Source organism: Amblyomma mixtum, chromosome 2 (genome assembly GCF_055824585.1).
Source record: "Amblyomma mixtum isolate Tamu chromosome 2, ASM5582458v1, whole genome shotgun sequence".
Classification (NCBI taxonomy): domain Eukaryota; kingdom Metazoa; phylum Arthropoda; class Arachnida; order Ixodida; family Ixodidae; genus Amblyomma; species Amblyomma mixtum.
Window position 1 is genome coordinate 224,393,685 of NC_143013.1, and position 144,179 is coordinate 224,537,863.

General features: G+C 45.8%; 5 protein-coding genes across 6 annotated transcripts; all 5 read right to left on the reverse strand.

Moving 5' to 3' along the window:
* Window positions 1-4,455: 4,455 nt before the first annotated feature.
* LOC149362758 (amine sulfotransferase-like) lies at window positions 4,456-59,648 on the reverse strand. 2 transcript variants are annotated; one of them, XM_089573204.1, is made up of 3 exons: window positions 59,514-59,648; window positions 10,284-10,505; window positions 4,456-6,478 (listed from the first exon to the last, which is right to left on the reverse strand). In XM_089573204.1, the coding sequence occupies exon 3, from the start codon at window positions 6,448-6,450 to the stop codon at window positions 5,491-5,493; it is 960 nt and encodes a 319-aa protein (XP_089429330.1). In that variant the 5' UTR covers window positions 6,451-6,478; window positions 10,284-10,505; window positions 59,514-59,648; the 3' UTR covers window positions 4,456-5,490. The 2 variants fall into 2 exon arrangements, with proteins under 2 accessions (XP_089429330.1, XP_089429331.1); XM_089573205.1 differs by lacking the exon at window positions 59,514-59,648 and adding an exon at window positions 45,522-45,725.
* On the reverse strand, window positions 24,159-59,652 carry LOC149362759 (sulfotransferase ssu-1-like). Its single transcript, XM_089573203.1, has 2 exons — window positions 59,514-59,652; window positions 24,159-25,580 (listed from the first exon to the last, which is right to left on the reverse strand). Exon 2 carries the CDS (start codon window positions 25,549-25,551, stop codon window positions 24,592-24,594), a length of 960 nt encoding a protein of 319 aa, XP_089429329.1. The 5' UTR covers window positions 25,552-25,580; window positions 59,514-59,652; the 3' UTR covers window positions 24,159-24,591.
* Window positions 59,653-83,322: 23,670 nt separating this feature from the next.
* Window positions 83,323-84,281, reverse strand: LOC149362760 (sulfotransferase 2A8-like). The gene has a single exon (XM_089569806.1). It carries the CDS (start codon window positions 84,274-84,276, stop codon window positions 83,323-83,325), a length of 954 nt encoding a protein of 317 aa, XP_089425932.1. The 5' UTR covers window positions 84,277-84,281.
* A 19,034-nt stretch (window positions 84,282-103,315) lies between these two features.
* Window positions 103,316-104,474, reverse strand: LOC149362761 (sulfotransferase ssu-1-like). Its single transcript, XM_089569808.1, has one exon. It carries the CDS (start codon window positions 104,258-104,260, stop codon window positions 103,316-103,318), a length of 945 nt encoding a protein of 314 aa, XP_089425934.1. The 5' UTR covers window positions 104,261-104,474.
* A 15,379-nt stretch (window positions 104,475-119,853) lies between these two features.
* LOC149362762 (amine sulfotransferase-like) lies at window positions 119,854-120,840 on the reverse strand. Its single transcript, XM_089568375.1, has one exon. The coding sequence runs from the start codon at window positions 120,835-120,837 to the stop codon at window positions 119,854-119,856; it is 984 nt and encodes a 327-aa protein (XP_089424501.1). The 5' UTR covers window positions 120,838-120,840.
* Between the last annotated feature and the right edge of the window lie 23,339 nt (window positions 120,841-144,179).

Sequence of the window (144,179 nt, forward strand, 5' to 3'; positions counted from 1 at the left end):
GGAGTAGGCCCGGTCCTCTCACCCTAAGCCCGGTTCTTGGTTTGTGGCCCGGTCGCCCGGCCTGGAACACTCCCTCCTCAGTAGGAGAACGGCAAGCTAGGGGAGAAAATTGCATGGTTGGTTGGTTGGAAGCACAGATGGGTCCTCCCGGAGGTGTTTGGTCATGGTGCCGAGGGCCGGTGGGCCGATAGGCTGAAGACCTAGGGCCTCTACCGTCTAGATCACATCGCACATACTTCCGGAGTCTGAAAAACCGTGAAAAGCACTCGTCGGTTGTAGCTGGCAGGTTGGAAACAAACCCTGTCGTGGAGGGCCCCAAGTAGCTGCTGACCCCGTGTTAGGTTCTCCTGTCTCCGGCGGTCGGAGCTCGTTGCGTTTGGTGGGTCGTCGGGCATCCCGTGAGCGGGGCGCACTATTGGGCAATCTCGATGCTCTCCCTGCCCTGGTAAGGCAGGCCAGAAATGGAGTCGAGACAATTGAAGGATCTGAACAAAAAAATGGCTGTGGCTCAGCTTGGTTAAGCCCGGTAATTGCGAAAGCAATATCCGTAGCTACGCCATGGTTCAGCTGGTAGTGTAGCTTGTGGTGGTGCTTGAGGTTAGACTTGTGGTGATTGATCGGTTATACAATCCAATCTAATCCAATGCAATCTAATTCAATCCAATCCATTCCATTCTAATTTATTTCAATCCAATCCACCCCCACCACTAGGCGCGCCGCGAGCGGCGAGCGTAGGAGTTAGGCAGCAGCCACCACGCGCGGCCTCGCCTCGCGACGGCACAAGTTGGAGCCCTGCTCTTGCAGCTATGACGTCACACCGCTAGGCGAGCCGCGCGCGGCGGGCGCAGGAGTTAGGCAGCAGCTACCAAGCGCTGCCTCGCCTCGCGACGGCTCAAGTTGGGCTCCTGGTTTTTGTTGCAGATGGTATAACGTCATAGCAGAGGTCAAGCTAAAGGTCAATGGTAGCTACAGCGGCCTCGCCACGCGAGGAGCTGAAAGTGAAAGTAGTATTGCTTTCGCAATAAAAGCACGCTGCCCCCATTCCCATCCCTTGTCCCAACCCATTTCCTTACAATCATTTATCCCATCGAATTGCCCATCCCTTCCGCTGCTTCCCAGGGGATATCAGGGGAGTCTCCCCGGGCCCGCTCCCCCGGCTGTGGGTCGCTATAGTAGCTTTCCCTTTTCCACCTTTGGGTGTCAAAACTAAAATTGTCTACGGGCCAATTCGTTTATTTTGATCCGTTTATACCCGCGATGCAGTAGTGGTGCGGGAGAGGCTCAATTTCATATTAATTTATTATGCCTCGAACTACTTCATGCTTTCTTTTTTCTTAAATTGGAGTTGCTGTTATTGGCTCACATTCTGATCTTGATAGCAGCAACTTTCCTTACATCAGGCACTGTCGATAAATAACGGAAAAAAATTCCATAACGGGGCACTGTCAACACACTGGGGCAGAAACCTGATTTACCAGGTCTGTCCGATTAATCGTCAGGCAGATCTGCAATTTTTATTCGTGCCGCTGAATAATTAGAAGCAGCATACACATCAGATGTGTTGCCCCACCAAGGAAGACATTTGCCCACAGAGGATAGAAGCCGGCGCAGTGTACAGGTCTCCCACCTCTCACACCAACCTTTAGAACCACCGTCGGCTTAGTAAGCTTAGGAGTTTAGTACGAGCATCTCAGCAGTGTTAAGCCTGATCCATGGCGAAATTTCATGCAAAAGTAGCAGGCTCCGGCTGTGAGCCAGCAAAATGAAGCTTAGATCAGGCAACAAGCTTAACTAGAACCTAAGTATAAAAGCCGTTGTATGTGTGCGCTCACAAACTGCCGGGCAATAAAATTTATGATTAGAGTTTAGCGAGGTCAGGTGGACTGATTGAGCATTCGTGTATTTGCTTCAAGGGAAGCACTTATGCTGTAGCGGCTGATACTATGAGGAGAAGCATTATGTCATCATTCCAAAGTGTTTCACACATACGCATGCCGCAGCATTATGCAGAAGTACCATATGCTTGCATCTACTTATTATAAAACCGGCTTGGCCCAGGCCGCACCAAGATTCTGACTTAGCAATCGCCTTCTTATGCAAACATTTCTGCGAGGTTATTGCTTCATTATAACCATTCATACCATAAGTAATGAGCAATGACCATGAATATTGGTGTGAATCTTTGTAGTGCTTGTTTGTTCATTATTCAAAGCTGCCAGCACGCCGTTTTATCGCTTTGTTTGTGATTCAAAGCGCGAGAAAATTTATCTCGATTGATCGCATCCAGGTGGAGCCGATTCTACGGTGTTTCAGAATGTTCTAGTAACTTTGCGCGCTTTATCTAGAAAGTTCGCTATCAGCTTTAAATTGTGCACGGCCGAGAGCGGCGGGCAATCTGTTCAACGACCGCCGAGCACGCTGGTTGCTACGCCGCCACCGAATCATCCAGTTCATTGTTGGGGCAAGTCAGCCCAAATAAAGATTTCGTTTAGAAGCCATTCTCGCTGTTTTCCTGTTCGCCGGACTGCAGTCACCACTGCGTAAGAATATTCATTTTAGCCGTTGTCAGTTCCGTTGATTTAAATCATTCGACATAGCGCCTAGACATTAAGGCGACATCTGAATACTCTCAATGATGCAAGAGGCGTGGCGTGCCTAATATGTGACTGAAGGCGTGATGGTTTATGGGGATTTAACGGCCCAAAGCGACTTAAGCCATGAGGGACGCCGTAGTGAAGAGCTCCGTCAATTTCGACCACCTGGAGATCTTCAACGTGCACTGACATCGCACAGCACACGGGCCTCTATAATTTCGCCTCCATCGAAATTGGGCCGCCGCGGCCGGGATCCAACCGCGTCTCTCGGGGCAGCAGCCGAGCGCCATAACCACTCAGCCACCGCGGTGGGGCACTGAAAGGCATGAGGGATCTAGCATAGACAGTCGTGTCAATTGGTGGAATCTCAGTTTTGTTTGAGAGGGCGCATGAGGCTGCTCTGAAATACCTTTGCACATTCATTGTCGCTGGCCCCCTTGCAAGGTGCTCTAGTAAGGGTCACGATTGGCGCCTAATAAGGGTTCAGAGCTTTCCGAACTTTCACGTGGTATTGGTTAGGATCGTCGGCTGGTCAGTTTGCAAAAATGCGCCTTTGGAATTGAGAATGACCTGTAAAAACGCATACGTAGCCGCGTAGTAGTCTTTCTATGCGCATGGCCTATGTTTTAGTTCTGCTGGGCGCAAAAGCAAAAAGTAGCTTATTTTCGTTTTCAAGGGTTTTTAAGGACTTCGAAAACCATAGTCTATGCAATTGGCACGAAAAGTGACGGCGGCACTAAATTTTTTGGTTATATTCTTTAATTTTAGGTTTTTAAATCTAGGAAATTCTCAATAGGGTGGCCACAGAAAACTGTTTAAATATTTTACCGAAGTTATGCAAATAAATTTTAACGCAACCGCGTTAAAGGCCTCGTTACCGAGAAATTCCAGTTTCAGCGTTGTCAGCGTTGTTAGCGAAAGATACGAGCAAACAAGGCCAAACAAGATCGAGCAATAGTTTTCAAACTATCGATCGATGATGTTTCACTCGCTGTCAATTGATATGCCCATTTACTTTCCTCTTAATTTTTATGCCGTGAATTTACCCGTGCTGCAGCGCTGAACCAGAAACGCTCTGTTATGGCAATTTGTCCTTGTCTTGATCGTAGTCATTCTCTTCTGGGGACAGTAGTTTGGTTTAGGTTTATTAGGGTTTAATGTCCCAAAGCGACTGAGGCTATGAGGCACGCCGAGTGAAGGGCTCCGGAAATTTCGACCACATGGGGTTCTTTAACGTGCGATGTCAGTGCACGTTAAAGAACCCCAGGTGGTGAAGCCTCTAGAATTTCGCCTTAATCGAAATTCGACCGCCGCGGCCGGGATCGAACCGGCGTCTTTCGGGTCAGCAGCCGAGCGCCGTACCATTGAGCCACCGCGGCAGGCCTGGAGCCACTAGAGCGAAGAGGTTATTTAGCTCGAGATATGTCTTTTTGTCCATGGCTGTCTTAGAAGTAGCTAGCACGAGTTAGCTCACATATAGTGCTGAATGCCCCCAAGGTAGTACCCGAAGTCTTCGTTGTCGTCCTCGACGATATAGCCGCTGCCTTGACTCCTAGCTTTGCGAGTTCCGCGTCGTGGCATGTTACATAGTCTTTGCCTTTCTTGGGTCTTCACCGGTAAGCACACATACGAAGACATCGCTTGGCTCTTCGGTTTCTATTCAACCTCGCGAGTTTGCGATAAGCTAATAAAGGTCAATTTCTTTTCTTGTGAGACCCGAAACGTTCATCACACAGAGCCTTGAAATCATTTTGACATTAGAAATAAGTGAAGTGATTATGGAAAAGTATGTGTAGCCAATGGACACATTAGGAATTTCCATACGACGGAAGAGAGAGAATAACTTTTATTGAAGGAAAGATGGTTTGGTTTATGGGGTTTAACGTCCCAAAGCGACTGAGGCTATGAGAGACGCCGTAGTGGAGGGCTCCGGAAATTTCGACCACCTGGGGTTCTTTAACGTGCACTGACATCGCACAGTACACGGGCCTCTAGAATTTCTCCTCCAAAGAAATTCCAGCCGCCGCGGCCGGGATCGAACCTGCGTCTTTCGGGTCATCAGCCGAGCACCATAGCCACTGAGCCACCGCGGCGGCTATTGAAGCAAAGAAAGAACGATGTCCACTGTAGCAGGGCCTCCGAGTACAGCATGCTCTTTAGGCAGCCTTGGACCGGGTCAGGAAAATCAGGGCGATCTGGCTTTCGAGGTCCGAAGACCGCAAAGCCTCCTCCTAAGAGGATGAGGGAACAGCTGGGAACAGTCGGGTGAGCAGGAAAGTCTTGATCGACACCGCACCTCGTTCCAGTGTGTCACTCCCCTCCCCTACCCCACTCGCGAAGAATTGTAGTAACATAACACAGTGGGCGACTTCGTTTTCCACCTTGAAAGAACGAAGCAGGGCATTTAAAACGAAGGACCAGGGAAAGCGTTTTTTGTGTATTTTCTTTCATTAGTTTTCGTTGCGCTCTTTCGTTCTTTCAACTGGAAGGATGTATAACGTCCATCAAGAGTTTCCTGCTCATTTTACACGTGACTAGAACCTTGCAGTCTTGAAGCCTACGGTGGAAGCAATGACAACCTTGGCAGGGAAGCCTTAAGAGTGTCAGATGCGCAACAGAATCACTGAAAATAGGTTATATGCCTGCATTAAGCTCCACGACAAGTAAGCTATAAAAATTTAGTCGGCTTTGTACCCGAGCTGAATGATTATAGTCGCCGTAATACGAAGCTCGTCCTCCTTCAGGTTACCACCCTGATAAGTGTAGACAACACAGTGTGCTAATCACGATGCCGAGCAGGCGAAGCAATTTATTGCAATACGAAAAATCATCCTATTTTATGAACTTATGCAACACTTTTGCCGCACTATTAGCGCGAAGAAAATGTATTAGTATTCTACTCCAAGAGGTTGGACAATGCAATCGCCTCTGCTCGAATGTCTTTCCAAAGCTCCATAAATGATGCCTTATCCCCTTCTTCTCGTATTTTCTTCTCGAAACGAGACAGCAGATCGGGCGTGAAGGAGTCCTTCCAGCTTCCTACCCTGGCTTCTTTAACCAACGCGTATTTAGTGTTGTCCCCATCGACGCCGTGCTTGCTCGTCACCTTCTTTGTGGTGAATACAGCATTCCAATCAGAAGTCTCGCTTTCTCCCAATTCGAACACAATGACTTTCTTCATATTTTCTGCTTTAGACCATTCTAGCACATCGTGTAGCATTTCTGCATCAGCTTCCAAAGCACGGCCGTAACACTCACCAAGAAAGTAGGCTAACCTGAGCACCACGCCTCTAGTGTCCTTTTTAAGTTCTTCATAGGTCAGAAAGAAGACATTTGGCTCATCCTTCAAGGCATATCCCGAAGCCACGTGTTCAAAATAGTCGCTGTATCCCAGGTCGCCTTCAATGAAAGGGTCGAAGAACTCTTCGAAGGTGCCGTCTTGAAACTGGCTGATGCTTAGCTCTGTCGTCATGCGGTACTGCGATACACATACGTCCCACGGGTTGCGAGCCATGTATATGTACTTGGCCTCTTCATTCATTGTATTCCGTTGAAGTGGTTGATGCGTGAAGAACAGCCTTACTGGAAGCGGTGATTTCCAGTCAGCGCAGTCTATGTATTCGACCTCGCGGTAGTTGTTGCTGAATTCACTAAACGTAGCGATGCGCTCACCATGTCTGAGGATCAGCTGTGTTATATACTGCACCCAATAGGACCCACTTTTTGGGTAAGTACACTGGACGAGATCGCCTTTCGCAGCACGAAAGGAGAGACCCTTTCTGAATATGTCTGGGTTGGCCCATGGGCACCTCGGTACACCGTCAATGACTTGGCGGAATGGCCTCCGGCCTGGCATCACTGATGTTTCCCGTGTGGTAGGTGCCCTAAAATAGAAATATACACAGGTTATTGTTTCGGACACTTAACAGTTCAGCTCGGGGTGCAACGAAGATTGGTGGAGGCCATAGGACCACAAATGTTACATCCACCAACACATATAGCTCTTATTTTCATTATATTGTAGGGTACCTCCAGGCGAAAAACCTGGGGATAAATATCTTGACATTTCCTAGGCCGGGAGAAGAGAGCAGAACTCACATTTCACATAAAACATATCCGCACTATTAGGGCACAGAACACGATTTGTCGGCACAAGGAAAATTAGATACAGCCCTAAAATTGTTTAGCAGGGAAGTCTAATTAGTGACCGGCAGTATCTCTAGGAAATTAAAGAGCGAAAATTATTGAGCACGTTATAAGATAGGCACAAATAATTTGTGTATTTGTATTCGGGTAACTGCTGTGTAGTTAATAGTTTGGTCTCCGAAATAATTTGATAACAAAGGCAGCCTGTTTTTTAGGGACTGCAACATTTTGCGCAGTGGGTCTGTATGCCGCTAGACGCCTATCTCTGCCACGGGTACGGGAGTCGTGTTGTTATTTACGATATGGTTTCAGGAGATTTTTCAAATGTGCTGTTGGAAAATAAATGAATAAATAAGACAGAATTCAAAGCAGCTTTAAAATTATCAGATTTCTAGAAAACAATTGCGGAGATGGATCACATTAGGTGCACTGGCAATGTAACGCAACGCTACGTTTGGTAGAGCCGGAATGGTGTTAATTTTTTATCAGCGTGGTGATGCCTAATACCCATGTATAGTAGTTACCATGAGATGAGAACAGTGCCTGGGAATTTTTAATGTTGGTTTACGTCGTTGCAGAGTGTACAGGTGGGCTGTGAGGCACTTAAGGCGGACAATATGTACCTAAGAGACGTCATAATTACATATCTATTAACTAAAATTAACTAGTAAACTTTTTACTTTTAGTTTCAGGAAGCAAAGATGTATTGCGAATTTGAAGGCCCTCAACATCGAAGGAGAGCCCATCTTTTAAATTTTCGTCATCGGAAATTTGGCTGAAAATACCGGACGTCAATATAACGCATTTGAAATACCGCTGAATTGGCTTTCCCGCGTTTCACATTTGTGCAATTTTTTTATATTGGATTTTTATGGAGTAACAGCCTGTGTGGTCCAGGAGCGCCATGGCACAAGGTATTTTTCTTCTCCTCAAGGCTGGGTCAAAGACCCTGATTAAGCCGAGCACCAGACCACGGGAAAGCTTGTACCCATTGTATCACTGGTGGGTACCCAGCGGCACTGGGGATCGAACCCCGCACCTCCTGCATGCGAGGCGGGTGTCAAACCACCCGGCCACCGCTGCAGTCATTTATACAATGTTGTCATTTGCATTTTTAAGGTAGCAAATACAGGTTGCCCTCTCTGTATTTTACGACCTAGAAGTAATTTAACGTGATTCTGGTGAGGATACACCACGCAGCGACACCAATATATATATATATATATATATATATATATATATATATATATATGAATAAGTCAGAAATATTGGGAAGTAGTCCCTGATGCCAGAACAGCGCCGGCAAAGTGAACGAACGTGATTGGTTTGGTTTGTGGGATTTAACGTCCCAGCGCGACTCAGGCTATGAGGGACGCCGTAGTGAAGGGCTCCGGAAATTTCGACCACCTGGGATTTTCTAACGTGCAAGGATATCGCACAGTACACGGGCCTCTAGAATTTCGCCTCCATCGAAATTCGACTGCCGAGGCCGGGATCGAGCCCGCCTTTTTCGGGTCAAAGGCCGAGCACCATAACTACTGAGCCACCGCAACGGCTAGAGTGAACATGAGTCTCTGTACTTATAATAAGATATGTATGAACAATTGACTAGTTGTAACACGAGTCGGTGTCTTGAAAATATTTGACAAGCCAGAAACTTGAATTTTATATTTATGTTGATGGGTGTGCAGGTCGTCGACATGTAGTTCGATATTTAAGCCACCACCAAGCCATGCAATACTGGTGAAGAGCAGGAAACCCTAGTAGTTCTGTGAAATTCAAAATCACGGTTTGATTACGAGAGCGAGGGCGGATGGCTATTGCAAGTTATTCCGTAAGTACAGTACTTGATAATTTTATGTGCCGCGTGTGAGTGTGTCACGCACTTCGCAAGTCCTTTGGCGTTTTATGTAATTCGCTGCTCTACCACCGCGCATATCTTATCGGTCTTGCGCAGAATGTATTAATTGGTTCCAAGCAAACATACTAGTCCTCTGGTGAAACCATGCCGCCAAAAACATAGCGCAAAATGTAAACCGGAGCTCATCAAAAAATGTCGAAATCAAGTCAAGCTTATTGGGCAGAGAGCGTGCATTAACATGAATAACTGAAACTAGGTTCTTCGGATGACACTGTGTTGCTAAGTCAAAAGGCAAGGAGTACTCGTGGTACGTGGTACCACAGAAAGACACGCCACAACGAATGGTCAACCTAAGCGATTTTTTCCAGGTCCCTGTGAAACGCAATAAGCACGACGTCACCTGTTTCCGTCTTTCGAGAGACTATCTCTCTATTACAGGCTCACGGGAACCGCCATTGTTTATCAGGTTTCTTGCCGTGTCGATGCCAAGGCCAACAGGCGCTTCAGTTCAGGAGGTGTTGATTAAAAAATAGCAGGTACTGATTGGGAATTCCTAGGTCACTATTCTTGAAACGCCTGGTGCTAGCTCTAGCACAAACAGTGCTTCTCGTTTGCGCACACTGCAGCTGTATCATTACATTGCTGATGTCGCTATCGCGAGTTGGCACTCGGTGGCAATCATCATTGTCGGCACGTTCCGTTGGTTCATCTATCATGATACCTATCTTGCTGAGTAGTATCAAGGAACACTTTTTCTGCTTGTGTTACTAGGCCTCCTGTTTCAATGTTCAATCGCCGAGAGTACAGTGACTATTAAAGGACTGTTTGTTGAAGCTACTGGATGACCTCATTTTCTGCGCACTTAGGCCGAAAAATCCATTGCCTTCTTAAATCTATTCCATTCTTTTCTTTCATCCTCAAATTTTACCTTTTCAGAATTAAACACATGAAGCTCATGATTTTTTCAGCTCTGATTTGAGAGCTAACATCATGCGCTTCATTCCAATTTTTTCTATCTGTCGCAGCCTGTGTTACATTGCGCAATGTAGAGAAGCAGCGGAATACAATATCTGGCGCCATACAAGGATTGAAGAGCAGGCATACAAAAAATTTTGCGGAAACTATCGAAGATGATTATTTAAGTAAGCCAATAGCTTGTTTCTGCCGTTGATTATCCATGATTGTCCGTGGACCACTGAAATCCTACTCACAGACCGGGAATACTAGAGTTTCTCGGCACGTGAGCGACGGCGATTTATGAATTCTTCGGCGAGGAAGGGCTTTGGTGGTATTTTAAAGAACTTTTCATTCGGTAGAGCGGATACCAATGCAACATGAAACTAGCACTGCCAGTACTGCACACAGGATGCGAGGAGTCGCATAATTGTCCCGAACGCGAACATTGCGATTGCTCAATACCGGACGTGAGAAGTTACACAATCCTTTCCTCTCAGGCACCGCTAAATGAAGAGGATTCGCTCGCTTCTCCGACTCGGCCCCCGATCTAGACCCTTTCCCGTGGGTGAACTCCGTCGCGTCTAGGTGAAGTCAATCCGTCAGAAAAAACAAGTGCCTCGGTAGCCAAAGAAAGCTATTCGCTTTAAAATTTTGTAGACAAGAACTGCGCAGTAACGACCGCTGAAACCAATGATACCCATTTCAGAGGAGTTTTTCACACCAACCTGCTATGAAACGAAAACTCGATGAGGCGTAGCACGCATGGGTTTTCACTGCTGACCAGTGTGCAGACCGCCGAAGACAGCAGTTTTGTGAAGCTCGCTGCGCTAACGTCGATGACAGTTCGGTTCAGCACACGTCACTTCCTGTGGAAATTTTCGGGGTGAGCTGGTCCAAGTGGGCGCTTCATAAGCTGGCTGCAGAACGCCGTTCTGTATCGTGGTTATCTGCGGTGGAAAGAACGCTCGTTTTGGTCGTGCTGTACAATGTGAGATGTAAATATAACGCGGCGCAGCTGACACATGTCTTGCATAAATAAAAGCGTAAAATGTGCACGGCTGCAGCACAAGGCGCACAAAAAATTTTTATAACCCATAAGAGTACCATGTATACATTTACATTGTACTGGCATATTTTCAAACTCTGTCTATTTCGAATAGACGTTTGACACCATTGTATTTGAAATCTTTTGGTTGCAGAACTACGGATCCCATGCATTAATACGCCAGGGTAAACAAGTAACATATTTGCTAGTGTTTCACGCCACAGAAGATCATGACGTTTCCATTTATTTACTTGATACAAGATAGTTACAACACACACAGCACGCCCACACAAGCTCATCCGTCTACCGTTGCCTAACTTTGTCGGAGGGCATGAGCCTCAGTGGTTGGGAGAAGGCCGCCAGCCGGGGCAGTCATGTATGGTGAATCTCGTGAGATAGAAGTAAGGAAATGCTTCAAGTGTGTGGGTTTCTACGTGGACACAGGCCACCACCCACCGCGGGTTCGAGCTTCGCGCGAGCCAAGGGCCCCGATCAGCCGTCACCACACACACACTGGGACACCGATGCAGCGCACTCAACCTCCGCTGGGAGGAGAGCGATTCGCCGCAAAGAAATAGGCCTCCAATCTCACAAAGGAGACGTTTATTCACGTCGTCCTTCAGCAGTACACACACACTCAATCGTCACCCCGTCCCGGGGGCGCGCGAGGAGCAAGGCTCCGCTGCGCGCACGAAGCGACTCGAGCAATGCGCGACGCTAGCACGCCGCTGCAGGAGAATGTCCCCGCGGCAGTGCTGTGATCTCTCTCTCGTGTCGACCGTTGGGCCGGTTGCGAGAGAGAGTGGGCATTCAACGCAAGGTACGCCTGTCGGAGGTCGCTGGACCCCGCTGGACAGGCTCGAGCCGCCGCAGGTCAGAGGACACGTGCGGGCGAGCTCGAGTAAGCACTGATCCGAACGGCAAAGGCCGGCACGGACAAAACAGTAACGTACGCACCTTACGCTGTCTCGGAGGGATCTCTCTCTCTGGGCCCCGCCCGGACGGTCGCGCGGCGCGCGGCCGCCCAAAGCGGGGTCCCGAATTCCCGCCAAAAGGCGCCAATGGCAAAGGCCCTTGGGGAGCCGGGGCGGAGCTGTGGCTAAATGACAGTGATTAGTCACCCAGCCGCCTCTCCACCGCCCGAGGCGGGAGCAAGGGAAAGAGGAGAAACAACGCGGGAGGCCGGCTAGCCGCGCAAAGGCGACGGCGGAAAGCCAGATTCCCACATCCCCCTCTCCTTAAATGCCCTCCTACCCATCGGCAAAGCACGCGGCCAAAATAAAGAAATCAATACACAAAAAAAACTACACTTCAGTTCCAAAATAAAGAAATGAATACACAAAAAAAAACTAGCTACACTTCAGTTCCAAAATAAAGAAATGAATACACAAAAAAAACTAGCTACACTTCAGTTCCAGCCAGAACAACGTAAGAAAACAAAGGAAAAACAAGGCAAACAACACTTGCATACGCTTCCGTAAATCAAAACAGCTTGCAGATTATACAGGGTACAACTGTACAACTATGTTACAGGTGGATGCCAGCCTCAAAGTTCGGTGGCGCGGCCCAGTGGGCCTGTCGGCGACTCACCGCTCGCAGACTTCAAGTTGAACGGGTTGGGAGGGCCGACGACTGATGGCGGTCTTCTTTCCGTTGATGTAGGGTGCGTTGGTGACGACGGGGCCGCGGCAGAGCACTGACCTCGCGCCCTTGGACACGACATCACGTTCGGGCACAAGAAAGTTAGTGCACCCCTTTCACGCCGGCTGAAACGGGCGAGGACGTTCGGCGGCGTCCAGATGTGTAACCTTGTCCACAGCGAGGGGTCCTTCTCATCCTCGCGCTCACGCAGAAGGACACAACGGCACAACTCACAGGCGTCGCCTTGGCTCATGGTTACGCGCGCACACAGCCACAGCCGCAAACACGCATACACCGGCACGTGCGCGGACGCTGGTCGGCGACAACGATCCCCTCATCAGAAGCGTCCAGAGGCGCCGCGGCGAGGGTCAAAGGGTGCACTTTCCGCCCCAAACGCCCCGCCAACTTCCCCTCCATACGGGCCGCACAAAACTCGCACCGCGACACACGGCTCCTTAACGAGCCCACCACCCACAGTCGGGCCGGAAATGAGAAAAGGCTCGCTGTACAAACGACACCTAATCCAATCTATTCCTTCTAGAAGATAAGAGCAAGCATGAGCGGGCTGAAGTTTGCCTATGTACAAGTCTGGGAAAAAAACTGAACGCCAACACAAACGCATGTTGCCTATGTACATATCGGTACGTTAGAACGAAAACAGACGAACCAGCAGGAAATGAAAGTGGCTAGAAACTGACTCAAGCAAACAAATAAATAAACTGATAAACACACAAGGCTGGAACTGAGCATGCTGCCAAAACAACAACAACAAAAAAAATAACACACCGTGCTTCGCCTGGGTAGGGCCTGACGAGAAAGCTCGCCAGCTAGCTGAGGCTGCGTGCCTTCGGTTGCGGAAAAGTCCGCCGTCCGGCATCAATCACACCGGTGACCGTCGCCTCAGATTGTACCGGTGCTCCGTACGCTTGCGTTCCGCAGCACCAGTTGTGCCTTTGCGCTTGCCTTTGATACCAATGGGTACCGGCGCAAGCTCATCAGACCGTGACGCGTAGGCCTTCAGGTCAATGAACCCCTGCTTGCTCCTGGGGAAAGGCCCCATCAAATCGCAGGTGGCCATCTGCCACGGACGCACACTGTCAATCGGTTTCATCATTCCAGGCGGCTTGCCGCCCCGTGACTTCACCGCTTGACAGACATGGCAGGAACGGCAATAGCGGATAATGTCACGCTTCATGCCGGGCCACGTCACCGATTGACTCAGTTTTGCAAAAACTTTGGAGTCACTCAGATGACCGGCCAGTGGTTCGTCATGAGAGAATCGCAAAAGTGCGCCTCTTAGACTTTTGGGGATAACCACCTTGAACGGGTCGATGGACTCGTCATCGGTGGCTATGTATTTCAGCACGAGCCCGTCATGGTCCAGCAAATATGAATCCCCGGGGTTCGCCGCGACACACGCTGGCTTCTGCCCCCCTGCGCCCGCTACAATACAAGTAGCGTCACGGCGCTCCGTCTCCCTGAGACCGTCGCTCACCTCGCGACAAAACGGGTCATTTTGCTGGGCTTTCAGTAGCTCTTTAGGGCTGAAAACGATTCCAGTCATCCCAGAGGGGAGCCTGGTCTCGTCCCCACTCAGGTTTGCAGCCAAAATTTCCGTTCGCGTCGGCACCTCCGAGGCGCTCACGAAGAGCTTTGCCTCTCGTCCGCTTTGCGAAGCGCTGCTCGCCTGGTTAGCGGAATGGGTTAACCCGTTTGCGGGTCCCCCCTCCTTGCCGCCCGGCGGCTCGTCCGCTCTTTCGCCCCCTCCGCCTACAGGCGTCAAGGCGCCGCTGGCGAGTGGGGCACGGGATAGCGCGTCAGCTACCACGTTTGTGCTCCCCTTTCGACACTGCACGGAAAAGTCGTAATGCTGTGTCAGGAGAGCCCAGCGCGCCAGCCGACTCGCAGGCTCGCGGAGCCGCATCAGCCAACTGAGCGCACTGCATCCCTGCCTCAGTGGAGGCTTGGGCGGGCTGCACGAACGAGGGAGGCAAGGCTCCTAGTTCGATGAGCGGCGCGGTTTCCACAGGGAACCGGCCAGCGCCTCGCCGTTCCCAGAGCAGAATTGACTGCTCGCGGGGCACGGCTGCTGCTGTTCGAAACTGCCGGTTGCGGCAGCGTGACACGAACTCCTTTCGCACTGGGCGGAAAGCGTGCACAGCTGAGGCATGTGACCAGCGGATGCACCGCAGGGTGCTTCCGATACAGCTCCAATGGGAGCCACGTGGTCAACATTTTGGGTTGTGTCACCGTAAACCCCAATGGGGGCCGCGGCCAACCACGGTGTCTAGCTATTCGAAGGAACAGCAGCCAGCGGATCAAACGACGCTACAACTCCGTAGGGAGCCGACATGTAGCTGCCGAGTGCCGCGCTGGGGGTGGTAGACACGGTGCGCAAGCGTGATCGTCAAGGCGACCTGCTCGGCTAATGTGCCATCAAAGGCGTAAGCGCCAATGACTTAGCACGTTGGGCGCCAGTTGTGGGTTTCTACGTGGACACAGGCCACCACCCACCGCGGGTTCGAGCTTCGCGCGAGCCAAGGGCCCCGATCAGCCGTCACCACACACACACTGGGACACCGATGCAGCGCACTCAACCTCCGCTGGGAGGAGAGCGATTCGCCGCAAAGAAATAGGCCTCCAATCTCACAAAGGAGACGTTTATTCACGTCGTCCTTCAGCAGTACACACACACTCAATCGTCACCCCGTCCCGGGGGCGCGCGAGGAGCAAGGCTCCGCTGCGCGCACGAAGCGACTCGAGCAATGCGCGACGCTAGCACGCCGCTGCAGGAGAATGTCCCCGCGGCAGTGCTGTGATCTCTCTCTCGTGTCGACCGTTGGGCCGGTTGCGAGAGAGAGTGGGCATTCAACGCAAGGTACGCCTGTCGGAGGTCGCTGGACCCCGCTGGACAGGCTCGAGCCGCCGCAGGTCAGAGGACACGTGCGGGCGAGCTCGAGTAAGCACTGATCCGAACGGCAAAGGCCGGCACGGACAAAACAGTAACGTACGCACCTTACGCTGTCTCGGAGGGATCTCTCTCTCTGGGCCCCGCCCGGACGGTCGCGCGGCGCGCGGCCGCCCAAAGCGGGGTCCCGAATTCCCGCCAAAAGGCGCCAATGGCAAAGGCCCTTGGGGAGCCGGGGCGGAGCTGTGGCTAAATGACAGTGATTAGTCACCCAGCCGCCTCTCCACCGCCCGAGGCGGGAGCAAGGGAAAGAGGAGAAACAACGCGGGAGGCCGGCTAGCCGCGCAAAGGCGACGGCGGAAAGCCAGATTCCCACAAGTGGAACCGACGGACATTTGTAATCATCGGCCCGCCGGCAGCCTCTTTAGCATAAATAAGAAGCTGGCCACTAAGCGAGTGCTACAGAGGGAGTTTATGCTGGGTATGTGATAAATCAAAGGGGGCAGACGGCACTAGCAAAGTTACACGCCAAACAAAGGTTAACAAACGGGAACTCCATATCACAACATGTATTTTTAAATTTTTGGTGGCAGGCAGAATAGCTTACGTAATGAAACCTTGCTATAACGAGACGGTGTATATGAACATTGTAGATAGAATAAAATAGAAGCTACTTCCGTTTGGAAGATCTTTCAGAAGGTCACATATAGTATAGTATCACGGTTTTACGTACTAGAACTGTCCCAAAAAGAATATACTGAACACAAAAGGACCACCAGCTGGGTTTGTTGCGCATTGTATGGATTTGCAACGCTACCGAAGAGTTCTGCAGCCTTTCAATGCACCAAACCGAGATTAACGCGCATAACCCGGTATATCAAGTGGCACGCAACATAAAGGCCATTATTCCAGGTAATTCTTTGGCATCGGCATCGGAAAGACGTTTTCGCGCGAAAGCGCTACTTTAGTAGCAAAGCCGAAAAACCCGAATGGCTCAGTGGCTATGGTGCTCGGCTGCTGGCCCGAAAGACGCGGGTTCGATCCCGGCCGCGGCGGTTGAATTTCTTTGGAGGAGAAATTCGAGGCCCGTGTACTGTACTATGTCAGTGCACGTTAAAGAACCCCAGGTGGTCGAAATTTCCGGAGCCCTCCACTACGGCGTCTCTCATAGCCTTAGTCGCTTTGGGACGTTAAACCCCACAAAACCAAAACCAACCTATGTGTGAAGCCTCCACCTTTGACAGAGCGCCAGCGTCGGATGCCGTGCGCAGCTGCTACTCTAACGCACAGAAATGCCACCTCCTCTCCCCCACCTTCTATCCGCATTGCTGCCACCCCCCCTCTCCCCTTCGACGGGGTAGGGAGAGTGGAGGGAGGCTCACACCGCCGCTGGAAGACCGCCAGCGGAGCTGCCTCTTCCCAGGTGTCCATCTTTAGGTCTGCCCGCCGCTGCTGCTCCAGAGAATAGACTGTTTGCCTTGCATCGCCAGCGCTCTCCGCCGTCCCCGCTCCCGGCTCGCGAGAGCCATCGGCGTCGGAATAACGCCGCGTCTTCGTGCCGAACAAAACAGCTCTTCAGGCACCGCGCTCGAGCGAGATGCGCATGTAGCAAGGAAAAGAAAAATAGAAAGAATGGAGAAGGAGCGCGCATAGCTAATAAGGTGCTTTCGCACGTCCTGCTCTGTTTAACTACATAGCATCCTTCCGATTTTTTCTTCACGCTAGTGCTCATATGTACGCCGTGACTTAGGCAACTCGTATAGGAAACACAGACATAAACTTAGCTGCGCTACGACTGCGCCACGATCCTGCACTAACAGCGGAATCCTGTGGCATTGATTAAGCACTAGGACAACTACCCCTCCCCAGCGATTTTGCTGATCATGTTCGTGTGCTGTTTGGGCCCGTTCCGCCTGTCTCTTCGCGGGCGCGGCGGTCTCCGATGATGCTCAGTGGTGGACAGTTTTATCATTCAGTGATCCAGCGCCATGACTGTCTAAAGACTGGTTCAGATGCAAGCGACTGAACGTGTTGAGCGAACGAACGGCACGTCACGGCGAAAAATTTCCAACTTGCTCGAACCTCGCCGCTCTGGCCAACCGAGGCGCCGCGACGGCTCGAGACAGGACTGCGCCGTGGCGGCAAAAACCGCGAGCGTTTTTTTTTTGCTTGTGAAGCAAGCATGCATTTGCTTAAAGGTGTGTGTATGGTCAAGAGGAACTCAACCCATGCAGCCGCAATCGCCTAATGCAGGTGACGCGTTGGTGCAGCAAGTCAGGTGCTAGAGTAATGATTAGAAAACAATAGGTATGATCCATCCCCGGCGGCGACTAGAGAGTCCGCGCAGACGGGGCCAATCAGATATGCGCATTCGCTCGGCCGGCGCCGTGTAGTTTGGCAGCGTGAACAACTATAAACTCGAAGATGGCAGATGCCATAATTTCTGCAGATAAACTAGCCTTGTGTCGAGCAAACGCGTTAGCAGGAACGCTCGGCTGATTACAGCCCACGCACGTTGTAGACTCATGTGCTCAAGGGGCGCTGCGAAAACAGATACATTCAATCGTAGTTGACATTAATATTCAGTTACTTGACAGTGATACCAGCCCCTCCTCTGCCTAATGTGAATGTTTCAGCGGCTGCGGTTCTGAGCCGCTAAATGCGCTTTCAAGTAGTTGTCCTCTTTTGAAAAACGTACACTTTTTTAATCATGGTTTAATCTCACCCTGCCACCTGTCTAAAGTGTCATTGATATTGATGAGTCACCATTTTCCAGTTTTCCAGTTTCCAATCTTCCCAGTTCCACTTTTTTCAATTCCCAGTGTTTTCCACTTTTTTCTGCATTCAAATCTGAGCAAACTGAAATTGATCCGCGCTATTTCGCTACTCTTTCTGACAAACATAAATTAATTGACCTCATTTCCTCAACTAAGTAGTATGCCATTTAATCGCGGATTGACCCCGAGCAGGGTCTGAAGTTATTATGCACTTGCACAGAAGCTTTATTGGAGATAAAACCCGGCGACCGCCACCCGGCGCCACACTCGCCGCCAGCTAATCGTGGCAGGTGATGTATTTGAAGAGCTAGGGAAGGAAAACTTGGGGCTCACAAGCACCACCAAGAAAAGAACATGCAGTCTTGAGCGTGATTCGATTCGAAACAAATAAATTCAGGGGGGGCACTTTGTTGACCTAAAGTGCGGTGAGGCGAAAGCCTTAAGCGCGGTGTTGCTGCTTGTGTCACTGATGTGTGGTCAAGATGTTACGCTTGGCCTCTAAGAGCGGAACGCGACAGCGTCTTGCAGCGCTGCCAGGGAGTCCATAAAACGCCATCGCCCGTTCGGCTCTATAAACTTAAATTGGAAAACTCTCTCGCCCGGCCACACTGAAGTCTTGAGTGCTGCAAAACTCCTGGAAATTATGTTTTGTCACTCCGTTTCATACATAGCAGTCAACGCAGCCAAGGCTGCGGCGCCTGTTCGCGCTCCTCGTCCGCATCGTAATGTAGTGCGTCAAAAGTAAAAATCGTAATGAACTCAAAATTAAAGTAAATGTTGGTTGATATTGCAGTATAATGATAACAATGTTTTATTTTGCAAAAAAGATTGCTTTTTCTTTTATGTTCTACAAAACAGAGTGCCTTAGTTTTTTCGGATTTTTTTCCGGTCCCTCCTGTATCAGGTTTTCGCAGCTAGGCCGGCCGCGCAGGCCGGCCGGTCATGTCGTCTGCTTCAGTGGTTCACCTGAAGCATTTACTTCCTCCGAGACCTGGTGCGTTGTTCTCTTTTCTGTAAAAATCCCCGACCGTACAACCACTGCAGGCCACTCACATGATCTCGACATGGAGTTCTCCTCTGTACAGGAGAGACCGGCCTGCGCAATGACCTACTTAACGGAGACTTGCGTAACAGGTGGCTATGAATAGATCGCCAGTACGCCTGCGGAATATCGGCGTCGGTGGTTCAGTGGTAGAATACTCGCCTGCCACGTGGGTGGCCCGGGTTTGATTCCCGGCCGACGCATTGCTTTTTATTTTGCCGGCTTACTCACCCAACTACGCTATGAATGGATGGGCAGTACATCAGCAATAAAGACAAAAAAAAAGGGGAACATCGGCGTCGGTGGTTCAGTCTGTCGGCTGAATGAACCACCGACGCCGATGTTCCCCCCTTTTTTTTACCGTTTTAGACCATGTGAACGTCGGTTCAGTTATCCGTAAGGGTGTAGCCCTGGCGTATCGAAACTGCACGACGAGGCTGATTGTTAACAAGAGTTTGGGGGCCCCCATTAGCGTGCAGCGTTCGGTGCGTCAGGGCTGCCCCCTCAGGCCTCTCTTGTTTTGTATTTACATCGAAACGCTGTGCATGAAAATCATAGAAAACAATAGTATTAATGGCTTTAGGTTACAAGCAGCTGAAGTTAAGCTGCTGGCCTATGCAGATGACGTTGCAGTATTTACGGTTGATCAGGGGAGCAGAAGTGAAGCTGTCGGGTGTGTACGCGCGTTCAGCGAAGTCACAGGTAGCGGGGTTAACTGGCCCAAGTGCCTTGGGCTCTGGCATGGATGGTGGCCATCCCACCCGGACCATTTCGCCAACGTACCGTGGGCGACGACCCCGGGCAAGTATTTGGGCGTTCCGCTCGATGCTTATCGCGATAGCGAGGACTATTGGAAAGAGCAAACTAAAGACGCACGTGACCGAGCTGGGAAGTGGAAAGGCACCAACCTTTCAATTTTCGCCAGAGCTACAGTCTGCAATCTTTTTTTTTATTAGCAAACTCTGGTATGTGATGCAGGTTTTGCATTGCTCGAGTGTGAACGTTCAGAAGCTACACAGGATTTTTGCAGTTTTCATATGGGCGTCCGAATGGGAACGTTGCAGCAGAACGAACCTGTTCCGGCGGGTAAAAGACGGGGGGCAAGGGCTAGGGCACCTCTATTTAAGACAGCTGGTGAACCGTTTTTTGTTTTTTCGCGACGTCACAGACCCGTTCTTGCGCACCGTGTGCCAAGTGAAGCTGCGGCGATTGCTGCCGGAGTTTGTGGCATCCACAGAAGAGCTCTCTGGTGGAACTTTTGGTCACTACAAAGAGATTGTAGCAAGCGTTCGGTTTCTTTCGGCACGTTTTTCCACCGATTATTTGTGGAAAAGCAAAAGGAAAAAGTTGTACAATGATCTTTGTGATATTGTTTTCCCAGAGCCCATGTACAGGGCCTTGTACAGTGGAGGCCCGGGAGGGGATGTTTTAAAAAGGGTGAAGAAAATGCAGGTGCCACCAGGAGTAAAGACTTTCTTTTTTAAGTTACACACCGGGACGTTACCCGTTTAAAAAGTTTCTAGAGGGAAAGGATTTCTTTTTACCGTGGGGATCGAACTGCTTAATTTGTAGACAGCCTGAAACAATAGACCATGTTTTTTTGCATTGCTGGGAAGGGGTTTATTTTTGGGACGTGTTACAAAGGACCATAAAGAAAGAGCTACCACTTGACGCGCACGGAATTCGCTATTTAAGCACTGATAATGAGGATGGGGCACCTTTTGATCTCATAATGCTCTTGGGCCTCCACTGTATATGGCGCTCCAGAATGGCAGGCTACCATTGTGACAAAGACGCACGACCGGCCCGAATTTATTTTCGGGAAAGCGTGGACTGGTTTCTTGCAATCCAAAAAGCAGCTGCGGAGCCTCCCGAGTGGCTCTCAAGACTAGAGCCGTTGTGTATGTTGCGGGAATTTTAAGCTGACGAAGCCAGTCTCGTGCTGGCTGACCACGACAGTGTCGTATGTATATAGCGTTGTGTGTATTTTTGTTGTGCAATGTCATGAGCCAAAGACAGGCAATAAAGAAAAAAAAAACCGTCGGTGGTTCAGTGGTAGAATACTCGCCTGCCACGCGGGTGGCCCGGGTTCGATTCCCGGCCGACGCATTGCTTTTTTATTTTGACGCAGTATTTTAGTGAATAAAGTGGCTGTTTCGGCTTTTTGGTCTCTGATCATGGCTAAGGAATGCAGCGCGACAAAAACCAGGACGAACGAAGAAGTGGACAGGACAGGCGCTCGTGTTGAATTTCAAATTGTGAGTGTACATGTGCCGTCGGGTAGCAGATGTTATATACACCGTTCCATAACCTACAGCACCAGTTTGTACACTCTTGTGAGTTGTGGCAGCAGTGAAAAACAATGATAGTAGATTACGATCGAGCAAATGGACAACTTTAGTTACAAAGATGATATTTACAAAGATTAAAAATATGAGAGCGGATGTCAACAATTAAATGCCAGCCACAACGTTCACTCACGCTGCGCTTACATCTCATTGGTGTATAAGAAGCCCGAATTTTTACTCGTTTATATTCTTACCGCGAGAGGACGATGACGAGCTACTGTGTGGAGAACGAACAGCGAACTTCGTCAACCTCTTTGTGCGCCCTATTCAGGAACCATGGAACCTCGTCGTGGGCTTCTCACAATAACAATGCCAACTGCAGCGGCAAGTGCGCTAATGTACGACACCACTTGTTGTGTTCGATGACCTGCGCAGCGGAATCTCTCTGCTCACAGCCCAGATACACAGCTTTCAACAATACCCATCTCACCGCACTAGCTCACACCCATAACACACCGAATCCGACATCTAATACAAAACATAATTACTACTAACGGAAGCACTTCAAAGAATTTTCCTTTCGCCGCGGTGGCTCAGTGCTTATGGTGCTCGGCTGCTGACCCAAAAGACGCGGGTTCGATCCCAGCCGCGGCGGCTAGAATTTCTTTGGAGGAGAGATTCTAGAGGCCCGAGTACTGTGCGATGTCAGTGTACGTTAAAGAACCCCAGGTGGTCGAAATTTCCGGAGCCCTCCACTACGGCGTCCCTCATAGCCTGAGTCGCTTTGAGACGTTAAACCCCATGAACCAAACCAAACCAAAGAATTTTCCTTGTAACAACAGCTCAAAAGTGGAGACGTCTCGAATCAGACGCCGCTCACTTTAAAGCCGCTGAGTACGCCGATCAATGCCGGGTGGCCGCTAGCCGAAGCTGCTCGGAATTCTTGACGCCGCACTGAATTCTATCACCACACAATTAATGATTCATTGTGTGCCGCATGCAAAAGAGTCACTGAACGCCCGAGAACAGCACTTCGCAATCACGTCCGTCGCCAATGCACTACACTGCTTTTTCCCTTCGAAACAAGTAAGCAGCGCAAGTAAATAGCGCAGTGTTTTTCAAAGTAGGCATTAGAGTTTGACAGTTTCGACTTTCTACCTAATGATAATTATAAGGAAAATAAAATAGTAATAAAAAAACCAGCCAAGCAGGGAGTCGAACCTAGGCCCTTTGTAAAATGAACACACAGGCGCGCTCTTCGTACCACTCAGCCACGACGCGAGGCGAACGGATTCTTTTTTGTCTTTATTGCAACAGTGGCGCAATTGGTTAGCGCACGGTACTTATAAGACGCGAGGCGAACGGATACATTTTGCTTGTTTTTTGCAGCGGACTACTTTCGTACCTTTGGCAGCGTTGATAGCTATGTATGAAACGGAGTATACGCCTTGCTCGTCGGTAAATTGGTTTTTGAGGTAAGGAAATGTATCTGTCTCGCATACCTCGGTGGACACCAGAACCTCGCCGCAACGGGAAGGAAGCAAGATGGGAGTGAACGAAGACACTGTATTCACTAGACGCGCCTTTGTTCATTCCAAACCATCGAGCTGGCATGGCGGAGTGGTTAGCATGCTTGTCTCGCACTCCGGAGACCGGGGCTCGATTCCCGAACTCGAATAATTTCTTATTCGGTTTTATTTATCTGGTTAATTAACTAAACTCAGTCCCAATTACATAGATCATCACTATATCATCCCTTTAATTGGTTGTATGGTTACTAGCCAAACAACAATTGGCCCCGTTTGAAATTCGCGCACTATGACGTCACGACCATTTCGACCAATTGAAAAGCGTGACATTTCTGTCGACAACAACTGCTTACAACGATGAGGCATTAAAGGCTTCCGCCTTAACAAACACTGCCATTTCATAACGCCCGCAGCCTGCACAAAGTAGGCGATGCGCCGGCTGCAGTGAGAACGAAACCCCTTTATCGATCGCGTTGCATGCACCCACAGCGTGATTACAGATGATAGCTTGCGGTTCTGAACTTGCTGCGCACAACGGCTGCAAGTAGCCTGAGTGCACAGAACGCGAGGAAAATGCAGCGAAAGCTTCAGAGCTCGTTTTAGCAACGAAACTCTCTCTTTTATTTGTTTTGTGTTTTTTTAAATACGACGCCTTTCGCCCCGTCGGCTACGCTCACACCGCTGCTTTTCTGGTCATTGCCCATCGCTAATCGACGGTAATTGTCCATCGAGACGGTGAGATAGCGTTCGCTGATGAATAAGTCACTCGTCGCAGCTTCACGAATCTTCAAGTGGCGGCCCCACGTGAAGCTCTCTGTTGCACAGTGTTCTTGCTTGTAAAAGCGTTGTTCTCGGCAAAAATAACATATTTGCTGCCAGGTGACGCCACCCTTTGAGTCTGGCCTGACTCACTATTCCCCTTTACTGACCCTTTAAATTCCCTGCGCGAGCATTTTAGACCCTCTGCAATTTTTTAGGTAAGCTTCTAAACAACTTGGTAGCGAAGATAGAAACTGTGTGGAAGTCATCATGGGGAGCAAGATTTTGCACCTACTCCTTATTGTCGCCAAGTTCCGCATTGTGCATTAGGAGTGGCACGAAATGCCGTAGCTGTAAAGGAATAGCGGATCCAAATTTTTAATCTACTGAAGAAGTAGCCAAAAAGCAATGCTGCAAGCAGCGGCGAGAATTTAAGGCGATGAAAAGCCGTTTCGGTGGCGCAGTTTTTTCCCTGCGCACCTGCCTAGGCTACGCCGGACAACAGCCATCTATTGGAACCTTCTCAGGGTAGGCTCGTTAAGGGCACCTGCCCTGTGTGAAGACTACAGTAAAAGAGACGAAAGGAGCCGAAAGAACGCACGGACGGGATCTGAAGTTCAATGTTTTTTTATTGCCAACACATGACAAATATACACACTGACTGCACTGCGTGCGATCGGAACCTTGTCTTCAACAAGAATGAGGTTATGATATTACTGTCCTTCTCCCTATCCAGCTCACACCTGGCGGAACATGAAATTGGACCACGAGGAATCGGTTTGGTTAGCCTTGCGATTTCATGAGGGCGAGAACAACCAACAACTGAAGGCGGCTGCCCCAAAGTTAAGTCATTAAATTACTGGTAGCAATCAACCTTACCCTTTAGGTTGCCAATGAAATAATTCACCTCAGACTATTCATGGTGACGACAACTAAGCTATGAACCTACTCTACTTGGCTTGAATTAAATGAAGTGCTTCAGTTTACAACTGCGCAAAACTAAGACATGATACTGTCCTCCTATCGACAAAAACCGACAGAATCCTAGTTAGACACTCGCGAAAAGGCGATCGCCTTTGCTCGAATGTCAGCCCAAAGTTCCATGAATGCGGCCTTATCACCTTGTTCCTGTATTTTCTTTTCGAAACGAGTCAGCAGTTGAGGCGTGAAGTAATCCTTCCAGCTTCCTACCTTGGCTTCTTTGACCAACGCGTATTTGCTCTTGTCTCCGTCAACGCCAAGTTTACTCTGCAATTTGTTTCGCTTGAACAAGTCGTCCCATTCAGAAACCTGGTTTCCCTGTAAGTCGAATACAATGACCTTCCTCATGTGTTCTGCTTTCGACCATTCCATTATGTTCTGGAGCATTTCATGATCACTTTCCAATGCCTGGCCGTAACACTCGCCAAGGAAGTGACCCAATCTGAGTACCACGTCACGGATGTCTTTCATAAGATCTTCATATGTTATGAAAAAGACGTTTGGTTCGTTCTTCAGGGCGTATCCCGACGCAACGTGTTCGAAGTAGTCCCCGTAGCCGAGATCTCCTTCGATGAAAGGATCGAAGAACTCTCCGAAGGTGCCGTCTTGAAACTGGCCGATGGTCAATTCTGTCGTCAAGCGGTACAGCGATACACATACGTCCCATGGGTTGCGAGCGATGTATATGTATTTGGCCCCTTTGTTCATAGTCTCCCGTTGAAGTGGTTGATGCGTGTGGAAGAGCTTGACGGGTAGAGCTGAGTTCCAGTTGGTGCAGTCCATGTACTCAATGGCACGATAGTTCTGTGTGAATTCAGTGTAGGTGCTAATACGCTCACCAGCATTGAGGATCAGCTGCGTTATGTATTGTATCCAGTGGGACCCACTTTTGGGATACGTGTGTAGCACGACATCGCCGTCGGCTGCACGGAACGAGAGGCTCTTTCTGAAAATTGCAGGGTCGACCATAGGACATCTCGGTACACCGTCAATGACTTGGCGGTAGGGTCTTCGGCCCGGCATCGCTGCGAAGTCCTAGGGGCGTTGACGTCCTGAAACAGAAGCACACTCGTATTTATAGGACCCGATTTTCTGCATTGTTATTCGACATGCTTTATCAGTGCCACAATGTAAAAACAGGAGGCGCAGCCAGCAGAAACGCTGCATCGGCAACTACCTCAATGGTATTCTAATTGTCAGAGTGGAGTTAGTCCTTTCTGCCGTAGGCGGTGCGGGCTGCGCAATATTAATATTAATACCAGGTGGTCGAAATTTCCGGAGACCTTCACTACGGCGTCTCTCATAGCCTGAGTCGCTTGGGGTGTTAAACCCCATAAACCAACCTAAATATTTTTATTTTGCCGACACTAATTTATGTATAAGTGGAGTGAGAAATTTTCGCCGCTAGAAAAAATTGGCAGAACCTTAGCTTGGTTAAGCCCGGAAGGTTGCGAAAGCAAATAGACACTTTTAGTTGGCCGTACGTAACGGACTTACGTACGCAACGCACACTACGTTGCGTACGGTACGAATGGCGCGTCCATGACACTTTTAGTTAGCCGTACGTTAGCGTCCTTCCGAGTGGACGTACCAAGCGCATCCTAAAATTCTCCGCTGTGCTTCTCCGCGCCATCTGGCGCAAGAAATAAGAACTGATGCTTGAAAAGTTTTTGACATCAGCCAAGCCAAGCCTCTCGCCAATCCTCCTCCAGCCATTCTCGCTGTTTTGTTTGCTTCAGGTTGTGATTCTCGTGTGCTCCGCGACTGCCACAGCAGCTATCGAAATGCCGAGAAGCATTTAATTACTGGTAACGAAGCTGGCTGCATCGCGAGTCTTTTTTTTTGTTCCAAGAAAAACTATGCAAGCAGAAGAAAATGAAATAATTGACTAAAAGCCAGAGAAGTGCTCCGCCAGGTGTCGTTGCTACGAGGTAAACACAGTTAAGCCTACAGCTTGAAAATCGCCAAATTATTTGAAAAACAGGGGCTAGTTATCGCTTATACTTCTGCGTGTGGGCGAGAGTGTGCAAAATAAAAGCTAACCGCTACCATTTGAGCGAGCTATCCCGCCGGAGAATGCAGCGGCGACATGTTTTTATTTCGAAGCGGGCGAGCTGGGCGCCGCCATCTTGTCAACGCAACCCGTAACGTGCCCGTAGCGTACGCACGCAACGACACGATGCGTGCGTACGTACGCAAGCGGCCCAGCGGTACGGAACGTTCTGCGCATGCGCACTCGCGACCCGCAACGTTCCTGCGTACGTAACGCCGTTCCGTACGGCCAACTAAAAGTGTCTAATTACGAGCAACTTTAGCGACTAGGGTAGTGAAAGGCGAATGCCTGAGTGCTGCACGGAACGCCGGAATTAACGTAAAGTGTTATTGAGGTGTCCACTAAACCACAGAGTTGGTAAGGCGCCTTTCTTTTCCTCCAAAACAACGCAGTCTACAACGCTATGTTAGAGCGCATCAATGAACGCCGGAATTAGCTTAAAGTGCTACTGAGGTGTCCACTAAACCACAGAGTTGGTAAGCCGCCGTTTCTTTTCCTCCAAATCAACGCAGTCTACAACGCTGTCTATGTCAGAGCGCATCAATGAACGCCGGAATTAGCTTAAAGTGTTATTGAGGTGTCCACTAAACCACACAGTTGGCAAGGCGCCTTTCTTTTCCTCCAAATCAACGCAGTCTACAACGCTATGTTAGAGCGCATTAATGAACGCCGGAATTAGCTTAAAGTGCTACTGAGGTGTCCACTAAACCACAGAGTTGGTAAGCCGCCGTTTCTTTTCCTCCAAATCAACGCAGTCTACAACGCTGTCTATGTCAGAGCGCATCAATGAACGCCGGAATTAGCTTAAAGTGTTATTGAGGTGTCCACTAAACCACAGAGTTGGTAAGGCGCCTTTCTTTTCCTCCAAATCAACGCAGTCTACAACGCTATGTTAGAGCGCATCAATGAACGCCGGAATTATGTTAAAGTGCTACTGAGGTGTCCACTAAACCACAGAGTTGGTAAGCCGCCGTTTCTTTTCCTCCAAATCAACGCAGTCTACAACGCTGTCTTTGTCAGAGCGCATCAATGAACGCCGGAATTAGCTTAAAGTGTTATTGAGGTGTCCACGAAACCACAAAGTTTGGTAAGACGGTTTTTCTTTCTTCGAAATGAACGCAGTCCCCTCTCTTACTCGGGAAGTCCTTGACCCCCTCGAATGCCCCCATAATGACCGGGTAGTACTCGCCTTGGATCTTAAAGGGGCATTTGACAATGTAACACATGACATCATACTCACTAACCTAAGTCACACCGACTGTGGCCTCAACACATTCCAATACATAAGCCAATTTTTAATGGATCGTCAATCCTACACTCGAATTCAAGATAGAGACCATGGTCCTTACCTACTCGGCACGCGGGGAACCCCTCAAAGCGCGGTACTTTCCCCGCTGCTCTTCAATCTGGCCATGATGCACCTGCCGGCCCAGCTGAGCGGTGTCGCCGGCGTGCAGCACGCCCTGCACGCCGATGACATCACTCTGTGGGCCACGCAGGGCAGCACAGGGGACATTGAAACCAGCCTGCAAACAGCGGCGACGATAGTAGACCGCTACGCCCGCCGCTGCGGTCTTCAATGTTCCCCTCAAAAATCGGAATTTGTGCACCTCCACCCCTCACAGAAGTGCACAACTAAAATATCTCTCTCTCTTGAGAGTGGTCCCATACGCGAAAGTGATGAGATACGGGTACTCGGACTCTACATCCACAAACACAGGCGGCCAGACACTACATTGGCCAAACTCCGTAAGGTGGGGGGCCAGGTGGGCCGCATGGTCCGCCGGCTTTCCAACAAACGCGGAGGGTTACGAAGTAAGGATACCTTGCGGCTGGCAAACGCCTTCGTAACTAGTCGAATTCTCTATTCGATTCCTTATCTCCACCTACGGAAACAAGAGGAGGACGCCCTTGAGGTCATCCTTCGCAAAATTGTTAAACGTGCCCTTGACCTCCCTATCACTACTTCAAACAGCCGGCTTATGGCTCTTGGGGTGGTGAATACTTTCCGGGAGCTCCGGGAGGCGCACCTTACAAACCAGTACACGCGCTTGTCGCTAACGGAGTCGGGTCGCCGCCTTCTTGCTCGACTCCATATCCAACACACCCCTCCAATGGAAGACAGGTTTCGCATCCCGGAACTGTGGAGACGTGCCGTCCACGTGCGGCCTCTTCCAGCAAACATGTCACATGAAGACCATAATGGTCGGCGCCTGGCACGAGCGGAAGCGCTAGCCCGATATTATGGCAACAAAACAGGTGTATACTACGTGGACGCCTCCGGCCCTCACCACGGGGGATGGTACACAGCCGCGGTAGTTCACAACAGCAACACAGTTAACGGCCTAACTTTCAGAGCGCGCAGTGCAACACAAGCAGAAGAGGTCGTGATTGCTCTCGCGGCCTCACATTCCAATTCAAAATACATAATCACCGACTCGCGAGGGGCCTGTCGGAACGTCGAACAGGGCTGCACTCCCTTCCTAGCCTATCGAATATACCAAAATTGCATACGGGATACGGACCCCGCACACCGTTACCTCATATGGGACCCTGCTCATCAGGGGTTGGCAGGAAACGAGGCAGCAGACGCAGCCGCCCGCGCGCTCTCTCACCGGGCTGTTTTCTCCTCCCCATCCGATCAGGAACCCGATTTTAATCCGGTCTATACATTCAAAGATATTACAACATATTATCAAAATTGTCATCGCCTTTACCCTAGCCCATGCAACGGCCTGAAGAAGGCGGATGAGCGGCTCCTTCTCCGCCTTCTCACCAATACTTTGCTGTGCCCGGCAGCGCTAAAACATTTTGACCCCTCCTTTAGCGGCAGCTGCCCACACTGTAGTGCAGTGTCTTCTGACACCTATCACATGGTGCGGGCCTGCCCCTCCAACCCCGCTATTCCCCCCATCCCCAACCCAACCCGGGAGGACTGGGAGGCGACCCTGCTCGGCTGCCACGACTTACAGGCCCAACAAACCTTAGTCGGGCGCGCCCGGGTGGCGGCAACCGCCACTGGGGTCCCATACTAGCGACCTTCACCTAGTGTTTGTAAGGATCGGTCCCTTACGGGCTGATCCAAGCATACCTCCTGTTCATTCGTAATAAATGTTTTCACCACCACCACCACCTCTCTTACTGCCTGGGATCTGCGGCGCTCAGTGGCTACCGCTGCGACGGCGCCGACGAACCGACTTGGTAGCTGAGATTTCACAATGCCTGGGATCTGCGGCGCTCCGTGGCTACCGCTGCGACCGCGCCGACGAACCGACTTGGTAGCCGAGATTTCACACTGCCTGGGATCTGCGGCGCTCCGTGGCTACCACTGCGACCGCGCCGACGAACCGGCTTAGTAGCTGAGATTTCACACTGCCTGGGAATCTGCGGCGCTCCGTTGCTACCGCTGCGACCGCGGCGACGAACCGACTTAGTAGCTGAGATTTCACACTGCCTGGGATCTGCGGCGCTCCGTGGCTACCGCTGCGACCGCGGCGACGAACCGACTCAGTAGCTGAGATTTCACACTGCCTGGGATCTGCGGCGCTCCGTGGCTACCGCTGCGACCGCGCCGACGAACCGACTTAGTAGCTGAGATTTCACACTGCCTGGGATCTGCGGCGCTCCGTGGCTACCGCTGCGACCTCGCCGGCGAACCGACTTGGTAGCTGAGATTTCACACTACCTGGGATCTGCGGCGCTCTGTGGCGACCGCTGCGACCGCGCCGACGAACCGACTTGGTAGCTGAGATTTCACACTGCCTGGGATCTGCGGCGCTGCGTGGCTACCGCTGCGACCGCGCCGACGAACCGACTTAGTAGCTCAGATTTCACCTCGGTATGACGTCACAGACGCGAGCGCCTCCACGCGTCACCAAACTGGTGGCCGTCCAAAGGTCAAACGTGACTACCGTCGGGACCACGCTGAAGGCTCGAAACCTAGCGTAGTATTGCTTTCGCAATAATAAGTATGCACCGGTACAACTTACAAACGCCTGTTTCCAATATAAGCAGCAAATGTACTCGATTACTATACAGCGTACGCAGCGATCTTTTTAAGCATGAAATGCTTTTAGCTCCCGTTGTCGGCAGTGTGGTGACGTCACGCCGAGACCGAGAGCCAACATACGGGCACTGAATTCTACTCATCCGGGCACTGAAACGAGAGCATCCGGGCACCGTACGAGATTTAACGAGACTCTCTAAGAGAGAGGGCCGCGCAACCGCGCCGTCCCCAAGGATGGCGCTGGGGGTCCCACACTCACGCATGTAAAAGACCGGCCGCTGGGCCTTCAGCTCATGAAGGTTCCCCCTTTGGCAGGCAGATGTATACACGCCCGCGGAGTATTCGAACGCGCTGCATGTACATTCTTGTCAGGCCTGCGTCTCGTCGTGTCCGCGTACGCTTCTGCATCGTCCTGCATTTCATTGCCGCCACCGTCACAGCTGCTTAAGCCGAGCAATGGAGCCTGATGAAAGGAGAGATAGGAAGCGTCTGGCGGAAAGCGATCGCTTTGCGAGTGATACGCCCCAGCAGAAGACTGCTCGCCCCTGCCGACAACGCCATGATTATGCGGCCGCTCCCGAAATCTACAAGGCCGCCACGGTTCGCGGCTGCGTCCCTAAGCCCGCTCTATTGCTGGTGATCGCTTCGACGCAACAAAAAGAGTGTGGTATTGTGTGGTGTGTTGAACACTAGACCCATTTCAAGTTTTTGGCTAGTACAACCAACGTGTTATGCCCGTAAACATTTCATGCTTACTCTACTCTCGGTAACGGGAGAGGCAGAAATTTTTTTGTTCTTGAGTTACGAGTGGCATTATTGCAAAAAGAACAAATATTACTGTAGAAGAAGCGTTCACTCCAGGCTATATTCACTCATCAGGAAGCTCTGATCAGGAAGTGCGAAAACAAGGACTATTCATATCCTACTCTGGGAATCACTCTGGGAATCAAATCACTCTGGGAAGGGTATAATAATCAACAAGCTTCAAGCCGCAGTGGCAGTGGACACATGAAGAATAACACACAACACTTTTCACGTTTAAATCCCGCCTGGCAGTACCTTCTTAATATCAGCGTCGGAAATGTGCAGTATTGAGCGACAGTTTGCATGATGTGGAAATCGAGTTCTGGCCCACTGTTGTTCCCTTCACGAAGGCTAAGGAAATAGGGTTCCAGCTTTGTAATCGGGAAGGAGTGCGCCTAAATATGCCAGTACTGAATTGAATTCTGGTTTTTGGGACTTTTTTCTTTTAACTGTGTAACCTGTTACGAAAACTTTGCGCTCACTGCCTTATCTGCACGAATTCTTGCCAACGCCTAGAGTAACGCTGCTTGCCAGTTTTCGTTCAAGCCCCGGAAGCAGTGACTGTCCAAAAACGCGTGTTTGTGTTTATAAGTGAAATGAAAACGGCAGCAGATTGAATTTTTTTTTATCGCCGTGAAAGTGGCTCATTAAAGTAACCTTATGAGTTACAATTATGTTTAACGGAACTTATGTATTTCAGTTGATAATATTAGTTTTAATCAACATTGCTGTATATTTTAAAGCAGCAAATACACTTCGTTCTCTACTGGAATGGCGAGCAAAGCAGAAACCTAAGCAGGAAAATAGCTCACGCACATCAGAGGAGTTTTATCGCCTGGTACTTGAACCACTGTTCAAGGCTCCTCGCAGCGTTAGAGAACTTTTCTTTTTCCTCTTATTGCCTCCATTAGCGAAAAACAACCAGACAGCGCTATAATTAACAGATATCCGGTTTGAGAACTAAGTTGGAATCATTAGAAGCACTCACGTATTCTTACATTTCCGAGTAAATTTTTGTACTTGTTTCTACCAAGCGGTGTAGACCTCGTTTTCTGCAAGAAAATTTGACTATTAAGCATGAGTTTTTGGAATGCTAGCGGGTTTCTTTTCCGGACGTTTTACAGGGATCATGGACAGATATATTTCCACACACATGAACATGCAAGTCGGTTTTCCTGCGTGAGACCATGGTATAGCATACTCCATGTATAGTTTAGACTAGTGTTCAACGTAAGTTCGTCTGGCCAGGCATGGTGCTGAACAAGCTGAAGTTACTGATCAATGACCCCGTCAACTTTGCATTTCGGCTTTCGGAAGTCGAACCGCAACGACGAAGGTTCGGTCGTTCTTTAAGTGACGTAATGAGAGTAAGTATATTGCCGGAAGGTTTCGATTTGTCCCATTAATAGTGTTAAAGTGCACTGAAGAGGAATCTGAACTCGTATTTTTACCGCTGGAACTCGATCTACACGTTCCCTTCGTTGAATTAAATCTGATTAACGTCCGCCTCCCGCTTTTTTTTTAACTCCCCGCAAACGATGGGAAGAGTCGACCAACCTTTCAGCCAATCCCGTGGCGGCTTGGCGCTCTGCCATCGGCGGAGTAATACGAAGTTATCGGCGAAAGAAAGGAGTCCACGAGTATATTTATTTCCGTGGGCCTAATTTGCACCTCTGTAGTCTGACTAGATCTATTTATTCACGGAAACCTAAAAGAAACAAAATAAAATCGAAAGCAAAGTCGCCACGCGACTGCCTGAAAGGCATTCTATGCGTTGGTCGACTCCTCCCACCGTATGCGCTGAATTAAAAAAAAAAACGGGAGCCGGGTGTTAATCCGATTTAATCAGGAAAATCGGCCACACTTGGCAATAAATCGAGGTTTCTAAGAATGCTCGGAACGTGTAGATCGAGTTCCCGCGGAAAAAAAGATGATTTCAGATTCCTCTTCAGTGCATCTTTAATGGCTGCGAGTTATCAATGATTCCCCTTTTTGCTCTCTAGCTATGACGGTGGCGCCGTCCTAGTCGATGTTATGTTGTTGTGCTTCAGCGTGTTAAGCAAAAGCGTTCGATCTCTGAGTGGCATTCGCCACGTTAAGTTTATGCTCTTGCAGGCGTCCTAAAAACTCCTCGGTTTCGCTGATCATTGTAGTCAGCGCATGTAATTTTGTACATCACTCCAGGATACATGTCGTCGGGCAAGCGATAAACTTTCTTCTAGGCTTGCTCAAATAGATATGTGCGACACGCAGATTATACTTTTAAAGTACGCGTTCAAGCTCTTCGCTTTTTAAGAATTTGGTTCAGAAGGCCTGAATTTCTTTTAATGAATCTTGTAATGCAATACCAGGTTAGTATTGTGCTTTCCTTGTATATTCGTCTTCCGCTTCCTATTGGCATGATCCATGCTACTGCGTTTGAAATAATTTTTCGCCGACCAAAACGACCTGAACGGCCATTCCTGTTTGTAGTCGAGGACAAGAATGAACTGAGATTATATGTCAAAAAAGCTTATGGGAGGCATGGTAAAGTACAGTGCGTTAATTTTATAGCATGACAGTTAATTAAAAAATAGGCAAATCACTTATATGAAATTATTTATAGGCTGAGGGCTGAGTTCTGCTATGTGCACTTCACTACCTATAGCTTATTCTTTTCAAGACTGTGCGGGCACAAAGCGCTAAAACAGATGCTCTTATTATTATCATTACGATACTAAAAACTACCTTTGTGCTCATTGAAATAGAGCGGCGCGAGAGCAAACAAAGAGGCTCATGGTTTGGTACATTAGATTTCAGAAACAGGCCTAAAAGTAGTCGTGTGAAGTTTGGACTCCTCCGCAGAATCAAGCTTTAACAAAGCAGGGTTTCGTTCTAGTTATATCTCGAATCGGCGTCTTATGGCGTACTGGGTAATGCTTTTGGAGTGGCTTCGGACTACAGGACCCGGTTCATTATGCGTATGATTTAAATTGAATCTTCTACAACCGGCCACAATTCGAAGAATAAAAGGAGCTCATCAGTCATTATGCACAATAAATAGAACACCGTGCCTTACATGACTAAACGAAGCAAAACTTACGCTCCAGCTGTCCGTGAAACGTCACCGCTGAAGCGAACAGAAACGCACCCACCTGTCGGACTGGGCAGTAAAGGCGCCGTCCGTAGAGTGCAGCCGTGTTCTTACATCCACAAGCATGTCACATGCAACCACTTGAAATCTAGGTTATCATCGCGAATTATCTGGGAGCAAATAAACGCGGAGAGGACAAGGTTGTCTGCTAGTCGATTCTATTTTCTGCTGGACAAATATGTTGCCATCCAGAAACCAGGGTCATGTGCGATAACGGTTGTGATGAATAGATAAAGCTCAGCTGCCTGCCTTGGAATGATGAAACGCTAAGGGAGAATAGTTCCGGCAATATACCGGGTGGTTCAGCGAACACTAAAAAATTTTCAAAAATAGGCTTTTTAGGGTAAAAATATGGCTTTTGCGGCATAGTATTACCAGTGTTGGCGGATTCCAGAACACCGGGGAATCGTCTTTAGTAGTAAGCTGGTTAACTAATTTTTAATAATGGACTCTTTAACTAGTAGTTAGGCGCCTAGCTGCACTTAGAGATTTGTAGCCAGACGGATGTAATAGCCATATCAGGTTTTTAGAAGCGCGCTTACCCTTGGCGCTGTGGCTGGACAAAATTTGTGTTTTTGGATTTGTTACGTGCACTGGAGGGGTTGCTTTGCCTTCATGCTTTCGAAAGCATATGCATTTTTGCACGATGTAGCCAAACTTTATCGACCCACAGCGGCGAGGGTAATCGCGTTTTCGCAATTATAAAAACCTCATATGATTATTACTACCGAGCTTCTACAAATCTCTGATTGCTACTAGGCACCTTACTCTAGTGGTTAGAAAGTTAATCATTAAAAATTAGTTAACCAGCTGACTACTTAAGACGGTTCACGGGTTTTCTGGTATCCGACAACACTGCTAATAATATGCCGCAAAAGTAATATTTTTACCCCAAAAAGCATATTTTTAAAATTTTTTGAAAGTGTTCGTTGAAACACCCGGTATGTGCTTGTAGTACATATATGCATATTCACCAGTGCTTGTGCTGGGATGCGTATAGCTGTTTTGAACATGGGCACTTCCGATGGACGTGTATCCGATTAATTTGTCAAAGCTATTGTGTTTGTTGGATCACTTGTTTGTACTTCAGTGAATACAAAGAATTGTGGGTTGTTTTTTATGTATGATGGATTTTAACTTCGCGTTGCTGCACATGCGATGTGACTGACTTTGTAGTTGAGGGCTGCGGACTGCGAGGTGCTTGTTGTCCAAAACGCAGTCTAGTCCCTTTTTATCCATACCTTAGTAGTCCGTACTTATCCATAAGATAGTAGCCCTGCCTTTCTAGAGCCTACGCCTGGCCCCTGACATAGCGCAAAACTAAAGTATTCAGGATAAACATATTTGCTCACGAAGATTCATGACGATCTCATCAAGAAAATAGGTAAGTAAAGGAAATCATCATTGCAGCCTTGCAAGGGCAGTAAGGGAGCACTTTACATGCTTGAATTTTACAAGACACTAGAGCGTAAATAAACTTCAAATTTAATTGCAGACAAAAGGCTTCAAACAAGCATAGGTGCGAAAAGGAAAAAAAAAATACGACCCCGTTTCGTCAACCAGGAAGAACATCATAAAGGCACTGTTTTTTGTTACACACATTGCAAGAATTCCTGGATGCGCTTTTTAGATCCTTCTGATTTCTGATATCTGAGAAGTGCCAGAAAGATCTTTTCAGAAAAATCTGTTTTCTGATAATAACCCATATAATTGAAGTATGTTAAATGACATTTATTTTTATTAGTTTTCGCTAGCTTCTTAATAAAAGTCGCTATTTTCTTGTTGAGCAGTTCATCAACAGTGAGCAATTTATGGCATGCAAAATAGCCTGTAGTGGTCAGGTAAATGGGTATGTGTTCAGTGCACGAACTGCTCTTTTCTGAAGACGCAGCAGCTTTGTTTTGTTTGTCTGGGTGATAAAATCTTATAGAATAGATTATAGTAGAAGTGTGAGTGTAGTAATGAATAGTATGCCTCTATTTTTACGCTGATCTGGATGATTTTTCGAAATTTATTTTTAATGCCAAGAGAACAGGATAGTTGTTGCAGACGTAATCTCTATGGTCCGTTCATAACAGACGTTCCTCAAAAATGACGCCAAGGAACTTCATTGCATGTCCTCGAACAAAACTGGCTTCCTAAAATGTTAACAAAAATCAGTTTCAAGAGCTTGGTCATTTGCTCTCAAAAGCACATATATCATGTTGTTAACATTCAACTGAAGTTTATTTCAATTTAGCCGAATAGAAAGCTCCGATAGACAGTGATTTGCAACTACCTGCATCTCCTGCACAGTATTACAGGAAACAAATCGTTGGTGTCATTCACATAATTACGTCTTTGCTCGCATTATATTAACTGTACTATTAATGTATAACAGAAATAGGATCGACCTAAAACTGAGCCCTTTGGAAGCCGTGTAGATATGACGTCGATTTCTGACTAAATGCTATTGATCGATTTGTATTGGTCATGGTTCTTGGTTATAGAGCGCTACTCCACAACACAAATGACAGAAGAAGCTTTGTGCTGTGTAGTAGCACGCTATAAAAAGGATGCAAAACCATGTAGCCCATGTTCTAGCACTGCTGCTGGTTGCTGAGATAACCAGTTATCAGCTCCGATGCTATTCCCATGGATACATTCTAACTCCGTTTTTCTTACCAATATCCTATGCGCAACTCAATCAAAAGTTTTGCGCAAGTACAAAAGGATTCCAGGGGTTAACTTACTTTCGATGCTGTAATTTTTTCTTCTATGATATCTTGCAAGGAAGATTCACTGTTTTTTTCTCATTCAGTCAAGATATCGGTGCAGTAATCTGTTAACGATGTTCTCCGAAAATTTTTGCTAATAGTAACAAGACTGGAATTGGTCTGTAGATATTTAAATTATTATGGCCGCCTCTTTTGTGAATGGCACTCACACTATCAAGCTCCGTACGTTCGGGGAAGTGACCTGAAATTTTATTGATAACGTGAGTTAATGTAGAGCGATTCTATTTGAAATTACTTTAATCAGCTTTATCATATGCCGTCAGTGCCACGAGCCCTATTATGTCGACGATAATTAATAATATCAATTATATCTCTTCCAGGGCAAGGGAATAAAACACTGAACATGTTCAGGGAGTGTTTAGATAGTTTAAAGGGTGTACGTGGACGTGACTAGTGGGCGTCGGAGCACCCACGGTTAGAAATATTTACTTCGCTTAACTAGATGCGACGTAAGTGCGCTAGCTCAATATGTATGCACCTTATGCATGTGTTGCTTATGACGGTTTTACAGACAATGCAGGGACCAGCTGGCAGGACGTGGTTTCAGCCTTTCCACTTGGCTGCAGGTGTCGCGAAGGCGGTTTGCCTCCTTTTCACTAGGCTGCAGCAAGACACATAACGGTTTTTTCTCTAGTGACCCGTGTATTGCTAGGACACGAAAACGAAATGGGGTTACCCTCTCCACTTTGCCACCAGCAACCGTCACCTCTCACTCTCTCTTCATCTTTCTTTTTCAACTAGCTTTCCTCTCACCCCTGAAAGTGGAAAGGAAGATTTCTCTCTCACTCCACTTTGCCGCTTGCAAACCGTGGCAGCTGGCAGGCTTCATGAGGACAAATAATGGCTTTTTAGTTAGTGACCAACCTAGTGCTACCCCGCTCCACCTGAAAACCGTTGCGGGGGGCACCTGCAAAGTGGAGGCTTCATCCGCAGACAGGATGACTTTTCCGCTTGGGAGGCATCTAATGCGAAGCATTAATTTTGTTTGCTAGAGGAGCTCCTTCGTAAATTTCGTTGTCGCTTCGGAGTGATGGCAAAATATTGTTTTCATTGACCCAGCCGAGTGCCGAAAATATTCGCCGTCAACGGATGGCTGCCATCTGGCGTAAATTTCTTTTTAATAAAATTCTGTTAATTGTTCATTGGGCCCAAATTGTTTCAAACCTTTTTGAATTGGCGAAAGGCATTTAAGTTTTAGTTTGCATAAATGGGGAGGATAGGCGACCTTTCATTTATACGCATGTAGATTTGCTTTAAAATCCCTGTTTTTTTAGCGTTTTTAAATGTGTTGAACTCATGGTTGTAAAATCTTCATTATACATTTTCCGCATAATGGACATGGATAGAGCGTACGATCTGCTTGGGGAACTCTCTTAGATTACTTCATTCAAGTTTGTACTGAGAGCTATGTGCCGAAAATAAGCTAAGCCGATATAATCAATTACTCTATAAATTCTGCCTGCTTTATTGACACAAGCTTTTATTGCATATGAATGGAGAAAGGAAAACATTGGCACAGGGTCGCTTATACCAACGGCTAAACTGCCGGAAAAAGTATGTACAGTGAATGTGTTTTAAAAACAGACGTCAGTAGGACTTTCGGTGTGTTCCGTTATTCTAGCAGATGTAACTAGGCTTTCAAACTCATGATTACAAATGGTGCAACTATTTTGGGGAAGTGTTTTTCATTAGGAGTATAATATTTATATCGCATACTATAATAAAATTCGAGTTATTCAAAGAGATATTCAACCAAGCCGCTGTTCAGAGAGGCTGTAGTATTTGCTTATTGAGCTCGACTGCGGCTTCTATGCTGCAACAGTAATGCGATTGTCACTGGTTATAGCTAGAATATCTGCATCCTCGTTGAAAAAAAAGAAAGTCTTGGCTATTTCGCATTAAGTCTGTCTTTTTTTTAATGCGAAGGGAAGCCCTCTTCGTTTAAGCCTTCTCGTCAAAGACAGGTTTCTTTCGCTTCAGTCTGGTCTGTGTACCAAGCTTTCGTAACAACCATAATCTCAATATAGAATTTAAAGTCAGTAATATAAGAATACAGCTCATCGCGTTGGTTTCGAATATTTCTTGCGTTCAGATGTAAAAGAGGAAAAAGATTCTTTGGGTCTCGCTTCTGTCTGGTAACGCAGGTATGCAAACTGCTGTTGTGGAAGTCATTTATTTAGCTATTTTGTCTAACTCTTTTTTTTTGTTTTCGACGCGAACAGCCAAAGCACCCGTTCGCATTATCAAGAATACATTTCCATCTCAAGCCCACGCAGTGCGATATCCTCTTTCCTTTGTTCGCATTTTAGTCCGTCATAGCAGCCTTTTTGCGCTGTATGTTAAACTTCACTGACGCATATAGGGTGTTTCACCTGACTTGCTGCAATTTTTAAGAACATGCTTTTTGAGATAGAAGAGCCTTTTCCAAATCAGTTGTCAGTGGTGTAGTGCACCAGAATAGAGATAAGACGCGCTAACTATCAGGATGCTTATTTTATATTAAATAGTTCACTCTTTAACTATTACTGTTAGGCTCCTTAATTATGGGGAGGCGTGCAGCCGATCGTAATTAATAACCAAATCAGTTTTTAGAGTTTAGAAAACACAGTTACCCTCAGCGGAGGGTCCCATCAAATCCTGAGTACATTGCACCAATATACATCCGCTTTCGAGAAGCTTGCAGGCAAAGCAACGTCCCCAGTGCACGCAACTCGTCGAAATAGGCAAAATATTTTTGGGCATTCCGAGAGAGTAACCACGGCACCTGTATCGTCGTCCTGTCTCCTCGTGTGCTTTGTAGCGCCTTATTTCTTGAAGTTGACCATGTTATCGAAATTCTAAAAAATAATGACATTACTTATGGTGGGCCTCCGAAGAATTAAGTGGTCGAACAGTAACACTTCGACAGCCGCCGCGGTGGCTCAGTGGCTATGGTGCTCGGCTGCTGGCCCGAAAGACATGGGTTCGATCCCGGCCGCGGCGGCTGAATTTCTTTGGAGGAGAAATTCTAGAGGCCCGTGTACTGTGCGATGTCAGTGCACGTTAAAGAACCCCAGGTGGTCGAAATTTCCGGAGCCCTCCACTACGGCGTCTCTCATAGCCTCAGTTGCTTTGGACATTAAACCCCATAAACCAAACCATAAACCAAACCAGTAACAATTCGATATTAGTTATCCGTTTTCTGATGTACTACACAGCTGACAATGCTATGCTGAAAAAAGCGCTCTCTAACTCAAAAAGCCTATTTTTGAAAATTGCGTCAAGTCTTAGGTGAAACCTCCTGTATGTCGCTCTTCTTGTGAACCGCAAAATGTTCAGGGAAGGGTGTTTGATCCTTCGTTTGTCCTGTGCGCCACCAATGTATTTTCATTAAGAGGGTCAGGAAGTTGACATTTTCCTGCGTTTCACTGAATGATTGCTCTGATGTTCTTACCCTGAGTAGAATGCCATGAATTCATATGCTTACTTCGCAAATAATTCTCATGCTGGTAAACTTCTATTTCTGGACGAGAAAGCCGCTGCTCTGTTTCTTGCGATTGCTCCTCGAGGTTGCTCGGCTAAAATTTTGTTTAGCTCCTTCAGTCCTTGTTGAGTTTCAATGACTTCAAGGATGCCGTCGTATTTACTTGAATCATGCTCAAGCTCTTCCTCCGTCGTCTGGATTTTGTTTGGTTTTTCTAGTGTCTCGTTTGTATCACAAGAGTTTTTTAACTGCTCTTCCTGCTTTTTTTTACTAATGCATCAGGACGATGCAAAAGAAGCTTCAGTTGCGTCATTACTTACTTGAGAGTGGGTTCTGTCATTTCGCTTGCAGATTATTCTGCCTAACGGTCAGTTTTCGTTTGCCTGTGGGAAAGCAATGATTTGCTTCTAGTGTATGTGAGAAATAAAAATCACTATTGCCTTTCTGATAACGTACACTTGAACGCGGTCTTAGAAATTTCAGAGCATTTGCTGCCAGATAGCAGCAATTCCCACATCTATGACTCTTAAGGCACTGGCCCTAAGATGGGCACTGACATAAAACACTGGCCCTACTGGCCCTAATTCACTATCTGTTATAGCTAGTACTTACGACTGCAGTTCGGGGGAGCGAGAATGGCTGCGTGATCATATCTGTCATCACAGTGCTACAGATGACGGGCAAGGTGATTCTGATAATATTGGCTAGTGAAAATACTTCCAAAAACTATTTGATGACACTCTTTGAGCATATAATCACGTCTCGCATTTACATTTACCTAGATTTGAATAATACTTTTTATTAATCAACAGGGCTTTAGGGAGAACATTTCTTGAGAAAAGCAGCTGCTTGAATTCGCTGCTTAGCTGCATTTTTTGCAACTTAAGGTCTCCACAGTGGTCGTGTGCTGCAGTACTGACCTTGCTGCATTCAAGAGCGACTGATACGTTCACGGCAAATGGTTGATGGTGATGTCCTCAGGCTTTATGGCGCATACTGGTTGCGGTTGGTAAGCATCCTCGTCTTCATTCCTCTACAAATTTGTAAGGATGTAGAGACTTACTTATACCCGTGCCACATGCTCATAAGAATTGGCAGTAAATGCTTAAGGCCTTAAGTTTGTTAATGCCATTATTTTTGGAGTTGGGGTTACACGCCCACATTTAATGCCATTATCGATATTGACGATGACGATAACGCTTGCAAGGTAGCCAAAAGTTTCATCTGAATATTAACATTGGTGATGAGCACAATGTATGGGGAATGTTGTTCAAATGTAATATAAAACCGATTTTCCAGAAAATACGGCTGTTTCTGCTTTACAAGTAGAAAAAGTAGCCATAAACTGGTATGTCAGCACCCAAGTCGAGAGTACCTGTCAATAAGGCTGGTTAAAATGGCGCTCTTCGCATCGAAAATGCAGTGGAGATGCCTCATCTGAATGAAAGTTAAGAATGAACCATTTCCTACTGGTTAGGAAGTTGTTACTAACAAAGCTGCATGCTTTTCTGCGTGTGGAATGGAAACGAGAGTACGCATTGCACGGGCGAATGAGCTGTGGTGAACTCAGTAAGTCGTGAATGGCAGTAAGGCTAATGCCGTTAAATTTATGCGTATGGCTCCGCACGAATGCCATTAAAACTTAAGGTAGTAAGCACTTAATAGCATTAAATCTGTACTTGTGGCACGGGTATTAGATACTTTCACAGAGAGTTTCAGTTCCGCAGGCGACCGGGTGGGCCCGGAAGGGCCTACCTCGACTGGTATTCAAACGGCTGTCATTGGCGGATCACCGACTCTGTGCAGCAGTTATGCTTTGAACGCTGTTTTTCTGTTACGCATATCAGGCTTCTGCTTCTCAGGTATATCATGTTAACTGCAATTTCAATGCCGCCTTTTTCATTGCTCTCTGAAGGGTCGACCCTATTTGGAGGGTAACGCCGCAGCTGGGAGATGCTCTTCGCGTTGATGGAAACAGGCCTTTTTTCAAAGCGGGGCCAAGTTTATAGCAACTCCACTCTCCTTATAACCCAGTGGCACGGACAAGGTTTTTCCATAGCCCTAATACATATTTCGACTGTAGCTCCACTCTCGTTCGTAATAAGCGAGCGTTCGTTATAACTGTGGTCGTTGAAAGTTATCTCGACTGATTAGGGACCTACCCACTAAAGTATTTTCGGGCATCAGATGTTTTGCATATGAATTCGTAATTTACCGTGAGATGAATTACCGTCACATTCCTTCGCCCTCCATAGTGATCCTAACGTCCTAATTAGTGCGATGATTAAAAAGGACCCCAGTCTTCACATAATGGTATGGTATGATATGGTATAAGGTACGGTATTTGAGTTTTTAACGTCTCAAAGTGACACGGGCTATGAAGGAAGCGGTAAGGAATGGATCTCTAATAATTTAAACCATCGAGAAGTCTTTAACGGGTACTAAAAGTCTACAGTACACGGGCGCATTGCATTTCGTCTCCGTGGACACGCTGCCGCCGCGGCCGGGAGCCGCGCCCTAGGGATCGACGGTCGAGCGGCCGAACGCCTGAACCACCACGTTGGGGCGCCACATAATGCAGGCTTGTTACTCTGAGACACAATGAGTCGGTGCCAGTGGACAGGCCCTGTATCCAATGAATACCGTTACAGCGCTGGAATGGTGGTCGAGGGGTGCGATGCTCATTTAATTTTTTTGTCCTTTGATCTGTGGTTTCCTATTCTCTCATTCCTCATTACATATCAATAGGGGGGCTCTAGCGGCTGCCTTCATGGCAGTCGACAGACTTGCTTTTCCCGCTGCAGTTTCCTGCACGTGCTGTATCAGCCACAGGAAATTGCCAGTGAAAGTGCAATGAAGCTTCCTGTGTCGCCTACTGCAGCGCCTCAAAAAACAACCCAGCAAGCGGCGGAAGCGCCTGGGGTATAAAGCTACGTGTTTATGTGGCACCAGCGGCCATCGTGTAGGCAGTTTCTAGGTGTACGAAAAAACGCTCAGTTCTGCTCAGACAGAGGCCAGAATTAAACGTCGCGTTCAGATGGGATTGGTTACATTTCATGCTGGTGCACGCCTCGTCTGTGTATGTTAGCTCGCCAGAAAACACAAAAAGAGAAAGCTTTGCAGAAAAAGCTAGGCCGGACTATGAAGAAAGCGACTGACCTTCCCGTTTCTTAGTCACTGCGGACAAAGTTTTTAAGTTTACAAGCTTTTTAACCTTAAGTTTCTTTCTCCGGGCAATTGACAGAGACGAAGTTCGCACGAAGAGGTACAAACCGTGTGGGCACTGCATCCGCATTTGCTTCTCTCCCCACTTCTCCTTCCTGCACGGCTTCCCTCAAATCGTGCTTCAAGTGTCCACCCATAGTGAGACGATTCCTGCGCCTCTTCTTCCATCGTAGCCGTGCTCAACACACGTGGTGCCAATGCCAAAGACGACATTTCAGATTTGAACAGCAGAACTACAAGACTTTAGCAGAGAAGTGACTGAATAAGGCATATGATGCTTATTGGGAACGCGCGAAGTTACATCTTTGAAAGTGTTAAAGGAATCAGCCTATATTAGATGCCCATAATTTGAATCGTTCATGTAATTGTGTGCGAATTTTATTTCAGGCTTATGGTACCGGCCACAAGGGCGAATATGCACAAGAAAATGAGAACACTACATGGACGAGGAAGGTGTCGAGCGCATTTACAAACCTTGCGGAACCTAGAGACTAAGTCGCGCAAATGAACCTCCAGAACACAAAGAGGTAACGTTTGCATGCAAACGTAAGGTGAAAAGAAAACTAGGCGGGGACCAAAACTTCTTGCCGAGCAGGAATATTTCGCCACGTTTACGATGTGTAGAGTTTTCTACTATGCATTCACCATGCTCGATAGAACTGTTATCAACGAACGCCCCGTTTTCGAGAGGCACGCAGGCGTTTACGCTGGGAAAGTGCTTAGGTTATTTCAGTTCTTGTTGACACGTTTTTAGGCAATTGCACAATGTCCGCGCGTTACCATAGCGGTTTCGATCCATAATGCAATATGCTCCGAGTTTTCACTGATCTTCGCAGTGCAGCCACCGATGAAGTATATATGAAAGTCACGGACGGGATCAAGTAAGTGTGAATAGACGATGCCTGTTCTGAGTTTCGGCCGAGTTCAAGAGTACCTAAGGTCGCAAGAATCTGGAGATAATCTCCGTGAAAATACGCAGCCATCCCAAGTTTGATTTTCTGCTCATCACTTACTCAACTTTCCCGTTAACAGCGTGCATCAGTCGAATATTCAGCGCGAGCTACGAAAACGTAGAAACGAAGTTCCAAACTGTATCGAATTTCAGCGAGAATTTGCGCATGTTTTGCCAATAACTTGTTCAGCAACAAGAAACCTTTCTAGGAGCGTTACCTTCATGTGAATCACATTTATATGTGATTCGCACTTGAATGAACTGGAACCTGTTCGCCTGATCTTTTTGTCATGTGCATTTTAGTACGTAATTTTGAAGCCTTGTGTCACTAAGTGTGTCCGAGGAAAATTCAAACATCTGTTAAGAAATAGCAACATTAGGCTGCTTTTCAGATTTAGAGTTTGAGAATTTTGTCGCTGAAAGGTGCACAGCATTGGGGAAACTACAACGCAGAACAAGGAACACTGGACAAACTCTGACCGGAAACGTTTATGTCGCACGTACCGAGGCACGAAAAAAGAAGGCAGGAAAGTGACATAAACACTGCGCACGAAAGAGATGAAAACAAATAACAACATACCAAAGCCAAAGCGTTGGTTTAAATATCCAGGAATCGGGACAGGCCGAAGACCCGTACACAGCTGGCCCGTTCACCAAGGGCACTGCGTCGCGTCGCCTGTCCGACAGCCAAAACTAAGCATAAACCGCGTGGCACGGACGCCAAAGAGATTGCACTGGGAGAACGTCAACTGCAGCGAACAGCTGGAATACCACAAGGCTACTGCGGAGCGCGACCAAAAGGCAGAGGAAGAGAGAAGGATAGGGGAAGGGGCAGGGGGTGTTTCAAGGCAGATAAGGCATTTCGGTGAGGCAGTGGAAAGTGAGAATATAAAAAAAGTAAAGGAGCTAGTGACGAGAAAAGGAATAAAAGAAGAGAAGAGAGAAATGAAAGCAGGTGGGAAAAGAAAAGGAGAAACAAAGAAAATACACGTCAGAAAGAAGAGAAACTGCTTAGGATGGTGAAACCACCAGCAATATTCAGAGAAACCAACGTCAGTGTGAGGAAAGTTTGCGGCGCAAAATGGCCTTTCCCTCCCCTATTTGCCTTGTGCCACTTGTTTGCCGCTGCGGTTGGCAAGCTCTCTCTCTCAGTGTTAGCGGAAGCCACGTATCGCTGACGGCGTTGTTTTGAATGCACCGCCATTATACGGGGCTTTGGCCTCTCATAACCCTTCGCGCTCTTTTCTTTTTTTTTTCGTACGTGTTGCTGCGCATAGTTATTCTTTTGTTTGCCGTGCAGTGGTGTTTTTTATTTTTCTCTTAAGTTTTGCTGTGCGGCAATACACACATTTGCCTCAGCATCTCTTTTAACGTTACGCGTTCTCGTCGTTCATTTCTTGCGCGGCGCACTTTCATCTATTATCTGAATCTATCTCAATGTGATAACTGGTAATTGGATTAGTTATCTGTAAGGTATTGGATAATACCATATTACGCAAAGTTGCTCTCTGTTTCTCCCTAGGGTCGATCGAAAGAAACTTTCTTGCACTGCAAAGATATACCGTGTGTACATGACGTTTCAGGCTTTGGATGCCAAGCGTAAAAAAAAAAAAGAAACAGCTCGCTCTACGAATCTCCAGCTAGTGCAAGATCATTGGTCGTCATGTTTGCAAGGTAAAAATGATCTTTAACGGGCTTAATTTTTCACAAATAAAAGAAGGAATATGCGACTTAATTCTCCTAAACTTTCGAGCAAAACTTCCAAGATGAAACTTCGAACGCATGTTTCAAAATCTCCGGTTCATTTTTTTAGATCAATGAAACTATGCACTTATTGTTTTCTTTTTGCGTGAAATGAAGATAGCACGTTCAAAATTCTCCCGTGACTACGCTTAAGCGCGCAGTCGTGTGACAAACCCTCAAACGAGCCCCGATTCGAGGAGCTCAGTTGGATAGAGTCGCAGTGAGCAAACAGGCTACAGGTTAGAAGGATGGCTGCCAGAAGATCGCGGGAATGCTTTTTTTAAATAATCACGATACTGCAGCATAGACTCAACCACATTAGACAACGAGAAATTACTTTGGCTGCAACTTGAAACGGCTACATTGTGGTCGCACTTTTTCGGCAGTGTCGTGAGAGCGGAAAGATCGCGTTGGAAGCAGTGGCGGTCCCAGCGATTTTTTCTAGAAGGGGGGGGGGGGGGGGGGGGGGGGTGGACGGGCGTCCACATAAAAAAAGAAGAAAATAGAAACAACGATTTTTATTTACACTTTATTTGTGCAACAATTTTTGTGAACTTTGTTGCTGAAAAATCAATGGCTATCGAACGATACGATGTTATACCGTAACTCATGCTTCGAATGCTAATTAACGGTTACATGAACGATATTCATATGTAATTCGTATCTATTTATGATTTATATATGAATATTGCTCACGTAACCATTAACTTATATAATTCATATATATTTACGCAGCGGTCGAATTTCGATCGAGGAAAAATTTTAGCGGCTCGCGTACTGTGCGATGTCAGCGCACGTTAAAGAACCCCAGGTGGTCGAAATTTCCGGAGCCCTCCACTAAGGCGTCCCTCATAGCTTTAGTCGCTTTAGGACGTTAAACCCCCATAAAACACACAAACAAAACAGGTATATTTATCTCGCAATATTTCAGATTGAATGATAGTGCTAGTCATGAAGCGCAAAGAGTAACGTGAGGGCGCGGCAGGACCATGATACCTTAACAGTCATGTACGAATTGCGCTCGTATAACTACCAACCTGTTGTATAACTAATAATGTTGTAAGACAGTATTAGCTTACAACATGACTTGTATAGCAGTAAGAAAATTGTGTGAAAAACGACAAATGGCTTTAAATATTGCTAAGTGTAAGGTCTCGCTTTTCCTTCGCTCCAACTTAGTACCACATAGCTACTTTATCTGCGGTTCTCGTTTACATGCTACTAAAGCATGTTTGGTTTGATTTATGGGGTTTAACGTCCCAAAGCGTCTGAGGCTATGAGAGACGCCGTAGTGGAGGGCTCCGGAAATTTCGACCACCTGGGGTTCTTTAACGTGCACTGACATCGCACAGTACACGGGCCTCGAATTTCTCCTCCAAAGAAATTCAACCGCCGCGGCCGGGATCGAACCCGCGTCTTTCGGGCCAGCAGCCGAGCACCATAGCCACTGAGCCACCGCGGCGGCGGCTAAAGCATGTAAATATTTTGGATTACACCTGTCTGGCGATCCTACGTGGTGAACGCTCATCAATAACATCACTGCAGCATCCAGCTGATCCCTTGGCTATCTTCAACGCTCAATGAAGCTTGACCCATCACATGCAAAATTACTAGCCTACACCACATTAATGCGCCAAAAATTACAATATGCAGCCGTCATTTCGAACCCACATGAGGAATACCTTTCTAAGAGCATAGAAACTATCAAAATCACGCCATTAGATTTGTTCATGCCGATTATTCATCCTACACAAGTGCAACCGATCTGAAGAACCGATACAGCTTGCCATTTTTAAAGCACTGTCGAAAACTAGCTAGTTCAGCCCCTTTTCATCGTTTCTACTATTCATTTCCGTTAAGCACCTACGTCACAAAACACTCCCTGTTTTCAGCTCGTCACAAGAACAGTCAACAGGTGTCATACCCTTGCCCAAAAACACAAACTTTTGCACAGTCTTTCTTCATCCGAACAGCAAAAGATTGGAACAGCCTTCCCAATGCCGCTGTAATAATAGAAGGCACGTTTGCTTTCAAAGATAAGCTGAAATCTTTAGACACATTTTAGGTTTCTGTGTATATTTCCCCTCTAACGTTGACCTTTTGCACTTTGTTTTACTATGCGGTTTTTACTATTCTCTAATCTGTTATTGAATTCTCTCCCAATGTTCAACGCTTTTCCTCTTTTATTCTTGTCTTGTTTTTTCTTTTCTATACAAAAGTATTTGAGCGTTTTGTATTTTGGTTTTCTGAGCCGTTTGCCTGTTTCATTTGTATTTTGAAACTTTATGTTCGCATTTTACAGTATGTTCGTTTTTTGTTGGTATTCCTTTAAAATCCACCCCTCGCGTAATGCCCCTTGTTCGGGGTCTTTAAGGAACTAAAATAAATAATTCCGTAGAACGTAGAATTGTGTGAAATAAGGCAGCGGCTAACACGGTTAACGTAGAAAGTAGGGGACTGCTTGACGCATCACAGACAAAAAAGCGTTCCATTGCTACGTCAAAAAACACATCTCGCCCTATGAGAGCTCGAAAACGGACGTTCGAGAAAATGTGCAAAGGCTTTTGGGGGAGGCGACCGCCCGCTCCGCCCCCCCCCCCCCCCCCCCCCCCCCCCTTAGGACCGCCACTGGTTGGAAGGTCACCGCTTTATTAGCTGCGATTTGTGAAACCATGTCTCTTTGATTCGGTTGCTTTTAGCCGTGGAGATTTTGTGACAGGGTAGGCGTAGTCACATGAGTATTTTTTAACCTCGCGTGCTTTATGTTGTCCTTTAATGCTCAGGCATTGAAAGCGTCAGAAAATGGTTAAGATCTTCGAAGATCGATCTGAAATAGCTTGTTTAGTGCAAGAATGTAAAAATAATGATGGATTGTATATGAAAGAGGGCGTTAAAGCACAGTTAAAAAGAACTAATTTTGCTGGTTTCTAAATAAGGCGTCCATAAAAAATGGAGTTCGGGTATTCAAGAGCACAGAGGAAATCAACAGCAAAATTTGAAACTGCTCATCATCTGCAAGTGTAGCATTATGACCACAGAAAATTCATGCTGCTTTCTCATTAGGGATAGTGGCATATTAGTAGTGGTTTGTTCAAAATGAACATATACTCGCTAAACTAAGGTGGTCTAGTTTAACAAATGGCGTGAGCGGGCGGCTTGGCGGCGACAACAACAGCGGCTGCTTAGCGCTGACGCTTCCTACGCTATCGATCGGGCATGGCCCTCCTAGCACAAATCCCGTCCGAGACGGCGGTTCCGGACATCGAAGGGTTACAAGCCAAGATTAGAACGCAAAAAGGCCGTCCACCGCTTCGGTAGCGAGTTTTCTCTACTTTTTTTTGGATAACCAAAGAGTAAGCCCTCATCCGTTTTATTCCTCGTTTGTAATGCATTTATGCAACCCCCCCAAAAATTTCAAATTTCCAGCTTCCGTAGTTTTTGAATCATTAGGGTGACTTGGATCCAACACTGCACAAAACAAAGTGCATGGACTTTTTCTAAAACTAAGCTACTATTCTCTCACAATTTCCCGTCTTACCAGTCTTTTTCACTGCTGAGGGGGTTATCGCAAACGCTTTTTCATTATCCAACAACAATCTTCATTCTGTAGCTCATATTTCAGAAGTTACCTTCATTTATTTAACTGCCCATGCGACACAGTAACCCAGACCTAATTTCCGACATTTATACCTCCATCAGGCTAAGGTCTTTAAATAAACATCTTCATAATCATAAAATTTTCATTCCTGTTTAGTCCAGCTTACTTCTCACATTGACAGTTTTCGTATTACACTAAATTATAAAAGTAACCAACTAAACTCTTGCTCCTGCCTTGTCGCCTCCAGTTATAACCCCTTTCTCTACGAAAACTCACTTTTCTTTCTTTCCTCTGATCCCAAACCTATCACATAATGAACCAAACGAACCAGAAAATTATGAGCAAGACAGCAGTACTAGTTTCACCCCACCCACTGCTTGCACTAGTTACTGGATGCTGCATTCCCGATTTTACGAGCGGGCGCTAGTGAAGCCACCGGAAGTTGGTCGGCATGTCCCAGAAGCCCTTTGTCTGCTGTGTATTTCAATGCAAAAAAGTCGCGTCTTTCGCTCTTTCGTGCCAGTTTTTTGCGTTGTTCTGTGTAACGTCTGCTGTAATATCAAAGGCATAAGCAAGCTGAACGCGAGGAATGTGAGCGTTGTTTGGAGAGCCCTGTAATTTCCGAGAAACCGAAGAAAACAGGCATGCAGGTCTGACTTAGTCGCGGCAAATGGGCACGTGCATAAAACAATATGTTGTTACCTTGTTCTTGCTTTCCGAGCGTAAAGGAGCAGTAGTGGAATAACAATCACGCTCGGTGATCTTAAATCCGAATTTTCGCTTATCAGAGAAAAGGCGATCACGCGGATATCCTTACACTCGAAGAGCAGCTCTTTACATATGTAGCTGCTGCAGTTTCAGTTTCGAGTTGCAGGCAGCCGATGTCTTGTCTCATCGATGGCGGTTGGTGTTTATAGCTTTGGGGGTCATTCAGTTTCCAGACGTGCTGTCAACCTAACTCTGTAGCGCAGCCACGCTTCAGCTGCACAGTGCGAGAGGAACAACTGACGAGAAAGACGAATCCTGCGGCGCGCGCGACAAGCTCTGTAAGAAGTTTCAAGTGCATCAAGGATCACGAATAAAAACCCATTAAGGCATGATTTCTTACACTACGAAACAGTATACTTGATACACTCAGTCGAAAAAGCAGTACCTACATTTTGGAGGCGCTAATGTGAGCCAGCAGAGCACCATGGGCACCTCGCCGGATAGTAGCCTCGACCTCGCTCCGGTTCGGTCGAAACGTAATTCGATAAAGCGGTCACTGCAAAGTCGGCTGCCTGGTGAAAGCTCACACCTATTCTTTCTTAAATTTACCCCCATTGTTGGTATAACTTGCGCTTAGAGCGCGGGAACGTGCATCACAGCAAATAGAAGAGTTGGCGACGCTAGCGCAACAGGACCACACAGAGCTGAGTGGACGAAGCTCCGTGCGTGCTGTGTGTAGGGGCGTCATGTCGTGTGCTAGTATCGTCCCACTGCAATGCAATGGGCCCTTATTATTGAAACATCATTCCAGAATACTGTGCTGTTATCCTCATGCAGTGGACGGCGCAACAGGTAAGCAGTGTGGTAGAAAAAGATGGCAATGGAAAAAAAACGAACTGAAAAACCGTGTTGAGGTCCAATTTCGCGCACTGCCAAAGGCTGACTTCTGGGTTGAGGCTGCTACCGGTGGCTTCACTTTCTGGCGCTTGATGCGCCATCTAGCCCCCTAGTGGAGATCTATGGTTGCACAACTTGAAACTTTATTGCTCTCAAATTACGGCCACTTGTCCGAACACACCAGTGTTGCCTGTACTTTTTTGCTATCCAACCAATTTTAGTCAAAAAAAAGAAAAACCTCCTAAAGTGTTAGGACGCATACTGGGAACATGGAAAAAAAGTGTAAACACTCCGAAAATGGTTACGTGCACAAGAAAGGGCACCAAAAGCCCCCAGAAGTCGCACACAAGCAATGATAAGGGCGAAACAGCCTGAAGAAATCCCAAACATATGCCAACTCGCTCCAAAGAGAAACCGCATATTTCTCTCTCAGCATCAGATAATGTTTCCCCCGATTTCCCAGACTCTCCGAAAGTCCTCATTAGAAGCAGCTACAACAGCGTGCCACGAGCCACAACCTGGACCCCGACACAGGCCGACCACGCACCAAAGACGAGGCTCATACAAACCCAGCAGATGGCATCTGGTCGGAAACGTCTGGCGATGAAGTCATCCTAAGTAAGTCAAGGCAATTTGTTTTGCCATCACCATCACAAACACAGAAGACGATGGCGTCGGCAGTTTCTCAGTGTGAGGGAACCGAGGGGACTGAGCGCACTACCAAGGTGCACGAAAGCAGGGATCGAGTAGCAACACTAGACGAAATGGACCTGAAGTTCTCGGATGCACTACCAAGTGCACAGAACCAGGGCACCAAAGATCAGACGACAAAAAAAAACAAATTCCTGGGATCTTTTCAAGTTCTCAGAACCCTTGTGCCAAATGGTGCTAAATAGGAACTCTAAAGAGATCTAAAAACCATGAAGCTCCCAAATGGTTTGGTTTGGTTTATTGGGGTTTAACGTCCCAAAGCGACTGAGGCTATGAGAGACGCCGTAGTTAAGGGCTCCGGAAATTTCGACCACCTGGGGTTCTTTAACGTGCACTGACATCGCACAGCACACGGGCCTCTAGAATTTCGCCTTCAAGAAATTCAGCCGCCGCGGCCGGGATCGAACCCGCGTCTTTCGGGTCAACAGCCGAGCGCCGTAACCACTGAGCCACCGCGGCGGGGCGAAGCTCTCAAATGAGAAATTTAACAAACGCCGAGCCCGCACACAAACCGCCCCGACAGTTGACGCACCACATCACCCATTGTGGTGGTGGCGCTGCTGCCGTGGCCAGCGCGGCGAAGATGACGACGGTGTAGAGTGCGCGTGAGCGTATTCGAACGCCGCGGTTGTAGCTGGGCCGGCTGCGGGAGACCCGTGTGTGCGTGTGTGCTGTGCGGCAGTGATGTGACGGCTTCGGGCCGCCATTTCGCCAGTGCCATCCTTGGCGAGCTGCAGCGACGCGACGACTTCGGTTCGCCGCCTTCGTGACCACCGCCTCGCTTGGGCAACCACCGACCAGTGTCGCCGGGCAGACCAGCGCTCTGGACCAGCGACTCTGCCGTGTCCTCGTACCCACTTCGAACCATGAGTGGCACGGGACATTTGTGGCCGCACAGGCATTGGGCCATTGACTGGAACGCCGTCGTGTTCCGTACGAGCCCCGCCTGCCTGTGTGCACACTCTTCGCGGTTTGGTTGTTGATGTGCAGGGACATATATAGGTGTCATAGCTGACGGGCCCATTGGTGTCTTCTTTGACGGGCGCGGCGAACCACCACACCCGTCAAACCTGACTACCACACGAGTTATCTTTCAGCATAATACACCGACAGGAGTTAAAGAAAAAAAAACTACGATTGCTTCGTTCGACAGGCCTTTGAGCTCCCTGAACTGGGGCCCTAAGAATGTAGTCGTCACATGTACAATGGAACAAGCAATCAAAAACTAAAAGAGGCGATAGACAACCACCCCAGAGCACACGAAATCTCAACCCACATCCCAACACTTAGGTTTCCATCTTTCAAACTGATGGCAGTCCTAACGAAATTCCACAAGGCTGCCGCAGCAATGAAATCGTCAAACTGAACACAGTCATCGCTGCAGATTCCCATGACATTACCATAGGCTGCAAATACAAAAAAACAAAGGGGACTCGAATCGTCACATTCAAAACAACCACTCAGGCTTACCGGCAAGAGAAAAAGAAGGCCACAGTCAGCCTTGATGGACTTCATCACCAATCTATGTCCACTACAACATACCGATTTTGAAGCACTGTCCTATGGCCACACTGCAAAGCACTGCCGGAACAACTTTTAAGCCTGCATTCAATGTGCAGGTCCGCATCATGTTGACAACTGCATGAAGACTGTCCCGACATGCAGTGCGTGGAAGGGAAGACTTTGTGCCAGGATTGGTCACCACATGGGCAGCAAAGAGTGTCACACCCCAAGCGAAATGCATGCATACCTCAAGGCACAATGGATGAAAATCATTTCACGGTGAAGATGGGCATCTCTCACAACACAAGCTGCTACCAGCTACATTCCCATCAAGAATCATTGCCTTCATAGAATTCCCAACCCAAAAATCACCACTCACGACATTCACAACTCACAGAACACACAAAATCCTCACTAAAAATTGATGAACCTAACCTAGCACAGTCTGCGAGGGCTAATGAACTAATTTATATTTTTCAAACATTTCCAAAAATTAAACACAAAGTAATTAAACACAAATTAAAACAAAATAGGCGAGCGATTGGAACCACCTGCCCACCTTAGTTGCCGATATTCTGACACGTGCTTATTTAAAAATGCTGCGGAAAATATTTGTTTTACTACGCTGTTTTGTTACCTAATCTGATTTGTATTTTGTTCAAGCTTATGTTTTTCTTTCTTTGCTGTACTACATTACATTTCGCATTTACTTTTTGTTTTCATTTTGCTGCATTGTCTTTACTTTTTTACCCACTCCCTTTTGTAACGCCCCACTGGGGGCCCTGCAGATATTGTAATAAATAAATAAATAAATAAATAAATAAATAAATAAATAAATAAATAAATAAATAAATAAATAGGTTTCCGACTCAGCCACCAAATTATAGCAGAAAGCCAAATTCCTAGTACAACTGTTGTACATAGCAATAAAATACAAGCATTCCCTCCTGTATCTAAATACTCATTTATGGCAACACGCATCTCATGGAATGACCATAATGTGTTAATAATTGTCATTTACGGGCCACTTAGTGATTATTAAATGCAACCATCACAAAATTAAGCAAGTACTACAGGAAGCAAATAGACATGTGCTAGTGGTAGGAGATCGTAATACCAAACGCCCGTTTGGGGTGGCAAGATTCAAGACGATGGGGGAAAAACATGACCGAAGCCCCAGGAGCAATGGACCTAAAGATAATGAATAACTTGAACTCAACGCCAACATTTGAAACAGTAAACGGGAAAAGCTGGATAGGTATCACTACATCCTCACAAACAATAACAACTCACATACAGAATACGGAAGTTCTTGAAGAAAACGTTAATGATCATAGGTGTATCACCTTCGATATGTTTTAAGAGATACATAAGCAACACAAGAGGCTCACAAAAAACGGTATCCAAAGAATTCTTAGCAATCTAGAACAAAATTCTTCGCTCATGGAGACATCCCAGACACCAATATAAACACAATCACAAGCTTTGAGCGCGTCTTACTACACTTTTACAGCAAGATCGCAAAATTCAAGCAGAAATTCTCCAAACCCAATAAGAACGATCACAACATCCGCAAGATGTGGTGGACAACAAACAGGAAATAGAACGGAAACAAATCCGAGACCGCAGAATATGTCAGCGAGCACAAGTAGAAATTAGAACATACTGCCACTAACTATATAGCAGAGCACTTAAAAAGTACCATGAAAGCGTCATGAAAACTCGAAACAAATCATGGGAAACATTTTGCAGGGAAACTACAAAAAGAAACCCATTCACACTACCATATAAAATACTTTACCATATAAAATAGCAGCTAACAAAATTGAAAAAAAAAATATTTTTATTCCACCGATTTCTAAAGAGGACGGAATCCTCACAACTACGCAAGAATCAGTCCAAGAAATACTTCACACACTATTCGATCCCACCCAGAATGCACATGCCGATAGCAACGTAAGATCACAAGAGACCCCTCCAGGATCACATGAGAAACATAATACACCACACACACCGGTTTCAGAAGAGGGCATAACTAATGACATATCATTTAGCGAACACTAGATCGACATTTTAGTTCGTAATGTAGAAGCATATACAGCCCAGGCCTCGATGAACTCTCAACCTCATTCATTCAAGCCTAGAATAATAAATAGAAACCATTTTTCATAACAATTTTAATGCTACTTTTAAACTTGGACATTTCTCCACTCAGTGGAAAGAGTCAAAGGTAGTACTTATGCCTAAAAGAGGCTTTGACTCCATTTCGACACAGCCACGCCACTTTCGTCCCATTGCGTTGAACTCCATTCTAGGCACGGTACTTGAGGCACTCCTTAGGTATAGACTTTATTGTTACCTATACCCTCGTAACTTGTTTCCGAACAATCAAAATGGATTCGCACATAACATTGCTACTACAATATCCCAACACGTGCATTTTTTTTGTTCCCCTTTCATTTTAGTACCCGTTCCCCTCCACTGTGAAGCCATATATGACGCTGTGGGTACTGTCATAAATAACAATACACATTGCAATCCATGACGAACCATGAGACAACGGCCTCGTTCCTCTAGATATAAAAAATGCAGTCAATAGCATTGAACGCCAGCACGTAATAAGAATTTTTACACTCTCAAAACATTCTGGAAAACCTCACCACCCTCACAGCCAACACACTGCAAGACCGTATTACAACATACACTTCAGAACACACGAAAGTACAACACAGAACAACACAGGGTTCGCCTCAAGGTTCATGAGTTGGCCGTTTACTATGGAATAAAACAATAACAGACGCTCTAAACACCTATATATATATATATATATATATATATATATATACACATACATACATACATATATAGGTTGGTTGGTTTATGGGGTTTAGACGCCGTAGTGGAGGGCTCCGGAAATTTCGACCACCTGGGGTTCTTTAACGGGCACTGACATCGCACAGTACACGGGCCTCTAGAATTTCTCCTCCAAAAAACCGGCTCTGTGCAGGAGCTATGCTTTCAACGCTGTCTCTCTGTTACGCATATCAGGCTTCTGCTTCTCACGTATGTCATGTTAACTGCAACTTCAATGCCGCCTTTTTCATTGCTCTTTGAAGGGTCGACGCTTTTTGGAGGTTATCGCCGCGGCTGGGAGATGCTCTTCGGTGTCTTCGCTGATAGAAATGCGCATCTTTTGAAAGCGCGGCTGAGTTTACAGCGCCTCCTCTTTCCTTATAACCGAGTGGTACGGTCATGGTTGTTCCATAGCCCTAATACATATTTCGACGGCAACCCCACTCTCGTTCGTAATAAGCGAGCGTTCGTTATAACTGCGGCCGTTGAAAGTTATCTCGACTGATTAGCGACCTACCCACTAAAGTATTTTAGGGCATCAGATGTTCATTCATCTTACAGTAAATTACTCATTCATATGCATATATGAATGAGTAATTTGCTGTAAGATGAATTACCCTCACACACCTTTGTCATCCAAAGTGATCCTAACGTCCTAATTTGTGCGATGATTAAAAATTACCCCAATCTTCACGTAATGATATGGTGAAGTCTAGGGTTCGATGGAATCCCGTCTGGTGAGAGAAAAATTCAAGGCAAGGCTCAAACAGCACCAAAATGACGTCGCCAATGGAAAAACTCACTCAAACGCTTTGACGCAACATCATCAGGAAACTTGGCCATACCACCGACTGGGACGCAGCACGTGTAATTTCAAAGAAAAAATCATCACCAAAACGCCTTCTCATAGAATCATTGTATACATTCAATCCACGCCAAACACGATTAACCGGACCCGGGGCAATCTCCCAGAGATATACCTGCTCACCCTTCGAAAAATCGCCCATATATAGCTCCCCTTCCCGTCCTTCGGTTCTTTGTGATCAAGGCACCCGTGCGGGTGCCGAAACATGAATTCCTTTTATTTTCTTTGCATCATTGACGAGTGTATGTTTTCTTTGACAAATCACCATAATGGTATGTATGTGGTATACGGTATGGTATATGATTTTTTAACGTCTCAAAGTGAGACGGGGTATGAGGGGGGCGGGAAGGAATGGCTGTCTGAGAATTTCAAACAACGGGGGCGTCTTTGTTTAACGTGTACTAAAAGGGCACAGTACACGGGCGCATTGCGTTTCGTCTCCGTGGACACGCCGCCGCCGCGGCCGGGAGGCGCGCCCTCGGGCTCGGCGGTCGAGCGGCCGAACCCCTGAACAACCGCGGCGGGCCGCCGCATTAGGAAAGCTTGTTACTTTGAGACACAACGAGTCGGTGCCAGTGGACAGGCCCTGTATCTAATGAATACCGCTATAGCGCTGGCGTGGTGGTCTACGTGGGCGATGCTCATTCATTGGTTTTGTCCTTCGATAAGGGGCGCGTAGTGGCTGCCTTGATGGCAGTCGACAGACTCTTGATTTCGCGCTGCAGTTTCCTGCACGTGTTATATTATCCGCAGGAAATTGCCAGTGAAAGTGCAATGAAGCTTCCTGTGCTGCCTAAAGCAGCGCCTCAAAAAAAGAAAAAACAACCTAGCGAACGGCGGAAGCACCCGTGAGTAGAAAGCAACGCGATTGTGTGACACCAGCGGCCATCGTGTAGGCAGTTTCTAGGTGTGCGAAAAAAAGCTCAGTGCTGCTGATGACATAGTCCAACCTTCACTCCCCTCCTCCCCGCCACCCCTTCGAAAAAAAAAGAAGGAAGACTCAAGCCAATGGTCTGTACTACAAAGCAACAGGTGACGACCCTCTGCCTGCTCTGTTCGCATGCTATGCTGAACAGAGCGTGCACACAATCACGAAGCCTGAACACCCCCCCCCCCCCCCCCCCCCCACAGTGCCATTAAAGATATACACGTGCACAACCTACAATGTTGGATCACACGAGCCGAGATCTGTTGAATGGCCTATTGCTTTTGGCTCTTTTTTATCCTCGTTTCTTTTTCTGTCATGACAGAAGCGGTTAGCTTTGACTCGTTTGCAGGGACTACAGACTCTGTTCTGCACCCAACAATCATATTAGCGACTGCTGTAAGCCGGTTGCACTTGGCTGCCTGCACTGTCCTAACCAGAAAAACGGGCGAATCCATCAATAAACCCGCAAATGAAACTGCGTCTTCCACCGGACAGACTTTAGAATTTTCCGCACCTAAGCAGTAGAAGCTAATGCACCCAGAGAGACGAATTTAAGGCTATTATGCTTAGCTTCTCACATTTAGAGTTTGAGAAGTTTGTCGCTGAAAGCTGCACAGCGTCGGAGAAACTACAACGTAGAACAAGGAACACTGGACAAACCCTGACTGGCAACGTCTATTTCGCACGTAGCGTGGCACGAAAAAAGAACGCCGGAAAGTGACATCAATACAGCGCACGAAAGAGATGAAAACAAAGAACAACATACCAAAGCCAAAGCGTCGGTTAAAATATCCAGGGATAGGCACAGGCCGAAGACCCGTACACAGCTGGCCCGTTGACCAAGGGCACTGCGTCGCATCGCCTGTCCGACAGCCAAAACTAAGCATAAACCTAGTGCCACGGACGCCAAAATACTTGCAGTGGGAGAACGTCAACGGCAGCGAACAGCTGGCATATAACAAGGCTACTGCGCAGGGCGACCAAAAGGCAGAGGAAGAGAGAAGGATAGGGGAAGGGGCGGGGGGTGTTTTATGGCAGATAAGGCATTTCGTAGTGGCAGCGGAAAGTGAGAAAAGAAAAAAAAGTAAAGAAGCAAGTGATGGGGAAAGGATGAAAGAAGAGAAGAGAGAAATGAAAGCAGGCAGAAAGAAAATAACAAAAAATAAGAGAAACACATGTCAGAAAAGAAGACAAACTGGTTAGGGTGGTGAAACCACCGGCAATATTTAAAGAAACCAACGTCAGTATGAGGAAAGTTTACGGCGCGAAAGGGCATTTTCCTCACATATTTGCCTCGTGCCACTTGTTTTCTGCTGCTGTCGGCAGTTGCCCTTTCAGTGTCAGCGGAAGCGACGCACCGCTGACGGCGCTGTTTTGATTGCACCGTAATTATACGGGGCTTTGGCCTCGCATGAACCTTCGTGTTCTTTTACTTTTTCGTAAGCGTCGCTGGGCTCACTTTTTGATTTATTGGTTTATTGGGGTCTAACGTCCCGAAGCAACTCAGGCTATGTATGAAGGACACCGTACTGAAGGGCTCCGGAAATTTCGACCACGTGGGGTTCTTTAACGTGCACTGACGTCGCACAGCACACAGGCCTCTAGAATTTCGCCTTCATCGAAATTCGGCCGCCGCGACCGGGATCGAACCCGCGTCTTTCGGGTCAGCAGCCGAGCGCCATAACCACTGAGCCACCACGGCGGGGCGGACACTTTTTCTTTTGTGTGCTGTGCACTGGTGTTTTTTATTTTTCTGTTCTTTCCTCCAATGCTTTTCTGTGCGACAATACACACATTTGCCTCAGCATTTCTTTAACGTTGCGGGTTATCATCATTCATTTCTTGCGCTGCGCTAACTCTTTTAAATAATTTCCGAATCTATCTGAATGTGCAAACTGGTGATTCGGTTAGTTATCCTTAAGGTGCTGGATAATTGCATCTTACGCAAAGTTGCTCTCTTTTTCTCTTTAGGGTCGACTGACAAAATCTTTTTGCACTGCAAAGATACCGTGTGTATGCATGGCGTTCCAGCCTATTGAAAACCAAGATTAAAAAAAAAAGAAGAAACAGCTTGCTCTATGAATATCGACCTAGTGCAAGGTCGTCAGTCGTCAATGTTTACAAGGTGAAAATAATCTTTAACAAGCCCAATTCTTCACAAATAAAGATGGAATATGCGACTTTACTGTCCTAAACTTTCGAGCGAAACTTATAAAATGAAACTTCGATCTTTGGGTGTCAGTAGAAAACGCATGTTCTGATATGTGGATGATTATCTTATTTTTGTCGAACGCGACGACTTCAATACTCAATGCGATGAGGTGTTAAAGATTTTTGACGAAAGCGGACGTGGCCCAACTTTCGCCTTTGAAAAACTTCACGGGAACGAACTACAGTTTTTAGATATAAGATTGGCAACGAAGCCAGATCACGTGTGCTGGTCTTTCTTTCAGAGATCAGAGAGGCCTTTGCTCAGTTTTCGTTCGGCGTATTCGAAGGTTGTTAAATGTGGCATAACAGTTTCTTGCCTAGGTGCTCCCATCACGAAATCATGCGCGCATGCTATCAGTACAAGTTATAATCAGCAGGTTCAGTGGCTAAGAATTGCGGGATTTCCAGAAGATGTTTTAGTACTTGCTTGCAGTAAGATACTTAAAAAAGGTCAAAAGGCAAGAACCCCAGGAACCTTCAAAAAAGGAAAAAAAAAGAAATTCGTTGTTCTACCGTATACATGCACCAGTCGTCACACCATTTCAAGCAAGTAGTCAGCAGGTATGGCATTGATGTTCTTTCTTCTGCATCAAACAAGCTCGGCCAATTTTTGCGGCATTGTAGATAGAAGGGTCAGGGAATGAAGTCGAGAGTGTGACGCAATTCCGTCTGGCCGGGGGTATACATTTCAAAACAAAGAGACGCCGACCAGTAAAATGAAAAAAAAAAAAATGTAATTGATGTTCCGGCGCCCAGAACGGGGGCCTTGTTCACTACAAGGCCCCCGTTCTGGGCGCCGAAACGTCAATTACATTTTTTTAAATTTTACTGGTCGGCGTCTCTTTGTTTTGAAAAGGGCCAGGGAAGAGGGAAAGAAACTAAGAAAAACAAAATAGATGGCAGATTAAGCATGACCTGAGGTTTGTCCCTTGTGCTTAAGGGGTTGTATATGAAGTGCCGTTCACGTGCGGGAAGACCTATACAGGTCAAACAGGAAGGTGCTTGAACACCCGCCTACGAGACCACAATACTTCTTTGAAAGGGGCTCCGTCTTCGAATTTAGCCTTGCATTAAAGGAACTGTCCCCGGAATAACCAACCTCATTCTTCTGAAAAATCTTGTACCCACATTTTTAATGAAACTAGGATCCTGTACAAACACAAAGATAAACTAACAAGGGAAATCAGTGAAGCGTTTCATATCCACAAAAAAACATTGACTCGTGCGTGAGCACCCCCTCTGTAACAGTTCATGACTGTGAACTAAAGTATATTGGTTCAGGTGATTGATATATCCCTGCGGCTTTTGGTGTTGACATGCGCTCTTGGTTGTCGAAGGAGTATATTTTGCGCGTTGTTTCTAATAAGCTTTCAGTTGATAGTCAGCGCCGGTCCTGTTGTCTTCTTCTTTCTTTGTTCCTCGTCTCAGTGCTGTTTTTTTTTTCCCCCAGCAGTATGTGCCAATTAGCTCCACTCTCCGTTTTATTGAACTTCGATCGCGTGTTGCAAAATCTCCGATTCAGTTTTTGGCATCAAGGAAACTTTGCACTTATTGGTTTCTTTTTGCGTGAAATGAAGATGGGGCGTTAAAAACTCTCACGTGACTACGCTGAAGTGCGCAGTCGTGTGACAAACCCTTAAACGAGCCCCTATTCGAGGAGCTCAGTTGGATAGAGCCGCAGTGAGCAAACAGGCCGCAGGCTAGAAAGATGGCTGCCAGCTGAACGTGGGCTTAATTTTTGATAATCACGGTGCTGCAGCAAAGACTCAACCATGCTAGAAAACGAGAAATTATTTGTGCTATATAGTGAGACGGCGACCCTGTGGTCGCATTTTTTCTGCAGTGTCATGATCCTTACAGAGCAAAGTTTCCGTGCTCAGCGCAGGAAGACCGCGTTGGAAGGTCACCGCTTTATTAGCTGCGATTGGTATAACCGAGACTCTTCAATTCGGGCGCTCTTGGCCGTGCAGATTTCGTGACGGGGTAGCTCGTAGTCACATGACAATTTTTGAACCTCGCGGGATTTATGTAACCCTCTAATGACCAGTCGGAAAATAGTTAAGAACTTCGAAATTAATCTGAAATAGCGTGTTTAGTGCAAACATGTAAAAATAAATGAGAGATTGTATATGAGAGAGGTCGTTAATGTGCGGTTAAAGTTATCTTATTTTGCTGGTTTCTAAATGAGGCGTACAGATAAAATGGCGTTCAAATATTTCACAGCATACAGGAGATCAATAGCAGAATACAGAACTGCTCATCTTCTACAAGTGTACCATCATGACCACAAAGAATTCAGGATATTTTCTCGTTAGGGATAGTCGAATAAGTAGTAAAAGTAGTAATTTGTTCAAAATGAACATACATTCGGTAATCTACGGTGGCCTAGTTAAAAAAACGGCGTAAGCCTGCGGCAGTGCGGCAGCGACAGCAGCGGCTGCTTAGCGCTGACGCTTCTTACGCTATCGATCCGGCGTAGCCCTCCTAACACGAATCCCGTCCGAGACGGCAGTTCCGGAAATGTAAGAGTCCCAAGGCAAGATTATACTGCAAAAAAGTCGAAGAGCACTTCGGTAGCTAGTTTTCTTTATTTTTTTTTCTTGAGTCACCAAAGGGTAAGCCCTCAGACTTTTCTGTTAGTATTTTGTAAGGTATTTGTACACCCCCACGCCGAATTTCAACTTTCCAGCTTCAGTAGTTATTAAATTAAGATGTTTTGGACCCAACAGTGCCCACAAAAAATTGTAATAACACTAACTTGTTTAAGTCTAAGCTACTATTCCCTCATAACTTCCCATCTTACCAGTTATTTTCACTTCTAAGGGGTTTATCGCAAACGGTTTCCGACTATCCTACAACAATTTTCATGCTACAGCACCCGATATTTCGGAATTAATTTCCATTTCTCTAACTGCAAACATGCGCAAGAAAATGAAAACATTACTTGGATAAAGAAGTTATCGAGCGTATGTGCAAGCCTGGTGCGTCTTAGTGACAATATCGTGAAAACGAACTGCCAGAACAAAACGTGTTATGTTTGAGTGTAACGAAAAGTGGAAATTAGCCACGCTGGACTGTTTGCCAGGTTTACAATAAATAGTGTTTTCACTAAATGCCACCGCGCTCATTAGAACTGCTATCAACGGCCCATCTTCGAGAGGGCTTGTGTGGGCCTGTGCTTAGGCTTTTTTAGGTTTCTCTGAGAGCCTTTGAGACCACTGAAGAACATCTTGCAGGTTACCATTGTGGTTTGGATTTAAAACGCTACGTGCACCGACCTTTCCCTGATTCTGATATTCTTCGTATCACAGCCGCCGATGGAGTATAAATGGAACTCATAGATGGGAGCAAAGAGGTGCGATGCCTATTCTAATGAGTTGCACGGCAGTTTTGATGTTCTCAATAAAGGGTACGCAAATCTGCTAGTATTCACTCTAAAAATACATGTGTGCGTCAGTAATTTGGTTTTATACACACCACACGACTGTCTACTTCCCAGCATTCACGAGAAGGGTATTCAGCAGCGTGAGCTACTTTACCCTCGGAATAAGGTTACAAACTGTACAGAATCTCAGCGAGAGTCCACGCAGAGGTTTTCGGAATAGCTTGCCGAAGCATTCCAAAACTTTACTACGGGCGGAATCTATGGTAACATCAAACTGGTTTACAGTTTGATTTTACAGGTAATTTTCAATCAGTCAATCGCGACAACATCAATTCCAAGTGACTGGAAAAATAGCACCGTAACCCCTGTACAAAAATCTGACAGGCGTTCTGACACTTCGAACTACCGCCCCATTTCTTTGACGTGCATCTCTTGCAAACTGCTAGAGCATGTACTGTATTCAGCCATTGCATCACACCTTGACGCCAATTTTTTTTTCTTTCCGAATCAGTATGGTTTCCGTCGAGGCCTTTCATACGAAGCACAGCTATTCGAATTCACAACAGACCTTCACCTTAATCTCGACTCCGGCTTTCAAACTGACGTCATTTATCTGGACTTTTCTAAAGCATTTGACTGCGTACCCCATCGTCGCCTCATGGCCAAACTTTCGAGCCTTCATCTTGACCCGCTGGTTTTATCGTGGATCCACTGTTTCCTTTCTAACCGTTCGCAACGCACTGTAATAGACAACCACCATTCTTCAGCTACAAACGTCATTTCGGGTGTTCCTCAGGGCTCTGTGCTCGGCCCTCTTCTTTTTTTGGTATTTATTAACAGCCTTCCTTGAAACATATCATCGTTAATTCGCCTATTCGCAGACGACTGCATTCTGTATCGACGCATATCATCAAACAACGATCAAGTCCTCCTCCAAAATGACCTCAACGAAATAACCAACTAGTGCACTCGGTAGCTGATGACATTAAACGTTTCAAAATGCAAGTACATGACAGTATCACGTAAACGCAATAGCTTAAATTACCAGTATTCTTTAAGGTCAATCCCCCTAACACAAGTCGAGTCCTACCGGTACTTAGGAATAACAATCACTAGCAAACTTTCATGGTCCGAGCACATCTTAAACATAGTAGCTGAAAGTTCAAAATCGCTCAACAGACTGAGAAGGTACCTAGCCGTGTCCCCTCCGTTCATCCGCAAACTCGCTTATGAAACATTCATTCGTACTAAACTAGAATATGCCTCACCCATTTGGAATCCGCACCAGTCATACCTAATTAAAGCATTATAATCAGTACAAAGTCATGCAGCCCGATTTATTACTTCATGTTACGATCGCAGAACCAGTGTTTCTGGCATAAAATCATCGCTTGACATACGCCACTGTCTTTTCGCCGTAAAATTTCCCAACTCTGCCTTTTCCACAAGTTATACTACAGTTTTCCTCAATTGCACTGCACACTTCTACTCCCTCCCAATAGAACATCTTGTCGTCTTTTTAACAGCCTGAGCCTAGAGCGTTTACATGGTTACACTAATGCCTTTCAAAAATCCTTCCTGCATCCGACATTGAACAGTGGAATGAGCTGCCTGAGGCAGTTGTAACTGAGCGCGATGCAAATAAATTGAAAACCCTGCTGTTATCTCATCTTTTTCGTTAGCGGACTTACAGTGTATTGCCCGACAATTTTCAGTACCACCTCTGCACATGTTACATTCTTGAACCCTTGTCTGCTAATCAGTGTTCCCGTTTTCTTCCTGTATATATAGCGTGATGGCCACAGTGTACAGGTGCCGTCAAAAGTAAATGGAAGGCAATATTCACGAAAAAATTTAATCATTGGCCCCCCAATTCGTGCATCCTTGAATACATATGTGCAGCCTAATTGTGATTTTGCGAATTGCGCTGTGTACAGACAAGCATGGACCATTATGCTTTAGATTTAAAGAAATTAAAATTTTTCGACAAAGTAGCCTTCCATTTACTTTTGACTGCGAGTGCACCTGTGATTGTTCCCTTTTTCATTTTTCAATGCTCTTTTAACAATTGTTTTGCCTTCTTCACTGTTATATTTCAAATGTTCCTATTGTTTGTGATTTCGTATTTTTGTTCCCCCCTTATGTAATGCCCCACCTATGGGTCCTTAAGGAAAAATAAATGATGAATGATGATGATGATACATGAGATGCATATTTAAAAGCAATGGAACGTCATCGACCAATTTCGGGTCATGGGATTTCCTTATATATATATTTAAAATCTCGCGCTCTTCCTTTAGTCGAGGAAAATTCTAAAACTTAGCAGCAAGTGGCAATATTGGGCGTGGTGCCTTGCTGCTTTTCACATTTACAGTTTGAGAAGTTTGTTTTTGTAAAGTTCAGAGCAGAAGAGAAATTTCAGCCCAGACTAGGAACATTAGACAAGGCTCTGATTTTGCACGCAATGCCGCATGGAAAACAAACAGTTGAAAAGTGACATAAAATACCATATAAAAGAAATTAAGGCACTCAGAAACTTACCAAAATTGAAGGGATTTGTCATATACTCAAGGTTTAGGGCAGAGTAAAGAACTGCACGCAGCTGGCCCGTTCTCTGAGAACCCCGGCTACGTCGCGTCTACATCCACGCCCACTCAAGGAAATGAAGATTCTCGGCCACTGGCCGCGGCGACCGTCGGCGGTGAAGGCCTCCAAGGCACTGCAGACTTCTGGCCTGCACGATAGGCTGTGACTTCACCGAGCACTGACTTTTTAGAGTGACTTCAATTTTCTGTTACTCCCCTTTCTCTTTCATTTTTTTATCCCCTCACTCCTTTCCCCCCGTGTAGGGTAACAAACCGATTGTTCTTCCGGTCAACCTCCCTGCCTTTCCTCTTATTCCTCCTCCTCCTCCTCCTCCTGTTCGACAGCCCAAACGAAACAAACGAAACGTTTGCCGCTGACGCCAAAGGGCTTGCGTTGGAGTATGGCAACTACGGCTAAAAGGTGGCAGATGACCAGGTGGCGGCGGATCGGGAGCAAAGCGCAGAGGAAGAGAGAAAAATTGGGGAGGAGGAGGCTGCACGGCAAGACCTTTAGATAAAAAGCCCACGAGAGCTGTTTATAAGCTCTACGGTGCTGCAGGGTACGAAGGGTGTGTTGGCACCGCAATGGAAAGTCAGAATAGAAAGCGGAAAAAGACCAAGGAATGCGAAATACCGAATAAAAAGAAAAGAAGAGAGAAACGAAAGAAGTATAAAAGGCAAAACGGTAGAAAAAGAAAAACCACATCAAGAACAAAAACCGAAGAGCGCGTCGAGCAGTCGAATTTCCCTTACCTATTTCAGAGCACAGCTCTTAATTGCAATGCAATGCAAGTTGTTTGGCAGCGCTGCGTCTGTGTCCTGTTACCATGCGCGCGCTTTTGCCGAGAGTAAAGTTTCGCCTCTTCTTTCTTCTATACCAAAAAGCGCGAATAGGTTCTTTTTCTCTTCTTTCTTCTGCACCAGGGGTGCCCCGTCGGAGACGGCTTGTTATTACTTGAAGGCTGAAGGTCTATAGGAGATGATACTTGCAAACAACAGATAACTTGCAGGGGATATAACTTGAAGCTTTATATACAATAGTTTACATATATATACAAGTTGAGCAGTGAGCACAACAACAACATGGAACTGGCTAACATTTAGGGGAGGCCCCTACACGGCATAGCCGAAGATGCGTTACATCTAACTCCGTAGCCCAGAACCTCTCTTCCGGGCTCCGGGACCCAGTTTTAAAGACACATGGGCCCGGCCCACATTCATCAGCATCCAATCGTGTCAAACCCTTAACACGATTGGTTTTTAGCCGCGTGGTCCGCCCTCCAACTTCCTTAAGGCACATAACTCTCTCTCAAATGTACATATTGTAAAAAGGGCATCATTTTCCCTTAAAACACCGTACATTCCGAGAATTCACACACATACGAATTGGCCCCCCGGTTTACGTGCCCCGCCCCACACTTCCACCGTATTAAACAAACTCTCTCCCCTATGGAAAGAACAGCAAAATACTTACAAACCACATAGCAAAACACTCCCACTATATCAGACCAACTCTCTCCCCTAAGGAGGAAGAAGCAAAACACACAAAACAACATAGCAAGACGCTCCCACGTCTGTCTCCCCAGTACCCGTGACCTTGACGCTTCCCGGCACTAGGGCAATTGTCGGCCCCAACCCAGCTGCGACTGTCGCAAACATCGCCAGGGAGCGCAGATCCACTTTCCGATAAGAGTCGGATCACAATGGACTGCCGAAGCCGCCAGTTGTCCTCCGGGGTCGGGGCGGCGACATAAGTCGAGATGGCCGCCACTGTCCTCAATTAAGCAGGTGGCAGTGCTCGCTCTGTGCGGCGGCGTCTTCTGCGCGCGCCCGCTTCTTGAGCCCGCGTTGTCGAGCCTCGGGGCTATCCCGGACGCCAGCCAGCTGCACCGCCGCCCACAGCTCCCATTCATCCGGACGCACCGGACCCCGCTTCGTTCGGCAGTGTTCTCTTCTCAAAAGAAAAGCGGTCGAACCTCCGAACGAAGCGTCCGAAACTTAATTGGGCCGCAAGTGGCGTTTGTGAAGCCGCGGTGAGCTTTCGGCGTAAGATGAAACGGCGGCTTGACCTTTTTATGCTCTTGGTTCTTTGTGCACTGGCACAAAGCGACCGCGGCGAGCAACACGCGTCCTTCCCCAAAAGGGGACAATGGGAGGCTTGGGTGAGCCCGCTCTGCGCTCTCCTCGCAGCCCCGCCGCCGGGGGCTCTCCGGGTTATGCAGCGGCGACACCAAAGGCGACAGAAAGATGGGAGCTCCTAATGAGACCGCACGCATCCACATATCTCCCTGGGGCCCGCTCAACGACGAAGCCCCCCTTCCTTAGCCGCTAAGAAAGGAGGGGGGAGGGGGAATAAACACACATGGCGCATGCTAGCCCTCTACACCGAGGCTCAGTAACAAATGGCCTGGCTAACTGGCCTGCCTCGTGCCATATGTTTGCTGCGGCGAATAGCAAGTTTCCTTTGTGTTTTGGCGCTTTAGTGACGGATCGCAGAGAGCGTTGTTTTAATGTGAAAGCATTACAAGTCCCATTAGTCCAAAATCCAGTGTCCTTCGCTGTTCATGGCACAAAATTCTTCAAAGACCGAACCATACTGTCAGTAGTAGACCATAAAATAGTGACGTCTACTGGAAAGAAAAAAAATAAATTTTCTTACGAAGGTGCAGGAAAATATATCATGAACCTTCAGATTGCAAGGCGAGCAGGCAACGCATAGGCCACAAAATCACTTTTTTTCTTTATTGTAGGCCACAAAATCACGTTACTTCTTGGTGAACAAAGGCGCACCTTTGTACGCGTTTCCTTACGGCTCTATGCTAATTAGTAGGTGTGTCATTAGAAAAGAAAAAAATCTTTAATGAACCTCGCAACAGAGCCCATGATTACAGTGCTTTTGCATTCAAAGCACATAAGCAGTCTTAAGTGACCTTCGCAATTTTCATCGCACCGGAATTGTACGGGGCTTTGGCATCTCTGGAACCTTCGTGCATCTTTCTTTTGCATAAGTGTCGCTGCGAATACTTATTATTTTCTTTGTGTTCCTATTTATTTGGTGAGCGCTGGAGTTCTTACAAGTTCTCTTCTTTCCTGTTATGTTTCCCTGAGCGAGGATAATATTTTCCAAATAATATTGCAGTTTGATAACATGGTAAATGGGTTATTTATTCTTAGAGATGTACAGTCTTTGTCAAAAGTTTAGAGCCCAGGGGGTTCATTTCTAAGCTTTATATTGGGACTCCGGGAGCATTCATGGAAGTCCTACCTATTGCAGGAGGCAGTACCAGAAATCTTCTCATGTCCAGGAAATTTGGAGCGCTAGAGATCCATTAAGAACGACACAGTGTGGCTGAAAAGAAAACCCCCTGGGCTCCAAACTTTTGACAAAGGCTGTACATGGACGATATGCTACCTTATGCAAGATATGATCTCAGTTTCTTATCGTAGTTGGCTCACAAAGATGCGTAGCTGTGCTGAGGTTCCCTATACCGGGTTTTTCACTTAAGAAGAGCTGCAATTTTTAAAAAGAGTTTTTAAAGTTGGAAGAACATTTTGTTCTGGATAGCATTGACAGCTGTGTTTCGCATCAGAATACAGCTAGTACGTGCTAACTACTAGGCTAGTTAGCTAACATTCTGTAGGTAACTTTTTAACTATAACACAGTCTATTTTTTTATTGAGTCGGGCCAAAACTGTCGGTAGTATACACATTAGTTTTTCGAATTTCAAAAAGGCAGATACTCTGGGCGGTGTTGGGCAGCAGAACTCGGTTTTTTGGACGAGTTACTTGCAGTGGAGGGTTTGATTTTGCTGAAATACGCTTTAAAGCTCATGTATATTGGTGCGATGTAGGCAGACTGTGTTCGGCCACAACGCCGAAGGGAACTGCGTTTTTGGAATTAAAAAAAAAAATGGACCGCATATTGCGGTGCGCTGCGTGGTTCTCAATAAATAAGAGGACTAACAGAATACTTGGAAAGTTACCTATTCAATATTAGTTAGCCAGCCTACTATTTCACAATTTTAGCTGTATTCTGATTCATTACACCCGTGACAATGCTATGCCAAATGCCAAAAAAAAATGCTCTTTTACCTCAAAAAGCCTATTTTTCTGAATTGCAGAACGTTTTAAGGAAAACACCTCTATATGCATAGAGTTTCAGGTAAATAAGATGAGGCTTTAAATACAAAATAAACAGCGAGCCCTACAAGAATCCAACTCGTGGAAGATCATACGCAGTCATGTTTACATGTAAAAATTTTTACAACCATAATTTTGTGAAAAAGAAGGAAAATTACCTGACTTTATTACGGAATATTCGAGAACGAAACATTTGATGTTAAAATTCGGAGAGATTGTTGGAAAACATACATTTCAGTGTTTAGCATCAAATAACTTTACGGTAATTGTTTTCTTTCAGTTTGAAAAATGGTTTGTGGCATTGAAAATTGTCATGCTACTTCGCGAGAGTGTGTAGTTGCGCGAAAAACTCTCAAATGTTCTCCTATTACAGGAGCCCGGTTAGGCATCGCTACAGTGAACAAACAGGTCACAGGTCACAACGATGGTTGCCAGATGAGCGCGGGGAAACCTTTTTTAGAATCAAGATGGTGCAGAATAAGCGGAACCACGCTAGACGTCGAGAAATTATTTTTGCTGTGCCGCTTAACGATGATGGCGTGGTAGCGCTCCTTCTATGAGCATCATGATCCTAACGGAACTATGTTTTCGAGCTAATCCCGGAGCCGTCGCGTTGCGTGTTGGGCAACTGAGTTACTTCCGTTGGGCGCTTCTAAGCGTGTAAAATTTGAGACGTGTAGCCGGTACTCACGTGACAGCTTTTTAAATCGAGCAGGTTTTATTTCAATCCTGTATTGACCAGACATTGAAAACATCGGAAAAAGTTTTAACTTGTAGAATTCCATCATTGTAATGCTCGCTTCAGTACAGAATTATCATACTTGACAGCGTTTTCTGAAAGAAATCAGGATAGTTGAATTAAAATGAGCTAACTTTGACTATTTCTTAACGTCCTTCTCAGTGTGTTTCTCAAGATAAAATTCCGCGCACGTCTTAAACTTTTTCATCTTCAATGCCAATTTACCCAATGTACGCAGGCGGCCTATGCTCCAGTGCCGCGTTTCTGCGGCAATGTTCTCAGCGCCAAGACGTGTTGCTCTGACGTCGTGTTTCTGCCACAGCATGGTCCTCGCCAACACATGCGCACATCTTTCTGTTACTACCGCCACATGCTCAAAGCAATACAATTAAGGCCAGCGCTCAAAGCGCATGATTTAACTGTATTGTGATCATGCGATCGACACACATCACATTAGCAGCCGAGGGGGGCTGCCCGAGTACTCTTCATTCATGCGGAGCATACACTAAACGTCCTGTCACTGAGCGGCTATCTAATACTGACAAATTCTAGACAAGCGCATTTTTCAATGTGAATTTGCCTGTGAACGCAATGTTTGCATATATGGTAAGATTCCACCATGACGATCAATATATCCGCAGACCTCCATTCGGGAGCCTTGCATTTGTTTGATATGCGAAGAAGACGATAACCACGCGCGACTAAGACGAAGATAAACATCATCATCATTATCCTCAAACATGCGCTTCAGGATCGTCGCGGTCCTTGTGTGTTTTCCGTGCTCGACCTGAATGGTCTCGGGCTGTTTTCGCCACTGCTCCCGTCGTCCCAGTTCTTTTCAATAAACCACCACCTAACATTTGGTACTGGTGCAAGTTATCATCCCTGGAACTCCGCAGCCGTATTCCCTCAACCACTGCGATGCCAGACGGCGTCCAACATCAGGCCAGCAAGTGGGCCCAGCTGCTATCGGTGCCGGCTTTCCAAGATTGGCTCACGTCTTACGACTGGCCACCACCATCACCTGTCGCCACCTGTCGCCGCCGCCACCACCTGCCGCCATCATCACCACCACCTGTCGCCGCCGCCACCATCTGTCGCCGCTCCGCGGACATACGCCGACGTCGTCGCCAGACCTTGGCCACCGACCTATCCTTCGCCTCCAGTACCTCTGCTAGCTCCGGCACCTTACTTTCGACCGGCTCAATGACTCAGCAATCCTTGGCGTACTACCGCCAACCTGGTAGATACGAGTTTATTTAGTGAAGGCTCGATAGAAGCTTTATAAAGTTGGACTTATTGTGAACTATAACAAGCGAATTCTATAAATATGTTTTGGCTGCAAACAGAGCAGGTTCACATAGTCAGGGCACGGAACAATTTCTATAAAATTAGATTCATGAAGGCTTTCGGAGATTTTTCAATAGAAGCTGTTTTGACAGCGAACGGAGCCAGTTTAACACAGAGAAGACATGAAAGAAGTTCTCTAAAGTTTGAGTCATGACGAATTCTGGCGGAGCCTCTTAAGGAGCAGTTGTCTAGACTACGAACAGAGAGTGTTCATGCAGGAAAGGCACGAAAAAAACTTGATAAAATTTTGCACATTGTGAAGTCTTACGGAATCAGTTCTATATAATTTCTTTTGCCTGCGAACGGAGCGAGTTCATGGAGTTGAGGTACGAAACAATCTTTATAGAATGGGACTCACTATGAAGACTTACGGTGGCAAATCTACAGACCTTATTTTGACTGGGAAGAGAGCGAGTTTATTTGGTGAGTGGACTAAATAAGCTCTATAGACTTTCCTTTATGTGAACCCTTACCGAACCATTCTAAAGAATCAGTCCTCCTGCGAAAAAAGCTAACTTCATAGTCAGGTTGCTTTAAATAATAGATTTTTAATTAACTGACACAATAGTCAGAGAGTTCCATTAAGGATTCTTGCAAATCATTAGGCACCCTATCCGTGTTCAAAAGCGACTCGACGTCAACTTTGCAAGAGTAGGTCAGTCTTGATTAGCAATTACAACACCAGGTCATAATTACGGCGAAATGGTCAACGTGATATATAGCGGCTGTCTCTTAAAAAGACGCGGATAAAGAAAAACAGATAAAGACAGACCTGGAGCACTTCAATTGAAAATGCTCGGACCAGAACAACATACACGTCGCTGCTAACATCTCCGATAACATTTAGGGTTATTTTGAAGCAAACAACAGGCGAAAGGAGTAGTCTTGTTCAGCTCTAGGCCGCAATTGTCTTCAAAAATCCGCGCGGGTAAGCGATAACTACTCGAGACTTTAAAAAACTCCAAGAAGGAAACTGTGGCACAGGCGACCGAGTGAATGCGTGTTTGCTGCATGTTTAGGCGTTCTTTAAAGATTGCAGCTTAGCGACTGGACGGCGGGACAAACTCCTCAATAAAGGGCGACCGCGAGGGGTTTTCACATCATAGTTTGCACGTTTGCTAGTAATCAGTGCCCGGTCTTGCAAGACGCCTACCTAGTGCACCTGTGCGTTGTTAGCATTGGTGAAGATTAGTTCTAGCTTTTCAAATGTGACAAAAGAAAGTTTTCTTGCGCCGGAGGCGAATTTGTTCTAAGACGTTTTGATGCCTTTTTGCGATAGCCATATGCTACCTGCAGGTTTTATGGCGCTATCAGCGCGGTGCGCTCACAAAGCTTCCAGTGCAAGTTCGTTCAAAATGGTGCTATGGTTGCGCTCGAAATAATATTCTGATCTGTGCGCTCGCCTAAAGAAAGTGGGAAATTTTGGCATGGTTTCTTTTTAAGTGGTATAAAGCTCTTAATTTATTCGGGCTAAAACATACACTATACTCCTCTATTCATTTTTACACAGCTCTGAAAGTGATCGTGCCGTAGCGTGAAGGCAAGAGGAAAGATTTCAACATGCTGCACACAGAAAAGTTTTGTATGCACTAAGAAGATATCTGTTTGCCTGAACAAAGAGAGCCTTAAATGACGCCTTGAACTATTTTTTTCTTGTTCAAGGGCTTGTAAAAGGTACATGTCTGGTTTAGCGAGGACCACCTGCCAGACCTAACATTTATGGCCTCCTCTAATCCTTCGAACGTATGTTCAATACGTAGGCCATCACTTAGTTGTCTTTAGCTGCGGTGCCATCTATACACATTAAGAAGAGAAAAGTTATTATTCTGCACAACTAACCGGGAGCGGATGTAGCGGAGGCCGAGTTACTTTATTAATAAAGACAATTCCAGGGCAGCAGCCTTGGTTAGCGCACTGTTTCATGTCGCAACGAAAGACATAATCTTTGCTCGAACAGTATTTCATCCAAAGCCTTGACACAAAGGTCAGCAGTTCAGATCAGATTCGATCTGCTAGCACATAACTTAAGCAGACTCACGCGTTCCCGACCCAAAGGCCCAAAGGTGGACCTAAAGGCGGTGCTCTTCTAGGGAGCATCGAGCTTATAAAGAACTTCGTGCAGCACACTCAAAGTAGCTCTCCGTGACACAGGTCGAAATCAAATAGCTCCTACCGCGGACTCACTCCGCGGGGTTAACGCCATGAGAAGTTGCGCCGGAACCGTGACGTCGTCGCAACGGATTTCACCCATGGCCGTAGGCAATGAGAAGAATAGGTCAATAAATGTGTGCATGAATTCGTGCAAGGTTAAAGTTCCCATCGCCGACGCATTTCCCCTGGCGTAGGAGTAAGAACTCGTGCATCACAGGGAAATCAGTCGGCCTCAAGACCACGTTGAGTGGCCGCGGTTCATCAAGTTGAACTTGCTGCTGGTGGTCGTGATCTAGCAAACACGTCGAACGTTTTTATCGAATTGTAAAATGATTCTAATTGTTACACCTGCCTTTCTGTAGCTTTGCAAGGAACATTGCAGGTATAGCTGAAAAGCTGCAAGGGTGTGTGATGTGACATCAGCGTTATACTCATCTTGGGAGGACCCGCCGCGGTGGCTCAGTGGTTACGGCGCTCGGCTGCTGACCCGAAAGACGCGGGTTCGAACCCGGCCGCGGCGGCCGAATTTCGATGGAGGCGAAATTCTAGAGGCCCGTGTGCTGTGCGATGTCGGCGCACGTTAAAGAACCCCAGGTGGTCGACATTTCCGGGGCCCTTAACTACGGCGTCCCCCATAGCCTGAGTTGCTTCGGGACGTTAAACCCCAATAAACCAAACCAAACCATCATCTTGGGAGAAAACCTGAGGTGGATAAAAATATCCCTAGTCAGATCCACAAACGCTGCTGTGCTACAGTACTGCCGTGCTATATTGCTATAGTACAGTAACGATAGCTACTGCTCCTTCGGGCATGCGTTCTGTGAAAACACGTAGTCTGCAATTCCATCTTCAGTAGACGCTATCCTCCGAAACGCAGGTGCAGAGATGACAACGTAGAGGAGTTTTATGTTATTAACGGGAGGGTGGTAGCTGTAGTAATTAAGCTCAACAGGAGGTAAAAGCTGAAGGCGCTGCAGGCTTACGCGCCTACATACAGCCATGATGGTCAGGTAGTCGAAAGCTGCTACGATCACGTGGAATTTGCAACGACAAAGCAAACGAACAGTACACTTCACTGATGGGTATTTGCAATGCGAAGGTAGGCAAGGAGCAGGCTGGCGACCGCCCGGTCGGCGAATGTGGGAATGGCTCTAGGAACGTCGGGGAGAGTTATTAGTAGAGTTCGCAGGTAGAAATCATTTTGCGGTTCACGAATACCTTCTCCCGCAAACGAGAGAAAAGGAAGTGGTTGTAGAAGAGCCCCAGTGGTGAGACTAAAAATGATATACACTTCATACTATGCGCTCACCTTGGAATCATGCAGGATTTGAAGGACGTCAGAAAGGTGCGATGCAGCGACCACAGGATGGTAAGGTCTCAAATTAGCTTAGATTTGAAGAGAGAACGGAAGCAACTAGGGAAGTGGAAGTGAAAGTGCATTAACGAGTTAGCGGCAAGAGGGAAACTACAGGAAGTCAGGATTTCACTACAGAGCATATATTCGGCTTTAACTGAGGAAGGCGATCCTAATAGACTGATGACGACGATGATGATGATTCTCAAATACGCCGCCTCTTAACTATATTACAACTATCAGGACGTTTCCAGGTTTTGTAGGCTACTGCCTATGTTTTAAACAACCCTTTCCTAATAATTTTATAACTGAACAATCATCCACGGTGTTTCCAAGTTTCCTTGGAGAGGATAGATAAAGTGGAGCTCTAAATGTGACGTAAGCTTGACGTAAATGTCACAAGAGATGCGTACAAGCACACGCAAGCGTTTATGTTGTTCAGTCTTCCTTGTTTGTTGTCCTAAGTGCGCAATATTTTTTTCATGAGACGAGTATGTAATTCAGCCCTGGGGTGGCGATATAATCTTCTTCTGGCACACGCGACATGACAGGGGTATAACAGAGTTTAAGAGGAGGAGAGGAAGAAATCCTGCATATCTTTTAGCAAAAGATGTGCGTGTTTGAGGACAACGTTTGCTTTACATACAGGATGTGAGAAATTGGCACCTTGATGTGATTTTCTGGTATATGGCGTCGGTCTCAGAATGTCCAAGCAGTCAGTTCTTTTGAAACGTAATTAATATGAAGGCACTGGTTACGTTTTGCTTCACGCTAGCGCTAGAATATATTAAAAGAAAGATGCAACTGTTGTGAGAGGTGGAACAGATTTTTGATGTCATGCAACTTTGTTTAGAACATGCTATTGCTGTACACGAATTAACCCAACTTAGATAAATTAAATAGTGGGGTTCCTTCTGAATAATTTGAAGATTTTAAACATTCCCTGGATTTAAATGGCCTACGCGAGCTACCCCAAGATAAGTCTTTTAATTCAATTCTGTACATGTTGGCACCGAAGATAGAAACATAGGGGTGCTCAAATCGGCGGCAACTTTTTGCACGTAGTTTATCCTGTCGCAAAGCGCTCATTGGGTAGTAGAGTGTGACCAGAAATGGTGTTGCGTTAAAGAAAGCATATGCACTATTTTTGATTGAAGTAGTTGCCAAAAAGAAATCATTCAGGCTGCTGTGGGCAATAAAATAGCTGAACGCTCTTTTGCGAGTCAAAAGTTTTTCTTTGCACCCCTGCCGAGTCCACGCCTGGCAACGGTCATCCATTCGCAACCTTCTAAGTGCAGGCCTCATAAAAGCTTCTTGCATGGCTGAAGAATGCCCTGAAAAAGATGAAAAAGGAAGAAAAGACGCACTGACGGGACCTAAAGTTTCATCCATTTTTATTCTGATCGCATTACTAATATTATGATCATCATCGTCATCATCATTATAATCATCAGCCTGACTACTCCCACTGCAGGGAAAAGACCTCTCCCATGCCTCTCCAATTAATCCTGTCCTTTGTAAGCTGAGGCCACCGTATCCCGCAACCTTCTTAATTTCATCCGCCCACCTCACTTTCTGCAACCTCCGACTACGTTTGCCTTTTCTTGGTATCCACTCCGTTATCCTTAAAGACCAGCGGTTATCTTGCCTTCGCATTACATGCCCTGCACAAGCCCATTCCTTCCTCTTGATTTACACTAGGATGTCATTAACCCTATTTTGTTCTCTCACCCACTCTGCCCGCTTCCATTCTCTTAACGTTCCACCTATAAGTTTTATTTCCATAGCCCGCTCCGTGGTCCTTAACTTAAGCTGAACCCTTCATGTTAGCCTCCACGTTTCTGCGTCATAGGTGAGTACTGGTAAGAAACAGCTGTTGTGTATTTTTCTCTTGAGGGATATTGGTAAACTGGCATTGATATTATGAGAGAACCTGCCATATGCGCTCCACCCCATTCTTATTCTTGGAGTTATTTCCCTCTCATAATCCGGATCTGCGGTCACTACCTACCCTAAGTAGACATATTCTCTTACTACTTCCATCTCCTCGCTACCAATGGCGAACGGCTGTTCCCTTGCTAGAATGTTGAACATTACTTTGGTTTTATGCATGTTAATTTTTAGCCCCACCGTTTTGCTCTGCCAGCCTAACTCATTAATCATGCTTTCCAGTTCATGTCCTGAGTGGCTTAGCAAGGCAATGCCATCAGCGAATCGCAAATTACTTAAGTATTATTCATTAACTTTTATCCCTGTTTTCATTTCTGGCCCCGGAATACTTCCTGCAAACAGGCGGTCAATAGCATTGGCGAGAAAGTGTCTCCGTGCCTGACACCTTCCCTTAATGGAATTTTATTGCACTAATATAGAGAGAGCTTTTTTTTGTCAGAGGAACCTAACCATCGAAAAGCTTGAAGTTAAAGACATGACATTATATGCGACCATCCCGCCCTCAGCCAGTGGATCATAAAACAGAAGCACAAGGCATCTGTTTGGCGCCTTGGCCATTTGATGTGTGGTGAGCTAGAAACGTGTGAAAATCACTGTCCAGAAACTAAGACATTAGACTCTTCGTATTACTGAACTTTCTTCAGGTTATCATTAAAGCACTGAACTCATTGTGTTCATGTTGGTTACGACATGCTATCAACCTTGTTCGCTTGGCTGGGGTAACTGATGAGCTTCGCTTTCACCTTTCTTGCGTAGCACTAATCTGCCTCGCCGTCCGGTGTAGCGCACTACGAACTGAGCTAACGATCTCTGACTTACCATTTTAGGAGGCTGATAGCAGGCCAGTCGCTATCCGGTGCTTCTGCGGCACCACAGTCGACGAGGCTACTGGCGGTGTTACAAGTAGCCGTCAAAGGCAGCGAAGCTGCCATGAACTGAAAATAATAACTGTGTGTTGTGGGAGCGGAGCCGTCGTGTGCGGTGGTTTTTGCTTCTCGAACGACGTCACTACGCAAGAGCGAATCAGCAGCGCACAGCGTGGGGTGGTCGGCTACTTAAAAAAGCAGCGACTGATGCATGATTGCAATCCGGTTGAGCGCACAATGAACAGCGTTGATGATTTCTGTTCTACCGTTCTAAGTAAGGGAAAGAGATAGGTTGTTTGATTCGTGACTTCTGAGTGCTGCGCTGGACTGCACTCCTACAATGGAAACTAAAGATGCTGGTCTTGTATACATGAATTCTCTCGCGTCATAGAACACGGGACAATGCTCGAGTGTAAAAAAAGGAGCTCGAAAAAGATGTGTAAGACATACATTGAAAGCTGGACTTTGCCCATAATTGCACTATTGGGAATAGCAGGTCAACAAGACAAGGCCTAGGCAGCCAAATATCATTGCGCTTTTCCGAATCTGGGGTAATCACCCTCAGGCTCAAAATGTCAATTTTGATTTGTTTTATTGGTTGTTACGTACCAAAGCGACTAAGGCTACGAGGAACGCTGTAGTGGAAGGCTCCGAATAAATTCAACCACCTAGGGTTTTGGCGTGCACTGACATCTCACAATACACGGGCCTCAACCATTCTGCCTAGATAAAAATTCGTTCGCCGCGGCTGGGATTGAAGCCGCGTCTTTCGGAACTGCTGCCGAGCACCTTAAGTACTTAGTCATCACGGCGGCTTAAAAGCGGAATTGGTCGCTGGTGATAAGGGCTTCATGCACACCATCAGAAAAGAAGGTGAAGGTCCTTATTAATGAATTAGAGGCACTACTGACTACCCTAGACATTTAAAATAACGACATGTTAGTCGATGACTTTAATATTGGTACCCAGCAATAGACAAATACGGTATATACAGGGCTATGTAACGCTTCTCTCTGCTTACGGTTAGAAGCCACAATCTCTTGTTTTACTAGTTAACAACGTTATGGAGCTAAACTTGTGCGTTCGTGCATAGATCATATGGAAACTCGTGCGGCGGGTACGGAAGCGCGTTCTGGCATTATGAAAAAATAATTAGCAGACGCCTACTTTTTAACAGCTACTGTCCTTGGTGGCGATGAGTGCAGTGTTGAACAGAATATGACGACGAGCTCTATTTTAAATTAGAAATAGGCTGATCGCCTAATCAATAATTATCACTGGGATTCATTACTGAGTTTCAATCATGTTGAAACGTACAGTAATTTAATTGAACAATTTCAGGCAATCTGCCGTTGCTCAGAAAAACATTTGCATAAAGAGTAGACGGCCACTTAAACCGCGAATAAATAAAATTATAATAAAAACAAGAAATCCGAAAAAAACTATTATCAGAAAAACGTAAACGAGACGCCTCTAATTTAGTTTTCTAAAAAAACAAGAGGCAAATCAAGCATAAGCTATCTGCTATAATGCGGAGAGAGAAAAATAATTATTTTGAAGAACAATTAAATGACTCTAAGAGGGATAAAAGAAAAACGTGGAATATAATGAACTCTTCAAGTAGAAATAAAAAAAAACCGTGGTATGAATGAATCTCCAGTCACTTCCCTAGAGGACAATTTGAAGATTGGAACGATGATTCTAACTAGTGTTTAAGAAGAAAAGCGCAGTCGCTTCGACAGCATGATACCGATCAAAGAAAGTGCAGAACTCTCCTTCCAATGTTAGGTACAGATCTTAGCGACATGGAAGTAAGGGAAGCTTTCAGTAGTGTCTCTTACAGGGCCGCCAGGGTATGATAGAATTCGGTCCAATGATCTCGTCATCAGTTACCATAAAGTGGATGCTGTTATATTTCACATTATTGCAGAAATGGTGCGCACTGGAAAAATTCCCTACCAAATGAAGGTCTCATCTGTAAGTCCAGTTTACGGACAGTGACTAGGGTGTCTAAAATACAGACCTATAGCCATTCTCCCCTGTCTTCCATGTGTGCTAGAGAAAGTGTTATTTAAGCGCTTATCATTATGTAATATTCACCACCTGTTATTCGAGCCTCAGCGCAGTTTTTTGTGAGCAAAAGTACCACAACACTGCTTGCAGATTTTGTGGACGATGTGAATGGAGCCAGAGACAATAACAAAGTTCTGCTAGCGATAATTTTAGACCTAAAAACCTGTTTGATACTATAGACTGTAATTTATTATTTAAAGCATTATCTCGCACGAGATTCCGCAGGCCACAGAGCCTACTTTTTCTGACTATTTCCAGGATAGACGAAAAATTCCTTATGCATTACTTCAAGAAAATTATGGAGTTCCAGAGGAATTCGTCCTAGGGCCTTATTTTTTAATCTCTACATAAATGGCCTGACACAGTTGCGCCTCATTTCAAATGTATATCATTATGCTGACGACTCGGCATAAATCCTCGCGAGATGAAACTATAATCAAGGCATGTTCTTGCTGCAGCAGAATATCTACAATGTAATCAATAATAATTTCACCTATCTTAAGAAAAGACGCAATTAATTTCGTTCCATAGTCCTCGCTGGAAAATTGTGTAATCCAAGCTCTAAATGCACGGTGAAAACAGGCTAAATTGTAAATCTACTGGTGTCGATACGCCTAGAAAAGTGAAGTATCTAGGATCGTTTTTTGACGAAGACTTTCCTTGAGCACAGCATAATGAATACCTCGAAAAACGATTAAAAACTGCTTCTAGAAGCATAGATGTTAAGATCAGTCCGAAGTACAGCATTACGTAGAATAATATTCAAAGTACAGGTATATGGAGGGACAGTCTCTGGGCAGGCTTCAGAATACAAGCAGAATGTCTTAAACGCAATATTATTAAGATAACATAAAATATTGCTTATGAAACCAATAAGAGCAACGAGGACATTGCGGTATTTATGAGAAAACATTCACTGCTTACGGTTCAGTAACTGAGGCTAAATATGAATTAAAAAAATATTCACGACCTTCGCCTAGTTTAAGGGTTTGGGGTACTAGAACTCTCCACAAATTGTGGCAAACAAACGAGGGCATTTCGCATTCTATTTTTCTTAAGTCAGATTGATGTGAATCCCGAAATAGCATTCATAGCGAAAGCCAATCGTAAAGTATATGAATGGGTTTCATATAATGCACAGTAAACAAAATTAAATCCGTTAAACGTTCTTTTTTTTTGCTTCAAAGCGTGCTTTCTGTTGTAATTTTGAAGGTTGTTAGGATGACGTGCAAAATGCAGGTTGTTTTTTCTAACACTGGGTATCGGTTTCTTATGTACCAAGAGAGTTCTTTATGGCATACGTTCGCTCTTTCATTGCAGTGTTTTTGTCGTTGTCTGCTATGCCGAAGCTTGATGTCAGACAGAGTTTTTATAGTTTCGCTCTTTCAATACTTCTACGACGAATGGCTGTGCATGCTTTTGATATGTTTAGTAGCAGGTAGCCTAAGCTTGTCATTAGATTTGGACGCAGAAGGTAGATTTTTCTCATTTCATTTGTTTGTTTAATTTCTTAGCTTCTTTCACCTGCAGTGAATGCATATGACATTTTAGTTTGAATTGTTCGAACGAACAAATGTTTCTTAAAAAAAAACGGAGATCTGTGCTCTATTTATGCAAATGTATCTTGCCTAGACAAATGGACTGAACTGGCCGCATAGAAGCTTTATGCTTCAGGGAACAGGTACAGATTATGATGTGATACTGGATTTAATGATGAAATTACAAATTACAACTTTCGACTATGGGGAGAAAGAATGGCCGGATACTAGTTCAAGACGCTGAAAGCGCGATCGCCTCTGCTCGAATATCCTCCCATAGTTTCATGAATGAGGCCTTATCGCCTTCTTGTTGTATTTTATTTTCTAATCGAATCAGCAGATCAGGCGTGAAGAAATTCTTCCAGCTCCCTACCTTGGCTTCTTTGACCAACGCATATTTGCTCTTGTCTCCGTCGACACCACGTTTGCTGCGCAATTTGTTTCGCTTGAACAGATTATCCCATTCAGGAATCTGGTTTCCCTCTAAGTCGAACACAATGACCTTCCTCATGTGTTCTGCTTTCGACCATTCCAGAATATTCTGAAGCATTTGATGATCACTTTCCAATGCCCGGCCGTAACACTCGCCAAGGAAGTGACCCAATCTGAGTATCACGTCTCGGATGTTCTTCTGAAGCTCTTCATATGTTAGGAAGAAGACGTTTGACTCGCTCTTCAAGGCGTATCCTGACGCAACGTGTTCGAAGTAGTCCCCGTAACCGAGGTCACCTTCGATGAAAGGATCGAAGAACTCTTCGAAGGTGCCGTCTTGAAAATGGACAGTGGCGAGTTCTGACGTCATGCGGTAAAGCGATGCGCAGACGTCCCACGGGTTACGAGTCATGTATATGTATTTGGCCGCTTTGTTCATAGTCTCCCGTTGAAGTGGTTGATGCGTGTGGAAGAGCTTGACGGGTAGAGGTGAGCTCCAGTTGGTGCAGTCCATGTATTCTATTGCGCGATAGTTGCGTGTGAATTCACTGTAGTTCCTTATCGGCTCTCCAGCGTTGAGAATCAACTGCGTTATGTACTGTATCCAGTGGGACCCACTTTTGGGGTACGTACATTGCACGACATTTCCGTTATCTGCACGGAATGAGAGGCTCTTTCTGAAGATGTCACGGTCAAGAAAAGGGCACCTTGGCACACCATCGATGACTTGGCGGTAGGGTCTTCGGCGCGCCATCGCCGCGAAGTCCCGGGTGTGTAGCGCCCTGAAGTAGAACCATACCCGTATATGTTAGCCCCGATTCTCTGCATTCTTATTCGACATGCCTTATCAACGCTCCAAAGAAAAAAATTTCACGACGGGAAGGCAGGGGAACGCCGCATAAGCAATAGCACCTCCTTTAAATTCTGGCACAGTTTATTGACTCAAATTTCATCGCTGGAAATTAATACGCAGTGGAATAACTTACACATGCCCCTTTTTGTAATATGAGCCGCAAGCGCATGTGACTAGCATAGAGCGCACACAGCGGATTTTTGTGCACGCTTCACGAGCGGAACTTCATAAATAAAAAGATATCACTGTAGAAATAGCGTACACTTATGTTTCAATACCGACAGCACCCACGGAACACACACTTGAAGAAGCTTTGATGAGGACGCACAAAAAGAAGGATTATTCCGCTTTAGAAGAATTTACTTTGCCAAAAGTCCCATAATAAGCTACCTGAAAGCCTGCAAGCGGTTGTTGCGCTTAAGACCTGAGAAAAACACGCAGCACTCTTTGCATTGCACTCCCACGTGGCCGTACATTCTTAATAGGAGCGTTTGGGGATACCATTGCGCAGTATTGAGGGTTAGTTGGTATGGTATGGCACGGAAATCAGGCTCTAGCACCAACCACTGTTCCAGTCCCGAAAGCTTGTGGGAAAGAAAGCTGAGGCCTGAAAAAGCAAAGCTGTGCGCTTTAAAGGCGCGTTCACACTTGTTCAAAAACCTGGCGAGCGAAGCGGATTCGCTCGCCGGAAAAACTGGGACCTGTTCTCTTCTGTTTGCGCCCGGACAAGGCGGAACCGCCGTGGCGCTGCTGTTTCTCCCTTCTCCGTACCATGTCGCCTATCGTGGCGTACACAGATATAGCGAAAAAAGAGCATAAATTTGCGCTATCTACGTGCCATAAGCGCATGCATGCTTACATACGCTATACGCAGGCACATTTACACCTTTAGTTCAATGTACGCTATCAGAGATGCAATGACAGATTCAGCCTAGTGGCGCCATCTGGTTGTCAGGACGGCAACCATTACAACAAACCGACTCTCGTCTTACGCCTAGCAGCGGCAGAATAGCTACCACGAATAAAAATAAAGCAAATTTATCTCTTATACGTTATCTTACAAGGCGAGGTGAGACGAATGGTGAGAGGAACCGGTTCGTTACTTCTAAGAATTACATTTATTGTGCTACAGCCTGGCACAAGTTGAAGAATAAAACGAGACATCCGACTTCACGTGCAATAGAATCAGAACATCACGCCTTACGTAAGCGCATCAAACAAAAATTATGCTCCAGATATGTGTGAAAAGTCACCGCAAAAGCCAACAGAACCGCACCCACCTGTTGGACTGGGTAGTACAGATGCCGTCCGCGGAGAGGACTGTGCTTCTTATATCCACACTCAGGTCAGACGTAATGACATGAAATGTACTTCATCATTGAGATTTATCTGGAAGCAAATAAGGGCCAAGGGGACAAATTTGAGAAACGACCAGGAAGAACAGTCCTGCCATCTTTTATGCTTGTACACTTGCATTTGCGTGAATGCTTGTGGTGGGATGCATTTATATTGTTCTGAATATGGGTCCCTTCGATGGACTTGTATGCTGTTAATTTGTGGAAATAATTTGTTTGCCGTTGGAGTTGCTTGTATTCTAGTTCATATCATATGAAGGAATTTTGTGTTTTTTTTGTTATTTTGTGATTGATTTTATTGTCTAGAAGCTTCACGTTGGCTGTGATAGCCTCCACAGCAGAGGTCTCCAGACCACGAGATGTTTGTAGCACATACGCTGCTTAGTCCATTCTTATCTATACGACAGTGGCCCTGCTACTGTCGTACTTAAGGCTGCACCCTCACCGAGTGGAAAACTAAATTATTAAGCATGAGACATGCTTATGCCCTAAGAAGACTCCATCGCAGAGATTAGGACTAAATATTGTTACGTGACGTCAAGCCGGTAAAGACAGGAGTACGTGATAGATTTCGATGGAATGATTTAATGGCGGTGGGCCTAGCGCGAGCACTGTGTCCACTGCCCACTTTGTCGTCTTCTAGTCCGTGACACTACCCGGGGCTACCCTGGGATGGTCCCGATTGCGCGAAGTAGAAGGACCGTAGTGACGATGAAACGCAGGACGTGAGGATGGGCATGACAAGAGAGATGAACACGGGAGAAGAAGACGCAGGGCTTGCCGTCACGATGGAAGAGACGAGCAGATAATCGGATGAGTGCTGGTCCTGGAAGCTGCCGGGCCATAGGTCACCATGAGCCGACGGCCCAAGTCCAGGGGCGCACCTCACGGCATAGAAGCGGGCTGTGTGCTCACGTGTCTTGGGTTGGTCGGGTCGTAGGGTCTGGGCAGGACGGTCACTTCGTCGTGTCTTGAGGTCGGGGGGGGGGGGGGGGGGGTGAACGGCGCTGGGGCGAACGGCGAAGTCGGTTCTGGTAAGGCGCCCTGGGGCACAGCCGGGCGGTGCGGACCAGGAACACAAGGCCGACGACCACGGCAAACGCAGCTCGCCCAAGCTTCACGACCAGAGCGGCGATGATTCCCGAGCACTTCGCACCAATGTTACCTTACGGCAAGGTGATGAAGACAGAACTGCATGATGGATGGCGATGGAATGATTTAATGCCGCCGTGCCAAGCACGAGCACTCCATGGTGTACAACTGCCCATTTTGTCTTCTAGTCGATGACAATGTATTAAACATAATGACTTCAGCAAGAAAAAAAACAGGAAAGCATCCCAACAGAACTGCAAGGGCAATAAGGGGCGCACTGCACACGCCCGAGTTTTATAATACAAATGAAGCTATGTTATTCTCAGATTTCATTGCACACAAAATGCTTCAAACAAGCTTACCTGCTTAAGAAGAGAATACGAGACTGTTAAACATCAGAGTTAAACGTCCGGTTTAAACGTCACAAAGGGACATGGGCTACGAGGGTCGCCATAAGAAAGGTGTCTGCATTTATTTCAACCACCTCAGTCTTATTAACATGCACTGACATCACAAAGTACCCGAACGCATTGCATTTTGTCCCCGTCGACACGCGGTCGCCGCTGTCAGGACCGACGTTGGATCCTCCGGCTCGGCAGTCAAGCGCCCTAGCCACTGAGCCACCGCGGTGGGGTGCCACATACTGCAAGCTGATTTCTTTTATAAAAGAGAAGGTGTCCTTGGAGAGGCTCTGGCACTTTCTCTTCATTATTCTGCATCAAAGTTCTGCTACAGCCCTGGCACCGGTCCATGGGTGCCATGCGCATGTAAATTTTTTCTTCCTCGTTTAATCTGAGTTTTCCTTCTTTCTCACTTCTCATGACTGATCTACAGGCGGGGATTGATAGCGGCTGCTTTGATGGCAGCCGACAGACTTTTGCCTTTCCAGCACCGATTTCCTGCATCTGTTATGGTATCTACAGGGCATAGGCAGTGGAGTGTAATAAGGTACCTTATTCTGCACAGCTGTGCCCCAAAAAGCCCAGCGGGCGGCGTAAGCACCTGTGGGTAAAAATGAGAACGCGAATTTGGGACGCTACCAGCTATCGTAGAGACGGTTTCTAGGTGGGCATACCAAAAAAAGTACGAACAAAAAGCCTACTGGGTGACCTGCAAAGCAACAGGCGACGACGCTCCGCCCACTGTATTTGCACACTCTGCTGAAGAGATCATACACACAATCAAAAAACCTGAAATCCTCCCCCTGTGTCATTAACGATTTACACGCGCACAGGCCACATTGTAGGATCATGCAAACGAACTTGGGTAGCGAGGCCTGTTATTTGGCCTGCATTTTAGTGCGCTAGGGCTGAGACCTCCAATCGCCAAATTCGCACTGTCTACCTGGAGACACGGGTTGCTAATTTCGTCACTGTCTTTCGGCCTGCTCGTCTAGGGGGCCCCTGGGAGCCAGGTGGGCCGTTTAGGTCACGTAACTTTGTGAAGTCATCGCACCCTGCAGACCGGATTGATTGCAAACTGCCCACTGTGGCAAGAAACAGTTCAGATTTTGATTGGCCGCGCGAGTTTGCTCGGGCAGAGCAACCTGGGCCCCAAAAGTCCACCGCTGGCAGCACTTGCCCACTGAGGGCAGTGGCACCTCGTTTAACCGCTGCACCACTGCTCCAGGAGTGGTATGAGGACTCCGAACACTGTATCATGACCCCCGCTGGCCAATTTCGCCAATTTTTCTCTGAAGCATGCTGAATTTGAAAACCGAGCCTTGAACCCAAACCGAAGTGAAAACCGAAGTGCTAGCGCATCTAATTTGCATGTTGGCTAACCACGCTGAATTTTCCGGGATTTTTCATTATCGTTTCTGATTTATGGTTTACTGGGTTTGACATTCTCGGGCTATGAGGGACGCCGTAGTGAAGGACGACGAAAATTTCGAACACGTGGGGTTCTTGAACATGCACTGACATCGTGCATTACACGGGCCTCCAGAATTTCGCCTCCATCGAAATGCGACCTCCGCGCAGTGATCAAACCAGCGTTGTTCGGGTCAGTAGCAGAGCAACATAACCACTGAGCCACTGATCTTTGTTTCTTTTTGTGGCCTGGCAAAAGCGCTTAACTTTGAGTCGCATCTGAGAAACTGAAGACAGCGCTATAAGGAAGACAACAGGGTGTAGAGACGGCACGAGAAGAAAGAATTTTTTATTTAACTATATACTGATCGTTTGCGCTGGCGACTGGCTTTTTGCTCCAAACCCAAAACTCGTTTAAGTGAGGACTTTAAGCAGACTTCCCGCTGCTGCCTGCACTGTCCTCACCACGTCCACGCTCGCATCCAGTGATAAACCTGAGGGTGAAACTACCTCTTTTACCAGACAGAATTATAGAATTTTCTACACCTATTATAGAAGAAGCTACTCAAACTGACAGCTTTTAGATCACTGTATTTAACTCTTAAATGCGTAAATGCGTAAAGGAGAAAATTACTACTACGCATTCATCCAAGCGCAGCCATGCGGCTACAGAAAAGAGCTATATAGGTTCCACAGAAACTTCGTAGTCAAAGAATAATTCGTCCTGGTCCGATGTTCAAACCCGGGACCACCACTTCACCGGAGCAGTCGCTCTACCAATTGAGCTAACCGGTACGCAAGCTTATAATAGGGCTAGAACGAATAGATGAAAAACTCGAAGTGGAGGGAGTGCGGCCAAAAATTTCAGGGGAATCCTTCAAGGTAAAGTAAATTTCTCATGAGGGAGCAAACTACTCATTGGCATCCACCAAAGCGTAGCCATGCGGCTACAGAGGAAAGCTATACAGCTTCCACTGTAAACTGGCCCGTGCACTGACACCGCACAGTACACGGGCCTCTATAGTTTCCCCTCCGTCGAAATTCGCCGCCGCGGCCGAGATCTAACCGGCGTTTTCGGGTTTTTCTTTTTAGGATTTGAGAAGTAGATTACTGAAAGATGCACAGCGCCAGACAAATTAGAGCGCAGAACAAGTAACATTGGTCAAACTCTGACTGGTGCACCGTCTGTTTAGAGCTAGCGACGGATGCGACCCTTATAAAAATGGTCTATAGACTTTCTATAGACTTTTTATAGACTCTATAGCCATCCTATAGACTTTTCTTTTCGTCTATAGACAGTCTATACAAAATCTATGGACTAAAGTCTATAGCTGCTTCAATTTCCTTTTGTCTATAGGCGGTCTATAGACTCTCTATAGACTAAGGTCTATAGCCGCCTCAATTTCCTTTTGTCTATAGACTGTCTATAGACCCTCTATAGACTAAGGTCTATAGGTGCCTCAATTTTCTTTCGCCTATAGACTGTCTATAGACTCTCTATAGACTAAGGTCTATAGCTGCCTCAATTTCCTTTTGTCTATAGACTGTCTATAGACACCTTTTAGACTAAAGTCTATAGCTGGCTCAAATTTCCTTTTGTCTATAGACTTTCTATAGACACTTTATAGACTAAAGTCTATAGCTGACTCAATTTCCTTTTGTCTATAGACAGTCTATAAACTCTCTATAGACTGAAGTCTATAACTACCTCCATTTCCTTTCGTCTATAGACGGTCTATAGACTCGCTATAGCCTAAGGTCTATAGCCGCCTCAATTTCCTTTTGTCTATAGACTGTCTATAGACTAAAGTGTATAATTGCTTCAATTTCCTTTCGTGTATAGACGGTCTATAGACTCGCTGTAGACTAAGGTCTATAGCCGCCTCAATTTCCTTTTGTCTATAGACTGTCTATAGACTAAAGTCTATAATAGCTTCAATTTCCTTTCGTCTATAGACTGTCTATAGACTAAAGTCTATAATAGCTTCAATTTCCTTTCGTCTATAGACGGTCTATAGACTCGCTATAGACTAAGGTCTATAGCTGTTTCAATTTCCTTTTGTTTATAGACTGTCTATAGACTAAAGTCTATAACTGCTTCAGTTTCCTTTCGTCTATAGACGGTCTATAGACTCGCTATAGACTAAGGTCTATAGCTGCCTCAATTTTCTTTTGTCTATAGACTCTCTATAGACTAAAGTCTATAACTGCTTCAATTTCCTTTCGTCTATAGACGGTCTATAGACCAAGGTCTATAGCTGCCTCAATTTCTTTTCGTCTATAGACGGTCTATAGACTCTCTATAGACTACGGTCTATAGCTGCTTCAATTTCCTTTTTCTATAGACGGTCTATAGGTTCTCTATAGACTACAGTCTACAACTACCTCAATTTTCTTTCGTCTATAGACTGTACACTATAGATAGCCTACTGCCTATAGACCAGTCTAACAATCGTAATTTTATCTAACAATGTTCGATACACTGACTTTCGACTAAGTCCAGAACAATGTCAATTTCTTTTTGCACTGCATGTTGAAGGGACCTGCATCTAGTGACCGCAACAATGTCGGGAGACCCCCACCTCCTTCGCTATTACGGAAATTAAAAAGTATTGGTTGGTTGGTTGGTTTATGGGGTTTAACGTCCCAAAGCGACTAAGGCTATGAGAGACGCCGTAGTGGAGGGCTCCGGAAATTTCGACCACCTGGGGTTCTTTAACGTGCACTGACATCGCACAGTACACGGGCCTCGAATTTCTCCTCCAAAGAAATTCAGCCGCCGCGACCGGCATCGAACCCGCGTCTTTCGGACCAGCAGCCGAGCACCACAGCCACTGAGCCACCGCGGCGGCTAAAAAGTATTGCGTAAGCCCATTACAGCACTCTCCAGTATATTGTTTTCAGGAGCATTGACAAGTTCCTTTTCGTTATACCGTGACGTATATTGTCAATACAATTAGATATTTAATGATAACAAGTAAGCCAAGGAAAGGCAGCCATTCTTGAAGTAAGTGCGCCCGCAAACTGTACTACATCGAACGAATGCGCTATCCCTTAAAGGAATCGCTCTACACAATTCCATTCCGTCTTTCGATCGTTGCTGTCCAACGCGCTGAAATCAGAAACATCTCATCAACGGTTCTACATTTCTCTTTAAAACGTCCTGAAAATAAAGGGGGAAATACGGGTGCGAGAATTCAAGGAAGCGCCCATCCCTTAGAAACATCTTAGATTAATCTCAAAGACCCTGGTCCTCTGTGCGATTAACATCTGCCATTTCTACCTTTGCAGTTTGTATTCACGTGAATAAGTGCTGCGACGCAACAATCACAAAGCCAGTATTTTTTCGTTCCTACCCTTGCACCTGTTGCTTCGGAGCCAATGACACGCTGATGTGGCGCATATTAGTTTTGTAAACACGAAGACACGCAAAAAAGACTTCATGCTACGCAACCTTATAATTATTATTTGATAACTGTACCACATACTATTCGGTGGGAGATGCGGCGCGTATACCGACAAGAAGTGAGATTTCGGTTCTGTTTTCACGAAAACAATAACATTTTTAGAGGGTAAGCGAAGAATTTATGCTTATAAACCAATTGCCTTCAGTGGTCTTGGATATCAGATCAAGCTGCACACGGCAAGAGTGCGAGCGATAAAGATACGACCGTGAAATGGGTTTCTGTTTCACGTTTTACCCATTTTACCGCGAGACGGCGGAAAATCATTCGGGCTGCAAACAACCCTGTGCGTGGCTGCATCAATGGCGTTGGCATGTTTTTCGCGGATTACGTTTTCTTCAAAATCCAGCTTCATCGTCCGCTTACGGTAAGTCTACACGTTTATATTTTATTCATTTGGTCTCCTAAACCACTCTAAGCAGAGCTGTGTGTGCAGAACAGATTATGTGCGCAGTTACAAACTTCCTATCTTCGTTTCTAAGGCGGAAGCCATCGGGTTCTAGACTAATGCCGCTTATCTCTGTTCCGCTGTCTTTACTAACGCGCCGAAAGGCAGTCTGTGCGATGCCCTTGATGATAAGCCGCTCCTCGCGAGCTGTCTACTAGGTTTTTCGTGTTTCAAGGTAGATGCGCGGCCAGAAATGTCGTTAGCCGCCTGTGAATGACGGCCGAAATGGAACTGTGTGTTAGTTAGCGCCGTGTGAGCTCAATTTAATTTGCACCTCCGAAAACGTACTTACATACAGTCTAGTTCAGTGGTGGATTACATTTATTTTCTTATCTTTGTGTTATCGCCTGTCTGGACCATGGAGTGCTGTTCTTTTTGAGGTGTGCATTGCTTGCTACGTATGGACGCTCGCTCGGTGCGCGTCGTGGACGCCGACGATTCAGCAAAGGTGTCTTGTAACGCTATAGACTGGAGCGCGAGACGTTTGTCAAAGTTGTACTCAAGCGGCGCTGGAGGAATGCTTGTAGTGTGATGGGTGAATAAAATTCGTTGCCGGCGCGAATGGCCGGCGTGCTCAAACATCGCGAAGAACCCACGAGCTCCATCCCATCTCCCCTTCGTTGCACACGTATGGATTCGTCCGTGTCTGTCATCAGAGCCGTTGGCCGCCGCCGCTGGCTTGCGGGCGCTTCATTTTGAAAGCTGGGTAAAGGTCGGCTCGACAAGAGGTGGCTTACATTTCGTTCCGAGTGGTTCGTTCATGAATCCCGCTCACGCGTGCACAGATTTCTAGAATACCATTTGCGCGAGAGGCAAAGTATGTGTTTCTGATTTCAGACTGCTGCGTTACGAAAGCGCCGATGTGACTGGCCGCTTATTTGCGCCTAAACTTAAATTAAGCTCTCGTGTTATTATAGCTGCGCCTGTTGAAGGCGTTAATTGTTTCATTGAAATACTTCCTACTTTGAGCACGTTCAATGCTTTCGCTGATTTTTCTAGCAGCGTTGGGTTAGGCTGCCTCCATGCAAGAAACACACCTCTTTACTACGCTGTTGGAGCTGCACTTGAAGGAAAAACTAAGTGAATTTCAGACGGTATTTTATCGTGATAGTAATTTGCTGTCTCAACCTCGCGACTGCTTTTGAAACGGCGCTGCTGCAGCCTCTGTGTGCTGTATTAGTTTTCTGAATAATGAGCGCTGCATGGAAGCGCTGCAACCCGCTTGTTTCTAAGAGCGCGCGCAGATGTACGATCGAGTATGCTGTTCCGTCTTTGTGCTTCAAGTTATAGGCGCAAATCTGTGGTGAACTGGTTGCTTCTGCCTGCTGGTTTTGTATAGCTTGTGCCCGTTTGAGTATCGGCTTACGTACACTCGGCCAAATCTTTAACTGGCTTAGGTGTTCCATCGCTAAATGCACCTTGTAAAAAGGTGCCCTTTGGCTACACTGCTGGCATATTCATGTTGTAATTTGACGCATGAGATGGCATTTCATAGTTTCTTTTTGTTTGTATAATGTTTGAGTGCAGTACTTGCATGTTTAGATCAAAGTTATCAGAAATATTCATCGTCTGCCGCTACGAAGAGCTGAAACAAGCGGAATACGCAGCAATGGTTCTGGTGGCGCATTTGCACTAATCTGGGTAAACGACTTGTCCGCCATGAAAGGAGTGGTACTTTACCCAGAGGATGAGGCCATATAGACCAGATCCATTGCTGCGTATGCCGCTTGCTTCAGCTGTTCGTAGTGGCAGACGAATATTTCTGATAACGTTGATCTAAACACGCAAGTACTCCACTCAAACATTATATAAACAAAAAGGAACCACGAAATGACATTTCGCTCGTCAAATTACAGCATGAATATGCCAGCAGTGTAGCCGAAAGGCACCTTTTTTACAAGGTGCATTTAGCGATGCAACACCCGAGCCAGTTAAAAATTTGGCCTGGTGTACCAGGCTTAATTCACGCAGGTTATTCTGAGGCGCTTCTTCTATAGCGGTTATAAGAATAAATGCTGCAATATTCTCCTTTTTGGATCCCTCTGTAAGGTGCACTGAATCTGTATTTTGTGGAGGTGGCATTCTTAACAGCTCCTTGCGAGTCAATGCAGATATGTGGCACAATTGTTCGAAGTCTTCTGTTACGAATAGTGTAAAAGGATTGCCATAAAGGGATCAGTATTGGCTGTAACAGTATTGCCATACAGAAATCAATATCAGTACTGGATTCAGAGTAGAGTGCTCCAGGGATTAGGGGTCTTTGTTACAATGTTTTACGACGACACTTATAATCTGTCGTGTATTTACTGAAATGATTGAGCCGGCGTGATAGCTCAATGGCTATCATGTTCGTATGGCGACCTGAAAGATGCAGGTTCGATTCCGGCCTAGGCGGACGCATTTTAATAGAGGCAAAATGCTAAAGGCCTGTGTACTCTGCACAGGTGACCGAAATTATTCCCCAGCCTTTCACTTCAGCGTCTCGTAGCCTTTGTCGCCTTGGGTCTTTGAACCCCATAAAACCAAACCAAAAGATCAAGATTGCCTTTCTAGAATGGCATAGCAAGGATATGCCTTGCATTGTAAAGCACATGTGTAGAGATGGAATGGGATTTTTTTTTCAGTTCCTCTTATATTATTTTTTTCCTTTGTGCTGTACAGGTGAACAATCCCGGATGATTTACTGCAGACAACAGGCCACAAGAATGCTTTTCTGAGGAAACTAGCTGGACTGTTACTTTCAACTTTTATGTTATTGTGGTGCATTCTTATGGTGCATGTATTGCATATTCCCAGCCTGGATAGCTTGGAAATAAACTAAATTTGTAAGTATATTGATTGTTTTATGTGTGAACTCTGTCTGGTGACCTTTTTCAATGATTGTGGACAGTCTATAGGCAGTCTATAGATAATGTTCTACTAATAGTTTAGTAGACAGAGGTCTATAGACTGTCTATAGACAAAGGTCTATAGCACTGCCAGGCCACACACACCTATGAAATGTCTATAGACAGTCTATAGACATATGTCTACTGGACCAGTAGACTTTTGTCTGTAGACTGTCTATAGACAGTAATCTACAGGAAGTCTATGGCCATAAGTCTATAGACTGTCTATAGACCTGTGTCTATAGACTTCCTATAGACCTATAGACTTTCAGTAGACATTAGTCTATAGACTGTCTATAGACAAAAGTCTACTAAAAGTGTATGGCCATAAATCTATAGACTGTCTATAGACTAGTCTAAAGGATTTGTCTATAGACAGTCTATAGACTTCATAGACTAAAGTCTATAGACAGTCTATGGACTGTCTATAGAAATTTTTATAAGGGGAGAGAGAGAGAGAAGCAGAAGGACGGAAAGGCATGGAGGTTAACCACGCGATGCCGAGTATGCTACCCTACATGTGGGGAGTGGAACAAAAGGAGAAAAAGAGGAAAAAGAGCGGCAAAGAAATGAGTTTTTCAAGTGTCCATTAACCACTTTATCAATGGGACAGAGGGCGCCCACTTAAACCTTAAAGTTTCTAGACGGGAACACAACTCCGATTCCTTTGAGAATCTGAGGAGCGCTTTCACCGCTTTCCTTCGTGACGGAGGTTGTGTCCAGGGCCCCAGAATCTGGGATTCTGTTAGAGCACGCGAGTCCGAGCAGTGGAGAGTAGCAGCCAGGAAGGCGCGTGATCGCTCAAAACCAGGAGTCACAGAGGAGGTGCCCGATCGTTTCATCGCAACCGCACTTCTCACACGCTGGAGAGTCTGTCGCAAGGGGTCGAAATGGTGGGAGCAGCGTGTCCAACCTCCATGGGTAGACCACGACCATACAGTCACGTTTCGGGCGAGCGGTTGAAGGTGCCTTGCTGCGTCAGCTCTAGTTAGTGGTATGCGGACAATGTTGATTGTATCGTGAGCCGATCGAGGAGCATCGTCAGCTAAGGCGTTGCCAACAATGCCGCTATTGACTGGTACCCACTGGAAGATGATTCTGTTATTCAACAATCTTTATTCGCTCTTGTTATCATCATCATTACTGTAATTACCTCTAACATCCCCACTATCACACCATAGTTACCACCGACTATCACTTTTGCGAGTGTCATCATTACTGACATACTAACGCTAACAAAATCACTATGCTGTCATCATTATCATTAACATCGCTGTCACCAACAATCACTATCGCTATAATCATTACTGTCATGGTCACTATCACTATCTTCCTTAAACCTATCGCTATCAGTAGCTATCATTATCAATATCACTGACATCAGTATTGCTATCTATCTCTGCATTATCTCTATCGGCAACTATCATTATTACCGCCATCACTACCACTATCTCTAGCGCTGTCGGTATCAGGCTGTATGACTATTTTTTTGCTATTTATTATGATTATTACGATATATGTTGCTTATCAACTGTTGCCTATCCAACTATACATTTCATTTCAACTACCATACAACTTATGATTCACAGTTCGTGCGGACACTTTTGTCGACAACTTCCGTGTACAACTTCTGTCCACCCAAGAAAAGCGTCATAAATATAGAGTACGATAAAAAGAAAATAGATAAAAAATTCAGAGGGCACTTAAGACTGCTTACGTGGTGTGAAGGCAAATGCGTTAGTGCGTGGTAGTTAGAATTAGACCTCGGCGCAGGTTGCGCACTGAAAAATGAAACGAAGACGCGCCTCCGAACGTTGATTCCGCAAACGCTGAATGCAGAGAGGTCCGAGTGGAACACTCGGAAACTCGATTGGAATACCCCTCGTGAGCTAACTACGGACCTGAAAAAGAGACGTGCGCTACATGCAACGAGAGGTCGTATGACACCACCCGCAACGATGTACGACGAAGGGTTGCGTCACAGTTTTGATATCAAGATTGGTTATTGAGGAAAGAAAATTGCGAAGGCACTCTCTCACATCGTGGTAGACATGTGCACCACAACTGCGCCATAAGGGAAGAGGTAAAGAGTCGGGGAAAGCATACAGCTAAATTTGCATAAGTCGTCGCTACGAATCCCTGTCGCAAGCTATCCTCTAGCTTGATTAGCAGATGTAAGCTAAATGTAACGAGAAATTGTATGACTCCATCCGAAGCGCTCTACGACAAACAATTTCGTCGCAGTATTTTACGAATGTAGTCGTGAAAACTGTCGCCATATTGAGGTCGGCCAGTGGTAACTAGGATTTTGTGAAATGGAGGTGCTCCTCTTGCTGTGTTCCTCCTAAGGCCGCTTGATGACGTCGCCCTATCTTGCCACCGCTGGGATTTTCGGTACCATCAGCGAGTAAACTAACACACGCCGCCGGCTATTCACTTAATGGAACTAGCAGTGCTTTCGGATTAAAAACATACCACAACTGAAGCGACGGGTCAATTTTCCATGGTTCGGAGCAAAGCAAAGACCCATACACAGCTCGCTCGTTCACCAAGGGCACTGCGTCGCGGCGTCTGTCTGCAAGCCCAAATGCCACATCAACCGCGTTCCGGGGACGCCGAAGAGCTTGGCGCTTGGAGGATAGCAACAGAGCGAACTGTTGGCACATAAGGATGCAGTGGAGCATGGACAAACGGCAGGGTAAGAGAGAAGGAAGGGGGGGGGGGGGGGGCTCCTGCAAGGCAGAAAGGATGCTGTGGTAGCGAAAGCAGAAAATGAGACTGGCTAAAACAAATGGAGCAAATGTGGCAAAAGGAAGGAGAAAGAACGGAAGGCAGAAATGAAGGAAGGCAGAACAAAAGAGGTGAACAGCGCCAAAAGAAAAGGAAATGGAGGTCACAAAAGAAGGGAAATGCGTACGGTTGTGAAACCGTTCGCAATATTGAACCAAGCAACGTCAGGTGTGAGGACAGATTGCGGCGGGAAATGACATATCCTTCACCTATTTGGCCGGTGCCAATTGTTTGCAGCTGCGGTTGCATTGCTCCCTTTTAGTGTAAGGGAAAGCGCCGCATCGCTAATAGCACTGTTTTTAATGCATCACCATTTTACGGGGCTTTCACCTGCCGTGAACCTTCGTGTCTGTATCTTTTTTTCATACTTGTCGCATCGCTTATTTATGGCCTTGTCTGCGTTACTGGTTCTTATGGTGTGCGCTGGCGCTTATTTTATTTTTTGCATTATTTGCACTTTTGTTTTTCTCTGCGACAAAAGAGAAATTTGCCTCAACACCGAAGTGGCGAAGAGCAGGGAGCTCCGCAGCATGGGCGGGGCAGAGATTGTCGCGTCGTACGCGTGTCATAGAGTGATGCGATTCGATTGAGGTCGCTGTGCGCTCTCCTTCAGGCATGTGGTTTTCGACTGGCATGAGAAATGACCCAAATTAGCTCAGCCACGTCGGCGAGGGTAATCGCGATTTCAAAAGTCTAAAAACTGATATGGCTATTGCTAACGGCTGGCTACATACGTCTAATTGTAATCGGGCGTCTGTCAATAATGGGTAAAGGACTAACTCTCAGATTTTAGTTAATCACATTACTGAGTTAACATAATTTCCCTGTTTACTTCAAAACCGTTGTATTATATATATATATATATATATATATATATATATATAGAGAGAGAGAGAGAGAGAGAGAGAGCCTGCCCTTTTTCAAGACTTGAAAAAGTACAGGCTCTGTCCGAAACGTTGACTAGCAATAAATTTTACTCATAAGCGCGCCGATTTTTTATATTGAAGATAAACCCGAAATAATGCAAGAGCACGAGGAAGAATCTTAGCGAATAACTATAGAAACACAGCAACCAATTAGTGCTGTCTTAAAGGGGACAGTTGTGGTATTTATATGACTATGATGCTCGGCTGCAAATTCTAAGCTAAGCGTGACCAGATCCCGGTCTCGGTGGTCGCGTTTCGGCACAAGAAAATGGAGAATATGCCCGAGTATTGTCAGTGCAGTGCAGGTGTTAGCGCAGATTAAAGATCCGTAGACGGTCGAAATTATTCCACACTCGCCTACTGTGCGTTGCTGCAAAGGGATGAGCAGCTTTGAGGCGTTACAATTCACGAACCAAACGTAACCACCGTGTTATCCTAAAACTGCCCCTGAACTGCTGTAGTAGCAGCATCCTATATTGTGGTTGCAAAGGAATAGATCAGCCATGATTTGCAATTGTAACAGCACAGAATAGCTTGCATAAAAGGGTAAACCTTGCGATGTAGGGGCTGTCCTTAAGAAAAGACGATGTGAAAAAAAAAACAGGTGATGACCCACCGAATTGTCTAAACAGTGAAAGAATGACGGGCCTATTCAATATGTGCAACCTAGGAAAAGGAAATCGTCGCATATAACTTCCAATCTGCAGTATCATTTAGAGTCTGGGAACAAAAAGCAAGCAAAAGGAGCAATCCGGTACAGTTTCTTGGTGACCGTTGCAATAAAAAATCCGCGTACGTGCGAAGAAAATGCTGACAAAAAGCGATAAAGTTTGTCTGGGAGTCGAGACAAGAAAAATCTCCATGTAAGAACAACAGTGTGGCTAACTATTGGCTCGTACTTCACACGCACCAGAGTGAATGCGTTTTTTTTTTCGTGCTATCAGGCGGTCTCTAAAGATACTGCATGGCGAGGGGATGGGGGACACAATTCTTTAAAGCACGATAGTAAGCGTCTTTAAGAGCAAATTTTGTGTGATTACTAGTAATCACTGCGCTCTCTAGAGAGAACCTAGCATTATACATCCGGAGCTTGTTTTTTTTTTCATGCTAGGAATAGTTTTTGCTTTTTAAATGCAGCACGAGTGAGTTTTCGTGCGCTTCAGGAGAATTTGTTCGAACACGTGTTGACGCAGTTTGACGATGCCCATCACCTCATGGGTGCTGCCGGCGGCATTTATGGCGCTATCAATGAGCTCCGCTCACAAAGTTTGCATAGCTCGTTCATTCACAATGATGACATGGATGGCTCATGGCACAGCGAAGGATTTCATTCTGTGCTCGGAACACAGGCCTTTGTTTAAGCCTCTGCGCGCGCACAAAACAGAAGTTAAAAATGTCAATGATCTTTCCTGATAAGCCTAACAAATCACCTCATTCATTTTTGGGCACATCTGAGCTAAATCGCCAGAAGATCTCTACCATACGCCCGTATTCGTTCCTACATGTATGTTAGAGTGTTTCTGCAAAGGCAAGGCAAGAGTAAAGAATCACTCGAAAAGCTGACATCGTGATCAAGAAAAAAGCTTTGTATCTGTTCAGAGACATGTGAGCATAAAAAGTAAGCCTTATTTAAATCCTTTAGCTTTTTTTTAATGTTCAAGTCCTTGCATGACGCTTATGCCTCGCTGATCGAAGACATTAATAATACTTTTCTTCTCAGATGCCTCTCCCGTACGGTCAATGGTTGGTCGCGAGTTAGCACTTTCTGCAGAGCCATTTATACACGTTATGCACACAAGCTATTACCCTGAACAACTAACCCGGGAGACGACGTAGAGGTGGCCTGTTATTTTCGTAAGGAAGACACTGGCACAGTGGCCTCGGGCAGCCTGCCATCTAATGAGGTAAGGAAAGGCACATTCTTTGCTTAATTAATCGGCCGCTTAATTACTTACCCAGACTCCATCGTTGGCGACCTAAAGGCTCTGCTCGCCGAGCTCTTCAAAGGAGCTCATTAAGAACCTCGCGTAGCACATCAAAGTAGCTCGTCCATGACACTAGTTGAAGCCAAGCTGCGGCACCTACCACTGACACCGCGAGGAGTTGCGTCGGTGTCGTGAAGATGTCGCAGTCGATTTCATTCATGTGCGTAGGAGTAAGAATAATTGTGTCCACGGATACGTGCGAAGCAAAGAAGCTCCCGTCGCCGGCGCCTTTCCTCTTCGGCGATGAAATTAGTCGGCCTCCAAACCACTGTTAGCGGTTGCGGATCTTCAAACTGAACTTTCTGCTGGGGGTTGCGATCTAGCAAACACGCCTGACGGTTTACTTTAATTGAAAAGTCCGTCGTATTGTCGCACCTAATTTCCTGTCACTTTGTAAAGATATTGATGGAAAACTGGAAGAGTGTGCTCTGTTGCATCAATATTATATTCGTCTGGGAAGAAAACGCGATTGGTAGAAAGATAGCCCCCTTCATGTCCTTAAATGATTAAGTGCTATAGAACTACAGTTCAAAGTTCACCTTCGCAAAACCTTAGATGCTGCTCCTGTCGCAACGGTTCCCCGAAAACATACTGCCTGCAGTTTTATCTTGAGTAGACGCTATTGACAAAAACGTTTCCTCCAAACGATATAACAACCTTCAGCACATTTTAAAGTTGGTAGGCTACTGTCCTTGCTTTATAGAAAACTTTCTCATTCTTTTGGCATCGCTGAACAAGCTTGATCGGTGCACTCAAGTTTCCTTGGAGAAGCAAAATTGAATGAATCTTTAAACGTGATGTAAGCAGTCACAAGAGACGTTCTGTACATGTGTTTTTGTGATGATTTTCTGCCCTGTTATGGCCATCGAATCCCCTTCTGGCGCATGCGACTTCATAGTGGAATACTGGAGGAATTAGGGAGCAGTGGGAGGGACACTGTGATGTCTTTTAGCATGCGATGTGTATCTTTGGGGACGAACTTCGCATTGTGAACAGGATGCCAGACGTCGGCACCTTGATGTGACTATCTGGCATAAGGCGGCGGTCTCCGAGTGTCCGAGCAGTCAGTTCATTTGAATCGTAAGAAGCAATTGTGCACTGATTCCGTTTTGTTTCATATTAGGACTGCATTAGAATTAATAAATATTCAACAGTTGTGAGAAGTTAAACAGATATTAAAAACAATGTCACTGTGTTTGGCACATGCTTTCTTTTTGCACGGAAAATGTAACGTAAATAACTTAAACAGTGGTGTTCTCTTGGTACACCGTGAAGGTGTTTAACGTGCTTTGGATTTAAACGCCCTCGGCAAGGTTCCCCGAGGTTTTTTTTATGTAATTATATACACGATGGTACCAGTGATAGAAACGGAGGAGTGCCCAAATCGACGGGCAATGCTTTGCACCTAGTTTATACTGTCGCGAAGCGCGCGCATTGGGCAAAAGAGTGGCCCCAAATGCTGTGGGTTTGAAAGAAAGCACACAAAATATTTTTGGCTGAACTGTTGAAGTAGTTGCCAAAAGGAAATGGGGCAGGATGGTGGGAGGCAAAATTGGCCGAATGCCCGTTTTGCAAACATAATTTTTGTCTGCACCCCCGCCGGGGCTAGGCCGGCCAAAGGCCATTCATTTTCAACCTCCTATGTGCTGGTCTTAAAAAAACACCTAACATGCCTAATGGCAAGCATCCCAAATAAAACAAAATGATGAAAGAACGTATGGATGGGATCTGAAGTTCTTTTCTTTTTATTCTCAGCACATTACAAATATACAGACAGCCTGCTTTGCTTGTCACAAGAACCAGACCATCAAGATGCTTGACGTTAAAGACATGACAATATATGCGACTGTCCAGCTCTTAGCCAGTGGAACATAAAAGAGGAGCAGAAGACATCTGTTTGGCGGCTGTTGCGATTTCATCTGAGGTGAGCTTCAAACATATGAAAATAACTGTCCCGGCGATAAGTCAATAAGCTTTTCGTAATGCTAAACCAGCTCTCTTCAGGTTATCATTCAAAGAACTGATATCTGAGTATTCATCCTCATCATAACTACATGCTACTAATCCAGTTCATTTCCGTGTAATCAAATGAAGAGTTTCGCTTTGCCGTTTATTGGCCATCACTATCTACCTCGCTTTTCGGCTATAGGGAGAAACTATGGTCCGGTCCTCGTTCGAGACTCAGGACAACGCTATCGTCTCTGCTCGTATGTCCTCCCAGAGGTCCATGAACGAGGCCTTCGCACATTCTGCTTGTATTTTCTTTTCGAAACGACTCAGCAGCTCAGGTGTGAAGTAATCCTTCCAGCTGCCTACCTTGGCTTCTTTCACCAATGCGTATTTGCTCTTGTCTGCGTCGACACCATATTTGCTCTGCAAGATGTTTCGCTTGAACAGATCATCCCATTCAGGAACCTGGTTTCCCTCTAAGTCGAGTACGACGACCTTTCTCATGTGTTCTGCTTTCGACCATTCCATTATATTCTGAAGCATTTGATTACTTTCCAATGCCTGGCCATAACCCTCGCCAAGGAAGTAACTCAGTCTGAGTACCACGTCCCTGTTGTTCTTTTGAAGCTCTTCATACGTTATAAAGAAGACGTTTGACTCACTCTTCAAGGCGTATCCTGACACAACGTGTTCGAAGTAGTCCCCGTAACCGAGATCACATTCGATGAAAGGATCGAAGAACTCTTCGAAGCTGCCGTCTTGAAACTGGCTGATAGTGAGTTCTGTAATCATGTGGTACTGCGATACGCAGACGTCCCACGGGTTGCGAGCCATGCATATGTATTTAGCCGCTGTGTTCATGGTCTCCCGTTGAAGTGGCTGATGCGTGGCGAAGAGCCTCACGGGGAGTTCTGAGTTCCAGTTGGTGCAGTCCATGTATTCGATCGCGCGAAAGTTGCGCGTGAATTCACTGTAGTTGCTAATTCGCTGACCACCATTGATGATCAACTGCGTTATGTATTGTATCCAATGCGACCCACTTTTGGGGTACGTATGTTGCACGACATCGCTGTCAGCGGCGCGGAATGACAGACTCTTTCTGAAGATTTCAGGCTTCACCCAAGGGCATCTCGGCACACCGCCAATGACTTGGCGGTAGGGTCTTCGGCCTGACATCGTCGCAAAGTCCCAGGGGGTTGACGTCCTGAAATTGAACCATACTCTTATGTTTTGCACCCGAGTTTCTGTATGCTTAGTCGATATGTACTGCCATTGCAATAAAAGAAATATAGCAGGACGGACAGCCGGCTGACACGCTGCATCGGCAACGAGCTCATTTGCCTTTTAACTCTCACAGCTCATGGACTCAAATTTTCGTAGGTAGAACTAAATATGCATCGGTACAATGTGCGCACGCGATTTCCAGTACGAGCGGCCCAGTTTACTAGACTGCTATTTCTGCGATGACAGAAAAAAAAAATTATTGAGAGGGAGTTTACACTCCGCATTATTCAATCCGAAGGCACCGCCTTAAAGCAAAACAACGCGAAGGGCGAAGATCTGATTAGAAGGAGCGGAACCAAGAATTAACCTCGTTTTATGCAAAGGAGCATACAAAACGTATAATCATCAATATGCTTCAGTATGCATCACGCAGCTGTTGAACCAGGCACTTCATCAATAACACGCAACATTCTTAACGTTTCAATTCCGCCTGGCAGTACCTTCTTAATATAAGCACCCAGAAATCCCACTGTGAAATTATTATAGGGAGTAGAACATGCGATAGCATCAAAATCAGGCTCTGTCTCGCACCATGATTCCCGTCACGAAAGCTGACGGGAAAGAGGACCAAGCCCTGCAATAGGGGAGGCAAGGGACAGAGGGCGCTGCGGACGCCAGTCGACAGCGCTCTCTCCGAGCGGCTCTACGTAATTTATCGGGCAGGCCGACTAGCTGTCTTGCTTACTTCTGTGTGCCCGCACATCGGCTGTACGTGCGCTCTAGTTCTTTCTCGCTTGCGCTTGAATGCCCGCGTGAACGAAACGCTTTCCTCCCAAGCTCGTGGTTTTGAATAGGGGAGCTGATAAGAGGGGCATTAAGCAAACGACGCAAACGCATGCTGTTCTCGTCAAGCCCATTTTTGTGTCAAAAGTGAATACCACAAGGTATATGAAGTTAAAAGTGAACTTAAGTGTATACCTTCCAAGGAAGCTGTGGCACCTATGGGCGTTATTTTTTTTTTGTGGCTTCTTATGTACTTGCTGAGCTCGCTGCATTTGCGTTCGCCGTGTGTGCTGGTTACACTATTCTGTTTCTTTCTAGAGCGAGAGTTCTAGTGGTCGTGGTACAACCTCCTATTAATATGTGGCTAAGGAAATCACCCCTAATGCCTCACAGGGTCACTCCGAACTTTACTGCGTAATGATATGTCCCAAGCTATGGTAGTATGACCATGTTATCATATGACTATGACCATTGGGTATCTGACCTTGACCTTTGGACTTGACCTTCACATTTGATTTGAGGCAGTGGAGACCATGCTTAACAGAGCTTTCGCTCGTATAGCTGGGTTCAAGCCCCGTTGAACCCGAGCCATTTTTTCCCCTTTGTCTTGGAGCGGTGTTTCAGTGGCTTGTGCTGGAAAGCTGGGAACCCAAAGTCGCAAGTGGGATGTAGCCGCAAGTCCATTTTGGCCAAATAGGAAAACATAGTTTAGATACCGGTATAGGGTAATGAATCCCAGGAGGCTGAAATTAGAGACTTTAGCCCGGGCGTGCAGCTGGTGTGGAGAATACAGTTGCGCATTGCTGTTACTATCGTTGCCGTACATGCCGAGCCGCTATTGCCGTAGGATCTTAGTTATGTAGATAGCGTATTTACAGCATTGTGATTCATCCGGAACCCTTCAGTAGGGTGTTGCCCAGACTGTACATAACGGGGGGGGGGGGGGTCAAAAGTAGAGTCCCCCCCCCCTCATGTCCCGGCCCGTGCCACGCGGGCAGGTGCCACCTGAACAAACACTTTTGGTGTGGAAACCAACACAGTGGGCTCGTTTCGACACCGGACAAGCTTTGTTAGGTGGCGCCCCTACTCAGAGTGGCAGAAGTCGGAACTTGGAGGAGGGGTCTTACTTTTGCCCACAGTGGTAGAGCTGGGATATTAGCCTCACAAACCACTAACCTGTCAAAGCTTCGATGCGCTTCGATGGGCCACGTACCGATACTATGCTGCCGCGGTGGAAAGGGCCGCTATTGCACGGCCGCTCGGTGCTTTCGTCGCGCAGGCTAACTCCAGCTTTGCTATTGCGATGCAGTGCGCCTAAAGGCGTCAGTACGGAAAGAAATGCGCGGCTCTTGCTAATACCTTTCTTCTTTTCACTAAGTCACCGGTCGCGGGAAATTTTGCCTCATTGCCTCTCATGCAGGAAACTTTGCCAAGGTCTAGAGTAACGCCACTTTACAGTGTAGTTTGAACCACCAGAGGTGGCAACCGTCTAGATATGGGGCCTTGTTTCTGTAGGTGAAATGAAAACGCGACTAGATTAAGATAAAGTTCTTTCGCGCTGTCAAATTTGTTCATAGAGTTTGTATGAATTTTTGGCTACTTAATATTCGAGATCCTTACAAGTCTGCGCCTGGCGCAGAAGCCTTATGCGCACATAAAACTCCATGGGGCGTGAATTTCCCAAAGGCGTGGCGGGGGCTGGTCTGCTAGAATTTTTTACACGGGCGGCTACCTTTCCAGTAAGGCGTTGGCTTCCTGTTTAATAGTGGCAATCATCCTCGCTGGTAGCGTGCTGGGGTTCATAATTACAAAGCATCTCAAAATATGCCTGTTTATATCTGGAGTAAAATTATGATTGTTAAATTTATGTTGTTTCGAAATCATACTACTGCAGTAGTATATGTTATGCGTTACTGTCCACTGACGCTTCAACTAATATCACTGTCACGCGCGTCAGTAGAGGAATCCCGCTTAGGGGTGCAGCGAGCGCTGTGTGAATGTGTGTTTCAAACCAAGCTCTTATGCAGCAGCCTTGGAGGGTAGGTGTGTTTGGGGATGGTTTTTCCCGAGCCCCGTCGACTATCAGATGGACGGACGAACGAACGGAGCGCCACACGTTTTTGTGCCGTGTTATGCGTGTGTCAAATTTGACAGCAGGACAAGGAGACGAGTCAAAGACGCTACTGAAGAGAATGTTGGTCAGTGTGCTTTGCGATGTATTGAAACGCTGGAGTATTCCACGAAACTCGAAAAGAGGGCATTCTTTGTTAATGTCCCAACTGTAAGCGTTGCCGCGCGCGGGAGGCGACGAATCGTCCCTCCTCTATGTCCCTTATTTCCCGCTGGATGCAGATGCCTTTGCGGCGTTCCTGGACCAACAAGTCGGATTCCGCGACCGCTTCGCAGGTGACAATGACCGCTTTTTTGTGCACTCTGAAATGAGGCGCAAAGGTAGTAAGACATGGGAGGCACGCTTTGTCGAACAGGCTGTGTTCGTCTGTCGACTGCGCATACGAGCGTCTCCGGGGGTTTTCAGCGATCACAAAAGGATGAAGCAGTGTGCCTCGGCGATGGGTTTTCTACGAAGTTTTGTATGTTCTATGCTTGTAATTTGAGAGTCTGTGCATGTGCTGAAGCGTGGGAAAGCGACGATGTTCGGCAAGCTAGCAGAGAGTGATATTTCTTGTGTAGTATTGGATGAAAAAGACATATTTTCCCCCATATCTTTCACTGTTGTGTCGTTCTTTCCTCAACCTTTGATTGAAAGAGTGTGTGGGAAGTTATCCAATTCGTTGGTGACCCCACTCAGGGGGGCGAAATAGGGGATAAAAGAGGCTGTTCTTGAGCGACCAGAGGCTGATTTCATCAGGCCTCGCAAGTTTTCTGGAAATAGTTTTCTTGCGGTTCTGCTCTGTCTTATCTTTTACGTGTAAATAATTACTCAAGCTTTTCCCAAGTTGTCTTCGAGTAATGTCACTGAACAACTCGAACCGGGAAGATGTTCTGAATTAAGATTCAGAACATCTTCGCGGTTGACTTTTATCCATCTCGAACCATCTTTGACATTATCTTTGAAATTATTCAGCTCTCAACACCAAGAAGAGGGAGGGTAGGAACATCACAACTATCTCTTTTAGTGAAGATTGCTGTAAGCGTTAGATTCGCAAACAAACTTCATTCGCCTTTAGCAGAAATATTCATTCGCATAAATATAAACAGCAAAAAAGCACAAAGGTTGCAGTGCTGAATTAGAGTCTAGTGCTTCACGAACGAAATTACGAGCTTCCCCAAAACGCCGCAAAACGTTTTGTTTTGCCGTTGTCGATCCTTATCGGCGCAAAATAACCACTCCTTGTTAGAATCAGTGAACATCCGATTTACAAATAACTAGGGATCATTAGGAGCCCACTACTTTTTTTTTGCGTTTTCGAGGAACCTTAAACGATCTTGTAAAGAGGGGTTGTAAATAACGTTTTCAACGGAAAAATGCGAGCACTACAGGTGTTTTTGGACTGATCAATGGTTTTTTTTTGGAATGATGGTAGTGATGCAAAACTATCGGAAAATTGACTATCGATTGTATTTTTGAAGCTATCGATAGTGTAAAAAACTATCGATAGTGCTACTATCGATAGATTATCGATAGTATCATCGATAGTATTACTATCGATAGTGTTGCTATCGATAGTATTACTAGCGATAGTACCGCTATCGATAGCGACGCTATCGATAGCGAAAATGTCGATCGTAAGAGTATTGGTAGTAACAATAATGATATGCAATTTTGACCAGCGATATAACCAAAACATTTGCGATACCTTATCGGTTACACGGCCTCATGAGGCTTAACGTCCCAAACAGACTCAAGCAGTGAGGGATGCCGCAGTGGAGGCACTGGTACATTTCGGAAAAATACCTGGAGTTGCATCCGATGAAAGAACAAGCACTGGGAAAGTTCGGAAAAATACCTGGAACTGCATCCAATGAAAGAACAAAGAGCACAAGTTGTGCTGGCTTACACGGCACTATCGTGCACTGCAGACGTCGTCTTGTTGACGTAACCGCTGCAGAAATGCTTTTCGTACACATGCTTCGCAACTAGGACATTCGCACGCTAACATTTTATCCAGTAACTTTTGCGTACGGAACGTCTGCAGAGCTCGGTGACGCGTAGGCCGCGAAAACGGGCGAGTACTGTTTGTTACTCATACCATCACCTGCATACCACACACTCGGGAAACCAAGTTTAGGGTGCAGTTGGTACACGTGGTTGATTTTATAGAATAGATAGTACGATATATAACAAGTAGGATCCATACGTCTATCGAAAGTACTATCAATAGAACTATCGAAAGTACTATCGATAGTATTATCGATGCTACTACCGAAAGTACTAACTATCGATAGTACTATCGATAGCGCGCTGTTGATAGTACTGTCCATAGTGTTTTTTACCATCGATAGTTCGATAGTGCCTTAACTATCGAAAGTATCGATAGTACTATCGATAGTTTTGCATCACAAAGTATTGGACATGGATTATTGAGAGACAGGTTTCGCTCAGCGTGTACATGGAATTGGTTTTTCTGAGTGATAACGACCACGGTGTGGCATGCGATTTAATAACCTTTTCATGAAAAAACACCGAACAATTGGTCACTTTGCTGATTTGGTCGTTAGGGACACTCTCTTTACAGTCGTCAGCACGCTGGTCTTGAGAGCTGTAACGGTGTGCCGCGGAACAAAACGAAAAACGAAACCTTGGTTCAGCTGCTCTGTGACTGGTATAGTGCATCTGACTTGGCAAATGGTATGCCTACGCGCCTACACTCTGGCGCCAGCAATATCTGTAGAACCGAGTACTTGCCGGAAACTTTCCTTTTTTGATAGGGCGGCATTCGGGCGCTCTAGACAGGCGGGCTGATGACTGCAGAGAACAGGGCCACTGATATTTACTACTTGCAATGTACTTGATAACGAGAGCTCCGTAAAGGTCGCTGTTGGAGGGGTTACCCGGGATCCTTAGCTGCTATTTTTTTTAGCGTATTTTGCTTTCACTATCTCTTCGCTTTGCTCTTCTCGCTCGTACGAATAGGTCCACTGTGCAATAAGTATTATTTTGCCCCCCAAAACGACCTGACCAGCATGCGTACTTCCAGCAGATGTCACGAAAGTTGGGTTTTCATGAGGCTTTGTCCGAAAGCGAGTCAGGCTATTAGGAGCGCCGTAGTACAGGGCTGCGGTTAACTACCTCCACCTGGGTATCTTTAACGTGCACATACTTCGCATAGCACACACTGGCCTCTAGCATTTCGTCTCCATCGAAATCCGACCGAAGCGGCTGGGATCGAACCCGCGACTTTCGGGTCAGTAGTCAAGTGCCGTAACCACTGAGCCACTGCGGCGGCTCAAAGGCGAATAATTTTTATGCAACTGTCAATGGGATGAGGGCTAAGCTCCGCTACGTGCACTTCAAAACTGATCGTGCACTGCTTTGCAGCTTTTACGTACGCACAATCCGAAAATAGCTGTTCTGATCTTTATTACGGTTTCGTTCGCAGCAATAGCGCAGTGCGAGAGCGAGCAAATAGAGTGATGGCTGTCCACAGTTGACTTTAGAAAATGACTCACAAGCGGCGCTGAGCAATGTAAGACGCCTTTGTAAAATCTGGTTTCACGAAAATTCAGTTAAGGGAACTAGAAAGGAACTCAGGCTATAGGGACGTCGTGGTGGAAGGTTGCGGATAATTTCGGCCGTCTGGGTTTTGTTAATATGCACTGACAACGCCCAGTACACCTTTACGAAAAGTAGGTGTGTATTTCTAAGATCTGCGTCTGCGTCGTACATTACGCTATAGGTGCTCCATTTTGATTAGCTTTGAATAACAGGTCTCTCTAAATTGATTATTAAAATTAAATTTTAACTGGTGCACCGCGGAATAATTTGATCATGCTCAGCTAAATAGAGATAAAAAAGAGCGCCTAAAAAGTGGTCATGGCACCTAAAACAGAATATCAGCAATTACGTATAAACAATAAGAAAAACTTTTGGACGAACCGTCCTTGAAATGTCGCCGCGAATGCGAACAGAGCATATCCACTTGTCTGCCTGGGAAGTAGAGGCGCTGTCCACGGATTGCAGCCACAGCGCAGCCAAGTGCGTCTTAGGTCCACAAACAGGTCCCATATAACGTCTTGTAGTCTAGGCTATCAATAACCCTTATCTGGAAGTGAACAAAGGCCGACAGGACAAGGCTGAGCGGCAGTCTTGCTATATGTGTCTGCAGTACAAATATGTCGTCAAGGATAAGCGAACAACATCTGCGACAACGACTGTGACAAATCAATAAAGCTCGTCTGCTGCTCGCGCAGGGTGAAATGCTAAAGGAAAAGAGTTGTGGCAACGGTTATGATGAGAATGTATGGATATGAGTGAATCCTCGTGCTCGGATGCGTGTTTGCTGTTTTAATCGTGAGCACCTTCGATGGTCGTCTCTCCCGTTACGGTTAGTTTGTTGCAAATATTGTATTCGGTTCATTCGTTTGGTTCAGGAATTGTTTGTGTTTCAATAAACCTTATATTAGGCAATTCCGTGTCCTTGTGGTTATGTGATGCTTCAGTTTGGCGTCCGGAAGCTGCACGTGGGATGTTAGTAGTGGTTATGGGCTCGGTACTATCAGATGTTTGCTGCTCAAGCACAGACTTGTCTATTATTTCCTATAATGCAGTGTTTTCAGCCATTCTGTACTTAGGGCTACACCTTGACATAGCAAACAGCCTTGACATAGCAAACAACGAAAGTCCTATGCTTGAAGATCTTCATGATACGGATTTGACCCACCGATTCTGTAAAAAAAAGGCAGCGCCTATCTACTAGCCATTAGACACCACAGACCTTCTTTTTATCGTGCTCAGACTCCAACCTTGCAGAAGGATGAGCTGCGTGCTGTGCTTACTCCGTGAAAATACTGAGAAGCATTTGCTATTGTCAACCGGCTACTGGGCGGTCATTTAAAAAGGTTGGTTTGGTTTTGTGGGGTTTAACGTCCCAAAACGACTAAGGCTATGAGAGACGCCGTAGTGAAGGGTTCCGGAAATTTCGACCACCTGGGGTTCTTTAACGTGCACTGACATCGCACAGTACACGGGCCTCTAGAATTTCTCCTCCAAAGAAATTCTAGCCGCCGCGGCCGGGATCGAACCCGCGTCTTTTGGGTCAGCAGCCGAGCACCATAGCCACTGAGCCACCGCGGCGGCGCATTTTAGAAGGGTTTAAAAAGGGTTTAAGGCTTGATACTGTCACGTAGGGCTGACGGCAGTCTCGCGTGCAGGAAGAGAGCGCAAAGGGCTTCCAAACGAAACTCTAATAAGCTGGCTTGCGCCCACAAAGAACTGAATCACTTGGTAACGGCGTAGCAACAAGTGTCCTCGGCGTCGTCGAACAGAATCTCCGCCGCTGTGAGCCGTGTTTCAATTTAAAGCCGATGGCAAACTTACGAGATATGACGTGCAAAACTGCCACAGCAGTCTGGAACACGAACGGAAATGGCGATTTAGTGCCGACATTTCGGCCGGGGACCGGCCTTCGTCTGAGAATGCAACTAAGCACACAGCTGAGCATACAGCCTTCCCAGACGAAGGCCGGGCCCCGGCAGAAACGTCGGAAATAAATCGCCGTTTTCGGTCGTGTGGCCCTCTTCGATATACGCGTATAAAGTGTCAATTTTACGCCATACGACTGTAGTCTTGAAGAAGTCCGCACCCTGGTCAAAACGTCCAGAATAAATGTGTGTTTGAGATGTGCCTACCTCACTCAACCTATATGTGTGTGTGTCTGTGTATGTGTGTGCACTTGCTGGCGTGTGCTACAGTTTAAAACGCGCGTATTAACCTTGTTAGCATTGTTTAACAAGGCGACAATAAGGGTATGAGGCCTTGACTTCATGGTTGAAAAATAACCTTGAAGCGAAGTGGGAATCGTGTAGGTACTGGAGCACGAATTGTATATTTGGTTCCATTTTAGACGATGCGCTATGCGCTGATCGCCAGAGACCAGGTTTTTTGACACGATGAGTGCCATTGATAAATCATAGGATGAAGCATTTAAACCGCCGCCGATAAAACCTGATTTAAGAAACCTGGCTGCGCCAATGCCTGCTATAAAGCGAGCATAAAAGCTTCGGAACGGGTGCGCCGGGACCTCGCTGTCTGCAAGCACCTTGCGCTGCTAGAGCGCGCTGGGAAGCGATGCTTACAGATCGCGTGCTATGTTTTAGATTTGGGGCACCTGCGCCGACGCACACTCCTCAGCTGCAATTAGAATACACCTGGGGAGCCGTTTCAGTGATCCGAAAAGTAAACTAAAGCTCAACGAGAATCCAAGCGAAGGTTCTGGCTATAAATTTTTCAGTAAGCAAACAAACTTGCTAATAGAGCAATCAGTTATTTAACTTCTTGCTTGGAGGTACTTGACCTCATTTGGCAAATGTATGGCCATGTGGTTTACATTCTATATATTTATGACATTTTCTGTCGTTTTCTGTTTAGGCGATGAAAATCCACATATTTAGCATCAAACGGCAGAAATGGGCTTTGCACTCTACGGTTGCTCAGATTTAAAATCAGAACTGGGCTATTTAAAGACGCGTAGGGCAGAGAAAGAGCAGCTGTGACCGGGGAACACTGGAGAACCTTTGACTGACAGCGCCAGCTAAGCACACAACTACATAACAGGAAACAAAATGCACGAAAAAAACATGAAAGTAATGCGCCTAAAATATGATAACAAAATATAGCATACCAAAGTGAAGAGACAGGTAAAAAATCCTATATTCAGGGCAGGTCAAAGCACTGTGCACAGCTGGTCTGTTGCTTATGTGCGAATGCCTGAAGCACCCATAAATCATGTCGCTGCGGATGCCAAACAGCTTGCACAGGGACAATGCAATGCAAGGCTCAATGGTGTTAGAAAAAGGATCGGTAGCGATGGGGGATTCAAAATCAGATAAAGAGGCAAGGTGGGGGTGGGGGAGGGCTGTTGCAGAGGGAAAAAAAGTGGTGGATCGGCGACAATGATAAAAAAAGGGAATATGAAAAAAAAACCGCTGCAACAGATGGCAGTTAAAGTGAATAGAAAGAGGACAATAGAAATTAAGCGATTAATGAATGAATGAATGAAAGTTTTGCGAGGAAAGGCAGGGAAAGAAAGCCGGGAATAAGCGTAGAGTGATGAGACCGTTATTCGTATTCAGACAGACTGACATTAGATGTCAAGAAAGATTGAGGCGGGAAATGATATTTCCCTCACCTGTTTTCCTTCTATTGGCCGTCCTAAGCGCCTGCGGTTAGCAAGATTCCTCCGGTGGTGCGTCGCAGATGGTGTTGCTTGCGAGTGCTTTGGCTGTGTGCGGGGCTTTGGCCTGACGTGAATCTGTGTATTTTTTTCCTTATTCATCTGTGTCGCTTCACTTCCGTATTAGCTTTTATAGGTCATTTTTTGTCCTGCGCGCTGAATTTAGTTGGCGCTGCTAACTTTCTTCTGATGTTTCGCTTATGCAACAATAAGGTTATTCGTCACTAATTTTTTGTGCTTCTCATTATTGTCGGGAATTTAGCTCGCGCTAAGTAATATCAAATACATGCGCTAAGAGAAAAACTGGGCAAAGTTATCAGCGATGTGGATAAGATAGTTAATGTCGTTTAAAAGTTCAACTCAAATATATACAGTAGCCAAGGTAACCAGAACGTTAATGAGAGAGGCAGTAGCGTAGAGCAATTGGATATCACGGCAGTAACTAAAAAGAAAGTAAACAAACCCTTCGGAGCAACGCAAAAGGGTAAAGTAGTTTGTGAGGGTCAGGTACCTCTACGTCTGATGAAGGATGGTAGGGAAATTGGGCTAGAAAAAGTTTCCACCCTGCATACGCAACGCCTTATGACCTCGAGTATGCCGGAAACGTGGAAGAATGCAAACATTATCTTAAATCATTAGAAAGAGGACGTGAAGCATTTCATAAATTGCAGAACATCAGGTTATAGTTAATTGCCTGCAAGGTATTTAGTAAAGGAACCACTAATAGAATCACACAATATTACGTCGAAACAAAAAAAAACCTTTTTATCCGATAATATCATTTGTTCCTCTTGAATAAAAATAAAAATCACAAAATAACTTAGGGAATTTACCGATTACTTTAGCGATCTGAAGAGATATGCCGCTAACTACGTATATTGGCCACACGACCAGATATTGTGCAAAGCCACTACCCACTGCCCCTATGGTACTGCTTTCCGAAAGTCTGTGGTCTCACTCTTACACAGTTCAACAACAGGCAAACCACACCACAACATATCATTCAAAAATATCTCGCACCGAAAGAAAATAATGGCGGTTACACTGAACATTTAAAAAAAAAACTTTCAAAACTGCAGTATATACGTTGTTGCGTGTCTTTACACCGGCTGACGACCCACGGCAACACGGCCAATTGTGCGCGGCAGCACGAGAAGAAGCGCGCCGGTTATAAAGCGAACGGTCTCGTTGATTCGGTTAGAGCAGTGCTAAGGAACTGGGAAAAAGCAATAAGACATCTTCAGTGCGCATCAATATTTATAACCGAAATTTATGCTGTGTGGGTCGCTGTAGCAAAAAATTGGGAGAGGCTCAGCTTGGTTAAGCCCGGAAATTGCGAAAGCAACTTCATCCGTTTCTTCAGCCCGCATCCGCCGTGTCTACCGCCGCTCTGCGTCGACGGTTGGTTGGTTGGTTGCGACTGAGAGAAAAATGAAAAGGAAAGCACAGGCCTGCCAACTGGCTCAAGCCGAGCTACCACCGGTGCCACGAGCAGATAGAAGAGAGTTGAAAGATAAGAGGAAAGAGAAAAATAGAGAGTAAAGATGCGCGTCGCAACAACCGCGTCCGCCGCGGAGCCGACGCTGGCTGAAAAAAACAGGTACACGGCCGTAGCCCGAAGGCTCGAGCTGGAGCTCTGTTTATACAACTGGTGTGACGTCACTCCGACCGCAGCGCTCCTAGCGAGAGAAGCTAGAGGCTCACCGCCCGCCGTGTCTAACGCCGCTCTTCGCTGACGAGCCGAGCTGGGGCCCTTTTCTTCCACAGATGGCGTGTCACTCCTACCGCAGCGCCTCTAGTGGGAGAAGCGAGAGGCTCACCGCCCCCCGTGTCTACCGCCGCTCTACACTGACGAGCCGAGCTGAGGCCCTGGTTTTTCGCAGCTAGTATGACGTCACGTCTAAGGCCACGCTAAAGGTCAAACGTGTCCACCGCCGCGCCACGCTGAAGGGCTCAAACTGTGAGCAGTAATGCTTTCGCAATAAAACCGGGGGGTGGGGGGGCTCATTAAGCCGGCCTCAAGGTCCAATTCAATAGCGTTAAGGGGTCCATTTAGTGGCTTAGGGTCCGCCTTGCGTATTACTTTAGAAACACGGTCGCTCTCTCTTTCAGATTCGTAGATCTCAGGGAATCCTGATACCAATCCTGGCGCAGTGGTGCAGCGCTTCAAGCGACGTGCCACTGCCCCGCAGGCGCCTGTTTGAAGCGCAGCCACCGGTGGGGATTGTGAGATTCAGGTTGCCCTCCCCAAGCAACTACTGGCGAACAATCAAGAATTAACTGTCACCTGCCACAAACGCAGCTAGTTTCCTTCTTGAGGAAGAATCCTCATTGAACGGTCTGTGCCCTAGGTGGCAGTGCTGCTAGTTTGATGTTACTGTTACCCACTAGAATCTTTCACGGAAAGCGCCCAAACTGGGAGCCGGGACACAAGTGTCGCTGCTCGCCTTCGTAGAATTGCACGGGTTTGGCCTCGGCTTATGAGCTCCGGCGCGTGGTCTTGTTCTGTGCTGCCAGGCACTGGTACTCAGTTCGTCACTGCGTGATGTAGGCGTCACCACCTGGGAAAGGGGCTGTGCGAGTTGGGATTAGCAGTGCAGTACCGCAAAAAGGCACCGCAATAGAGGGCACCGAGCTTAGAACCAGCTGCGCAGATCTCAGCAGTCATGGCAGTGCGGGAAACTGAAGGTGGCCATGGAGGCTGTTAGATCTGCGTAGCAGCAGCTTCAGGTTTCTACCTGGTAACAAACAGAAGTGTTTTCAGAACTTGTCTTTTATTCGCAATGTGTCTATGAAAATTTTCCCTGTCATTTCCATTACATCGCGTATGAAGGCCAATTATTTATTGCGACGTTGAGATCGATCGCTTCTGGAGCAAGTGATGATTGTTGGCTTTTGCTTTCGCGAGCAGCGGGTTTTTTTCTCTTCAAAGTACTATGTATCGTCTGCCTTAGATAATTGCTTTACGTAAAGCAAGTGTTCTTCAAATGTATATTATAATCGAACAATGTCGTGGAGTAGACCAAGCTCGGGAACGATGAAGTGTTTTTCATACGCTCTTGCCCGGCATTCCGTAAAGGGCCAACCTGAGAGGAGGCTCGAGGCATTTGCGAACCGCACGACACGCTATATTCAACACAGGCTATTTACTACTAGACCTTAGCGGCAATTCTGGCAGTTCTATATCTCAAAAAAGGTGGATGTTACTGCACTGTGAAAGTTTTTGTTTCTCCACTGTTCGTATAGGCACCATTTTTCTCCGCAAGATCACTTTTATTTTTCACCTACCCTGACGCAGGTAGTACGTTTTGCGCGAAATTTAGAGATCAGTAAACGAGCAAACCTACGAGCAACGAAGCGCGATCGTCCGCCTGTCTAACTGTTTGCGTCGCCGAGCCGTTCGTTGTCATAGCTTGGCACGCTTTCGATTCTGTGCGCTTGGGAGGAATTTGACTGAGCGAGGTAAAATTTCACATGCTCGTTTGCTCTCGGAACTTGTGTGCAAAGCATATTGTTCGCTGAGAAGCGCAGTGTAACAATTTTGCTTCGATCTATATCAGACGTCTTGCACGTTTCCGCAGAGCCCAGTTACCAACCGGTAACTGGGCTACCTAGGAGTTCACTTTCAGTCTGACCTAACTTGGCATTACCATATTAACACAATCTTAGCATCAGCAAATTGCGCACTCGGCCTTCTTAGGCGTAATCTCAAACACGTGCCTTCACACTTCAAAAAAACGTGCTCACGTCACGCTAATCCGCCCGAAAGTTGAGTATGCTTCTGCCATATGGGACCCTCTACAAGCTTACATCATGAACAACCTTGAATACCTGCAAAACCGTGCTGTTCGCTTCATCTTTTCAGATTATTCATGCTTCACCAGTGTCACAACATTAAAACAACGTGCCGAGTTGGAATCGCTATCATGTCGACGCCATTTCGCTCGCCTAACCTTACTTCACAAACTGTATCACCATCCCACCCTCCACGACGACTTCTTTTTGCCACACCCTGCAGTCTTTCCTGCGTTCATTGCTCTACGCGAAATCATTCATTCCTCACACTATAATAGATTGGAATAACTTGCCATCACACATAGCTACTGAGGTTAACCTACAATGGTTTCAGCATTCGTTAAAGCAAACCATGGACTAACAGATTTGGTACTTTTGTTGTATTATGTGCATTTACTGACTATTTTATTCTTCGTTATTTGTTGTGTTATTTGTGTACATTACTAGTTTTAATTCATTATTACGTGTATTTTGTTTCAAGTGCCTGTGCCATACTTTTATGCTTGTATCGCCCCCCTCCCCCCTATGTAATACCCTCGCACGAGTGCCCTTAGGTGTATTGTGAATAAATAAATAAATAAATAAATAAATAAATAAATAAATAAATAAATAAATAAATAAATAAGCAAGCACAGATTAAGTTAGAGAGTAAGGGACTTACCTGAGACTCTCTGTTATCTAGTGGCCCCGGCAAATGTATTCGGCATGTTCGGGTTTCAGCTAGGAAGCAGCGCACAGGAACAGCGGGGATCGTGCATTATACCCCGGCTCTTGCCGAGTTCTTAGCTTCTAAGCGTTATCTTGTATACTGCAAACTGAGGGCAAAAAACACTAGATATGCATAAGAGGAAAGCGCCACGACTTCTTTTAACTGGGGTCGTATTCTGCAATATGGAGACTGGAATTATTAGGATGATGGAAGCAGGCAAATACGACGTTTTCTACCGGAGGACAAAGTTCCTTCATAATATTTTCCGCTAGAAATAAGGTATGAGCGATTACAATATTTGTACTGCCAATTCCGTTTTGTGGCCGCGAAGCCTGCTACGCAGTAGCTTCTGTGTTGTCTTACAATTGCCCAATGGTGGGAAATACAGTTTTGGTCTAATGGAGTGAAAAACGTTCGTCCAACCGGTTGAACGCAGGCGCCAGTTAGGAGCGTTCGCTCGAGATTTCCTAAGAATGATAACACAAGAATACATGAATTGGCAATTGAGCCGTACATTTTATTATCGAGTGAAGGCAAATTAATTTTTGATTCGCTGGCTTCTGGGTAGTATTTTTATTTTCACTAATGTTAAAAGATAAATAGCCTGCAGCAAGAGGTCAAGCCATTCCGTTCAAAAATCTACTCAAGGCACGTTCAAAATGGCCAGTTCCTTCACTGCTGAGGGTGCGTATAAAAGGTGGTGGCAAACAGACAACGCCAGCGAATCAACAGTCACAAAAGAGATTTCATTCACTGTTGATATTTTGGACTTTCTGCCTGCTTCGCACCTCAAGTTGCATTTCTGAGTTTTCCAACATATGCAGAGGTAACTAGCGGCCTGTGAATGGAAGTATAGGCTTACAAAATCATACGAGAGTCTTGAATGATAAGAGGGCAGTCTTCCCTTAAGAGGACAGCAGTCCAGCAGTCTTTCCTGGGCGCCGGGAGAGAGCAATCGCTTCTTCACGAATGTCACTCCACAGGTGCATAAAAGAAGCCTTCTCTCCTTTCTCTAATATTTTCTGCTCTAGACGAGTCAGTAGTTCAGGCGTGAAATATTCCTTCCAGCTTCCTATCTTGGCACCTTGGACAACGGCGTACTTTGTTTTGTCTCCTTTGTAGCCGGACTTGCTTATCGGAGTTTTTTTGGTCAGCACTACATTCCACTCCTCACTGTCGACCCCTTGGAAGTCGAACACCACGACTTTCCTCATATTTTCTGGCTTGCACAATTCCAGAACTTTCTGCAGCGCCTGCTCGTCCTCTTCTAGTGCGCGGCCGTAGCTTTCGCCAAGAAAATGAGCCAGTCTGAGTACAATGCTTCGCGTGTCTTTCTTGAGTTCCTCGTACGTGAGAAAAAAGACGTTTGGCTCGTTTTTCAATGCGTACCCTGACGCCACGTGATCAAAATAGTCCCCGTATCCCACGTCACCTTCGATGAAGGCCTCAAAGAACTCCTCGAACGTGCCTTCTAGGAATTGGGCGACGCTGACGTCAGTCACTATGTGGAATTGCGAGACGCACACGTCCCAAGGGTTGCGAGCCATGTATATATACTTGGCTTCCGGGTTCATGGTCTCGAGTTCAAGTTGGTGATGCGTAAAAAACAACCTCAGCGGGAAATCTGGCTTCCAGTCAGACCAGTCCGTGTACTCCAGAGCGCGATAGTTGCGCGTGAACTCGTTGTATGTGTTGATGGGATTGCCTCTGTTCACAATGAGCTGCGTGACGAACTGGAGCCAGTGAGAGCCGCTTCTTGGGTACGTGCTCTGCAGGACGTCACCGCTGGAAGCCCTGAAGGTGAGACTTTTCCTAATCATGTCTGGATTAGACCAAGGGCATCTAGCCACGCCATCAACGATGAGGCGATACGGCCTACGGCCTGGCATGGCTGCGAGCTTGCGGCAGTGGAGGCTCTGAAAACGAAAGGGATTTACTCAGTTCAGGTTTGAAAAAGCATGCCCTAAAATGAACCTTTAGGCAGCGGCTTTTTACTGCATTCAGAATTTCACGATGAATGGGCGGCTCAAATTCAAAGGTGACATAAATAATGAAAGCTCCATTTCCATTTCCGATTCGGAAGGCACGTTAAATCAGTAGCTCTTAATGAGGCTGAAGGTGAGAACAGACGCAGAACGCATGATAACTGATTTACCGTTCAGGGAAGAAATGAAATTTTACTATTTTGTCGCTGGAGATACCAAGTGGAAATATAACTGTTGGCAACATCAGAAACACTGTAAGAGCTGCTCACAGTTTTCAAGTAGATACAAAATCGGAAGTGCTCCGGAAAATATATATTTTGAGGAAGGTTCGGCAAGAACGGCATTACGTCCGCCGTGAATACAGCGGTCTCTCACTACTCATACCGATATTCAAGGATTACGGGCTCTACTCCTCATGAGTTAAGGGTAAGTGCGAGTAGAAGGCCTTGTGCTTGGAGAGGGCCTTAAGTACATATCTATCTATTCTGGAAGAACACAGGCACTGTTAAGGCTAGACGAAGCACGCTTTGTGGAAGTCGGCCGCGATGTAGGCGAATTTTTCGTTGCTTGCATGTGTGGCGTCTCGGTAGTCTTCGCACTCAAATAAAGTACAGCTTCCTGAACAGGGCTTTTAGTTGTGAGGGACTGTGCAATATTGTAAGTTGCTGTTATGAACACATTTATGGGAATGGTCGAACCTTTCGTTGTGTAGCAAAAAGCTTGCTTTTAAAGCTTATCTTGTGTTGACACCAAGTGGTTACGACTGCTATAAAAAAACCAGTGAGGTGTGTTTCTGGCAACAAGCAACAGAAAACCACAAGCGTGCCAAGAAGGAATCTGCACATATATTGAGTCCTAGGGGGTGATGTTGTGATATTTGAAAAAAAAAATGCCTTCATAAATAACTTTCTCTTTGTGCGCTTCAAGGACTTCTGCTTGTGTGGTTCCTATCGCGGATGGCTTTAATTTTAACGCTAATGGATGTTATTACCCCTCCGTAGACCCAGTGGAGCTAACCAGAAATATTTGGGCAATTTTTAGTGTCTGTTGCTTGTGGCACCGAAGCGAACATTTTCTTTCGTGCTTTGAGAGAGTCGCCAGCTTAAGAATCTGAATTACAAGAACGTCATCACCACTGAGAGATCAAAATAAATAACTCCAGGGGCCGTATTCCATAAGCTGCCATTTTAATTAGGCCACTTCACGTCCGCCTGGTCCTCTGTGATTGGTCACTGTGTCAAGCGTCTGTGGAAAGCTACCCGGCCATTGGGTAAAAGCTGACCTGATCTCACCGTTGGCTGCGTATCGGAGCCAATGGCAGCCAGCGGGCAGTCCCGGTCGGCTGCTGTTGACTGGGCGCAGCGATCCACCTCATTAGTGGCTGCATATCGCATTAAATGCCAGGCAACCACGTGGTCCAGCCGCTAACAGCCTGTTTTTTTTTTCACCTATTCAAGTATGAACCAACTATCCGAAAAAGAGGCGTTAGCGCCAACCACCAAATAGCCGGGTCGCTTTCCACAGGCGTTTGAAAGCCGTGGGTATATCTGAGTAACCAATGACTGAGGACAAGACAGACACGAAATGACCATTTTCAAATGAACATCTTATAGAACAGGGCCCCAGGTTTCCTTCAGATATTGGGCTTGAGCTGCTGGCTGCTCCTCACTGAGCTCAGTGTTTGGGCTGAACTGTTCAAGGGGAAGGACTTGCACGCGTGTTCGAAATGTATGAACATAACGATGTAACATTCGGTGCATAGTTACAGGAACCAAATATGGCCAGTTTACGTGGCAGTTAATATTGTGAGAAGCGTTGTTTTTAAGAGAAACCTGCATACGAAGGCCATAATGTCTTAGACATAAGTTATAAAGGGCTTTAAAAAGAAAGAAAAATAAAAGTGTTCCACCCGCACCGCCAGGTGGCACAACGGGCTATGACAGCAGAAAGGCATAATATTCCGCTCCAGCACGCGCCCAAGTACACCTAAGGTATGTTGTTCTGGGGAAAGCAGTGGAAAACAATCAGCTTACGACCTGAAATGAAAATTCTTTCAACCTGGCCGCGCTCGTAGAGACCGCCTGAATTTGCACTGTAATGCTGCACACTCAAAATAGTAATTACTTGCTCCTAGTTACGGGTGGGAACACGGGATGCAGGCAAGTTCAGCAGGTGTTTACAGAGAAGTAATCTTAATTGGTTTCTGTGTAATTAACAGTAGCGCGTTGTCTCTATGGGGAACTCATACTTTCGTCGCAAGAAAAATAATGCAGTAAAATATATATACATGACAAAGATGCTCAAAGTGCGAAATTGAGCGTTACAAGAGCACGGAATCGGACAAAGTTGGGGTGCTACTGCTGTGGATACAGAGCGATATGCTAGCTTTCCATACCATTCAAACCCCGAGATCAACTGCTACTGAGATTGCTTACCTGCTCAGGCACATTACTCGCTAAACCAAGGCATGAGGGACTGGTCCAAGTCTCAATTATTAGCAGGGTCACGTATGGTCTCCCGTTACACAGCCTCAAAGTAAGGAAGAAGCCCAAATACACACTATCATGAGAGGCGCGTACAGAAAGGCGCTAGGCCTCCCTACCATCAACTAAAACGAGCGGTTAGAAGCCCGCCACATTCACAACACCTATCAAGAATTCACAGATGCGATTCTCGTCTCTCAGAACACAAGTCTCTAATCCACGGCATCTGGCAGAGCCATCCTCAAAAGGACTAGCACTCGAGAGGATTTCAAAGTTTCGTTAGCCAGACTAACACTACCGCACTACATTAGGGATCATTTAACGGTTGCGCCAATACCTAAACATGTGCACCATAAACTGCACGGGCGAAGGCGCAAGGTTCGAGCGGAGCATTCGAGGCAATAGCTCCAGAATGACATATATGCCACATACGCGGATGTTGCCTTTAGAGCAATGCGAAAGGAGCAAGCATCCGGTGAGGGTTATCTCCTGAAGGAAGGAGGAGAGATTGTGCTAGAAAATCTAACCACCATCTATACGCAATGCCATATGACTTCAAGCGTACGAGAAGCTTGGAAGAACGCTAACGTTATCTTAATTTGTAAGAAAGGAGACATCAAGGACTTGCAAAGTGACTGTTCGATCAGCTTACTGTCTGTTGCTTACAAGGCATTTACTAAGGTAATCACAAATAGAATGGGACAATATTTAGACTTCTATCACCCAAATGATGAGGCAGGTTTTCGTAGAAGATACTCGAAATAGACCGTATTCACATTATCAGTCAGGTGACCGAGAAATGCGCAGAATATAGCCAACCCATATATAGTGCTCATTGGTTGCCACGTAGCATTTGACTTCAGTTGAAACCTGAGCAGGCATGCAGGAATTGCGGAATCAGGGTGTAGAGGAGTATTAAGTGAAAGTACTGTAAGATATCTTTAACAACTGACAGGTACCATAGTAGTTCATAAGATCAGCAATAAAATTCTAATAAGGAAGGGTGTCAGGCAGGGAGACACGATCTATTTACCGCCTGTTTACAGGAGGTGGTCCGAGGCTTGGATTGGGAACAGTTAGGGACATGAAATAATCAAGGATACCTAAGTAATTTGCGATTCCTTGATGGCGTTACCTTGCTATGTGATTCAGGAGATGAGCTGCAAAACATGATCAATGAGTTAGGCTGGCAGAGCAGAACGGTAGGTCTTAAAATAACATGCAGACGAACAATGTCCAAAGAACAAAGGCCAAAGCAAGGGAAGAGCAGTTCACAGCTGGTGGCTAGGTGCTGCAAGTGGTAAGGAAATACGTCTAATTAGGGCAGGTAGGGACCGCGGATCCGGATCATGAGTGGGAAATAACTTGAAGAATAAGAATAGGGTGGAGCATATATGGCAGGGTTTCTGAGATCATGAATGGCAGTTTACACAATATCCCTCTAGAGAAAATTATATAACAGCTGCATCTTACCGGTACTCCCCTACGGGGCAGGAACGTGAAGGCTAACGAAAAGGTTCGGCTTAAGTTAAGGAGAACGCAGCGAGCTACGGAAAGAAAAATGACAGGTGTAACGTTGAAATACAGCAGATGGGCCGATCCGGTGAGGGAACAAAGGCGGATTGATGAAATCCTAGTCGAAATCAAGAGGAAAAAATGGACTTGGGCTGGGCATGGGATGCAAAGACAAGATAACTGGTTGTCCTTAAGGATAACGGAGTGGAGTCCAAGAAAAAGCAAGCGTAGCAGAGGGCGCCAGAATTCTAGATAGGCGAAGGAGATCAAGGTGTTTTTGGGGATACGGTGGCTGCAGCTGGCAAAGACAGGTCTTAGAAAGACGTGGGAGAGGCCTTTGCCCTAAAGTGTGCGTAGTCAGGCTGATGATGACGCTGATGACACGGATGTTGCGGCAGATCTAGATGGCTGTGTATTCGTGATAAGAGCTGCAGACCAGGTATACAAGCTATTTGTAACAGCCTCCATTAAGGTAGTAATCCGTGCCACACCTGAAGGCATAGCTGCGGCCTTTGCTATCAAACACAAAGTGGTACTCGGTAAAACGATCATAGACTGACAGCCAGCAGGCAGTGATTATATGCCCCGTACACGCCGTAAGGAACAATAGAAGTCCTTGCTTCTATCCCTTTACATGAACAGCACTGCATTAAATGGACAGCGGGATATGCTGGGTTAGAGGGCAATGAGGCGGCTACTAATCTAATTCCAGCGCTAATTAACCGAGCGCGCACTTGCCATTCTCACCTCGCATTACTTCCATCCACGTACGTCGGGCGGGACAACTAGAAACGTCCTAAGCGCAGAAAAAATCCTCCATTACCCAAAAATCTAAGCACAGCAGACGCTGTTGCTTGACACCAAATGCAGCCAAAGTGACTGTGAAACCTACATAAATACAGCAAAACGTATCCTACTCAATATCGTGACACCCGGCCACGGTGGGACGCAAGTCGCATACAGTTCCTCGTTTCGCCGTGGTGTGCGGAGAAGTTCGGAGCTTTAAGCGCATACATACGTCTCACGAGCAGTTGAAGGCTCAACTGACTAGCATATCCTTGGAAGATCCGCTAAAGCTCATCGATGAGGTTCGTGAAGCAGCTCGAGCAATTGGAGTTCTGGAATAAGGACTCCGCCCATGTTATCATCCAGCAGACCTCAACATCAGTTTCTCAATAATGCTTACTCTCTCTCTCTTTTCGATCTTAAGTGCAAGCTTGAAAAAGCGTGCTCTCTAGATAACAGATTGCCATTGAATAATTCTATAGGAAGCGCTCACACTCTTGCAAAAGGGATGTTGCGAATATTCATTGGTAAGTAAAGTTTACTAAGTAATCGGGCAAACTTTTTCAAAACGAGGCGAGCTTACCTTTCCAGTGCGCTTCGCCAGTTGGAGCGTGCCTGCCGCCCAGTAGAGTGAGAATCCTCCTTTGCTATCCTAAAATAATAAGCAAAACCGGCTATGTTTCAGCCAATTTATGTGCAACAGCAGTAGTGAATGCCATGTGCGAGATCAGACACATCCTGCACCGGCTCAGTGACCTCAGGGCAAGGTATGTGGAAAAACCCGCAGCTGTAAATTGCGCTCAACGTTAGGGCTGTGCAAAACCAGACAGCTGCGCCAAATGGCACTGCCATAGATTTTTTTTATTGTGGAAGATGGCTGTTGTCAGCGTGCTAGATGGCATGGAAAAATAGGAGCTGAAAAATGAATCCGCAGTGACGCCAATCTTCTTCCCTAGTTCACTGCAGTAGAGAACTCGACATGCTTCTCTTTATAATTTTAGGCGTTTGATGGGCATGCGTGAAGTAGACATATGTGGTATTTATTGTTACGTTGTTCAGTGTCCTGTCCAGCAGAAAACCGGGCGTAGTTCATTGGCCCTATGTCGAGAAATTCAGGATTGGTCCAAAATCTGGCTATGTCACAGATGGAGCGACGGAATTGAAACTTGATTCAAACATTCGAAAACTGGTGACAAGAAGGCCGATACATGACTAAAGCGTTTTTAAGACATGTATGTATTCTATGAGATATGTATAGAAAGCAATTGAATTGCGCTGAAAAGAAGATTAGGGTAATTATTCCGGACTGGAAGCCCTGATCATTGGGTTGCTGGTCAGACACTCTGCTCCTACCCCTAGGCCGCAGACACGCGTTCGTACGGCTTGCTTGAAGCAGGGCTTTGTATATATGTCCTGTGGCTTTTCAATTTACATGGAAACAGTGTGCGTGTTTGCGTGGGCAAGAGGAGCCGCTGATGAGACCCATTAATACTATCTCGTCCTCCCTAAAAGGCAGAGGTTAACGTCCACCAAAAGGTTTTCTGCAAGCTTCCATTCACTGTTCTTCCTGCCCTTTATTTCTGCAAGCTGCCATTCACTGTTCTTCCTGCTCTTTATGCAATGATTGACACCAGCTGTTATGATAATATATAAATTGGATGAGGTTGGTGTTAGCCTTAACTGTAAAACAAGGAAATAATTTTTTTTTCCTTTTTTTTTGCACAGCATTACATACAATTTGCGTGTCGCGATACACTTTCGGTCGAGGAGCGACGTCGTGCGGAACGTCATTCAATCAACAAGCGGGTAATTATTCGAAACTAACACATTGAGGTGTAATAACGCAGTAACCCTTTCGCCGCTGACTGGCCTAAAAGCGCTGTTGTATGTGAAAGTCACAGGTATGACTTTATCTGATCACACACCAGTGCATGTCGGTAGTCTATCTTTGCTACCTTATTGCGCTAGGGGCAGCCCCGTCCTTCTCCCATACACCTTCCCGCTCGAGCCTTTCTGCATAATTATTGTAGTAATTCAGCATGTGTTCTGCGTTGTTAATATAGGATTCCATGCGGGTTTCTCATGACTCACTAAGGGACTTTATGCGTACAACACAAGCAGAAAGATTAGCATTGTATACAGGTGCTCCACGACATCATGCACATCATGAGGAAATGGTACGAGGCAAGCAAATGAAAATCAGACAGAAGTTAAATGCAAAAAATGCTGATGTAATGAGATTTTTTCATCTTGCGAGCTTTATATACTGAAAATTTTGTACGCGTGGTCCATGTGAAAGCATATGTGCGGGGACACCAGCAAAAAAAGTTCTTGCTCGAGAAGCTTTATGATCACTTAATTGTCTGGTGCTGGGATTTAAATGGGTGCAGGAGCCTGTAACTAAGAAAATAAAAGAACCTGTACTCCGTTCAATCGTAAGTTATCTCGTGGCTGCTATGACACGGAATAAAATGCCCGCAACTGGCGCCAAACAGGGTTAATTGGAAAGATGTGAGCTTTTGTCCTGCGATGGGCGTAGACAGGCCGATGATGAGATTTTTTAATGTTCAATATGAATCATAATGTTCCTTTTTTTACAATTGTTGCCTCAATTAGGAGGCAATAGCTGATAAACCTGATAAAATATCGCTGTATGGAGAGGTAACCAAGCAGGGTTAATTGGACAGATATGCAGATATGGCTTTGTCCTCCGATGGACGTAGTTAGGCTGATGATGAAGTTATTTATTGTTCAAAATAGCATTTAATGCTTTTCTGCAATTATTGCCCTAGTTATGAGACAATAACTAATAAACTTGATAAAATCTTGCTGTATGGGGACGTCTAAAAGTTACATTTTTGTGCTAGGTGTGGGTGAAGGAATTTATGATGAAAAACAAGTAGCGCCCAAGACATTCTGCCGCAATCATTACATCGACTCCAGCACATAGCAAACGAAAGTGTAATTAAATCAGTTTCATCAATTGAATATCTTTACTACATTTAAACTGTATTTACTCGCGCAATGGGTGCGCTACCATAACGGATACGCCCCTAGTTTAGCTGCGAAAAAGTACTTTTTTTTTTCTCGCGTGATAATGCATTATTTTTCTTCGGCGTGCAGACTGCGATAACAATAACCGATGCGAACACGACCACTTTTTTGATTGTCAAAACATCTACTCAATATACAAAATTCCACTCGTCGAATGTGAAGAATATTACGCAACAACCTACGGAACAAGCAGGCGACAAGCATGTTCGGCGAGGAATCCGAGATTGAATAATATTTACGGCTGGTCAGAAAAGACTGCTGTATTTTACCAGCCACAATAATTAAGGTAGCAAATTTTTGCGGTTGGGCTCTGCGCTGTACTATATGAAGTTTCCCCTGCAGTAAATAACTCGAGAAATAACTGACGCTGCGCGTTCTGTGAACGTGACTATGAAAAGCTGCGTCAGTTACACGTTCAAGAAGACGTCTTAGTCGGGCTAGTTTGTGAATGTTGACGGAAATGACTGAAGAGCGCTAATAGACTGGACGGCAGAGAAGAGCATGGACACATGCGCTGACTAGCAAGCAAATTATTTATTGCCAGAGAGAAGACAACAGTAGAAAGGAAAGATGCCGAACAGATACACAAAGGATGAAACATATTTTACAGTTTCGACAAACAGGTAGTGTCAAACGGGGCCACTGATGAATGGAGGGAAGTTCTTCCGGTATCAGAAGCACGGACTGCTGACTGACACACACGTGTCACCGCAGATATGTTAGACGAATGCCTCGCAGATGAGCCGTGAGGTCTGGATTTTATATTTGGCCACGATGGTGGTGGAGTCAAGAAATTCTTGACAGACAGCCTTGCCTTTCCTTGCACTGTTTGTCTACCTTATTTTTAGTGGCTGGTTTTCTATAAGCAAGGCATGCTCGCGTATACACGTTCATTCATACTCCGGCCTGTCTCACTGATAGAAAATCAGCCACATGACAAAGGAATCTTATAAACAACACAACAATAACAGCTAGCAAACCTTTTGCGGTGCTTTTTTCCCTGGATTTCGTTTTCCTTAACTGGTTCGCTTGCACATCCCTGCAAATTTGTTCCTGGCGGAGAAAAGCAGTTTCACGCCAGCTTTGCTCACAATCTGCTTCAGGTTCTGTGACGCCTTGTGTATATTTGCAATATACGGGGTGTTTTTCGTACCTCGTTGATCAGCGTTAGTGTAGACTTGTTTCTGAGTTTTCAGTTCCACCATCAGCCGTCGTGGTGGCTCAGTAGTTATGGTGCTTGGCTGTTGTTCCGAAAGACGCGGGTTCGATCCCAGCCGCCGCGGTCGCACTTCGATGGAAACGAACTGCGAGAGGTCCGTGTACTGTGCGGTGGCAGCACAGGCAAAGATCCCCAGATGGTCAAAATTATCCACAGCCCTCCACTGCAGCGTCCCTCATGGCTTGAGCCGGATGTTAAACACCATAAAGCTTAATCGGTGATCAAAGATTCTGGTATGTTCGATAGCAGCTTCAAAGGGAGTCCTGCTGTGGTTAATCGTTTCACCTGTGTATCAAAACGTCTTTGGGTTTGATGTCCACAAGGCCTATACAATGCGGCTTTCGTGGCGTTTTATCAACTCCGTGCTTGACTATATCCATCCTTGAGTGTGCCGACTGAAAAGGCAGAAGGATCTTCCGGGAGAGCGGTGAAGAAACATGTACTTCTTTTATATCGCTTTGTTCTCTGTCGCGATAAATTATTTGGTTGGTAGTTAGCCTATGCGCTGTGTTCTTCTCTACCGTCCCCTCTGTTATCGCTGTTCAATCATTAACATCCAGTTCCACGAGCTGATATAAGAATAAAATTGCTGATTATGTTTGCAAGTGCGAAAACCCTGCTATAGAGTTCGTTTTTTTATTTAGAATATAATTTCTAAGAAATAAACTATTTTTTCTGGCACCTCAAGTTGTGTGCAATATAAACTGAAATTTTCCAGAATTTTATACCCCGCGTAATAACGTAAATCAAAAATGTTTGGATAATATTCAGGAAAATTGCGTTCGTTATGCGAGAAAATACGGCGGTTATAATTTAGACTGCACTGATTAAGTGTTCAAATGTTCGACAGTTTCGAAAGACGTTATAGTGTCGATAACACGCGTCCAAAATGCTTGTAGTAAGCTCGCCCCTCGAATGCATTTTAAGGAGATGTCGTAATTAAACTTCCAGCATTTTAGGCATGCCTGAGATTAGTGAAAATAAAGCAGCATGATTTTATACGTCATCCATTGACGTTTTAAGAAAGTCACCTCTGAACGAAACTCCTGATCTGCAGCCCCTTGTGCGCCTCAGATAATACCACTTCGTATTTTCCTATACCCTGTGACATCCCCATATCAGTGACGATCCCAGAAATTCGCCCAGAGTACACCACTCCACTTTCTTCTGATGAGGAATGACCAGTTTTGGGTGGGACTAAGATGTTTCTACACTAACTACTTTCAATGAAGTTATGTATTCTTGAGCGTTGCATATGCCGTCAGTGTTACTGAGCATTGAATGTTTTTTTAGGGGTTTAACGTCCCAAAGCGACTCAGGGCACGAGGAACGCCGTAGTGAAGGTCTCCGGAAATTTCTGCCTCCTGGGATTCTTTACCCTGCACCGACCTTCCACAGTACACGGGCCTTTACAATTTCGCCTCCATTGAAATTTGACCGCCGTGGCCGGGATCGAACCAGCATTTTTCGGACCAGCAGCAGAGCGCCATAACCACTGAACCACCGCGGCGCCGCTGAGCGTTCAATCTATTGCGATCGATACACGTAATCTGCTTGCAGGTTCGCCTTATGCTGCCTATCACTAGTTGTGTTTTTATTTTATTTTAGCCATACATGTGCCAAGCAATGAGCAAAGCACTTTCCTGTCCCGCCACCTGGGCTCCTGCTCTAGAAAAAAAATGGTTCTAGAGCTCGTAACAATGTGAAGAGCACTTTTTTTTTACGAGACATGTGTTTCTAAACGATCCGAAAGAATAATGCATCGATTTTGAAGTTTCAAAGCAAAACGCACCTGTTATCCGCCAGTTCATTCCATACCATCAATACGCTGATGTTGTGATCATCTAATAGCCTGCAGACTCATCGTGATTGCTGTTGATAAACGGCAATGTTAGGTTCACCTAAAATAAGTATTTCCGGTAAACTGGCTGCCTTCCAGCTGCTTCAACCGTCGAAATAAGTACCTCTGGGCGTTGTTCTTATCAGCCTTAAATTACTTAAAATGTGAAGTTATTCAGCTAGCAAAATGCCATATAGGAAAAATACGCTCCACACATCGCTGTCGCCGCTGTCTGTTGTAACCAGCAGTGGACACCCTTTAAGATGCGAAAGCAATGGAGCGGTAGCTTGGAAAGGAGAAAGTAAAAGCGCAACCTCCTCCCTTCCTTAGCAACCAGCGCGCCGGTGGTGGGCGTAGCTGTGCATAGCAACCGTGACGTCACACAGAAGCGGTAGAACGGGCGCACGCGCGTCGGTGGTGGCAGCAGCACCGCCACTTCTTCGCCAGACGTCTCGTTGCAGTCGAGTAAGTGAGACGCATGGCTCTGATGCGGCCCAGTGATTCCGCTCCAAGCGGTTCGGGGAAGCGCCAGTGGGTTGACCACAAGGCTTTAGCCAATCACACTTAAGAATTTCTAAAGCGTGTTCGGTATTTTTTTTTAGGAAAGGAAATGCGCAGTATCTGTCTCACACATCTCGGTGGACACTTGAACCAGAGGGAAGGCGCCTAACTGCCCCTTGAAACAGTGGACACCTCAATCGTGCTTCAAGCTACGTGGTGGTAGCTACAGATGTTCGCTGTATGTTTTGGCATTGACAACTTTGTGCCAGAAACGCTGCCACCTGCCAGTGTGGCAGGGTGGGTGGAGACTTTAATGTAGATATAAAGACAAGCGGGAATTTCTTACCACTTATGCGGGAGAACTTCCCGTTGCTTTCGCTCGTGACGGCTCCCACAGCTGTGACAACCTCGCGAGAAACTTGCGCATACCTCGTCTTTGAGATCAGGCATTGGTGCAGCAAGTCGAGCATATATCCATCTATTTCTCCGTCCACAAATCTTCCTTCATGGCATTCAAGAACTGTTAGTGGAGTGTTTCTTGAAGAAGGAAAATATATGAAAAATACCAAGTTGTCTGCAACTGTACATACGTGTACTGCTCGAATTCTTTGCCTTAATCTATCGCAAAGCTGGAACAGCTGATGAGCTGCGCTAAAGTTTCGCAATAGGAAGTGACGTAATCGTCGGCATTGTTTTTTTGTAACACAAGTTTCACTATTCAATGTTTGTTGCTCATGCGGCTTTGTAACCCTCGATCGCTTTGAATTTACATCAGCTGCATGAACTGCGCGCAATATATTTCGTTCATATGTACCATTAAGCCGCTCAAATTCAATGGCTCTCTTTGGGGCAAAAAGAGCGCATTTAGTTGATGCATTCTTGAAAAAGGTAAAAGCGTAGAACAGAAAAAAAGACGACTCAGAAAGACAGACCATCAGAGAGACAGGTGTCTGGTTGGTTGGTTGGTTTATGGGGTTTAAGGTCCCAAAGCGACTAAGGCCATGAGAGACGCCGTAGTGGAGGGCTCCGGAAATTTCGACCCCCTGGGGTTCTTTAACGTGCACTGACATCGCACAGTACACGGGCCTCTAGAGACAGGTGTCTGTCTTCCTGAGTCCTCGTCTTTTTTTCCGCTACCCTTTTACCTTTGCAATATAAACCAAGAAGCCCAAGCATCTACCTTTCTGTATTCTCGAAGATTTGCCGCAACAAGAAGTAGATGCGCCGAGCAGGTAGCATGGATTAAAAGAGAAACGAAAATGTGCGCTTCATTTGGCATATTTTCTTTGATCTGCAGGAGGCGAAATACCGGTATTCTTTATGTAAACGTTCAACAGAGGCTTGGGAAAATTATCCGTTACGAGTGATATGATAAAAACGAACGTCATGCAGGGTGCAATAATTATTGCATACTGTAAAGCTAAGATTATTTTGCAGGGGCTCTGGATAAGTTATACAGCAGTGCAAGAATCTACGCTGCTAAAAATGGATATGACGCGTGTTCTGGTGTAACTATCCTCGTACAGATGACGCATTGTGTTTTTTCAGTGTCTGGTCTTTGGGTGAGCTTCCGCACATGTCATAGGTAACGCCTTGTCCAGGATTGCCTAAAGTTTATTAAAAAAAATAGAAATTTGAAGCGATAGGCGTCCACCAAAACATCGTAAATCTAGACATGCTTTAGGTAGAAAAAAAGTTTTTGACTGTCTATAGCCCCAGGTGCTTTTATCAAGCGACCTTACACACAGTAGGGAATGGACTTTCCAAAATCTATGCCGCGTTTTTGGTAATCAGAAATGTTATCTGTCGGCATCTGACATATTGACAGTACAGTATCTCTTCCGCACTCTGCAGGGCGTTGAGAGAATTCGTCCACACGCACTTATAAGCCCCGCCGTAGCTGAGTGTTCTACCGCTGCACAGCAAAGTTAGAAAGGTTTCCAGGTCAAAACATCGCTTCCGTAGATAATTTTTTTTAAACAAAAATGTCGTCATAACATTTTTCGGCGCGTGATAAGCGAATTAGGCCACTTTCCTGAATTCCTAGCAACGCATGCTGCTCGATTCGTGCGCTCGCGCCGCAGGTGGCCAGAGTCTTCCCTCCGCTCGCCTCTTCCACAATGTTTTTCTTCTCTTGCGCCCGTGCTCTGCGAACCGAACGCACCGCAGGTGTTGTGCACCTAGAGCGCCGCCGTGCTTTAACTTTCCTGTGGACATCCGCGATGATGCTACGTGGAGGAAAGTCGTAAATAGTGGCCTAGTTTAATAAATTTTGGAGCTACGTAAGACGATATTCCCTAAAATTTTGCTTATGCATATTATCAGAACTACGGCAGTTTTTTATAGATAAGCAGTATTGAGGGTGAGGGGTACCTTAATGTAAACAATGAGAGTTTTGTGTCCATTTTGCTGGCATGCAACACTGTCAAGCTGGAGGGAGCGGAAAAAATTTGTTTGTGCTCATAGGCTCATGTGGATAAAAATAAATTTCGGTATCGATTTTAAGTTGGTTCAACAATTGACTACAACAGGTTTCTTTAATTACACGTTAGCAACCCGGGTACTTGTCAAAAACAAAGAATTTTTGCAGTAAGGTATTTGTCTGGCTAATCGGTACATTCAGTTCCTTCAGTTCCTTCAGTTTGAGGAATCTTTGCAGTCTCTAGCCGCATAGTGATCAATGTTTCACGTAATTTTAGTTAAGGCATTAGATCTTGCGAAATGTTGGGAAGAACGGTAGCTCTGAAAGGAACAGATGCTACGTTTACCAATTTCAACGGAGCAGCAATAAATAGGCATTAGTAAGAGTGCTACAGATGAGTAGGAAATATTGAGTCGACAGCCAGACCTACGGAATGAAGGCATACTACTAGAAAATATTGTGAGAAGAGTGCTCGCACAATAAAAATTTCCTTTAGGCTTATCTAAGTGGAGTTCCAAAACGTTTATGGCTTCAGGGGAGGAGTTCAGCTAAAGGATTCCAGAAAATATCATGCGAATATTTTTGCCGTTAAGTTTCGGGGTCCATATGCGTTTATTTTTTGTTTTCCACTGGCACTCACTTTGTTATGGAGTTGTCACGTCCAGGAATCCAGGACAAGGTCTTCTAATTCACTCGGCTGCCAGCAAGTTGTCTACCACTACGAACACTTATAATTACTGCGGTGACATCATTCCATCTTGAAACACGTTTGCAGCACAAAAAAAAGGGGAAACGAAGAAAACACACACGACAGGACGAATGCTGCACTTTCAACTAATTTTTTTATTCATATATAGCAGGCTCAATACTAGAGCAATTATCGCCTCGTGCCAGTCAAACATGTTTGCCCAAAAACGCCAGTTCATTATCATGAAGAAACAAAGGTGGAATGCTGACACATCGGGTGTTGACATCATTCATCACGTAACAAATCCTACAGCGGACACTTAAGTTCCGCCTTAAGTGTATTGCGCGCAAACGTTAATCGGTTAATGCTCATATATCAGGAATTGCTAATTCTCTAGTTCATATTCATAGATCCCTGACAGTGTCCATACCAAGCCTGGGGCTGCGGTGCAGTGGTTGAGCGATGCGCCACTGAACTTCTATGTAGGTGCTACTGCTGGTGAGGCTTGTGCAACCCGTGTAGCTCTTCCCAGCAACCTCTCGCGCATAATCATAAATTTAACTGACGCCGCGAACTGGGGGCAGTTTACTAACAACCCAGTGGCCACGTTGAGATGACGTCTCAAGGTTACGTGACCTAACTTGCCCGCCTCGGTTGTCAGTGCTGCCTGTTCATCCAGCTGTTGTGAGGTTTCAAACGGTTGCCAACGCTGACGCCGTCGCCGGAAAACTTTTTGCGACAGGGCGGTACTAATGCTCTAGCGTTAAAAATCGAGGTGTGAGTGGGTGCTGAAAAGAAGCTGGCAGTCGATATGAGACATGAGGTCAAATATGACGAATTGGACAGCAAGTGCTTGAGGACAAAGCAATATAATAGACTCCTTATATTTTTTGCATAATTGATACATGTTTGTTTCCTGTGTTTTCGGTTTATCGCCATGTGCAGGCTAGTATACCGACTTATTTCACGGCCCCGCATGATGCGAGCACATATGGGATCGTGGCAACGCGAGGCAATGCGGCGATGTTCTGAATAATTGCAGGTCTTAGATGGGTGCTAGCATAACAGTTCCTCGTTATCTTTGTATACAGCGTGGTAGCCGATTCCGACTCCGCGTGCGGCTGTCTGCTTGCCCGTAGTTTTGCCCACTGAGTTGTTTTGAATGCCTGATTTCGCCCAATAACTTGAGTTCCGTGCTAAGAAAATTCTCATTGGCTTCCGACTGAGTTAATGCTGACTCAAGTCCAACGAAAGGACGCTTTTCGCTACTCGTGACACCGATGGCCCTGCATAAAAAACGCGCCTTACACAAATACTTTGGCGCTTTTGTTTTTTCGTCCCGTGGGGGTTGCAGTGTGATTTTATCCAAATTTTTAGCAAATTGCAAAGAACATGAATTATTGTTCTCAAGATAATTTTCTCATGACTCTGGCAACGAAGAAGTGCTTTCTACAAAACAGCTTTGCCATGAAACACCTCTGCAGTGACGCTATGGATAGAGATGAGAAGTCGGTCTGTAGAGATGTCAAGCTTAAATGGGCATCAGAATGCACCAGCTATTGAAAGTTGAGTAATGCGTTTTGTGGTTCCGTCTAGAAGTTCAAATTCTCTATGGCCCGCTTTTCCCAATTTGTAGGACTAAATATGACCTAAAATCATTATGTCTAGATACTAACACTAGCTTAGAACAATGACAATGACGCCATGGCGCATAATTGTTAGTGTTTATGCCTCAGGAGAAGTGCGAGGCAAAATTTGTGGACTGAAAAGTTCACTGTGTTTTCTTGAGAAACGACCGCCAACATCACTGTCACTTTGCAAGGTGCGCTGTCATATTTTGTGCTTGTCGTGTTGTACGCTGTCGTACAAAGATTAAAATGATCTGCTCAGTCCTTAGCGCACTCGCCGGCCTGGAGTGGTGATGACATAAAAATTGGCTGTCATTTAGCTCTGGTTAAACCTGGTAGATTGCATCGGCCGATTCTTATGACCCTGCTAGTGTAACAAAGCAGGGAGTGGCAGATGAAAGAGGATAATCTGTTCCCTCTATGATCGGGAATATACCCCTCTCTTTATTGTGGCGTGTGGCCATGAGAATCAGCCAACACATTGTTTGGAAAAGCAGTTCCATTCTTGAGTTGTTTCCGACTACAGTAACATTCACCTTCATGCAATAGGGAGACGTTTCGTTCAAAATAGAACCTCAGGCAAATCTTTGTGTGTGTTCACATAGATAAATACTCGTCACTTAGGCTGGGTAGTTGAGCCGAAGCGATGTTATGTCTTGTGCGTGCTATTTTTGTGCATGCAATGGCAACATATGGGAAAAGTAGGTGTACTGAACTCGGAAAGCATATTGGATTTTGAAACGGATACTCAGGAATGAAGCATATGCAAGCCTAAGTGAACTTAATGCCACAGAGTGATTATTTCTGGCGTTAACGTGCTTGCTTCTTGACCAGGCGTCTAGAATCAGTGACCGTTAAAAACATACGTGGAACATTCTTTTGATTGCCGGAGGACACTGAACTTAGTCATGTCTATTGGGAACCTGCATGCTACTTTCACACACTGCATGCTGCCAATGCTTTCCTTTGCACAAAAATGCGTGGAAAAATTCTTCAAGTATTCCTTATTTAGCATTTCTAAGTTTAATTTCAGGAGGAGTGAAAGACATGTTTGGAGCTGAAATTTGTGTGGAAAATTCCTCTGGAGCCATTTTGTGATACAATTTAGGTGGCTTTCTATTGGGGATGTTGAGCAGCAGTGTTTAATTATATTGCAGGCGAAAACTTTTTTCCAGTGATCACTAGTTACCATTGTCTTGCAATAGTCACGAACAGGCTTTCCCAGAAAAATTCTTAACCTTATCATTCCACTTATACTTAGGAAACGTTGACTGTATTTTTCCCATGCCTTGCCTGTTACTTATTCACTTTAATAAAGTGATTCTGAACTAGAATGTTAACTGCGCGGTATTTTGGTTGTCTAGAAGCGCTGGTGATAAGCAAATGACATGAAAAAGTTTCAAATATATAAATATAGGAACACATGACTAGCACTGACACACAGCTTTAGAACTTTATTGTAGAAGAGAGCTGTTTGTACGCAGGAATCATATTACATGTAACTGAAAACTAAAAACGGTGATTAAAACAGAGAACGAATCTGGCCAGTGGACAGTGCCTAGACTCAGACAGTGAAATAAAAACACAGACATGAAAAGTGACGTTGATGCCAGCTTTCGGATCTTGCCTGAGAAGATGACTTTCTTACTGTCAGTGATAAAGATGACCAGCCTATTCACACGGGCTCCTAGTTGCGGATAAAATATGTCTAAAATATATGCATCGTGACATGAAAATGGCAGATGAAGTACAGTGCAAGTACAAATACTAGCCATCCTAGCCGTCTAGGATCCCTATCTAAGAGCTACCTATCACATCTTGCTTGTTCCTTCTGCTTCAGCCTTTAGCTTTTCCAACCGTCTTAGCCCTGCAAGAAGACGCACCAAGCTAGCACTCGAATATGGGGCTGATATCGGAGAGCTAGGTTACTTCCGCTCTCGTGCTTTTGCCAATCCTTGGTGCCATCTATCTCTGAATGTTTCCTTTTATTTCTCGCTGTGATGTCCGCAGTCAAGTTTAAATTGTAGTATTAGCATCCAAGTTTCAGCGGTATAGGTAAGTGCTACATGAACATGTTGAGCATTTTTTTTCTGCGTTCAGCTGTGTGAAAAAAACAAGGATGAAGCAGAGGAAATAAGCAAGGTGAGACAAGCATTGATTTTAAATTGAATTTGTGTAACAACCGAATCCTTTATATAGACAGCTGCAACATCATCACACAATCCAGGAAAGCATGGAAAAATGAAGTAACAAATTAGAGGGGAATAAAAAGACCGCAAAGAAAAACAGACACCATCAACACATAAACGAAAGTGAGCGCAGCCAAACAATGCATTGCCAGATTTACATGTGTCTTTTTATAAAAAGCCAATAACTTTGCTTGTGAAATCTGGGACAGTGCACTAAAAGAGATTTGTATAGCTTCCTTTACCAGGCAGGTCCTAATGATTTTATTTTATAATTTAGCTGTGTCTTTCCTGATAAGTTTAATCTATTCAAGGTCCGGTTGAAACGCGTGACTTGCAGCGATGCTGCTGGTACCTTTTAATCATTCTGTTATGAGGTTATGTACTTTCGCACTGTGTGATCTTGTTCAATTCTGACCATACATCACAATAATGCATCGTTTTAATCCTTATCATGAATCACGTGGCCCTTCAAAGAGTGCTACTGTAGCATTTTTCTTAACCACACTGGGAGAAAGAGCTGCCATGGATGCACTGTGCATGATTATTCTGAAAAAGTGTCTGAGGATAATCAAGAAAAAGGGAGAAGGGGAGGTTGCTGCCATTTCTGATCTACCGTAGTTCGCCTATGGGTTTTCCCTCCACTTTCCTCATCACATTTGAGAGAGTCAACCGTGACAACAACTACATTTAACTACTGGACAGTGAAGCATTTCCAACAGTTGATTTGCTTGTGTAGTACCAAGCAAAGGAATGATCATGTCATAGGTGACGGTAGTGTGAGGCCATCATAGAAGAGAAATGCGTATGTGAGAAATGCGTATGGGTATACCGACACCTTTTTTTGGTGTTAGCACTGCCTCTTAATCTTGCGGTTCAAACCGCTGTAGTCGTTATACTCTGGAATTTTAGCGGCAGTGTCACTTCTGTCAGCTTTACACTAGAAGTGGCCAATGACCACCCCATCTACTTCCTTAAGGTTGTGGTTATTTCCAACCCTAACGAGCATGTTTGTTGCTCTGATGGCAACATCAGAAAAGACGTCCTGCCCTCTGACCTTTCTCTTGCAAAGCTAATAAAATGTGGCATAGCTTAATCTGGATTTAACTCAGATGTGACAAAATATATAGTCTGCATATGACTGAAGAAGCTTTCAACCTTCAGACCAAGAAGAATAAGTGTTCATACTCATTTAAAATATTTAAATATGGTTTTTGTATTGATGTTTGGGTTTAAAGACAACTTCTTAGTCTTTATTTTTGTGTTTTTCACAGTGCTATAGAAGCTTCAAGCACAAAGATAAATGCTTGGTTTCAACGATGTGCAGGTAATATCATGGCTTGTCTGGCCTCTTGTTGAAGTGCGCCTTTTTGAAAAGTGTAAATTTTTTTTTCTGGCAGTACAATAAGTATTGTAGTGTATGACATCCATGTGTGCATGTAGAGTATCATTTATGGAATTTCCCAAAAGTTTCTCCGACTGAAGCTGTCTGCTACTCTTGTGAAAGCCTGTGTGATGCCCTCGGATATGTCCGCTCTTGTGAACCAATATAGTAGCATAAATTTTGTAGCATAATTTTAACAACATCGAAAATCTAAGCACTCAGATCAGTCGGACATTGTTGATGTGCCGGAAAGAAAAACAGCTGCCTAAATCACTACGCTCATTCCTAGTTTAAATGTGACAGCATTTATAGGCCCATTACCATTGGGGATTGTAGTGCAGCGATAAAGGGCTGAGCAAGCTTTGTGCCATCAAGAATAATTTTTGGGCTGCATTCCAAGCAGGGCTTTGCCTTGAGGTGTCACAAGGGAGCATGAAAGGAGTTGTCGTGTTCGCTTTGTGCCTTATATTATTGCTCTTTGTATGTTTGGCAAGTCATGTTGTGTTTGATAGCAATGCGTAGCTCCATCCTCTCTGAGGTTGACCTAACTTCACCAGTGAGGGATATCTAGCCTCATCAGCAACTGAAAGCAAATATGCATTTTCTATGCCTGAACTATAACAAGAGGATCTCTACTTGCAGAAAATGTTGGCCAGTTTACTGTATTTCATGGCAACATTCAACAGCTCCCTTGTCATGTAAAAATTAAGTCTTACTGTCAGAACGTTTTCCCATATACAGTGTTACGCCTTGTGTGATATTTAGTTTCTACATTACTTTCCCTGCCTCATTATATGGTGCTGGATGGCGTTAGGATGCAATAAATGATGTGAAATATATTTGTGTAAGGTTCGTTTCTATTCGTCACTACGTTTGACTGAAATGCTTTTGTATTTTAAATTAAACCATCTGTTTTAATATTTCAACTGTTCAAGAACATTTGATTCTATTTGAAGGCACTGTTAAAAAAGGGGTTTTCAGATACTTCATGTAATCATCAGCTGCTTGGAAGGAAAGGGTAGCCATCCATTTTAAAGAGCTGGTTTAGAAGCAATGATCGCTTCAGAAATTGCAGCCTATAGCTTAACCTCTTTCAGGGAAAAAAAGAAATGCTTTGTCAAAAGGGACGACCAATTACTTTTTCATTGCAGCGTTTGCAGTTTCAAGAAATAGTTTTTTTTTCGTTGTGACTGGATTACAATACTGTCCATTCTTTAATAGACTTATTATAATTTATTTTTATTCTTTACTTAGAGAGAGAAAGAGAGGTGACTGTGTTTTTCAGTTTTCTCATTGGTCGGGGAGTTTTAGCTGAAATGCTAGTGGGGAAAACATGCAAAAGACAGAGAGTTTGAGAAGAGTAGTTTATCAGACACCCCGACAGTGCACACAACTTCCACATATTGGCATGCCCTTTGGCTGCAGGATAGGTATGCCCCATTAGAAAAATATTCATTTCTAAATAGTACCAAAGGTGTACTAAAGCTTGCATGATGAACTCTGGTTAAGCATTATCCTCAGGTGTGGACAAATATTGACTGTGGCTCGCTGTTCTTTCTTTTCTAGCCCAGATGAAGTGGCAAACATCTACTTTTCAAGAATGATTCTGTCACTGCAATGTGCCTGTAGTTTTGGACAGAATAAGTGCTCTTTAGGTCCTACTGTGGTGCTGGAATGCATGCGTTGCTGAGCAACTCTTCAAACTTTGCCTTGGAGTAACCCCAAGGTTTTTTGAGGTGCCGAGGAACGTCCCCTTCCTGCGTGGCACATATGTAAAGAGAATGCAGAGGCACTGCCAGAGGTGAATTTATGCCCCCCCCCCCCCAGCAAGAAATTGCACGTTCTAAAACAATGCTTAACCACATTTTTCGCTACGAAAAAAGCAGACATGGTTCAAATGGGACCACCTCCGCCAAAAGTGACTTATAAATCTGTCCCTGGGCACAGTCCCTAAAGAATACCTAAATACTATCAAGACTGGCATATATTCAAAGAGTGTTCTACAAGCAGTTAGTGTGATTTGAGTCTGAAAATAAGGTGCTGAAAGGAAATCGGGGGTTGTGGCGGGGAAGGGTTTAGGTGCTTGAAAAGACGGAATAACACTTTGAGCACAATGGTTCTGCAGAAGAGAGTTTAGAACTGGTAAGGTGTGCAATGTATCCACTGGCCAAATGCAAATAGGGGCATGGTTGTTTCTTTCCGAATGTCGAATGCTATTCTCGCCTAATGGCATTGTCCTTGAAAATCCCATTATACGTTGCACTCAGTATGCACCTATGGAGCTTTTCCTAAACAGGATTTTGGTTAACTGTTAGCCAGGGTGCATTGGATACCAGCGTCAATAAAATGATCAAGACAGTTTTTGTAGGTATGGGTCCCAAGACCAAATTAATGTACCATTTCCAGTGAACTGTTTAAATTGTGCTATAAATGTTCCTTTCTTAAGGGCTTTTGTCAAATGTTTGAGTCTTGACCCTTGACATGTTTGTTTCATTCATGCAAAGACTGCTGGATTCTCCACAGCACATTCACCATCCCCTGGCTTCAAGCATTCCGGAACAGCATCCGCAAGAATAAAGGCCAAGGCTATTTTGAAATGGGAGCCAAAGAACGATGGAGCTGACTAACCAATATTTACTTCACTGCAGCAGCATTTGAACAAGGCCAGCACACTGACAAATTCTCAGGCTCATTGAAGTCAAGCAGATGTTTAGCATATGTGCTAAGGGAAACTAAAATATGTTCATCAACACACGTTCAGAGCAGTTTCCCTATGCACATAAAACATTGTTATTAAAGGGCTATTTGGAACTTTTATGATGCTAGCATTTCAAAACTGAAAATAAGCCAGTGAAGTTTGGCCTCATGATGCAGCTAATCCTCAGCAAGATGGCACTCTTCTTTTAGTGCACTAAGTGACCCATTGCTTGTAAGCAGGATGGTTGAACCTTGCAGCCTCTTGTGGCGAGCGGTCTGTTAGCGGGTTAGTGCAGCTGTAAGGCATTGACCAAATATCTGTTAGCCAAACTCTATGTTTTATTTGGGCTGTAACCTCAAGTACAGAACTCATCTCATGTAAGACAAGTTGTGACCCTGCCACAAAGGGTCATCATGACATGAATGAATCTCAACAATTTTGCACTGGACGGATATTACTTGGGAACAGCTGGTTCTACATGCGCAGTCTGCTGAAGTGGAGGCAGCTGCAGTATTGTTATTCTTATTTCCTTCTTTGCACCTTGGATCCTAAGAAGTACGCAGACGGCTCAAAGCAAATAAGTAGCACCAAAATTTCCGAGCAAAATTTATTTATTTATTTATTTTTCCTCAAGGGTCCACAGAGGACATTACATGAGGGATGGGCAAACAAAAGAGTTAATATGAACACAGATGGTCTTCAATGGCGTTTTTGAATGGAACAGGATTGATGATGGTCGCCACTTCGGATGGAAGGTCATTCCAATCATTGGCTGTTCGAAGAAAAAATGACTTTTTATATGTTTCGGTGCGGGCCCGTTCAGGGTAGACGGCGTTAGGGTG

Excerpts from the sequence above, each read along its gene's own strand:
- LOC149362761 (XM_089569808.1), bottom strand. The coding sequence starts at position 104,260 with ATGTCAGGCCGAAGACCCTACCGCCAAGTCATTGGCGGTGTGCCGAGA.
- LOC149362760 (XM_089569806.1), bottom strand. The coding sequence starts at position 84,276 with ATGGCGCGCCGAAGACCCTACCGCCAAGTCATCGATGGTGTGCCAAGG.
- LOC149362762 (XM_089568375.1), bottom strand. The coding sequence starts at position 120,837 with ATGCCAGGCCGTAGGCCGTATCGCCTCATCGTTGATGGCGTGGCTAGA.
- LOC149362758 (XM_089573204.1), bottom strand. The coding sequence starts at position 6,450 with ATGCCAGGCCGGAGGCCATTCCGCCAAGTCATTGACGGTGTACCGAGG.
- LOC149362759 (XM_089573203.1), bottom strand. The coding sequence starts at position 25,551 with ATGCCGGGCCGAAGACCCTACCGCCAAGTCATTGACGGTGTACCGAGA.